The following is a 144,179-nucleotide window of genomic DNA, read 5'->3' as shown; positions in this document are numbered from 1 at the left end:
TGCAGCCCCCTGTTTCCTGACTGCTGCTCCCTTGCTTTCTTTCTCGTTTTCAACCCTCAGTTCTTTATCCCTGTCCAATTCAGTTATATTGCTTTCCTTTCATTTCCTTCTGCTAGTTTGCTCATCGACTTCCCTTTTCCTGGATTTGTCTGTTATTGTCCTCTCTTGTATCATTTGTAGACCCCTTTGTACATGGCTTGTCTGTTGGTTTCCAGCAGGCAACCTCTGCCCCTTCCCTTGTCTAGTTTCTGTGTTACAGACACCCACAGCTGTTGTTCCCAGCCATGAGCAAACAGCGTGGGCCTCTGTTATAGCAAACTGTGCAGAAGGCTAGAGTTTTTCCTAAGGTCCGTGGAACACTCTTCCCCATATCTGCATACACCCCAAGAGGGAATCCATTCTGTTGTACCTTATTTCCTTGCTACACTTGCCTACTCTTTGTTCTCTTTTACTTTCAGCTGTGTGTGTACTTATCTGTCCACCTTACTTCGGCACAACCACCCAAACCCTACCTGGGTGGCCTGTGCCACTCTTAACAGAGTGCCATCCGTGACAGATGGACACATAGGTATTGTTTGTTCACAAGTTGCCACTTTTATTAAATAAAAAGTGGTGAGAGAAATGCCTATCTCTCCCTAACCTAACAAGGATGTACGTGCCTAACAAACTAAGGCTAAAAAAATATAAACCAATGTCTGAAAAGTGTCTATCCCTGACACTTATATATAAAACAAATAATACGAGGCTTGGTTGGCTTTCGTAAAAATCCCACAAAATAACATATCATGTTGAGCTAAAAATGTATAACCAATAATCCTTGTGTCCAGTGTTGGATTCCCTTCCCCTGGATCAATTCAGGAATATTCAGAACAAAGTTCAATTTCAAGAAAGTTCTGTATAGTAACAAATGTGAGAAACCTGAAGGTGTTTCACCTGCTAGTTCCTGGGGATCTGTCATCCAGGTGGCCAGAACACAGCCATCGCTTTTGAATCTAGTTCCTGGGGTGGACCAGTGCGGGAGGATCACCTGGGTGAGAGGTCTTCGGGCACTGGAAGTGGGACACCAGATGGCGAGACGCGGTATCCCCATCCCTGTAACACTATTACCCCATCCTACCAAATAGGATACTTAGGAACTCAGCCCACCCACTGCCTTTTCCAAAATGAACACGTTCTCACTGACAGCTCACTGTGAGAGAAAACGGACTAACACCCGAGTCATATACCTGACATGTCCCAAAGCAATGGTCAAGCAGGGTCAAGCAATTACTGATCATTACATCCACCTGACTTCCATCACACTTCCCCACACGGATAAAGGGCGGAGCATGAAAGCACACTCTGAGCAAGGAAAAGCACATTAGGAAGCAGCAGTTCCAAGATGGTAGTTTAATACAAGGCGAAAGACGGCAAGACCAAAGAAGGTTGCAAGGAGGGAAGTGCCCTTGACATTTTCAACGATAGACTGTTACTTTCATGAACCTTCGAGAAGAGGAAACGTAAGACCTGCAAGCTGAAGAAACCTGCATTGTGTGTCGGAGGCACTCAGGGCTCTACCTCCTCGATTGTCAAGGCGGGGATAATCGTTTGCCTCTGTGTTACTGTCCTTGGCTCCTACAACAAAACAGCGCCAGTGAAGTCAGAACAGCCGGTGAGTTTGGGAGACTGATACAAGACCGGTCTCTGTTGAAGCCAAGGTTGCAAGCGGCAACATTGTATAGTGAAAACTGAAGAGAACACTGAATGAAGCAAGCGACACAAACATAATTTAACAGCAGATGAATGATTGAACTTTGAAGCCAAGATACAATACCGTAGACAGAGTGGTCCGGTACCACGTGGGTGCTCATTCGAAAGTCTCTGTTAGGTATCCAACTGAGAGGTGGCAAATGTTAAAAGAAAAGGAATTGCGAAATCGAAGTGGTCCTGCAACAGGTCAAGCAAAGCCCTGGGCACATTCGAAAGTCTTCGATAGTAAGAATATAAAGAAAGTATATGAAGTTGGTCCGAGCCCGGCGCTGGTAGATCAGCTAAGAGCTTTTGTTAAAGCAAGTTTGTGTTAAGAGTTACATGTGAAATTGAAATTGGTCCAAACCCGGCTGAGGATTTGTCTGTTATTGTCCTCTCTTGTATCATTTGTAGACCCCTTTGTACAGGGCTTGTCTGTTGGTTTCCAGCAGGCAACCTCTGCCCCTTCCCTTGTCTAGTTTCTGTGTTACAGACACCCACAGCTGTTGTTCCCAGCCATGAGCAAACAGCGTGGGCCTCTGTTATAGCAAACTGTGCAGAAGGCTAGAGTTTTTCCTAAGGTCCGTGGAACACTCTTCCCCATATCTGCATACACCCCAAGAGGGAATCCATTCTGTTGTACCTTATTTCCTTGCTACACTTGCCTACTCTTTGTTCTCTTTTACTTTCAGCTGTGTTTGTACTTATCTGTCCACCTTACTTCGGCACAACCACCCAAACCCTACCTGGGTGGCCTGTGCCACTCTTAACAGAGTGCCATCCGTGACAGATGGACACATAGGTATTGTTTGTTCACAAGTTGCCACTTTTATTAAATAAAAAGTGGTGAGAGAAATGCCTATCTTTCCCTAACCTAACAAGGATGTACGTGCCTAACAAACTAAGGCTAAAAAAATATAAACCAGTGTCTGAAAAGTGTCTATCCCTGACACTTATATATAAAACAAATAATACGAGGCTTGGTTGGCTTTCGTAAAAATCCCACAAAATAACATATCATGTTGAGCTAAAAATGTATAACCAATAATCCTTGTGTCCAGTGTTGGATTCCCTTCCCCTGGATCAATTCAGGAATATTCAGAACAAAGTTCAATTTCAAGAAAGTTCTGTATAGTAACAAATGTGAGAAACCTGAAGGTGTTTCACCTGCTAGTCCCTGGGGATCTGTCATCCAGGTGGCCAGAACACAGCCATCGCTTTTGAATCTAGTTCCTGGGGTGGACCAGTGCGGGAGGATCACCTGGGTGAGAGGTCTTCGGGCACTGGAAGTGGGACACCAGATGGCGAGACGCGGTATCCCCATCCCTGTAACACTATTACCCCATCCTACCAAATAGGATACTTAGGAACTCAGCCCACCCACTGCCTTTTCCAAAATGAACACGTTCTCACTGACAGCTCACTGTGAGAGAAAACGGACTAACACCCGAGTCATATACCTGACATGTCCCAAAGCAATGGTCAAGCAGGGTCAAGCAATTACTGATCATTACATCCACCTGACTTCCATCACACTTCCCCACACGGATAAAGGGCGGAGCATGAAAGCACACTCTGAGCAAGGAAAAGCACATTAGGAAGCAGCAGTTCCAAGATGGTAGTTTAATACAAAGCGAAAGACGGCAAGACCAAAGAAGGTTGCAAGGAGGGAAGTGCCCTTGACATTTTCAACGATAGACTGTTACTTTCATGAACCTTCGAGAAGAGGAAACGTAAGACCTGCAAGCTGAAGAAACCTGCATTGTGTGTCGGAGGCACTCAGGGCTCTACCTCCTCGATTGTCAAGGCGGGGATAATCGTTTGCCTCTGTGTTACTGTCCTTGGCTCCTACAACAAAACAGCGCCAGTGAAGTCAGAACAGCCGGTGAGTTTGGGAGACTGATACAAGACCGGTCTCTGTTGAAGCCAAGGTTGCAAGCGGCAACATTGTATAGTGAAAACTGAAGAGAACACTGAATGAAGCAAGCGACACAAACATAATTTAACAGCAGATGAATGATTGAACTTTGAAGCCAAGATACAATACCGTAGACAGAGTGGTCCGGTACCACGTGGGTGCTCATTCGAAAGTCTCTGTTAGGTATCCAACTGAGAGGTGGCAAATGTTAAAAGAAAAGGAATTGCGAAATCGAAGTGGTCCTGCAACAGGTCAAGCAAAGCCCTGGGCACATTCGAAAGTCTTCGATAGTAAGAATATAAAGAAAGTATATGAAGTTGGTCCGAGCCCGGCGCTGGTAGATCAGCTAAGAGCTTTTGTTAAAGCAAGTTTGTGTTAAGAGTTACATGTGAAATTGAAATTGGTCCAAACCCGGCTGAGGGAGACTAATTGTGTAAAAAAAGGATCTGAGCCTGGCTGAGAGGGATCCGGGTTGAACTGTGAGTCACCCGAGAGAGAATATCGTACGAACATTGTGTTAAGAGGGTCTGCACCCGGATGAGGGGGATCCAAGGTGAAGAACACTGTGATAAAAGTATCTGAGCCTGGCTGAGGGGGTTCCAGGGTGAATAGTGAATCGCCAAAGAAATTGAGTCCTAAGAAAAATCTGAAAAAGGAAAAGAACGTATCATTTACTTGTCGCATCAGGCCCTCTGAATGAAGAGACTTTGAAAGGCAAAGAAACTTGGGCACAGAAGGCCCTGATGCTAATGATTGAACTGTATCCTCGTGCTAGAGAAGCCAGAGACTGTGCTTAGCTCGAGTGAACCGCTTTATCCCGTGCTGAAAACGTGGGGAAGGGAGGCCAATGGCCTCAACATTCTGACATATCATTTTGTGAACACTTCCTGCTTTTTCATAACATTGTTTCCCACACTATTTGTATTTAGAGGTAAGGATTGGCAATAGGTTTATTAGTATAAGCCCTTTTATTTTGACAAGACACCTCTAGGACTGTGTTATTATTATTTGATGGTTGTAGCTTTTTCCCATCTTTGGATTTAGGATTAGATAGGCATTTTTCAAACCCATGTTTAAGTTCAATAAACACCCTTGAACTGTGGTCACTTGTGTCTGTCTTACTGTTGATACCATGCCTTCCTTAGACAAAGTTCCACTCAACGTACCATTCAAAGTCTTTTGCATTCAATTTCTCCTTTCACTGAATCAAGTGATTGTCTCTCTTCCAACGGTTTCATCACAAATCAAAGCAATTGTTAATATTTTCATAGCCTATTGTTTGGAAAACAAAAGTCTTTTCCTTCCAAATACTTCCTGCTTGAGATCACAAGTCTTCTCCTTCAAACATAAATTCATAAATCAAAAGTAAATGTTCTTTTCTCAATAGGCCACGTTTAAGAACCTCTCCTTATTCAACAGAAAACACTTTAGTCAGGATGGTTTCAACAATAGTTTTCTGAAATTCAGCTGTTTAGCAAAACAAAGTGATGAAGTCAACATTTCCTTTCCATCACAATCTCTTACCCCAATCGCAGTACTTATAATCACTTCTTCTTCTTGGTCCACTCGCCTGCCACGACTAACTACATTTGTTCTTCCTGGTTATCTCGCCTGCTAGGATAAAACTCCTACTACTACAATTTTGTACTCTGTGGTAATACTTGTTCCAAACTCTCCACACAAGAAACAGAGGAGACTTGAACCATCAACGGCTTCTCTTGATATTTTATTAGCTTTCACATCTTTCAACAATTCATATCTCACAAAAGGATTATTCTTATCGTGCTTGTCTTTTGGCTTTTGGAAATGCAGGTTACAGTTCTCTTCCCCTTGGTCTCTCATACAAGGAGGGCTTTGCACCTGCGACCTTTGTTTTCGGGTTGTATAGCTTCTTGGCTGTAGGCAAGGCGGGTTACAATTATCTCCCACTTGACAAATCTTGCTGGGTGAGTTGTAGCCCATGTGCCTTAATACTACTGTTTTGCTGATTTGACAGTATGGGTTATAATAATCTCCTAATTGGTATCCCCTTTTCAGAGGAGTTATGTCCAATTTGTTAATATATCAGTCTCCTCTGACTTTAGCAATGCGGGTTACAATGTTCCCCTATAAGGAATCTCAAATTAGGAGAGTTGCGCCCAAGTTCCCTTTAATTCAATTGTTCAGTATTCAAAACAATTCTTATCACCTAGTGGTCTCCTTCAGAGCGCCCTGGGTCACCTGCTTCAGGCCAACTCACTGGTATGCCTTGGCATCTCCTTCTGACTCACCGTGTGGCCTCTTCTCTCTTCGGGGCCTTGCACGCCAACCTTCTATGGAGCACTTGCAGCTCTGCACACTCTCCATTGTGAAGGAAGCACCGTAGAACTTCACGGCATGGTGGGAGCGTCTCTCCCATATGGCGTGGTTCGCTTCAGTACCACTTTCCACTGCGTGTCCTTTGTGCGCCGCATTGTCCCGAACTCTGCCACATCTATTACATGGCATTCGGATGCCACCACAACACCATCAGCGTCTACTCCTTCCTGCTGCTGCTTCTCCTGTTGCTGCTTTTCTCACACCTGAAGGGCCTTCAAGTTTTTAAAGGTCCCTCTCAGCTGTTCTGCATTAAAACAACTAAACAGCTCATACCCATTCTTCAACTCTGACCCCATCTTCCTCTTCTCAGTACTAAGAGCATTATGGGACCTGAAGTCCATTATGTTCTTGTTTGGTTTATTCTTAGTTAATCCCATCTGACGAGTAACTGAGAGTGTTCTGAGGTTTTTAATAGAGTTGGTGTTTTTCCTTTTTTGGGTATGGACCTTGATCTAAGGCAGAATCATAACATCTAGAAGAGGCAATGTTAACTTCCTGATCTCTTAGGGTAATATTTTCCCTGCTATGAAAATGCTCTCCGGGAGAGGGAATCATACAATGACAACATGCCATTAAATAGGCATTATGGAAATCTCCTCCTCCAAAAAGGATGAATAGAGCATGCTATATGATGATGCGCAGGTGCAAAATCTACTGAGCTAGCTACATTGTGCACAATTGCATAGCTTGCAAAGGCAGGATGGGGTTTAAAGCTAATAGAGGCATGTATTGAGCGCTTGCAGACCTGCAGTATAAAAGCATTATAGTGCCTAGATGGCAGTCTTGTAATAATATGACACTAACTAGCAGAATGCAGGGCTTGTAGAGCTTGCTCACTAGGGGTTAATCGCAGTGCATGTATTTGGCTTTTTCTGAAGCATTCTGCTTTCGCAAGAGCTGCTTCGCCGTTCATGGTAACCAGGAATTCATTTGCATGAGAAAAATAGCTTGACCCGAGCAGTTCTGATAAGAGACATTCTGGAGAGTTTGCAGCTGGGCCCGAGATGGGAGAGGGGGAAGGAGTGACTTGGATCGATAGAGAGTGAGGTTTTCCACTAGCAAGCATGTTTTGCACTGAAGGAAGGTTCTGGAAGTTTGCATCACTCTGATGGACAGGCCTGCCTGATAGAAATGTGCACATACGTTGATCGTGAGGAACTCTGCTGCGTAGGAGCATCGTGCACATGCTCTTGCCCGGACTTTGATTTTCCCCTAAGCGGCATTCCTTACTTGCCACGTTCTCACTTAAGGGCTGACCAGAGTAGGAGGGCGCAGGGAGTGTAGTCCACACAAGTAAGGCCTGTGCAGTGCCTGACCAAAGCGGTGCCAACGAGAGAGAGAGAGAGAGAGAGAGAGAGAGAGAGAGAGAGAGAGAGAGAGAGAGAGAGAGATCGGTCCTTAAACTGATATGGGTCCTAGGCTTTGGCTAAAAAGGAACGTGAGACTGTGCTCTAAGTGTCTAAGTATCTGTGATCTATAACTTGCATTTCTTTTCCCATTTTATGCTAAATTGCTGCTTGGGTTTTATATTATCTACTCATTGTTAAATAAATGCTAAATGCAAATGTTTGACTTATTGGGCCTCATTATGAGGTGGGCGGTAAGGTGTTAACGGTACCGGTAAAGGTGCCGGAGCTGTTAACTCCTTACCGCCCTATTACGAGGTCCGCTTGCGGGACGCGCTCTGGACGCATGGTTTTGCCAGACATCCTTAGTGGGTCCCATGAGCGGGCCAGAATGCTAGCAACAGGCCCGTTGTTAGCATGCTCCCGATTCCCATTGAGCCCTGTGGGGGCTCAAATGGGAATGGGGATGGTCCGGGTCCGGGTTCCCTGAATGGGGAAATAACGGGCTCTCCAAGGTCGGAATGGCCCAGTATTTGCCCATTCAGGGAACCCGGACCCGAGTTTGGAGGCAGCCATGCCCTTGTTAAGGTCATGGCTATCTCCAAACTCGTAATGAGGCCCATTGTCTCTCTGGCATGGCTGTTGCACAAGAATTGCACTTGTAGTGGGGTTGTGCAGTAGGACGCATAGAGCTGGGGGTTTCCCAATAGAACTTTAAGATGAGCAGCAGCACCCTTGAGATGGATGGAGATGCAGGTCAATACTCTAGCATCAAATCAATACTGCCAACTCGATAGTTTGGCAAAAAGAGTCAGTTTAATGATAAGTACAAAAAACGGGGAGTTCATGAATATCAGCAATCGCTCGATCTTCCTTCTCGCTTCAACTCCAATTAATTTCAGAAAAAACACATCATTTATACCAAAAACCCGTCATCACTGACGTGTAATAACTCTTAAAATCTGGCATGCAATTCTATTGGTTCTAGGAAGGTAACTTTAATATAGGTACTATATCTGTATATGGTAACAGGGAGTGGGGATTGGATAAACACTGTCAGGTGGGGCATCTAAGCCCTTCCTTCAAAATTTCTACTGTAAACGTCACTAAATGTATGACGTCTCATTGGTTATACTAACTATAGGACCCTAGATTACTTGGTCCACTATGATTGGGTTGGCAACAACCCCAGTCATACTCTTCCACTTGCTTAGCAGCGTGCAGAATATCCGGCCAGGTACAGGCAGTTCGTGTGCACCCCCAGCTTCCCTCCAACTATTGCTACAATCACTCATCACCTCAGTGATCATGTGTCAATTATTTCTTTGTGGTTGGCCTCGAGACTGCTTTTTGATCTGGAAAGGTTAAGACATCTGTGCCTGGCACAAGTCCATGCATAGGTGTGAAAGTTTCATCCCTTCTCGCTCATCTGGTCACGTGATTCCAACACCGTGAAATCGTCTTATTCTTCATGCAATTTGTGTATTTGATTTAATTCTTCCAGCCATCTGTGACTTATCTTGACCTTTCTGAACAGGATACTCTGTTCTTCTTTTCATAAATTGTATCCACTGTTAGTCTATTTCAGCCGATACGACCTTGGCTCCCTGGCATGATTAACCTTCGTCTGAGTTTCTCTCTGTCTTGAATTCTCTATTTGTTCATTGCAAAGCTCTCCTCTTGAGACCTTTAGTAACCTTTGGTTGATTCTGCTCTTGCGCATAGTGGAATTATACTTATGTAGATATGTATAGGTGGCGCTTGCCGCTACCTATTTTACTACTAAGCATAAGCAAGCCTCATGATTTCTGTGCTTCTTGCGGTTCCTTGCATATTTACACATTTAAACTAACTGAATATCTTCATTGCGCATGTGGCATAATTCCTGACAGCTTTGACATAGATTATTTCACTTTAGGCTCAGGATATCACTTATCCATGGTGTTTCGTCTCTTTTCATCATTCACAGGTCATTATATCTTCTATGTGTGAGTCAGTCCAGGTTCTTGTGATGTCACCATTCATCTTCCTTCAGTATCTTTTTACCTTGTTCAGGGATTGCATTCTGACAATCTTCATTCTGTCTCATTTGTCGATATGGTTTTCTCAATGGTTACCTTACTGTCCAGGTTTTCTTAGGAGTAGGTACTTCAACAGGTGCTGTTCTTCTGATAGTTACTGGACAGAGCCCAACTGCGGCTCTCTGCTGGTTAATTTGCTCACCATACGTCACATATTTCGGCGTGAATGTTCCTGGTACTTCAAAATGGGCGGTTGGAGTGTGAATCGAGCTTGGCACCTCCTCTACACTCCCCCCTCTGGGCGATTCATCAACCACTTTCACTTCTTCCTTTGTATCCACTTTTACTTCCTCCTCTAAATCCACACATAGAGGTTTGAAGAAATATATCTTCGGGGTCCATATCTTTATAACTCCCTTCAAGCTTCCTACTGTTCTCACGTGCTCATCTTTGTTGCAAGTCCTTAGTTGACATTGTCCACTTGGACTACAATAGATCAATTTTTCCACATCATTTATATGTCTCCTTGGATATCGAACCTTTGTTCCTTCTGGTGCATAAATGCTGGCTTTTACAAAGTCTCTTATTTCTTCATCAGTCAGGTCCTTGGGTTTCCATCCTGATTCGACATCAATCATGATCTTCATCCCTATGGCTTTTTTCACAGTTTTCTGGCACTGATAGATTATTATCTTGATAACACAGAATCCGAGCAATATCATCACTAGCAGGGCTCCTAGGAATTTGAATGCATCTGCCATCCATTGTGGAACCCATGAGAATAGTGAGCCAAACCAAATGTTGTCGTCCACTTTGTCAGTTTCATCAATCATTTGATTCTGTAGTTTCATCAGCATACCTATGACCTCTGTTGAGGTTCCATTTTCGTCATCGTGAGCTGGTATAAATGTGCAACATGATTCTCCGATTTTTGCACAAGCACCTCTATCCATAGCTGTGATCATGTCAAGGATATATCTGTTCTGGAGAGTCATTAGTCAAATTGCTCTTAACTCTTCTTTGATTGCATTGAATCCCTTTATGGTTGTGTTGATGGTCTGCAGTAACTCCCAAATGGTTATCTGCAGCCATTTAGTATTTGCTCCAACCAGAACTCTTGGCATCAGAATTGTCGTGAATACTGATGAGGTGAGGCTGAACAGCCTGTGTTCATAGGGGATTGCATTGAAAGCTTCTTCTGATTTGGCATAAAAGTAATTATCTCTCTTCATTCGGCTCATCAGTTCCAGAGATCTTTTTCCTCAGGTGAGCATCTGCTTTCGGGAAACTGTCAATATTCAGGTCACTTTTTGGAATCACCAATGCTGGAACATGGACATTCACCAGTGTGCATATACCTCCCCAGTTATTTGGCAGCCTGATATATGCTTTGGATCCACATGCCCAATAATGATCCATGATCACTGCAGTACCATGTACCATTCCTGGAGCATCAAAAACTTGCCCACAGTTCTGATTCTCTCCCGTTTGTCTTGTGCCATTATTCTTGGAACAGAATTTTGGACTCTCCAATGGCACTATCTGTAAGGGTCCTCCTCTGTCCTCGACCCATGTCAATAGTTTTGTAAGTCTTGGCAAAAACTTGCCCACAGTTCTGATTCTCTCCCGTTTGTCTTGTGCCATTATTCCTGGAACAGAATTTTGGACTTTCCAATGGCAATATCTGTAAGGGTCCTCCTCTGTCCTCGACCCATGTCAATAGTTTTGCAAGTCTTGGCCATAATGGCTTGCATCCAATTCGTACTATGTCAATGGTAGGCTGGTAACAACCGATGACCATCCACGCTCTGCAGATCACTACTCCTTTCTCCCATCCATCTGGTGAAAGCACTGTTCCCCAGATTTGCATATGGCCTCTGTTCTTCCAACGGCAAGCTTCTTCTGGAGTTTTTCCTTGACCGTTCAGTTTTTGGTTTGTCTCTCTTCTGATCTTTGCTCCTTTGACTCCTGGCTTCTCATATCTGATCACAATGTTCTTTGTTTTTCCATTGTTTCTTGTCCTTATGTTCTGGACATAATCGTCTTCATTTAAATCTGTTGCTTCAGTTGCCCATTTCAATGAAGCATCACTTCCCATGAACTTTCCTCTGCATTCCTCCTCGGAATTTCATCTTCCAACTTGTTTCATATGTTGGTACCAGATGTTATTTCCCAAGTGTGCAGTGCTGTCCAGGTAGTCATTTAGTTTGTTATTATCTTCTTGTGTGCTTCTCTTGATTCTCAAGGTTTTCATATAGTTTGCTATCATCACATCTTTAATAGCATCCATATAGCTTCTTCTTGCTGGAGGATTCTCAGGTACCTCCATCCATGGTTCAGGCATCTTCATCTGTACCATTTGAGTAGGAGAAAGTCTGGTAATTCTTTCCTTGTCCTCTTGTCTTTTTCTGGCACTGGCTATGGACGGCCATATTGATTCAGCTATCATCTCTGCACGTGATAGTTTTGTAGGATTTGTACTTGTTCTCTTCATTGGATCAGGCATGCTTGTCAATGATGTTTATTCTCCAACTCCTTTTGTTTCTTTAAAAGTTCAGCTTTCTCCATTTGTCTTTTCACTTCACTTGTGGTGGAACTTTTCATCGTTGATTGTCTAACCTTTTCCCATTCTTTGGATTGTGGTTCTGCAGTTATTGACACTAGACCTGGTGTGTGCGCACTCATCCTTTACGTGTGTGTGTCTTTCATTAACCTGTTCTCATTCTTACTCTGCTGGCCCTGTCTCTGTCTTTTCAATTTGCTTATCAAATGTGTGTGTGTGTCATTGCTAACCACATCCATTTCAAGTTCACTAACTGCTCTGTCAGACCTTCTAGGGACTGGAATGACTATAAAAGGTCTGGGTGCCTTTGTGGGTTTCATGCGTACCTCAGTAGGTGGGTGCAGTGGAATTGTATCACTTTGTGCACCAATAAATAATGCAGTTTGAATTGTCAGTGACAGTAAAACAATGATGAATACAATGCATAAGTACATGATTCCTCTATATGTTAACCTACAACACTTATTTGCGGGACAACGCGTGCATCTCTCCTCCTGCGGGATGACAACATTACTACTTTGGTTGATCATCTCGATCATTTAAGTAAAGAAAACAAACTCTTTAATACATTCTAGGTAATATTATCTCCGGATTCTGCTGTCTCTGCTCGTAGGTTGCAGGTACTGGAAGGATTGTCCTTCTTTGCCTGAATGATAGATTGTCTCTTATCTCTGGAAACAGTTCTCTTTTCTGGATATGAAAATGTCAAAATAGGGTAGTAAGTTCAGCAAGTCTCTAGTTTGCGTGTTCAAAATAAACAAGCTCCCAGTCAATGCCTCTTATCTGTCTCACTCCAGAAGACATGTCGTGTCCTTGTCAGCATAAACAAGAGTGAAGCTTTCTGGCAACACTTTCTCGATCTGTCCCTCAGCGGAAAGTCTTACAATCTTCTCCGGAAATTCTGATGATGATTAGAAAGTTCAACCTGCATTACAATACCATGCAGGAGCATGCTCATCTGTGTAGAGTTTGCTGGGTCTCTGATGAAAGTGAGGACGTCAACACCGGCAGGCCTCTCCACAAGTCCTGGAAAGTCCTCAATCAGGCGGAAAAACACATTGCTTGCTAGTCTGCTATCCTCTGGTGACAGGGACATTTGTCTTGTTTTCCTGTAGATGGAACTGCTCAGCAATCACGATGAGAAGCCTCTGAGATTTCAATGAGCTTGAAGAGCAACCTGAATTATGATTCCGTTCAGGATTATACTCAAACGTTCTGTGTTTGCTGGATCTCGAAGAAATGTGAAGACATCAGTGTGTCTCCCAACACGATCTGGACAGTCTTCAATTAAGCGAAAGAATAGCACGCTGACAAGCCTATTCTCTGTTTCTTCTGCCGTGGACATTTGTCTTGTCCTCGCTGTATTCCTGAAGTGAAAGGAACTGCTTGGCAGTCACAATGAGCAGCCTCCTTATTGTCTTTTCGTTTTCAGGGTCTTGAAGAAATTCATTGATGTCAGTGGGCCTTCCCACTAATGATGGGGACGATCTCAATCCTAACTTGAAATATATTAAAACGCCTTTAGTGATGTCACTGCTGTGGGACACCATAAGTGAGACCAAATAAGGCTCCTGTATGAAAAGAGTCTGGATACTGTATTCTCTCCAACTTATATGTCCTTGATCAAAATTTGGCATGTTCTTTTCTCATCAAGGCTTCAGTGTGCCTCAGTCCAAAGTTCAAAGTCAATAACCTATGTTGGGGCTTATACGTGCAATTTCCTTCTTCACCCTGCAACTAGGATGCATAGAGTGTCCGTTTTTATGTCCTTATCCCCTTTTTTGCTCAGAGGAAATGTCCAAATGAAGCCACAACTTTGCACAAGTTCTTTGCCTTTGCTTTGATGGTCATGCGTCCTTCTTCCCTCGTCATGGATCTCGTCTGCACGTGATGTGGTTCCTCCCCGTCGTCTGTAGTCTCTACGCATTGGGGTGCGGGGAGATGCCTTCTCTGTTGTATGGCTTGATATCACCCAGTAAGATCCAAGGTCTTCTTCCTTGTAGCTTGACTGCAGAGGGGGTGATGTCCTCCACTCTAAATGGTCCGTTGAACCTTGGCTTGTCCCACTTTCTTCTCGTGTGGTTTCTCACCAGGACCGTGTCCCCAGGGAACAGTTGTGGTAGACGTAAACTTTGAATTGGGTCTGTTGTAGTATATCCTTCTGTGTTCTGTGCAGTTTTGCACCCTTTTTGTCGTCGCTGCAGCTGTCCTGAAATTACAGTAAGACAAGATGTCATGCAATTCAAGTAATTTTGTATTTCTGATCCTAAACCTTCCCCTGTTGGCTGAGTATCACATCTAGCTCTATTTCGGGGTATCAATGGTGTGTGCATCCTTCTGCCTGTCGCAATCTCATGCGGCGTAAGGTGGTGGTCAGAACCAGGCTGGTTTCTGAGCGCATACAGTGCCAGTGGAAGGCACTGCAGCCATCCCTTCTTTAGAGTAAGCTTCAACTTGGCTATCCCTTTCTTTAACAAGCCGTTGAGCTTCTCGCATATCCCATTACCTTGGGGATGATACGCCGAAGAAAACTTGTGCTTTATACCAAGCAGCAAGCTAATCTGTTCAAATACTGCATTAACAAAGTGAGGATCATTATCTGACATCATGACCTCACATACTCCCCATCTGGGAAATACCTCCCTCACCAGAAATGTGGCAGGACAGGTAGAGTCTGGGTGTGTACATGGACCTGCTTCTATCCATCTAGAGAATGTACACACCACAACAATTAGATACCTGTACCCGTTACATACTTGAATCATATCGACATAATCGACATGCAAGTGCTGAAAAGGTCCATTGGGCCTTGGGATGACTCCTCTAATTACTCGTAGTGTGTGCCCAGCCATGAACTGTTGGCAGATTATACAGTTCACCATAATAAATGCAACGTGTTCTGCTAAGTTCGGTATAAACCAGCCTACAGCGATCATTGTTGCTAGAGTCTCTTTTGTCATGTGCGCTGGATAATGCAACCGTTCCAATGGTATTTTCAATAGGGCTACAGGCATCACCGGTTTACCAATGCTGTCTTGTCGCCACAAGCTCTTGAAGGGGTTTAAAGATCACCCTTGCCGCTTCCAAAGATTCTTCTCCTCCTGTGGTGCCTCCCCTTGGAGTTCCATTAACTGGGTTTGCCCCATGTTACTATAACCCTCAGGTTTGCTTCGTTCAACAATCATTCTCTCATGCACATCAATTATTTCCACATTCATTATTATTTTGTCTTTGGTTGCCACACGTTTGGCTTCCGTGTCTGCTGCTCGATTTCCTCGTGAGATCAAATCTGTCCCTTTCGTGTGGGCGGCGCATTTTACGACCGCTATGCCCACTCGGTGTTGTAGTGCCTTAATGAGCCTATGCAATAAGGCTGAGTGCTGCACTGGCGTGCTGTCCACTCAGAGGTGGCCCCTCCTTTTCCAGCGTGCTAGGCCTGCGTGCACTGTCGATGTCACATAGGCGTAGTCACTGTACACTTCCTGGTCTGCGTGATTCTCAATCGCGAGTATCAACACCAATAATTCTGCAGCTTGCGCTGAATAATGAGATGGCAATCGTGCACTAATGAGTACTCGGAATTCTCCATTTGCCGTGTGCTTCATCACAGCGGTGTCTGTATTTCTTTGCCCATCATTTTGATCGATTCTTGAAGAACCGTCAACAAAGACAATTTCTCCTCTGCCAATGCATTTTTTTCACTCTGGGAATTTCATCATAGAATTCTTCATAGTTCGCGCAGTCATGGATTGGCTCTCCTTCAGTGACTGGCTCTACTATAAACGTAGCTGGGTTCAGTATCCTACATTGAATTATCTTAATCGATGGATTTGATATGATCACTTTATAAGCCGAAGCTCCCTGAGATGTCAACGTGCCTTTCGGTTTCTCTAGAGTGGCAAATAATGCGTGCTCGACGAACAACGTCATTGAGCATCCCATCACAATGGTTGTAGCCTTCTGTATGGCGAACACTGCAGCAGCTAAACTTTGTTCGCACGGGAAGTGACCCCTCATCACTGGGTCCAGATTCCCACTGTAGTATGCCAGGGGCTTGTACCCCAAAGTGGTTCTCTGTGTGAGTACTGCCGTCATAACACTGCCATTCGTATGTGAAAACAGGTAGAATTCCTCTGCATAATTGGGAATTCCTAGAACTGGTGCCGTGCAAATGGCCTTTTTGACTTCAACAAACCCTTCTTCTATGGTTTCGGTCCATTCAATTTTTTCTTTCGTCACCTGTGCTTTCTTTAGGGCTTGTAACAAGGGCTTTGTATAAGAGCTGTAGTCAAAGACCCATTAACTGACATAATTGCATAATCCTTGAAAACTCTGCATCTGTTTTATCGTGTGTGGCTTGGCTGTGTTCAATATGGCCTCAGCCCTTTCGGGGGTAACCCTTTTCCCCTCATGTGAGATTAGCTGGCCTATGTACAGGACTTCTTGCTGACAATATCGTAACTTCTCCTTGTCAACTTTATATCCTTTCTCAGCCAATATGGTCAATAGCTGAATAGAATTGTGTCTGCACGTTTCATCTGTCATGCTGCAAATTAAGATGTCGTCCACACATTACAAGACAACACTCTCTAATGCAATATTGCTTAAGTCCATCTGCAGGACTCTGTTGAAAATTGACGGAGACTCGCAGTACCGCTGGGGTAACCTTGTGCTTTTCAGATGCATTTGCCTGACGTTAAATCTTGTGAACGACATCTACCCTTGGTTGCTCGTGAGGGTTTGGTGTCACTGATAGGATAGAACACATCAGGTTTCCCAGAGAGCTGTCGTAGGCCATACATAACTTTGTCCCATGCTGAGTGAATGGACTTCCCCCATCACCAGTGTTATTTCTCATTCCAGAATTCAGTACCTGTCCTGTACTTGTTATCTGTGAAAGTTGCATCAGTGACTGTTGAGACTGTCCTTTCAGAAAATGTGTCATATTCTGAGGTTGCAAGCTTTGCTGTGCTCCTGGCGCTTGCTGCTGCACCGTGTGATTTTGTGCAACTCCATTTCCACCCTGCTGTAAAAATACAGGTGGATTCTCCATCCCTACTCTTGTTCCTTGGTCGTTTTGCACCATGCCTTGACTTCTGCATGTGCGTGCTAGATGCCCTGTCATTCCACACGTCCAACATATTAGCAGTGGTCTGATTATTTGCCCATTTGACATATCCTGATTGCCGCTGTGCATGTTTTGAAAACCTCCCCGATTACTCTGGAACTCTCCCTGATTACTCTGCCATCCTCTTCCTCGAAAGCCTCTCCCCCTTGCGTAAAACCCGTTATTGCCTTGATCCCCCTGCCCTTGATTCTTGGCCTGCTGCATGTTTGATCCGTCTGTGCTAGTTATCATTGTCTCTTCAATGGCATATTTTGACACTTTTGTCTGCACTAACTTTGCTCCTTCCGCTTTTCGTGCAGCCTCTTTTTTGCAATTTTTCTCTTGCAGCAGCCTGCAATAGTGTGCTATGGTCAACTGTATTTCAGACCACGGTTTAGCCTCAATTCCTACCAATTTCTTGAGCTGCTTCTGTACATGATCTAGCAGCCCTTTGCATAATACATGGTAAAACACGGGTATGGATTTCCCACAAGATTCACGAGTTTCTAGCACCTATGCGTCTTGGAAATTCTGCATGTAAAGCAAAGGATCCTCTGACTCCTTAATTTTACGTGTCATTATGGCTCCCATGTCTGAAGTGTCTGGGTATAGCAATTGTAATGCTTTCCATACCGCGGCTTTGCAGTTATTAAACGGCGCTCCATCATGCACAGTATTAACTGTAGTCACACCAGGGTAACTTGCACGTGTCCACACGTCGTCAGCTCTATCACCAAGTATGGTGATTAAAAGACCCTTAATGACCCCAATAGCTAACGTGTTCCCTCCCGTAATTTTTTCTAACTCATGTATCCATTTTCGGGCTCTCGTTGTTAACATTGGAAGCTTATTTTTCAGATTTTCTCGATCCATGTGTGGCCTCGTTCCTCCCTTTTCGAGCAACAGGAATTGTAACACATGGGACTCCTTTCTTCTCTCATAATTTTCCTATCCACTGCAGGGTTAATATTCCTGCATCGCCGTCTACCTGGCAATGTTCTTAGTCTGCTCACATAGGGTGGTGGAGACACCCCCCTCTGACCGTAAAATACTCCTTTGTGTCTGTCTGATTGTGTGGCTGACTCTGATGCCTTAGATGCAGATCCACTAGAATTTGACCCTCTTATTCCATTTCCTCCAGAGAAGCGTTTTTCGCGTCTTCTCTCATCTTCTTTTTCCTCATATTCCTCTCTTTCTGCGTCTGATATTGTCTGTGCCCAACTCGTGCAACTCCTCTCATCTTCCTCTTTTCTATTTAGCGTCAACCTATCTAGGGACAGCTCTCTATTTCTGCTACTTCGGGAGGCATTCTCAGTGTCGTATAGCTGAGTGCTCTCCAGATGCTCGTCTTCTCCTCTCCCTTGGGATACCTGTTCTATCCCCATTTCATCATATATTCTGTCGATCGTCTCTCTGATGCTTCTGGTGTCGAAGTCATCTTCCATATTTGCCCTAGACGTGCCTGGTACTGAATCGTACCAAGGAAGGAATTCTTCTATGTCTCCCCAGTCTACTACTGGATCAGGTTTTTTAACCTCTCTCTCCAGATATTCAAGATCTCATACTCTCTGTCTTTGCTTACATTCTATGTCGTCATCGAACTCTCTACGCTTCCTTGCTTCCTCTTTGACCCTATCTTCTTCCTGTTTCATCGCATCTCTATGTTCATTTGCCCTTCGTATTTCCTCATCCCTTCGTCTCTTTATTCTCTTTTCCTGTATTTTGTGTTCTTCTTCTTCTTCTATTCTCCTTTGTTCTTGCCTGTCCTGATCATTAGCTGTTCTCTGCTTATGATCGCGTTTCCTTTCTTGCCCTTTGCGATACAACTGCTCTCGTCTCTGTCTTTCTTTTTTCCTGATAATTTTGTCTCTAAATCCTTTTTCCTTTTCCTTCTCTTTCCTTTTTGAATCGTCTGGCTCTCCCTTTTGCCTCATGTCCTCAATGCCTTTACCATTGAGTTTGAATCAAATCTGACCTCCAATCCATTAGCTCTGTGTGAATGCCATCTCATCAGTTCTGTCCTCATCTCCTTTCCATCTCTTTCCCTCTCTTTCTGTATCTAGAGATGTACCTGCTTGTGCCTGGTCTCCTTTTTCCTTTCCGCGTCTCTCCTTGTCCCTTGGGACTTTGGAGGTGATATCTCTGTCTATATCCTTCTCTGGGTTTTCGTCACTACTTTGCGTAGGTGACTCATATGCCGGGTTGCTATATCCCGTGGCTGCTTTAAGTTCCCTCAACGGGTATAATCCCTCATCTTTGTGGGCTTCACTTTTCGTTTCAGACGGGGCGGGTGGCACAAAAGGCCTTTCAACCCCCTCTGTGCATATGTTAAGTTTCCAATCTAACAGTGGCTCCTCCTGCTTCTCCTCCTGGTACATCTTCCAAAGTTCTAACCTAGCTAGGCGTTTGTCTAACTTTTTGCCAGTGTATGTGACGTGCAAATATATCATCATGTGTTGCAGGATCGTAGATAGAGATCCGCCCTGGGGCCATGGCATAAACATTTTGTGGGTGGTTCCTTTAACCCATTCTGCACTCCACTTTTTCAGTTTAGGTGCATGTTTTGGCAACTGTTTGCACAAATGTACTAATAGTGTAATGTCTTCCATGTTTAAATCTATTTATCTCCTCTTCATGTAACACTTTGTTATGCTTTACGTTTCTCAAACAAAATCAACAATATGAGCGAGCACCAATCGTCACAAGCTCCAATCCCGTTTTTTCACAAAAATGTCTTTTTACTTTTTCGAACAACAACCGTCAATTCATATCATACAACATCCTGGCTATACAATCGCACAATTTTCATGCTATTTCCCCCAAAAAAATTCTTACCTCGTGACGTCAGAAAAAAGAAAAAAACACAAGACAGATTCGACAGACTAGACAGACTCCAGCTGGCTACATAGATCTCATGCCCCTATCATTATTCCGACATGGAATTTAAGCCCATCCCTTTCAAAACATCTTTTTAATCGTTTTGGTCTCCTATAGCGTCCTATTTTTTCAGGACTTTGAATGCAGGCTTCTTCTAGCGCTATATTAAAGTGTAGGTATCTGGGCGTATCCTCACTCTGGCTCGGGTATCCTCCCGGTATCCTCTCTCTATTGCTCTGGTACCCTTGAGTCAGTATTTCTTTCCCCTTATAAATACATTATACTCCTACTCTGAAGTTATTTTTGTCCCACCTCCCTCCATTACCTTCCCTTAGTTGTTCTATGGCATGCAACTTTTTGCCAAAGTATTTAGTCTTTTTTCACTCACCGTTTGCATTTTTTTTCTCTCTGGATGCTCGGGATCACCCCCTTCGTTACCGCCTCTCCTTGCTGTTCGCCCGGTCAGCTGCTCGTAGAAGTGAGAAGGGGTTTGTGGGGGAAAGCACAGGTTCCTTCAGACCTCAACCTGCAGGGTTTTCATTTAGACTATCCACTATCTAGGGGGAGCCTCTCAGTCTACTTAGCCGGATGGCAATGGACTTGTGATATTGCCGAGGATCTAGAGTTACTTATGTCGACGGCCAATGGGTGTCTTATCTAATCGATAATGGATAACCATCTGTCTCTGCTACCAAGTGTGCAGTAGGACTCCAGCCAGCCCATAGAGCTGGGGGTTTCCCAATAGCACTTTAAGATGAGAAGCAGCACCCTTGAAATGGATGGGGATGTAGATTAATACTCTAGCATCAATACAGACAACTCGATAGTTTGGCAAAGGGAGTCCGTTTAATGACAAGTACAAAAACCGGGGAGTTAATGAATATCAACAATCGCTCGATCTTCCTTCTCGCTTCAACTCCTATTAATTTCAGAAAAAACACATCATTTATACCAAAAACATATCATCACTGACGTGTAACTTTTAAAATCTGGCATGCAATTCTATTGGTTCTAGGAAGGTAACTTTAATATAGATATTATGGGCCTCATTACGAGGTGGGCGCTAAGGGATTACCGGCACCGGTAAGGGCACCAGTGCCGGTAATCCCTTACCGCCCTACTACGAGTTCCCTTTGTGGGTCCTTCCTTAACGCCTGGTTTTTGCAGGCGTTGAGGACAGGACCCGCAAAGGGATACCAGGGTCAATAACGGTACCGCGATTTGCGGTACAGTTATTGCCGCCTTCCCCTTCCCATTGAGCCCTATGGGGGCTCAAATGGGAATGGGGAATGGCCCTGGTGAATTACCGGTCCCTCCGACCTCAGAATGGACCGGTAATTGCTCCATTCATCAGGCCGGAGTTGGAACGTGTTTGGAGGCAGCCATGCCGCAAATAGCGGCATGGTTACCTCCAAACTCGTAATAAGGCCCTTTATCTGTACATGGTAACGGGGAGTGGGGATTGGATAGACACTGTCAGGTGGCACACCTAAGACCTTCCTTCAAAATGGCTACCGTAAACGTCACTAAAAGTACGACATCTCATTGGTTCTACTGAGTATAGGAACCTAGATTAGTTGGTCCATTATGATTGGGTTGGCAACAACCCCACTCATACTTTTCCACTTGCTTAGCAGCGTGCAGAATGGCCGGCCAGGTACAAGGAGTTTGTCTGCACCCCCAGATTCCCTCCATTTATTGCTACAATCACTCATCACCTCAGTGATCATGTGTCAATAATTTCTTTGTGGTTGGCCTCGAGACTGCTTCTTGGTCTGGAAAAGTTAATACATCTGTGCATGGCACAAGTCCATGCGTAAGTGTGAAAGTTTCATCCCTTCTCGCTCGTCTGGTCACGTGATTCCGACACAGTGAACTCGTCTTATTCTTCATGCAATTTGTGTATTTGATTTCATTCTGCCAGCCATCTGCCATCTGAGGCTTATCTTGACCTTTCTGAACAGGATACTCTGTTCTTCTTTTCATACATTGTATCCACTGTTTGTCTATTTCAGCCAATACGACCTTGGCTCCTTTGCATGATTTACCTTTGTCTGAGTTTCTCTCTGTCTTTAATTCTCGATGTGTTCATTGCAAAGCTCTCCTCTTGAGACCTTTAGTAACCTTTGGTTGATTCTGCTCTTGTGCATAGTGGAAGTATACTTATAGAAAGTGCTCCTTTTGAGGTAGATAGGTATAGGTGGTTGCTTGCCGCAACCTATTTTACTACTAAGCATAAGCAAGCTTCACAATTTCTGTGCTTCTTGCGGTTCTTTGCATATGTACATGTTTAAACTAACTGAATATCTTCATCGCGCATTTGGCATAATTCCTAACAGCTTTGACATCGATTATTTCACTTTAGGCTCAAGATATCACTTATCCATGGTGTTTCGTCTCTTTTCATCATTCACAGGTCATTATATCTTCTATGTGTGAGTCAGTTCAGGTTCTTGTGACGTCACCATTTGTCTCTCTTCAGTATCCTTTTAGCTTTTTCATGGATTGCATTCTGACAATCTTCATTCTGTCTCATTTGTCGATATGGTTTTCTCAATGGGTACCTTACTGTCCAGGTTTACTTAGGTGTCGGTACTTCAACAGGTGCTGTTCTTCTTATAGGTACTGGACAGAGCCCAACTGCAGCTGTCTGCTGGTTTATTTGCTCATCATACGTCACATATTTCGGCGTGAATGTTCCTGGTACTTCAATTTGGGTGGTTGGAGTGTGAATCGAGCTTGGCACCTCCTCTACATGGTGTGTGTGTGTGTGTGTGTGTGCGCACTTGTTTTGGGTGGGCTCCAATCTACCTCTGCGCACATCATCACAATACACAGCATCTCTCTTCCCGGAGTCACCGTCTCCTCCCATGTGATCCTCCCTCATGATACCACCCCTACGGTTAGGATCAGATAGCGGCTGCCTTCCCCTCACCACATGGGAGGAGACTTTAGGCTGGGGTTTAGTGATGACTCTGCAGGATTATGCAGATCTATGTGGATTACATCCTTCCTAGACGACCGAACCTCCAGAGTCACTATTGGAAAAGAAGCCGCTGACCCCATCCCTGTACTCATTGGAGTGCCCCAGGGCTCCTGCCTCTCACCTACACTTTACAATGCTTACACGAAGCTCCTCATCGCAGGGCTAGATGATATGGGTGTCATCTATACAAGTTTTGCGGATGACACCCAGATCCTCATCCCTCTCTCAGGAAACTACACTCAAGATACCTTACTCATTAACAGAATTTATGGGATCATCCACAATTGGATGGCCTTAAATAGTCTCTGTCTCAACAATGAGAAGACTGAAATTCTCATCATGGGCTCGCAGCCTAAAGTTAGCGCCCTCCACCCTGACTACGTCTCGATCAACATCGATGGCACTATGATACCTGTCCTGAAAAAAGCAAAACCTTTAGGAGTTTACCTGGATGCTTTTCTGACCATGAACAAACACATCACACCACTTCCTATACAGCGAAACTAATTGCATTAAGTAGACAATTTCTCACCCCTACAAACTGCGTCCCTTTGGCTAGAGCACTAATACTGTCACGTCTTGACTATTGCAATGTATTAATACTAGGCACCTCCAAATCCAATCTAACAAAACTTTAACTCATTCAAAATAAAGCTCTTAGAGCAGCCCTCCATATTAGAAAATCAGAGCACATCTCGATGATCAGAAGAGCTCACCACTGGCTACCAGAGGCAGACAGGATTACCTTTAAAACTCTGTGCATATCCTACAAATGCCAACAGGGTACAGCGCCCAAATACCTTAATAAAGTAGTGCAAAAAAAGACCTTCATAAGAACACTAAGATCCTATAACCACCGACTACTTGAGATCCCTCGCTACAAGAATACCAAAGCAGGTAGTAGCAGTTTCAAATACTTAGCCCCCAAACACTGAAACTCCCATCCTAATAGCATCAAAGTAGAAGGATCCTTTTCAGGTTTCAAAAAATCACTCAAAACATGGTTGTTCAATTAATATGATGGGCAATAGTCCTGAGTGATTGTAAATACAATTGTAAAATGTTTCTAATGTATTAATTTGTATTAATTTGTAACTATGTTGCTTGCCATATTGCTAGATTGACTGTCCAAAAAAAAAACGAAGCCGTCAAACCTACTGTGCAATAATGTTAACATTACTGTATAATTATGTATAATCTTCCTGTAACCTCGCCGTGATACCTGAGGGTCTGGGCGTGTAACAAATGTAATAAATAAATAAATAAATACATACAGTACTGTGATGAGAAAGCTGAGTGGGGTAATGAAGATCGAAAAAGTACAAAAGCACAAGCTGCGTTCTAGAGTTGAAGCGTATAATTGGTCCTGGGACATTTAAAACACTGAATCAGCTGACAGGAGAGAGACGCTGGCTGGGAGAATCTCGTCCCTTCGGTACTGACTGAGGGACCACTGTGCTGCTGGGAAGAAGACAGTGGAGCCAACCGGCTCACTGAGAAGGCCATGGGAAGAAGACTGCAGAAGCTGGTACGCCTCGAGGACGCCATGAGAGGAAGAGAAGAGAAGACTTTCTGGCCGTTCGTGGGACCCATAGAGCAGCGTCCATGCCGCTCGAGCACGGAGAAGCGCATTACAGGAAAAAGAGAGCTGCGAGAGATGCGCAAGCCACAAAGCAAGGTCGATAAACCCAGGGAGAAGAAACGGGATGCAGAAGAGCTGCAGCATGCTGTAAGGAGCCAAAAATGAGACGCTGACCCAGAGAACTCATGGTTTTGGCCATAAACCTTCATTGAAACAAAAGGAGGTTGGAAATGGCTCACTATATCTATTCTAAGAGGTATTTCCCTGCCTAAAACAAAACTGTCTGTACAATGTTAAGATATCCAAAGTTAATAAATCCTGTGTTTCGAAATACTATCCTGTCCTCACAAAGAAAAAGAAGAAAGTCTTTGAACTTGAAAAGTATACAAATGTTCAAAAAGGAGAAACGCCTAACTTCAACACAAAAATTACAAATGGATAAAGTTCACAGTTCCAGAGGAAGACTTCCTTCCCCTTGATTTCTCTTTACTGAATTTTAAACTTTTAAGGATATGAGTTTTGCCTGGGCTTCTTCCCGTCAGAAATAAACAACTTATATGCAAAACAACTTGGCTGTTAGTCTTAATTTTGGGTGGATACCTGGTGTACTCTCCTACCAGGTTTCTTCTCCTCTTTAGTTTGATTTCAATACAGTCTTTGGTTATTCCTGATGTATCTTAATCAGGACTCCCTCATGTGATTTGCTTTACACATTGTCTAACTTGACTTTGCCTGTTATACTCTCCTGCCAGGGCTTTCTATTGTGCTTCTCTTAACACACTTGCAACTTGAATCTGTCTGGTATACTCTCCTGCCAGGATTTCCTTTGGGCTTTACTTAACACTCTTGCAACTTGAATCTGCCTAGTATACTCTCCTGCCAGGGCTTTCTTCTTTGCGTCACTTAACACACTTGTAACTTGAATCTGCCTGGTATATTCTTCTGCCCGGACTTTCTCATATGTTTCACTGAGCACACTTGCAAATGTGACAGTAATTTTAAAGTATGTCTTTATTGCCATTTTTCAAAAACAATATAAACTCCCCAATCCCACCCTCCCCTACCTGCCCATGGGACCACAAGGTAGCTGAGGGAAATAGAGTCCAACTGTATCGCTAAAGATGAGGGAAGGACCCGGCTGACCCTTAAACCTGTCATTGTATGTCCAAAACCTGTATATTCTGTGGGCACCACTGTTGCACATAATCGCTTTTCAAAAAGGAGAGTACTTCTCCCCAGTCTTTACAGAACTTTTCAGAGTCGCCTTGTATCTTATATGTAATCTATTCTATGGCCAGAATGTCCCATAATTTCCGTAGCCAGCTGATCTGCGAAGGTGGGTCCATTCGCTTCCAATTTTTTGCAATGACCTGCCAGGCCACTATGAGTAAAGTCATCAGAGCTCTCCTCTCTGGCTTCGGGTATCTTGTTGCTCAGGGTCGATCAGGCCACATATTTTCTCCGCTAATGTGAGGGGGGAGATTACTGGGGCCATCTCCTACAAGGGCCCAGTGACTTCTTTCCAGAATTCCTTAATCTTGGGGCATGCCCACCAGATATGTCTCCAGTCCCCAAGCCCCCGCATCCTCTCCAGTAGTCCCCAAAAGTGGATTTGAATTTTCTTTGGAGTTTGCTTGGGGTATAATGCCATTGAAGCATCATTTTGTACCATGCCTCTCGGGTTTGCAGAGACCTAGTCATTTTTGGGATGCTCCTCCAAAGCCCCTACCAGCACCCATCTGAAACCACTACACCCAGCATGCCATCCCAAGCTATCTGATAGGGCCTGTAGAAAGATGACACATAGATTCACGCTCTTCCCTAAATTACAATCATATAGAATAATATATTTGATCCATGATTTAGATAATATAAATTGTTTAATGAAAATGTCCACACAAATTCAGCCGACACGTGTTTCGACCATAAGTCGTTCTCAAGGCTGACATGATAATGATATAAAAAAAACATGATAGTTCAAAATGATTGAGAAATGACCAAAAAAAATGGCATTGGTGTATTATAAACATAAAAAACAAACATCAAAAATAAAAACATATTTTAAGTCACATACCCAGGTATTGGTTAAGTTGATTGTAGAAGAGGGACAGGTCAGAAGAAAACAGAAAATGACAACAAAGAAAAAACGAATTATACAATATGTTCAACGTAGTGTGGAAAATAATTAGTACCACACCTGAATTTGCAACTTTCAGCAAAGGGCGTGCAATAACAAAAACACATTGTGGCAGAACCCGTGGTCAATACCATACTCACTAAGTATTGTGATAGGGTCATATGTTTTAGATATCTTTCAACCGTGCTGGATTAGTCTCTAATTGTAGTGTATCAAAGCATATAACGTGTAAACTCATTTAGTTTGGTAAGATAAATGAAAACATTTCACATTCATGGAACCAGAGTCATATTCATTTAAAATTTTGAATTTCGAAAATTACTGGAAAATTGACTTCTCACCTATTCTCTTGTTAATGCAGAAATTGTAATATTTAGGTGCAAACTAATTCAGGTATATGTGTTGCAGATTCTGGAGAAAGTTATCTGCCAAAATTAAGAGAAGCATAGACAAATACTTGAGATAAGATAGGTGTCCGGAGTATATGAAAATATACTGTAGGTCCAAAATCAGATATATAAAAAGAAATAGAAAATATATATAGTGTCTCACCAATAGTCGTGTATATATGATTAAGGACGGAACGTGCATATTGAGGTGAGTATCCTCCAATGGTCACAAGTATGCATGAAGTTATCTGTTAAATGCAAGGAAACGGTGTTGTCACCAATCTATGCAATGAAACATTGCCTGGTGGGTTTAATCATGTTCATTATGCTTACCTAAATAAAAGTGCTCCATCCCTGGATTGTCCGATGTAAATCTCAAATTCGCGGGTGCTTTCTAACGCTCATCATATGTGGGCAGTCACGATCGTGGCGTTGTTCCATTGGTCCTGACATGACATGTTTCTTGCGCATGCGCGTGTTGGAGACAGCTAATCTCCAGCACATGCGTGGACACAAGTAAGATGTGTCCGTGCATCGCGCATGCACATTGTCCAAGCCGCACTCTGACTACGTCTCTAACAGTGGACACGCGCGATGCAAATATCATTAGTAGTGGTTTGTTGTACAGTTTTACTCGATCTGAGAGAACTCAATTTCCTCAAAATCTACGCAAAATAAAGTGTTCCTTATTAATTGTATCTACTAACAATATTGATTGATATAATACCAAGCATGACACAATGTTGATTGAAATGGCGCGCCCCCAGCTGAAAAATTAGCAACATAAAAAGCAATGTAGTACATACATGTTCATACAATAAATTCATGCTGTTCTCTGATTATAAGAATACAAACATCTCATTATCCGTGTTGAGACCTTCTTTTGTACAGCGAAATAGACAAATGCATTTTGCCTCCAGTAGTCTTATTTTTAATGACAAATCACCACCTCTTCTCCCCAGACTGGCCTTTATTAAGCCTGCAAAGCGAATATCATCCTTATTGTCTGTCTGATGTGTGGTTTGCCAATGGATGGCAAAAGGCAGTTTGGGATCTTGACTGCCCAAACTTGAGATGTGTTCTCGTATTCTGATATGAAGTTGTCTAATAGTAGAGCCAATATAGATTTGAGCACAAACACATCTAATTGCATATACAACATGTGTTGTGTGGCAATCAATACAATTTCTAATCTGAATAGTGTGGCCTTTGACATCTGTGAATTGTGTGATATTGGACTCAGCAAATTTGCACATGGAGCAATTGCCACACTTGTGAAAGCCTGTTGGAGGGGACAACCAAGTAGTTTTATGTTTAAGTGATTCATTGTGAATTCGAAAAAAAGATGGACTCACTCTGTCTCGGATTGTAACTGATTTGGTGAATATTAGTCTTGGTTTATTAGTTAAATATGGTGCAATGTCCTTGTCTAATAAAAGTAAATCCCAATGCTTGTATAGTAGTTTATACAAAAGCCTTAAATCTCCAAATATTTGGTGATGACATTTACGGTTTTCAGTTGATTGGGTCTGTTGATTTTCGGTTTTAATGTATACAATTTTCCATAAGGACAAAGTTGTCCTACAGGTGAAGCCTAATTTCCTCCCAAAGGTGGTTTCTGAATTTTACATCACTCAGAAAATTACCTTACCTTCGTTCTACCCTCCTCCCCATCCGGGGAAAGAGGAAGAAAGGCTGCATAGGCTGGACCCAAGGCGAGCTCTAAACTTTTACATCAGCAGACTGGCGAGGATTAGGCAAGCAGACCAACTGTTTGTAGGATACTCAGGTCACAAGTTGGGACTACCTATAACAAAACAGACCATTTCCAGGTGGATTATTTTGACCATTCTGGAATGTTACAAACTGGCAGGGAAAGAGCCACCCCAGAATCCTAGAGCTCATTCAACCAGCCTCTTCGGCCCTCCAAAGAGGGGTACCGGTCCGAGACATATGTGCGGCTGCCACATGGTCGTCCGCACATACATTCACAAGATTTTACAAACTGGATTCCTCCACTAGTCAAGAGACCAGATTTGGCAAAGCCGTATTACATTCGGTTAATTCCTAAAAGGGATACATGACATTATTACTCCCACCTCCAATTACATACCACTGCTATGGGAGTGTATCAAAGATAAGGAATACGTCGGAGAACACAATCCCTTCGAAGAACAAGTTACTTCTTACCTTGTAACGTTCTTTCGATGGGATGTTCCTCCGACGTATTCCTTATCGCCCCTCCCATCCATCCCCACAGTAATACTTCCCTTATGGTTGCAGCTTACTCTCCTTCAAGGTCAATAACCAATTCAGGCATGACTTATCTTATGCTACAAAACGGAACTGAGCAACGGACGCCGCGCGTAGCTATTTATGGGCATGGTGACGTCGGCGCCAAAGTGGCTGTCGAGGGACATTGACTCGGCAGACGTTGACGTGCAGCGCCCTCTACAGAGAAAATATTTCTGAGGCCAGCACACTGGAGACGAATTATCAAAGATAAGGAATACGTCGGAGGAACATCCCATCGAAAGAACGTTACAAGGTAAGAAGTAACTTATTCTTTTCTTTGTTGTCATTTTCTGTTTTCTTCTGACCTGTCCTTCTTCTACAATCAACTTAACCAATACCTGGGTATGTGACTTACAATATGTTTTTATTTTTGATGTTTGCTTTTTATGTTTAGAATACACTAATGCAATTTTTTTTTGTCATTTCTCAATCATTTTGAACTATCATGTTTTTTGTATCATTATCATGTCAACTTTGAGAACGACTTATGGTCGAAACAAGTGTCAGCTGACGTTTTGTGGACATTTTCATTAAACAATTTATATTATCTAAATCATTAATCAAATATATTATCCTATATGATTGTAATTTAGGGAAGAACGCGTATCTATGTGTCATCTTTCTACAGTTACTAATTTACCAGGCATTTAGTGGGTACCTGGCTTTGACACGTGTAACGCAGCTCAACGATACCCACTAACTACAGTGTGCATAGCGCACCCACAAGCCTATACCCACTTAACCTTTTCAGTGCATTATACACAGGCTTTTGTAGCGTGCGTCTGAGGCACATCGGCATACTTATGGCCAATTATCTATTGAATCGCGAGGAAGACCGGGCAGCCCTATTTGCACCAAGAGGCAGTACGGATAATGCCTTCAGAAATACTCTGGGGATATCAGAAACCTGAGGCAGAAATTTGTGAGACTGGAAAGACTATCACATAAAGAAATTAATAAATATTGGGAAATAGCCTCCTTAACGAATTATTTGGAGAACTTCAAAATGCCAAGGGGGTTAAGAATATTAATATTTCCCAACTTTGATAATGATGATGATAAAGATCTAGCTGACCAATGGGAAGCTAATCTACACCAAAGTTCCAAGAATATGATTGAACTCTTAATATCACATGCCAAACGAGAACACGCAAGGGTTACACAATAGATAGATGAATTGAAAGAAGAGATCAACAAGATGACTAATCCAGAGGCCACGAAGAAGAACAATTATGATAAAATGTATGAAATTTTAACTGAATATCAGGACTAGATCAAATTACATAAATGTCGAAAATTCTTTAGCGATGACAAAGATTATCGTGATGATAGGGTGTACACTTTCCAAACAAAAGATGACAATATTTTGATCAAATCTCGAGATAATACCCCAATTGTTTCACCCATTAGCTCTGATCCAGATTCAGAGGAAGATGCAAGTACTTTAGAAACCAATCCTCCATCGGAACCCCCATCTAACAAAACTGTTTTTTATATTAAATCAAGAGATACAAAAAGGGCGCCCAACGAACAGTCAAACAGGTCAGGTTTCAAACAAATTCACCATCTACTACAACACCACACACCGCATCAGGAGTAAGAAGGGAGGAAGGAAGCACAGAAGAAGACGCAAGACCAAGGAGCATTCTAACACGATCCACCACACGCAAACAATTGGGCAGATAGAAATTCCAAATCTTGTTCTGAATTTATCCAACAGGTCTCTATCTACAACAGAGCTATCTGTCCTTAATAAAGGACTCTCTTTTGCACCTACGTCAGTCACAGATTTCACAGAATTCCAGATCGATCTATTTAAGTTTGTTCGCAAATTAAAATTAAAAAAAATGTTTGCCACTCAAGTTCGTAATTATTGTCCAACGCCTCCTCTACATCCCCCTAGTGCATTGACCTTGCAATATATAACGGACACCCATACTTTGCTCTCAGCTCGGATATTCCTATTGATGAATCTTCCATGTGTAAAGATTTGGGGATCAATGAAAGAAGGCTTCAATTAAAAGAGCTGAAACCAAGGTCCAGATTCACACCAAATTTGGGTACTGATAATCTCATAGATGGTTTCTATCAAGCCGTTACAAGTGACATACACAAATATTTGGACATGAATAAGCCAAAGGCAAGACATAGATTTTTCAGTTTAACACAGGAAGAGATTCTGTCACTTAATCGACTAGCTAATGATAATTCCATTACCATCAACGAAGCAGACAAGGGGGGAAACGTAGTAGTACTTAATACATCAGATTATTTAGACATGGCCAACAAACATTTAGCAACTCCAAACTGTTATATGTGCTTGAAATGTAATCCTACAAAGGAAGTTGTGAAAAACATGATATCTATGATAAATGAGTAGCATCAGATAGGTTACCTGACTGATGAGGAAAAGACATTTCTTAGTATTACTGACCCGATCATGCCTACAATATATTTCTTACCCAAGATTCACAAATCCTATGATAAGTTACCGGATGTTAGGCCCATCATGAGTGGAATAGGATGGGCAACCGAAGGGCTTTCTACTTATTTAGACAATGCTTTGAAAAAACATGTTGTCCTAATACCTTCATACATTAGGGATACAACCCATGTGCTACAAATGCTTGACCAGATCGAATGGCGCACACACACTACATCTTGGTAAACCTTGATGTTTCTGCTCTGTACACCAGTATAGACCACAATTTAGCTGCGGCTACCTTAGACTATACCTATCGCAATGTATCAGCATCCCATAGGACCCATATTACAATGTTGAAAATGTTCCTTCAATTCACATTGAATAACAATGTGTTTCTATTTAACAACTGCTATTATGCACAGGTTAAGGGTGTGGCTATGGGAGCCAAATATGCCCCCTCATTGGCCAACCTGTTCATGGCACAAGTGGAAGATAGACATATCCTAAAACACACCGAACACAAACCGCACATAGTACTATGGAAGAGATTTATAGATGATATATGTATGATATGGTCTGGTACAACTGCACAATTAGATCAATTTCTAACATATATTAACAACAACTCCTTTGGAATCCAGTTTACAGGACAACACAGCAAGGAACAAATAGATTTTCTTGATCTTAGGATCTACATTGAAGATGGTATGATCAATACCAAAACATATCGAAAAGCATCAGAGGTCAATTCGACTCTTTATTCTACCAGTTGCCACCGTTCATCCTCCATACAGAATATACCAATGGGTGAATTTTATAGGGCCCGTAGGAATTGCAATAAAGACCAGGATTTTTGCAAGGATTGTGACCTGTTATCTAACAGATTTTTACAAAGAGGTTACTCGATGCAATCCATTCAGAAAGGCCTAAATAGATGGTGTATGTAAAAAGATTTAAGGCTTTTGTATAAACTACTATACAAGTATTGGGATTTACTTTTATTAGACAAGGACATTGCACCATATTTAACTAATAAACCCAGACTAATATTCACCAAATCAGTTACAATCCGAGACAGAGTGAGTCCATCTTTTTTTTGAATTCACAATGAATCACTGAAATATAAGACTACTTGGTTGTCCCCTCCAACAGGCTTTCACAAGTGTAGCAATTGCTCCATGGGCAAATTTGCAGAGTCCAATATCACACAATTCACAGATGTCAAAGGACACACTATTCAGATTAGAAATTTCATTAATTGCCACACAACACATGTTGTATATGCTATTAGATGTGTTTGTGCTAAAATCTATATTGGCTCTACTATTAGACAACTTTGTATCAGAATACGAGAACACATCTTAAGTTTGGGCAGTCAAGATCCCAAACTGCCTCTTGCCATCCATTGGTAAACCAAACATCAGCAGACAATAAGGATGATATTCACTTTGCAGGCTTAATAAAGGCCAGTCTGGGGAGAAGAGGTGGTGATTTGTCATTGAAACTAAGACAACTGGAGGCAAAATGCATTTGCCTATTTCGCTGCACAAAAGAAGGTCTCAACACGGATAATGAGATGTTTGTAATCTTATAATCAGAGAACAGCATGAATCTTATTGTATGAACATGTATGTACTACATAGCTTTTTCTGTAGATATATTTCAGCTGGGGGTGCGCCATTTCAATCAACATTGTGTCATGCTTGGTATTATAACAATCAAAATTGTTAGTAGATACAATTAATAAGGAACACTTTATTTTGCATTGTTTTTGAGGAAATTGAGTTCTCTCAGCTCGAGTAAAATTGTACAACAAACCACTACTAATGATATTTCTCTTAAATCGAGATAGATTGTACAACAAACCACTATTAATGATATTTGCATCACGCGTGTGCACTGTTAGTGCCGTACTCAGAGTGCGGCTTGGACAATGCGCATGCGCGATGCACGGACACATCTTACTTGTGTCCACGCATGTGCTGGAGATTAGCTGTCTCCAACCCGCGCATGCGCAAGAAACATGTCATGTCAGGACCAATGGAACAACGCCACGATCGTGACTGCCCACATATAACGAGCGTTAGAGAGCGCCCGCGAATTTGAGATTTACATCGGACAATCCAGGGATCGAGCCCTTTTATTTAGGTAAGCATAATGAACATGATTAAACCCACCAGGCAATGTTCATTGCATAAATTGGTGACAACACCCTTTCCTTGCATTTAACAGATAACTTCATGCATACTTGTGACCATTGGAGAATACTCACCTCGATATGCACGTTCCGTCCTTAATCATATATACACGAATATTAGTGAGACACTATATATATTTTGTATTTCTTTTTATATATCTGATTTTGGACCTACAGTATATTTTCATATACTCTGGACACCTATTTTATCTGAAGTATTCGTCTATGCTTCTCTTAATTTTTGCAGATAACTTTCTCCAGAATCTGCAACACATATACCTGAATTAGTTTGCACCTAAATATTACAATTTCTGCATTAACAAGAGAATAGGTGAGAACTCAATTTTCCAGTAATTTTCGAAATTCTAAATTTTAAATGAATATGACTGGTTCCATGAATGTGAAATGTTTTCTTTTCATTTAGCTTACCAAACTAAATGAGTTTACACGCTATATGCTTTGACACACTACAATTAGAGACTAATCCAGAGACTAATCCAGCATGGTTGAAAGATATCTAAAACATATGACCCTATCACAATACTTAGTGAGCATGGTATTGACCACGGGTTCTGCCACGATGTGTTTTTGTTATTGCACACCCTTTGCTGAAGGTTGCAAATTCAGGTGTGGTACTAATTATTTTCCACACTACGTTGAACATATTGTATAATTAGTTTTTCTTTGTTGTCATTTTCTGTTTTCTTCTGACCTGTCCCTCTTCTACAATCAACTTAACCAATACCTGGGTATGTGACTTACAATATGTTTTTATTTTTGATGTTTTCTTTTTATGTATATAATACACTAATGCAATTTCTTTTGTCATTTCTCAATCATTTTGAACTATCATGTTTTTTGTATCATTATCATGTCAGCCTTGAGAACGACTTATGGTCGAAACACGTGTCGGCTGACTTTGTGTGGCCATTTTCATTAAACAATTTATATTATCTAAATCATGGATCAAATATATCATTCTATATGATTGTAATTTAGGGAAGAGCGCATATCTATGTATCATCTTTCTACATTTACTAATTTACCAGGCATTTAGTGGGTACCTGGCTTTGACACGTGTAACGCAGCTCAACGATACCCACTAACTACGGTGTGCATAGCGCACCCACAAGCCTCTACCCACTTACCCTTTTCAGTGCAGTATCTGATAGGGCCACTTCTTTTTTTTTATCTCTGCACTCTAGGAGAATAGTATATAGATCTGAAACCAGTTGTTTGTCCCTCGAGTGGACTCAAATTTAGTTAAAGGCCTAGTCTCTGCCTGTCTAATCCCCTTCGGACACAACTAGTGCCTCACCTGGGTATAAATCTATATCACCGCAAACTAACCAACCCTACTAACAATTTCCCTTTCTGCATATACCTCTCAAACTCCAAACCAAACACAACCAAAATCTACACCACAACACACCGCACAAACTTCACTACATTTCAACAACAAAACAAAAACACACATAGTCTTGCACAAAATTACACGACGACTACCGGCCGCAAACACCCCAGGCCCAGCCAACGGACCCACCGGGCTGAGGCTGCCAACAGCACATCACTACTCTCTTGCACTTTTCCTGCCTCCTCCCACTAACTCAACCTCCCCTCCTCTTTCAGAGCAGCCAGAGCGCCAGGGGACCCCTCCGGTGGTGATAGTGTGCAGTACAAATGTCCTTTAACATTAACATATACATATATTCGTACCTATCTTTCTCTAAAAGACTGACCTGTGTTTTGCAATATTTAAAGGTTGCAATTTCTCCTTCCCACACCATGTCTTGGATTTTCACACACCCACTTTCCTTCCACCTTCTAAACAAACCTTTTCCCATACCCGGGGAGAAGTCGGGGTTGTTAAACATAGGAGTAAATGGTGAGGTGATGGTTGACAAGTGTCCCCTTTTGAGCCACCTGTCCCAGATATTGCACGTGACCCAAAGTACCCTACTCTGCCTTGCACTGGGGGGCCTATCTGTCCCCTGTAGCCACAGTAGCCCAACCAAAGGGAACCCTGCCACCGCTCTGTCCATTCTAGCCCATATTTTGTCCTTGCTATCGGAGAACCATTCCCGCACTATTCTTTATTGGGTGGCTGCGTAGTAACGAAATAGGTTAGGCAGCCCCAAGCCCCCGCTCTGTCTCAGAGTCATCAGGAAATCTAAAGCTATCCTCAGGTCTTTACCTTGCCAGATAAATGATGAATTCATTGTACGGAAAACACCCTTTGGGACCCCGATAGGTGGAATGAAAGTTATATAAGAGCCTAGGGAGTGTCACCATATTTACCGTGTTTATGCCTCCCAGCCATGTTATTCACAGCGGAGTCGATTTGGACAGGTCTGCTTGTGTCTTTTTGATTAGATCTGGGAGATTTGCATTGTACAGTGCTGAGAGTCTACTGGTTAATTTAATCCCTAGATATGTTATGCTACCTTCCGCGGGGCAAAAGGGTGAACACCTTTGAAGGGCGGCAGCCATCTCCCTGGAGAGGCCAACCTCTAGCAGCTCCGATTTGCCCATGTTTATTTTTAGCCCGACACCCTTTCCTGTTCCCTCGGCATTCTGACTAGGGTTGGGATGGAGGATCCCAGGTCTGTCAGCGTCAAAAGCATATCTTATGCATATGCAGCCTTTTTATGTAGCTTCCCTCCAAATGGGACCCTTTTAATTTCTTGGGTTTGTCTGATTGTGGCCAACATGGGTTCAAGATAGATGGTGTATAGATATGGGGATAGAGGGCAGCCCTGTCTGGTTCCTCGTTCTACTCTTATGGTATCAGAGATCTGTGCGTTCACTGCCAGCCTGATTGAGGCGTTTCTATAATTTGCCTCTACCATTTGTATGTAGTCTGGACCAAACCCCATCCGTTCCATCACCTGGAATAAATAGGGTCACTCCACCCTGTTAAACGCTTTTCAGCATCAAGGGAGATCAGGGTGGCTGGGAGTCGGTTCATTTCTAGTTTCTCTAAGAGGTGAATAACCCTTCTTGTGTTGCCCCATGTTTGTCTCCCAGGGATAAAGCCTGATTGATACTGCCCGATAACCCAGGGCAGTTCTCCTTTAAGTCTTTCTGCTAGAATTCCAGTGTACATTTGTACATCTGTGTTTAGTAATGGAATGGGCCTGTAGGATCCACAGTTTGTAGGATCTTTGTTGGGTTTTTCAAACAGCACTACCTTTACTTTGGTCATCGTGTGGGTCACCCCTTCCCCTTTCCGGAATGAAATGTATAGTCTGGTAAGGAAATATTTTAACTCGTTGCAATATGTTTTTTTTTTCAATTAATCTTTTTATTTGTTTTTATCAGTAAACATACATTCTCGAGTGTATTAATTTACTTCTTACACAGTTTGTTTCGAGATACTCGTAATAACCAAAACATAACTAAAACATAACCGGATGGTGTTCCGGGGGTAAAGGGGAGCACCGGGGGAAAAGTCATCAGGGGTGCTATAGTCCTTGGGGGGAACTGTTTTGGGGCTTGTCTTTCGCGTGGGGGGTTTTGCTGAATTTTGATTGACACTGGATGCTTCTGATAGTTCGTCTTGCCCTCTGCTGCTCCTGTGCCCGAGTTAACATCACTCGGGGGGGCGAGCTAGGTGTAGGCCAGGGGACCAGTTTTGGGTTTGCGTTAGTCATATTTATCTAACCAGCGAAGGGGCGGTGGTTTCCTAGCCATTCCTGGGAATCGTTCTGCATAGTCTAGAAAGGGGGCCCAAATGTCGAAGAACTTATTTCTGTTCCCCAGGCGGATGGCAGTTATTTTTTCCACTACTGCGATGTCCCAGCATTTGGCCCATCACAGGCTCACAGCCGGGCCCTCTGGATGTTTCCATAGCCTTGCCATAGCTATCTTTGCCGCTGTGAGTAGTTGTGAGCATAGGTTTGCCAGGTTGCCAGACAGTGGAAACTGGCCCTCCCCTGTGCTCCCCCAGTAGGACTATTCCCGGGTCCCATGGGATCGTTAGTCCTGTGATCTGTTTGATAAGGTCCAGAATCTCCTTCCAATATTTAATGGCCGCTGGGCATGCCAAGGCAAATGAAATAGCGTGCCTGTGACTGTGCACCCTCTCTAACATTGCGGGGAGATCACTGGGTTGCTCTTGTTCAGGGTCTCTGGGGTTAAATACCATCTAAAGCAAGTTTTGATCGCCCCTTCCTTGTTGGTGACACATTTCAAGCTCTTCTGTGTTCTGGTCCAGATGTGCCCCCACTCTTCCATTTCAATTGTCCTGCCGATGTTCCTTTCCCACTTTTCCATGTAAGCCTCCTTTTTTGCGGGGTCCGCTCTGTCTAGTAATTTGTATAGGGCTGATGTTTTCCCTCTGGGGGGAAGCGTTGTGAGCATTTGTTCCAGCGCTGTTAGCTCTCTGCAGCCCTGAGATCGCACAGGCTTGTGTGAGAGCCAGTGTCGGATCTGTGTGTAACGGAATCTTTCTGTTTCTGGCACCCCTCATTTTGCCTTGCATTCTTCGAAAGTAAGTGGGGCTCCCTCCGCATAGAAGTCTCCCACGTGCTTCAGCCCTCCCGTTTCCAGTGCTCAAAGTCATTATGCGTTCTGCCAGGGGTGAAGTCCGGGTTGTCCCAGATTGGGGATAGGGGACCTGTTGTGCTGCTCCGGTTCCACCGCCTGGCCGCCTTCCTCCAGCTCTCCACTGTGTTTTTGGTTGCGGTTAATGGCCCCTCTTTGGGCGGGGGGGTCAATGGGTCTGATGATGTGCGGGAGCGCTTCCGGGGGGCCTCGGGCCCAATCTTCTTCTAATTTCACCAAGCGAGGCTTGTTGGTGGTTAGGTTCCAGATAAAAGCTGGCGAGAGTTGGGCGGCAAGGCAGTATCTCTCTAGTTCTGGGGCCACCAGGCCTCCCGAGCCTTTACTCCTCATCACCACTTTCTAGGCTATTCGCGGCTTCTTTCCCTCCCAGATGAATTTCATCATATTTGCTTGGAGTCTCTGCAGGGCCTTTCTGGGGATCGAGATTGGGAGAGCTTGGCAGTGGTAGAGCAGTCTTGGTACCAAGTTCATTTTTACTGCTGTTATTCTACCCAGCCATGACACTTCTTGTTTTTGCCATCTTGCTAGGTCCTCCTGGAGCTCCTTGAACAGTGGGGAGAAATTTAGCTTGTACACTTCCTCTATTTTCATTGGGATCTTTACTCCCAGGTAGATGAAGTGTGAGTTGGCCCATTGGATGGGGTGGCTGGTGGCTAATGTTTCTGTTGTGCTTCCTGGGATGTTGATTCCAAGGGCCGTGGATTTTTCGAGGTTGATGGAGAACCCTGAGGCCGCTCCAAAGTTGTCCAATTCACTCCAGAGCGCTTCCAGGGATGATTTGGGCTCGGTCAGGGAAAGTAGGACATCGTCTGCGTACAAAGCTATCTTGTATGTTCCCCCTCACCTTTAGGCCCTTTATTAGGGGGTTTTGGTGAAATCTGCAGGCAAATGGCTCCATAGATAGCGCAAAAATGAGCGGGGATAGCAGGCAGCCCTGTCGCGTGCTTCTGGTGATATGAATTCTGGATGATTTGGTGCCGTTTATTCTTAGCTCTGTGGTTGGGTGCTGGTAGTTGGCCAGGGTCCATTTCCGGAACTTTGGCCCGAAGCTTAAGTGTTTTAATGCTTCCTCCATGTATCCCCAATCTAGCATGTCGAAAGCTTTGTTTGCGTCTAGTGACAGGAATGCCACTTGCTAGCCCGTTCTTCCGGCAGATTCGATAATGTTTAGGGTGCGTCTGGTGTTGTCAAAGGTGCTCCGACCTGGAATTAATCCCGTCTGGTCTGGGTGGATCAGCTCTGGGAGAAATTTTGCCAGTCTGCTTGCCAAGATTTTAGAGAAGATCTTTGCATCGTTGTTCAATAGTGAGATCGGTCTGTATGAGGAGCAGAGCTCCGGGTTCCTCCCTGGTTTTAATATCAGGACCGTCAGGGACTCCTCCATTGAAGGGGTGACGGAGCCGGAGTCCAAGAAAGTGTTATAAAACGAGGCCAGACGGGGGGCCAGGATGTGAGAGAATTGTTTGTAAAATTGGGCGGTCAAACCGCCCGGGCCTAGGGCTGTGTTTTTCAGGGACCGGATTGTTTCTGCTACTTCCGCCGTGATCGGGAGTTCTAAGGTGTCGAGCTGTGGTTGTGGGGGGTCTCGTCGGACTGATTGTAAGTATTGGGCTTGTGCTTCCTTGCTCGTGTTAGGGCCAGCGGGGTCTGCCCTTCCGGTCCCGCAGTGTTAGTATACTGTTCCGGGAATGCAATTTCTTCAACTTCTGGACCAGCAAGCGGTTGGCCCTGTTACTGTTTATGTAGTAGAATTGTTTTGTGTAGCCTAGAGCTCGGGCCGTCTTATCCGCCAGGTGCATTTCAAGTTTTGTCTTCACCTTTTTCAGTTCTCTGCCTACTTTCCTGGACTGGCAAACTTTGTATTGCGCTTTTACTTCCCTCACTTCTTCCTCCAGCTTGGCGAGTTGGAGTTGATGTCTTCTCTTCAGTGCTGCTGTGCAGATGATTGCTACGCCTCTTCTGACCAGCTTCATTGCGTCCCAGACCATGGGTTCCAGGGTCCCTTTACCTGAATTCTCTGTATAGTAGTTCAGCAGGGAGTCTTGTAGTTCGGAGCCCGATGCTATGTCTGTTAGGACATACTCTTGGAGTTTCCAGGCTTTCTGCAGAGGTGCTGGGAGGCCTTAGACTTGCAGCTTGGCTATAAGTGGGGCATGATCAGATATGACTCTGCGGCCAATTTGTACATCTTCAATGCAGGGGAAGAATGCGCTCGTCATTAGCAGGAGATCTATCCTTGAATAACCCCTGTGTACGTGCGAATAGAATGAGTAGTCTCGTTCTCCCTGCTGAGCCAGTCTCCAGGTGTCGACCGTGCATGTCTCCCTCAGAAATTCAGCCATTCCCAGTGCCCGGGAGAAGTCTTCCCTAGTAGGCGGAAGCGTCTTGTCCGTGTTAGGGTCTGGGGTGAGATTGAAGTCTCCTCCGATTAGGAGGCGCCCTTCTGTAAAGGAGGTTATTGTGGGGATGATGCTGCAGAGAAAGCGATCCGGCCCGGTATTCGGGGTGTAGATTCCTGCTATGGTGATCGGGAGATCTACCAGGAGCCTCTTGAGCAGCAGGAATCTCCCCCTAGGGTCCCGTTTAACTGAGATTCGGGTTAGGGGCACCGCCCGACTGAGCAGTATGGCTACCTCCCTTTTTTCCCCCCGAGGAGGCAAAGAATTTCCTGGGGTATTGTCGAAAGTTTATTCTTTCCTCATCTGGTTGCAGGAGATGCGTTTCTTGGAGGCACGCAATGTCTGCTTCTAGGTGGCTCAGTCTCTGCTCCACCGATTTCCGTTGTCTGGTTGAGTTTAGCCCCTGCACATTCCACGTTATCATGGTTAGTTCTTTAGTGGTCTCCATCTTTTGGGATAAAGTTGATTGTGTGTTTCTTGGGTTGCCCCTGTTGAAATACCTCTGGTACGTTGGTTCCCCTGTGTGGTGTTAGGTTTTTAATCGTGGTCCCTCGGATCTGACCTCCCCCCCCAACACTTCAAGTCTTTATAGTCAGCTTTCTGCCAACGGGGCATCCGGCTGGGCCAATGCATCCTTATAGCTTGGAGGCAATGGTGCCTCAACTGTTGTTCGGTGAAACGGCGACTCTCTGAAGTTCCAAGTCCATCGTCGGTAAATCCCCACGGTGCCTGCCCTGCACCATCTTGAAGAGTATCCCTTGACGTGGGCCTCTGCTTGGAGTCCCCATCTTGAACTCTACGTCGGGAGGAGCGGCCAATTCTAGCCGTTTCATAATTGGGCCGCGGGGCTTTCGGCGTCTGTCCACTCTGGTCCAGGAGGGATCATTATTCCTTGTTCGGGCTGTCCGGGCTGGTGTGTCCTGGACCTGGGTGTCTCCCTCCTGAGCTGGGTTTACCAGCCTCTCTCCCTCCTGCAGGGTGCGGATGAGGCAGGGCTTTCCTTCCCAGGAGAAAGCTAAGGCCGTGGGGAACACCCAATGGTAGGGCGTTTTCCTTTCCCTGAGCCAGTCCGTGATGGGCTTCAGGGCCTTTCTTTTGGCGAGCGTTATGGCTGCAAGGTCCTGATATAAGGAGATAGAAGCATCTCTAAAGAGGACTCGAGGGGGATCCCTGGCCTCCCGCATGATTTCTTCTTTAACTTTGTAAATGTGAACTCTGGCTAGGACGTCAGGCGGGCTATTTGTGTTTGTTCTGACCCTTGTCCGATGTACTCTGTCCAGCTCCAGTGGGGTATCGTCAGGGAGGGTAAGAATGAAGCGAAATAGGTCGTTGACATAATGGGTCAGTTCAGCGTCCGAGATGGTCTTCGGGATTCCTCTTAGGCGGATGTTGTTTCGACGGGAGTGATTTTCGGCTTCCTCCTGCCTCAGTTCCATGGCTTCACATCTTGCTTTGCGTGCCGTGATTCTGTCAGAGCCCTCGCCAATCTCGTGACCGTGTTCGCACAGAGTCGTTTTCACCTCTTCAGTTCTTGCTTCAACTTCTCCCACCCGTTTGTCTAAGGCTGTGATCTTTCTCATGACCTCTTCTGTGCCCTTCTGGTATTCTTTTGTGAGGGCCTGCAGGATATCCTGCAGGTCGGATTTGGTCACTGTCTGTGCCATGGGAGCAGGGTCCCCTTCCGCATGTGTGCTTGCGCTTATGGAGTCCGTGTTACGCTCACCTGGTATCCACAGGACGCCACCCAGCTGGGTTACTCGCTGGTATGCTTCTCAGCTTTGCCCTGATGTGGTCTGCGGGGAAGGTTCTGCCTTGTGGTAGAATTAGGCATGCTTTCCATCCTGCCTTCTTTGCAGGGGCACGTTGTCTTTCATGGGTGAGTGAGGTCCAGTTACTTCACTGACGCCAGTCCGTTTGATATTTTTCAGGTAGGTCTTATTGCTGTTCTTTAGTTTTGTTGCTATCCTGCATGCCTTCTTTGTTTAAAATGTCTCTTTTTTCTCCCTTCGGTATGCAGAGCTTCAGCGCGGCGACCTGCTTGGTTGAGCCCCGCTGGTAAATGATGGCGCATTAAGAGCGCTATGATGCGGTAAGTAAGCGCTATGTGCAGCGCTGCGAAGTATTGCCTTTGTTAACCTGTGTTTTCCTTCCTTGTAGGTCGCGGTGTTCTTCAGCGCGAGTGGAATGTCCGGAGTGGTGCCAGCCGAGTGGCGACCAGCCAGGTAAGCCTTTTGAGCAGTTCGTAATTTGTAAATGTCTCTACAGCTTTCTTTAATGTTGCCACTATCTTCCTCTTTCAGGTCGTTCTGTCTGGGAGGCATGCAGATTCGAGGAAGCTGTTCTCAGTAGCTGCGAGTGTTTAAAGATGAAGACTGCAGGTAAGATGCTGCTGCTAATGATGTTCCTTTTGTCTCCTTGCAGGTTCTGCTTCTCCGAGGTTCGAGGGAATAGCTGGACACGGTGAGCGTCACGTTGCAAGCTGCAAAGTAACATAAAGCATGTTCTGCAGTCAGGGTGTGGTTTATATAGCCCAGGTAAAGTATTACCAGGGAAGGTAGTTCCAGGCCTGCCACCCCGAAAACACTAGACCGCATAGCTTGGTTCTTAGGAACCAAGCTTTGTGGATGCCTCCAGGTTGGCTGACAATACAATAAAGTAGTTCCCAAGCACATTGTTGTTCATGGTGTATGAGCCTGGCGCCATAGGCGCCAGGACTTGCCCCATGAGGGATTTTGAAGAGGATGCCAGGCTCTAGAGGCCCGAGTCCTGACTCCACCTGGCCAATGGGTTTGCCAGAGGGGGTTTTGGACGAGGGTCGTGACAGCATTCCCCCCCTAAGGCCCCTCCCATGGTGTTCCTTCTGTCTGGCCCAGGTTTAGTTGGGAAGTTGCGATGGAATTTCCTGATTAGACGTGGTGCGTGGATATTCTCACTGGGCTCCCAGGATCTATCTTGTGGTCCAAATCCTTTCCAATCGACAAGATAATATAGCTTGGTCCTAGAGTATTTAAAGTTCAAGATATCTTTGACTTCTAATTCTGGTTCTCCGTCACCAAGTATGGGCTTAGGTGGTGTTCCAATCCGTGTTCCGGGTTGCATTGGTTTCAGGAGGGACACATGAAATACCGGGTGGATTTGTAGATTAGGTGCTAAATCCAGTTTCACGGCTGCTGGGTTGATAATTGCCTTAATGGTATAGGGTCCTAAGAACCTGGGATGAAAGGTCCGGGTGTCATGATCTCTGCTTCCAAAAGGTCAGGGTTTTCCCAACTCCCTTGGAAGCAGATCCATAACCCAGGATCCGAGTGCCAACCAGTCCCAATTGGGACCTTTTGGACCCAGTCCTGGCGCCAGTGGCACCAGGCTCATAAATATGCCCAGTCCCAGCGCTGGAAGCGCCTGGCTCATAATGCTTGGATGGACTTACCTGCAGCAGACCATGCTGCTTACTTGCCTGCCAGTTGAGCCTCTGATCCTCTTCTGTTTGGAACTACTTTTCCTGTTGGGTGGGGCAGGAGCCACTCCCTAGGTTCAGAACACTGGAACTCTTCTGGAAGGCAGGAACTCTTTTCTTACCTAGGCGTGGCTGTGGAAGGAGACACCTAAGCACTACAGGAGGCTTTTTAAACCACACCTGATGGATGAATCTTGCTTTGCGTAATTCTGCATCCTCTGCAGCAGAACGCTCATCGTGTCTTCTGCATCTGATCCTGGCCTAAGGAAAAAGGCTTACCATCCTGAATCCAGTCTTCAGCAACACCTATAAAGACAAGAAAGAACAGGTTAGCATTACGGTCTTCAGTGACAGCTCTTCACTTACCTGGTCCATCGGCTGTCACCAACGCCTCGCGCTGCATTCCGACATCTGAAAGACAAAGGCTTACCTACTCTTCGTGCGCTCCGGAGGTCTTCACACTGCATTCCGGCATCTGAAAGACAAAAGCGTACCAACTCTTCGCACGGTCCGGAGGCCTTCGGCGCTGCATCCCGCATCTGAAAGACAAAACAAGGTGCGTTTAAAGACATTGGGGAACTTTAATACTCACGTGCCATTACTCCTTTCCACATCTAACCCAGTGGGTATTCCGGCACCCTGCAGCCGCTCCGAACTTGTACCTGCAAAATAAAACGACAGTTAGAGCGCATCGTGAAGCAGGCAACAAGCGCTTACTTACGGGCTTCCAGGCGCTTCTATTCATCACACGGCTCCATCTTCAACTCACTTCAGCCCGTCATCCACCATCGCCGGAACCCTGCAAAACAAGAGACATCATTACTAAAGACTTTAAAGACATTAGAATTACTTGAAACTTACCTTCGTGCAGTAAACGATGGACAGCAGTCCTCTGAAGTCAAGAGGCCTGCTCCCCTTATCCAGTGAAGAAACTGGTTACAGCACCCTGCCCCGAGGCAGATGGAGAGCACGGCGTTCACTTACCTAAGGTGAAAGCGTTAACCTTCGGGGTTCTACAGGAGAAGAGAAAGGGAAGAAGAGAGAGACATTCAATAACCCAGTTCATTAATCCCATATTTTCTATCTGCAGACATCTTACCCTTCGAGTCAGACATACAGTGCACAGAGGTCCAGCCCAAAGAGCCAGCCGTGTGTTACACATCACCTTTGAAGATACGGTATACGCCCAGTCAAGACCGGCGCCTCTACGGGAATCAGGTGAGCGTTACACCGGGTTCCCTTGATGGGTACGAATTTAGCGGCTAACCAAACTTTGTCTCCTACTTGATAATCAGGGGCCTTTTTCCGGTGTTGGTCGGCAAATCTCTTTTGTTTTTCGTTGGCATGAATAAGGTGTTCCTTTGCCCTTTTGAAAGCCTGAGTAATGGTTGTGTGTAGAGTCTTTACCGTTGGCATTTCTAAGCTGGCTGGAAGGTCTAGTTCAGAGGTACGTGGATGTCTGCCATGAAGGGTACTGAAGGGTATTTGTCCCGTGCTTGAATGCAAAGAATTGTTATATGCATATTCGGCTATCCATAGTAGGTCTTTCCAATTCCTTTGTGGTGCAGCATGCACCGTAAATATTGCTCGAGTGTCTGATTGGTTCTCTCGGTTTGGCCGTCCGTTAGGGGATGGTGACTGGTAGATAGCCGAACGTCGATCTCCGCCATTGCACAGCATTCTTTCCAGAAGTTTGAAACAAACTGGCTGCCTCGATCAGAGACCAGAACCGAAGGGAAGCCATGTAGCTTAACCATGCCCTCCAGGAACACTTTTGCTAAAGTGGCTGCGTCTGGGAGGCCTTTGAGAGGAATAAAATGGGCCATCTTCGAGAATAAGTCCACAACTACAAGGATGTTGTTGAACCCTTGGCTTGGCGGTAGATCAGTGATGAAGTCAAGGGAAAGAGTGTGCCATGGAACTGGAGGAATGTCCAATGGTTGTAGGAGACCAGATGGTTTTTGTTTCTGTGATTTATTTTGTGCGCAGACACCGCAGGACTGAATATACTGAATGATGTCCTTACGCCAGGTAGGCCACCAAAAGTTCTCTTTCACCGTAACTAGGGTTTTGGCGATCCCAGGATGCCCTTCGATCAGTGAATCGTGATAGTTTGAAATAATATGCTGTTGTTATTCCTTCTTGGGTACATATAGGCGATCCCTAAAAAAGGGTAGGTGGTCCTTGATGGTATATTGTTCTCCTTGAGTTTGCCATGCAAGGTAGGCATCAGGATTCATTGTCCGTTGGATTTCTTTTCGTAGTTCTGCTTGTGTTAAGGCTGTCGTGATACCCAAGAGTTTGTCTTTATGTATAATAGGTACTGGGTCTGGAGTTGTATATACTATTTCATCTATGCCCATGCGAGATAAGGCATCCCCCTTTCCGTTTCTGACTCCTGGTCGAAATGTGATTACATAATCATATTCGGCGAAGAAGAGGGCCCACCGTAATTGGCGCGAGGACTGGGCCTCGGCTGTTTTGAGATATTGCAGGTTTCGTTGGTCTGTGATGACTGTAATGGTGTGTCTGGCCCCCAGATGGTAGTGCCCCCAGGCTTTAAAGGCAGATTTGATAGCCAGGAGTTCCTTGTCCGTGATGGCATAATTAATCTCTGGAGGTGAGGGATCTTGACTGCCCAAACTTGAGATGTGTTCTCGTATTCTGATATGAAGTTGTCTAATAGTAGAGCCAATATAGATTTGAGCACAAACACATCTAATTGCATATACAACATGTGTTGTGTGGCAATCAATACAATTTCTAATCTGAATAGTGTGGCCTTTGACATCTGTGAATTGTGTGATATTGGACTCAGCAAATATGCACATGGAGCAATTGCCACACTTGTGAAAGCCTGTTGGAGGGGACAACCAAGTAGTTTTATGTTTCAGTGATTCATTGTGAATTCGAAAAAAAGATGGACTCACTCTGTCTCGGATTGTAACTGATTTGGTGAATATTAGTCTTGGTTTATTAGTTAAATATGGTGCAATGTCCTTGTCTAATAAAAGTAAATCCCAATGCTTGTATAGTAGTTTATACAAAAGCCTTAAATCTCCGAATATTTGGTGATGACATTTACGGTTTTCAGTTGATTGGGTCTGTTGATTTTCGGTTTTAATGTATACAATTTTCCATAAGGACAAAGTTGTCCTACAGGTGAAGCCTAATTTCCTCCCAAAGGTGGAATTTTACATCACTCAGAAAATTACCTTACCTTCGTTCTACCCTCCTCCCCATCCGGGGAAAGAGGAAGAAAGGCTGCATAGGCTGGACCCAAGGCGAGCTCTAAACTTTTACATCAGCAGACTGGCGAGGATTAGGCAAGCAGACCAACTGTTTGTAGGATACTCAGGTCACAAGTTGGGACTACCTATAACAAAACAGACCATTTCCAGGTGGATTATTTTGACCATTCTGGAATGTTACAAACTGGCAGGGAAAGAGCCACCCCAGAATCCTAGGGCTCATTCAACCAGCCTCTTCGGCCCTCCAAAGAGGGGTACCGGTCCGAGACATATGTGCGGCTGCCACATGGTCGTCCGCACATACATTCACAAGATTTTACAAACTGGATTCCTCCACTAGTCAAGAGACCAGATTTGGCAAAGCCGTATTACATTCGGTTCATTCTTAAAAGGGATACATGACATTATTACTCCCACCTCCAATTACATACCACTGCTATGGGAGTCTATCAAAGATAAGGAATACGTCGGAGAACACAATCCCTTCGAAGAACAAGTTACTTCTTACCTTGTAACGTTCTTTCGATGGGATGTTCCTCCGACGTATTCCTTATCGCCCCTCCCATCCATCCCCACAGTAATACTTCCCTTATGGTTGCAGCTTACTCTCCTTCAAGGTCAATAACCAATTCAGGCATGACTTATCTTATGCTACAAAACGGAACTGAGCAACGGACGCCGCGCGTAGCTATTTATGGGCATGGTGACGTCGGCGCCAAAGTGGCTGTCGAGGGACATTGACTCGGCAGACGTTGACGTGCAGCGCCCTCTACAGAGAAAATATTTCTGAGGCCAGCACACTGGAGACGAATTATCAAAGATAAGGAATACGTCGGAGGAACATCCCATCGAAAGAACGTTACAAGGTAAGAAGTAACTTATTCTTTTCTTTGTTGTCATTTTCTGTTTTCTTCTGACCTGTCCTTCTTCTACAATCAACTTAACCAATACCTGGGTATGTGACTTACAATATGTTTTTATTTTTGATGTTTGCTTTTTATGTTTAGAATACACTAATGCAATTTTTTTTTGTCATTTCTCAATCATTTTGAACTATCATGTTTTTTGTATCATTATCATGTCAACTTTGAGAACGACTTATGGTCGAAACAAGTGTCGGCTGACGTTTTGTGGACATTTTCATTAAACAATTTATATTATCTAAATCATTAATCAAATATATTATTCTATATGATTGTAATTTAGGGAAGAACGCGTATCTATGTGTCATCTTTCTACAGTTACTAATTTACCAGGCATTTAGTGGGTACCTGGCTTTGACACGTGTAACGCAGCTCAACGATACCCACTAACTACAGTGTGCATAGCGCACCCACAAGCCTATACCCACTTAACCTTTTCAGTGCATTATACACAGGCTTTTGTAGCGTGCGTCTGAGGCACATCGGCATACTTATGGCCAATTATCTATTGAATCGCGAGGAAGACCGGGCAGCCCTATTTGCACCAAGAGGCAGTACAGATAATGCCTTCAGAAATACTCTGGGGATATCAGAAACCTGAGGCAGAAATTTGTGAGACTGGAAAGACTATCACATAAAGAAATTAATAAATATTGGGAAATAGCCTCCTTAACGAATTATTTGGAGAACTTCAAAATGCCAAGGGGGTTAAGAATATTAATATTTCCCAACTTTGACAATGATGATGATAAAGATCTAGCTGACCAATGGGAAGCTAATCTACACCAAAGTTCCAAGAATATGATTGAACTCTTAATATCACATGCCAAACGAGAACACGCAAGGGTTACACAACAGATAGATGAATTGAAAGAAGAGATCAACAAGATGACTAATCCAGAGGCCACGAAGAAGAACAATTATGATAAAATGTATGAAATTTTAACTGAATATCAGGACTAGATCAAATTACATAAATGTCGAAAATTCTTTAGCGATGACAAAGATTATTGTGATGATAGGGTGTACACTTTCCAAACAAAAGATGACAATATTTTGATCAAATCTCGAGATAATACCCCAATTGTTTCACCCATTAGCTCTGATCCAGATTCAGAGGAAGATGCAAGTACTTCAGAAACCAATCCTCCATCGGAACCCCCATCTAACAAAACTGTTTTTTATATTAAATCAAGAGATACAAAAAGGGCGCCCAACGAACAGTCAAACAGGTCAGGTTTCAAACAAATTCACCATCTACTACAACACCACACACCGCATCAGGAGTAAGAAGGGAGGAAGGAAGCACAGAAGAAGACGCAAGACCAAGGAGCATTCTAACACGATCCACCACACGCAAACAATTGGGCAGATAGAAATTCCAAATCTTGTTCTGAATTTATCCAACAGGTCTCTATCTACAACAGAGCTATCTGTCCTTAATAAAGGACTCTCTTTTGCACCTACGTCAGTCACAGATTTCACAGAATTCCAGATCGATCTATTTAAGTTTGTTCGCAAATTAAAATTAAAAAAAATGTTTGCCACTCAAGTTCGTAATTATTGTCCAACGCCTCCTCTACATCCCCCTAGTGCATTGACCTTGCAATATATAACGGACACCCATACTTTGCTCTCAGCTCGGATATTCCTATTGATGAATCTTCCATGTGTAAAGATTTGGGGATCAATGAAAGAAGGCTTCAATTAAAAGAGCTGAAACCAAGGTCCAGATTCACACCAAATTTGGGTACTGATAATCTCATAGATGGTTTCTATCAAGCCGTTACAAGTGACACACACAAATATTGGGACATGAATAAGCCAAAGGCAAGACATAGATTTTTCAGTTTAACACAGGAAGAGATTCTGTCACTTAATCGACTAGCTAATGATAATTCCATTACCATCAAGGAAGCAGACAAGGGGGGAAACGTAGTAGTACTTAATACATCAGATTATTTAGACATGGCCAACAAACATTTAGCAACTCCAAACTGTTATATGTGCTTGAAATGTAATCCTACAAAGGAAGTTGTGAAAAACATGATATCTATGATAAATGAGTAGCATCAGATAGGTTACCTGACTGATGAGGAAAAGACATTTCTTAGTATTACTGACCCGATCATGCCTACAATATATTTCTTACCCAAGATTCACAAATCCTATGATAAGTTACCGGATGTTAGGCCCATCATGAGTGGAATAGGATGGGCAACCGAAGGGCTTTCTACTTATTTAGACAATGCTTTGAAAAAACATGTTGTCCTAATACCTTCATACATTAGGGATACAACCCATGTGCTACAAATGCTTGACCAGATCGAATGGCGCACACACACTACATCTTGGTAAACCTTGATGTTTCTGCACTGTACACCAGTATAGACCACACTTTAGCTGCGGCTACCTTAGACTATACCTATCGCAATGTATCAGCATCCCATAGGACCCATATTACAATGTTGAAAATGTTCCTTCAATTCACATTGAATAACAATGTGTTTCTATTTAACAACTGCTATTATGCACAGGTTAAGGGTGTGGCTATGGGAGCCAAATATGCCCCCTCATTGGCCAACCTGTTCATGGCACAAGTGGAAGATAGACATATCCTAAAACACACCGAACACAAACCGCACATAGTACTATGGAAGAGATTTATAGATGATATATGTATGATATGGTCTGGTACAACTGCACAATTAGATCAATTTCTAACATATATTAACAACAACTCCTTTGGAATCCAGTTTACAGGACAACACAGCAAGGAACAAATAGATTTTCTTGATCTTAGGATCTACATTGAAGATGGTATGATCAATACCAAAACATATCGAAAAGCATCAGAGGTCAATTCGACTCTTTATTCTACCAGTTGCCACCGTTCATCCTCCATACAGAATATACCAATGGGTGAATTTTATAGGGCCCGTAGGAATTGCAATAAAGACCAGGATTTTTGCAAGGATTGTGACCTGTTATCTAACAGATTTTTACAAAGAGGTTACTCGATGCAATCCATTCAGAAAGGCCTAAATAGATGGTGTATGTAAAAAGATTTAAGGCTTTTGTATAAACTACTATACAAGTATTGGGATTTACTTTTATTAGACAAGGACATTGCACCATATTTAACTAATAACCCCAGACTAATATTCACCAAATCAGTTACAATCCGAGACAGAGTGAGTCCATCTTTTTTTTGAATTCACAATGAATCACTGAAATATAAGACTACTTGGTTGTCCCCTCCAACAGGCTTTCACAAATGTAGCAATTGCTCCATGGGCAAATTTGCAGAGTCCAATATCACACAATTCACAGATGTCAAAGGACACACTATTCAGATTAGAAATTTCATTAATTGCCACACAACACATGTTGTATATGCAATTAGATGTGTTTGTGCTAAAATCTATATTGGCTCTACTATTAGACAACTTTGTATCAGAATACGAGAACACATCTTAAGTTTGGGCAGTCAAGATCCCAAACTGCCTCTTGCCATCCATTGGTAAACCAAACATCAGCAGACAATAAGGATGATATTCACTTTGCAGGCTTAATAAAGGCCAGTCTGGGGAGAAGAGGTGGTGATTTGTCATTGAAACTAAGACAACTGGAGGCAAAATGCATTTGCCTATTTCGCTGCACAAAAGAAGGTCTCAACACGGATAATGAGATGTTTGTATTCTTATAATCAGAGAACAGCATGAATCTTATTGTATGAACATGTATGTACTACATAGCTTTTTCTGTAGATATATTTCAGCTCGGGGCGCACCATTTCAATCAACATTGTGTCATGCTTGGTATTATAACAATCAAAATTGTTAGTAGATACAATTAATAAGGAACACTTTATTTTGCATTGTTTTTGAGGAAATTGAGTTCTCTCAGCTCGAGTAAAATTGTACAACAAACCACTACTAATGATATTTCTCTTAAATCGAGATAGATTGTACAACAAACCACTATTAATGATATTTGCATCACGCGTGTGCACTGTTAGTGCCGTACTCAGAGTGCGGCTTGGACAATGCGCATGCGCGATGCACGGACACATCTTACTTGTGTCCACGCATGTGCTGGAGATTAGCTGTCTCCAACCCGCGCATGCGCAAGAAACATGTCATGTCAGGACCAATGGAACAACGCCACGATCGTGACTGCCCACATATAACGAGCGTTAGAGAGCGCCCGCGAATTTGAGATTTACATCGGACAATCCAGGGATCGAGCCCTTTTATTTAGGTAAGCATAATGAACATGATTAAACCCACCAGGCAATGTTCATTGCATAAATTGGTGACAACACCCTTTCCTTGCATTTAACAGATAACTTCATGCATACTTGTGACCATTGGAGAATACTCACCTCGATATGCACGTTCCGTCCTTAATCATATATACACGAATATTAGTGAGACACTATATATATTTTGTATTTCTTTTTATATATCTGATTTTGGACCTACAGTATATTTTCATATACTCTGGACACCTATTTTATCTGAAGTATTCGTCTATGCTTCTCTTAATTTTTGCAGATAACTTTCTCCAGAATCTGCAACACATATACCTGAATTAGTTTGCACCTAAATATTACAATTTCTGCATTAACAAGAGAATAGGTGAGAACTCAATTTTCCAGTAATTTTCGAAATTCTAAATTTTAAATGAATATGACTGGTTCCATGAATGTGAAATTTTTTCTTTTCATTTAGCTTACCAAACTAAATGAGTTTACACGTTATATGCTTTTACACACTACAATTAGAGACTAATCCAGAGACTAATCCAGCATGGTTGAAAGATATCTAAAACATATGACCCTATCACAATACTTAGTGAGCATGGTATTGACCACGGGTTCTGCCACGATGTGTTTTTGTTATTGCACACCCTTTGCTGAAGGTTGCAAATTCAGGTGTGGTACTAATTATTTTCCACACTACGTTGAACATATTGTATAATTAGTTTTTCTTTGTTGTCATTTTCTGTTTTCTTCTGACCTGTCCCTCTTCTACAATCAACTTAACCAATACCTGGGTATGTGACTTACAATATGTTTTTATTTTTGATGTTTTCTTTTTATGTATATAATACACTAATGCAATTTTTTTTGTCATTTCTCAATCATTTTGAACTATCATGTTTTTTGTATCATTATCATGTCAGCCTTGAGAACGACTTATGGTCGAAACACGTGTCGGCTGACTTTGTGTGGCCATTTTCATTAAACAATTTATATTATCTAAATCATGGATCAAATATATCATTCTATATGATTGTAATTTAGGGAAGAGCGCATATCTATGTATCATCTTTCTACATTTACTAATTTACCAGGCATTTAGTGGGTACCTGGCTTTGACACGTGTAACGCAGCTCAACGATACCCACTAACTACGGTGTGCATAGCGCACCCACAAGCCTCTACCCACTTAACCATTTCAGTGCAGTATCTGATAGGGCCACTTCTTTTTTTTTATCTCTGCACTCTAGGAGAATAGTATATAGATCTGAAACCAGTTGTTTGTCCCTCGAGTGGACTCAAATTTAGTTAAAGGCCTAGTCTCTGCCTGTCTAATCCCCTTCGGACACAACTAGTGCCTCACCTGGGTATAAATCTATATCACCGCAAACTAACCAACCCTACTAACAATTTCCCTTTCTGCATATACCTCTCAAACTCCAAACCAAACACAACCAAAATCTACAGCACAACACACCGCACAAACTTCACTACATTTCAACAACAAAACAAAAACATACATAGTCTTGCACAAAATTACACGACGACTACCGGCCGCAAACACCCCAGGCCCAGCCAACGGACCCACCGGGCTGAGGCCGCCAACAGCACATCACTACTCTCTTGCACTTTTCCTGCCTCCTCCCACTAACTCAACCTCCCCTCCTCTTTCAGAGCAGCCAGAGCGCCAGGGGACCCCTCCGGTGGTGATAGTGTGCAGTACAAATGTCCTTTAACATTAACATATACATATATTCGTACCTATCTTTCTCTAAAAGACTGACCTGTGTCTTGCAATATTTAAAGGTTGCAATTTCTCCTTCCCACACCATGTCTTGGATTTTCACACACCCACTTTCCTTCCACCTTCTAAACAAACCTTTTCCCATACCCGGGGAGAAGTCGGGGTTGTTAAACATAGGAGTAAATGGTGAGGTAATGGTTGACAAGTGTCCCCTTTTGAGCCACCTGTCCCAGATATTGCACGTGACCCAAAGTACCCTACTCTGCCTTGCACTGGGGGGCCTATCTGTCCCCTGTAGCCACAGTAGCCCAACCAAAGGGAACCCTGCCACCGCTCTGTCCATTCTAGCCCATATTTTGTCCTTGCTATCGGAGAACCATTCCCGCACTATTCTTTATTGGGTGGCTGCGTAGTAACGAAATAGGTTAGGCAGCCCCAAGCCCCCGCTCTGTCTCAGAGTCATCAGGAAATCTAAAGCTATCCTCAGGTCTTTACCTTGCCAGATAAATCTGGAGATTATTGAATTCATTGTACGGAAAACACCCTTTGGGACCCCGATAGGTGGAATGAAAGTTATATAAGAGCCTAGGGAGTGTCACCATATTTACCGTGTTTATGCCTCCCAGCCATGTTATTCACAGCGGAGTCCATTTGGACAGGTCTGCTTGTGTCTTTTTGATTAGATCTGGGAGATTTGCATTGTACAGTGCTGAGAGTCTACTGGTTCATTTAATCCCTAGATATGTTATGCTACCTTCCGCGGGGCAAAAGGGTGAACACCTTTGAAGGGCGGCAGCCATCTCCCTGGAGAGGCCAACCTCTAGCAGCTCCGATTTGCCCATGTTTATTTTTAGCCCGACACCCTTTCCTGTTCCCTCGGCATTCTGACTAGGGTTGGGATGGAGGATCCCAGGTCTGTCAGCGTCAAAAGCATATCTTATGCATATGCAGCCTTTTTATGTAGCTTCCCTCCAAATGGGACCCTTTTAATTTCTTGGGTTTGTCTGATTGTGGCCAACATGGGTTCAAGATAGATGGTGTATAGATATGGGGATAGAGGGCAGCCCTGTCTGGTTCCTCGTTCTACTCTTATGGTATCAGAGATCTGTGCGTTCACTGCCAGCCTGATTGAGGCGTTTCTATAATTTGCCTCTACCATTTGTATGTAGTCTGGACCAAACCCCATCCGTTCCATCACCTGGAATAAATAGGGTCACTCCACCCTGTTAAACGCTTTTCAGCATCAAGGGAGATCAGGGTGGCTGGGAGTCGGTTCATTTCTAGTTTCTCTAAGAGGTGAATAACCCTTCTTGTGTTGCCCCATGTTTGTCTCCCAGGGATAAAGCCTGATTGATACTGCCCGATAACCCAGGGCAGTTCTCCTTTAAGTCTTTCTGCTAGAATTCCAGTGTACATTTGTACATCTGTGTTTAGTAATGGAATGGGCCTGTAGGATCCACAGTTTGTAGGATCTTTGTTGGGTTTTTCAAACAGCACTACCTTTACTTTGGTCATCGTGTGGGTCACCCCTTCCCCTTTCCGGAATGAAATGTATAGTCTGGTAAGGAAATATTTTAACTCGTTGCAATATGTTTTTTTTTTCAATTAATCTTTTTATTTGTTTTTATCAGTAAACATACATTCTCGAGTGTATTAATTTACTTCTTACACAGTTTGTTTCGAGATACTCGTAATAACCAAAACATAACTAAAACATAACCGGATGGTGTTCCGGGGGTAAAGGGGAGCACCGGGGGAAAAGTCATCAGGGGTGCTATAGTCCTTGGGGGGAACTGTTTTGGGGCTTGTCTTTCGCGTGGGGGGTTTTGCTGAATTTTGATTGACACTGGATGCTTCTGATAGTTCGTCTTGCCCTCTGCTGCTCCTGTGCCCGAGTTAACATCACTCGGGGGGGCGAGCTAGGTGTAGGCCAGGGGACCAGTTTTGGGTTTGCGTTAGTCATATTTATCTAACCAGCGAAGGGGCGGTGGTTTCCTAGCCATTCCTGGGAATCGTTCTGCATAGTCTAGAAAGGGGGCCCAAATGTCGAAGAACTTATTTCTGTTCCCCAGGCGGATGGCAGTTATTTTTTCCACTACTGCGATGTCCCAGCATTTGGCCCATCACAGGCTCACAGCCGGGCCCTCTGGATGTTTCCATAGCCTTGCCATAGCTATCTTTGCCGCTGTGAGTAGTTGTGAGCATAGGTTTGCCAGGTTGCCGGACAGTGGAAACTGGCCCTCCCCTGTGCTCCCCCAGTAGGACTATTCCCGGGTCCCATGGGATCGTTAGTCCTGTGATCTGTTTGATAAGGTCCAGAATCTCCTTCCAATATTTAATGGCCGCTGGGCATGCCAAGGCAAATGAAATAGCGTGCCTGTGACTGTGCACCCTCTCTAACATTGCGGGGAGATCACTGGGTTGCTCTTGTTCAGGGTCTCTGGGGTTAAATACCATCTAAAGCAAGTTTTGATCGCCCCTTCCTTGTTGGTGACACATTTCAAGCTCTTCTGTGTTCTGGTCCAGATGTGCCCCCACTCTTCCATTTCAATTGTCCTGCCGATGTTCCTTTCCCACTTTTCCATGTAAGCCTCCTTTTTTGCGGGGTCCGCTCTGTCTAGTAATTTGTATAGGGCTGATGTTTTCCCTCTGGGGGGAAGCGTTGTGAGCATTTGTTCCAGCGCTGTTAGCTCTCTGCAGCCCTGAGATCGCACAGGCTTGTGTGAGAGCCAGTGTCGGATCTGTGTGTAACGGAATCTTTCTGTTTCTGGCACCCCTCATTTTGCCTTGCATTCTTCGAAAGTAAGTGGGGCTCCCTCCGCATAGAAGTCTCCCACGTGCTTCAGCCCTCCCGTTTCCAGTGCTCAAAGTCATTATGCGTTCTGCCAGGGGTGAAGTCCGGGTTGTCCCAGATTGGGGATAGGGGACCTGTTGTGCTGCTCCGGTTCCACCGCCTGGCCGCCTTCCTCCAGCTCTCCACTGTGTTTTTGGTTGCGGTTAATGGCCCCTCTTTGGGCGGGGGGGTCAATGGGTCTGATGATGTGCGGGAGCGCTTCCGGGGGGCCTCGGGCCCAATCTTCTTCTAATTTCACCAAGCGAGGCTTGTTGGTGGTTAGGTTCCAGATAAAAGCTGGCGAGAGTTGGGCGGCAAGGCAGTATCTCTCTAGTTCTGGGGCCACCAGGCCTCCCGAGCCTTTACTCCTCATCACCACTTTCTAGGCTATTCGCGGCTTCTTTCCCTCCCAGATGAATTTCATCATATTTGCTTGGAGTCTCTGCAGGGCCTTTCTGGGGATCGAGATTGGGAGAGCTTGGCAGTGGTAGAGCAGTCTTGGTACCAAGTTCATTTTTACTGCTGTTATTCTACCCAGCCATGACACTTCTTGTTTTTGCCATCTTGCTAGGTCCTCCTGGAGCTCCTTGAACAGTGGGGAGAAATTTAGCTTGTACACTTCCTCTATTTTCATTGGGATCTTTACTCCCAGGTAGATGAAGTGTGAGTTGGCCCATTGGATGGGGTGGCTGGTGGCTAATGTTTCTGTTGTGCTTCCTGGGATGTTGATTCCAAGGGCCGTGGATTTTTCGAGGTTGATGGAGAACCCTGAGGCCGCTCCAAAGTTGTCCAATTCACTCCAGAGCGCTTCCAGGGATGATTTGGGCTCGGTCAGGGAAAGTAGGACATCGTCTGCGTACAAAGCTATCTTGTATGTTCCCCCTCACCTTTAGGCCCTTTATTAGGGGGTTTTGGTGAAATCTGCAGGCAAATGGCTCCATAGATAGCGCAAAAATGAGCGGGGATAGCAGGCAGCCCTGTCGCGTGCTTCTGGTGATATGAATTCTGGATGATTTGGTGCCGTTTATTCTTAGCTCTGTGGTTGGGTGCTGGTAGTTGGCCAGGGTCCATTTCCGGAACTTTGGCCCGAAGCTTAAGTGTTTTAATGCTTCCTCCATGTATCCCCAATCTAGCATGTCGAAAGCTTTGTTTGCGTCTAGTGACAGGAATGCCACTTGCTAGCCCGTTCTTCCGGCAGATTCGATAATGTTTAGGGTGCGTCTGGTGTTGTCAAAGGTGCTCCGACCTGGAATTAATCCCGTCTGGTCTGGGTGGATCAGCTCTGGGAGAAATTTTGCCAGTCTGCTTGCCAAGATTTTAGAGAAGATCTTTGCATCGTTGTTCAATAGTGAGATCGGTCTGTATGAGGAGCAGAGCTCCGGGTTCCTCCCTGGTTTTAATATCAGGACCGTCAGGGACTCCTCCATTGAAGGGGTGACGGAGCCGGAGTCCAAGAAAGTGTTATAAAACGAGGCCAGACGGGGGGCCAGGATGTGAGAGAATTGTTTGTAAAATTGGGCGGTCAAACCGCCCGGGCCTAGGGCTGTGTTTTTCAGGGACCGGATTGTTTCTGCTACTTCCGCCGTGATCGGGAGTTCTAAGGTGTCGAGCTGTGGTTGTGGGGGGTCTCGTCGGACTGATTGTAAGTATTGGGCTTGTGCTTCCTTGCTCGTGTTAGGGCCAGCGGGGTCTGCCCTTCCGGTCCCGCAGTGTTAGTATACTGTTCCGGGAATGCAATTTCTTCAACTTCTGGACCAGCAAGCGGTTGGCCCTGTTACTGTTTATGTAGTAGAATTGTTTTGTGTAGCCTAGAGCTCGGGCCGTCTTATCCGCCAGGTGCATTTCAAGTTTTGTCTTCACCTTTTTCAGTTCTCTGCCTACTTTCCTGGACTGGCAAACTTTGTATTGCGCTTTTACTTCCCTCACTTCTTCCTCCAGCTTGGCGAGTTGGAGTTGATGTCTTCTCTTCAGTGCTGCTGTGCAGATGATTGCTACGCCTCTTCTGACCAGCTTCATTGCGTCCCAGACCATGGGTTCCAGGGTCCCTTTACCTGAATTCTCTGTATAGTAGTTCAGCAGGGAGTCTTGTAGTTCGGAGCCCGATGCTATGTCTGTTAGGACATACTCTTGGAGTTTCCAGGCTTTCTGCAGAGGTGCTGGGAGGCCTTAGACTTGCAGCTTGGCTATAAGTGGGGCATGATCAGATATGACTCTGCGGCCAATTTGTACATCTTCAATGCAGGGGAAGAATGCGCTCGTCATTAGCAGGAGATCTATCCTTGAATAACCCCTGTGTACGTGCGAATAGAATGAGTAGTCTCGTTCTCCCTGCTGAGCCAGTCTCCAGGTGTCGACCGTGCATGTCTCCCTCAGAAATTCAGCCATTCCCAGTGCCCGGGAGAAGTCTTCCCTAGTAGGCGGAAGCGTCTTGTCCGTGTTAGGGTCTGGGGTGAGATTGAAGTCTCCTCCGATTAGGAGGCGCCCTTCTGTAAAGGAGGTTATTGTGGGGATGATGCTGCAGAGAAAGCGATCCGGCCCGGTATTCGGGGTGTAGATTCCTGCTATGGTGATCGGGAGATCTACCAGGAGCCTCTTGAGCAGCAGGAATCTCCCCCTAGGGTCCCGTTTAACTGAGATTCGGGTTAGGGGCACCGCCCGACTGAGCAGTATGGCTACCTCCCTTTTTTCCCCCCGAGGAGGCAAAGAATTTCCTGGGGTATTGTCGAAAGTTTATTCTTTCCTCATCTGGTTGCAGGAGATGCGTTTCTTGGAGGCACGCAATGTCTGCTTCTAGGTGGCTCAGTCTCTGCTCCACCGATTTCCGTTGTCTGGTTGAGTTTAGCCCCTGCACATTCCACGTTATCATGGTTAGTTCTTTAGTGGTCTCCATCTTTTGGGATAAAGTTGATTGTGTGTTTCTTGGGTTGCCCCTGTTGAAATACCTCTGGTACGTTGGTTCCCCTGTGTGGTGTTAGGTTTTTAATCGTGGTCCCTCGGATCTGACCTCCCCCCCCAACACTTCAAGTCTTTATAGTCAGCTTTCTGCCAACGGGGCATCCGGCTGGGCCAATGCATCCTTATAGCTTGGAGGCAATGGTGCCTCAACTGTTGTTCGGTGAAACGGCGACTCTCTGAAGTTCCAAGTCCATCGTCGGTAAATCCCCACGGTGCCTGCCCTGCACCATCTTGAAGAGTATCCCTTGACGTGGGCCTCTGCTTGGAGTCCCCATCTTGAACTCTACGTCGGGAGGAGCGGCCAATTCTAGCCGTTTCATAATTGGGCCGCGGGGCTTTCGGCGTCTGTCCACTCTGGTCCAGGAGGGATCATTATTCCTTGTTCGGGCTGTCCGGGCTGGTGTGTCCTGGACCTGGGTGTCTCCCTCCTGAGCTGGGTTTACCAGCCTCTCTCCCTCCTGCAGGGTGCGGATGAGGCAGGGCTTTCCTTCCCAGGAGAAAGCTAAGGCCGTGGGGAACACCCAATGGTAGGGCGTTTTCCTTTCCCTGAGCCAGTCCGTGATGGGCTTCAGGGCCTTTCTTTTGGCGAGCGTTATGGCTGCAAGGTCCTGATATAAGGAGATAGAAGCATCTCTAAAGAGGACTCGAGGGGGATCCCTGGCCTCCCGCATGATTTCTTCTTTAACTTTGTAAATGTGAACTCTGGCTAGGACGTCAGGCGGGCTATTTGTGTTTGTTCTGACCCTTGTCCGATGTACTCTGTCCAGCTCCAGTGGGGTATCGTCAGGGAGGGTAAGAATGAAGCGAAATAGGTCGTTGACATAATGGGTCAGTTCAGCGTCCGAGATGGTCTTCGGGATTCCTCTTAGGCGGATGTTGTTTCGACGGGAGTGATTTTCGGCTTCCTCCTGCCTCAGTTCCATGGCTTCACATCTTGCTTTGCGTGCCGTGATTCTGTCAGAGCCCTCGCCAATCTCGTGACCGTGTTCGCACAGAGTCGTTTTCACCTCTTCAGTTCTTGCTTCAACTTCTCCCACCCGTTTGTCTAAGGCTGTGATCTTTCTCATGACCTCTTCTGTGCCCTTCTGGTATTCTTTTGTGAGGGCCTGCAGGATATCCTGCAGGTCGGATTTGGTCACTGTCTGTGCCATGGGAGCAGGGTCCCCTTCCGCGTGTGTGCTTGCGCTTATGGAGTCCGTGTTACGCTCACCTGGTATCCACAGGACGCCACCCAGCTGGGTTACTCGCTGGTATGCTTCTCAGCTTTGCCCTGATGTGGTCTGCGGGGAAGGTTCTGCCTTGTGGTAGAATTAGGCATGCTTTCCATCCTGCCTTCTTTGCAGGGGCACGTTGTCTTTCATGGGTGAGTGAGGTCCAGTTACTTCACTGACGCCAGTCCGTTTGATATTTTTCAGGTAGGTCTTATTGCTGTTCTTTAGTTTTGTTGCTATCCTGCATGCCTTCTTTGTTTAAAATGTCTCTTTTTTCTCCCTTCGGTATGCAGAGCTTCAGCGCGGCGACCTGCTTGGTTGAGCCCCGCTGGTAAATGATGGCGCATTAAGAGCGCTATGATGCGGTAAGTAAGCGCTATGTGCAGCGCTGCGAAGTATTGCCTTTGTTAACCTGTGTTTTCCTTCCTTGTAGGTCGCGGTGTTCTTCAGCGCGAGTGGAATGTCCGGAGTGGTGCCAGCCGAGTGGCGACCAGCCAGGTAAGCCTTTTGAGCAGTTCGTAATTTGTAAATGTCTCTACAGCTTTCTTTAATGTTGCCACTATCTTCCTCTTTCAGGTCGTTCTGTCTGGGAGGCATGCAGATTCGAGGAAGCTGTTCTCAGTAGCTGCGAGTGTTTAAAGATGAAGACTGCAGGTAAGATGCTGCTGCTAATGATGTTCCTTTTGTCTCCTTGCAGGTTCTGCTTCTCCGAGGTTCGAGGGAATAGCTGGACACGGTGAGCGTCACGTTGCAAGCTGCAAAGTAACATAAAGCATGTTCTGCAGTCAGGGTGTGGTTTATATAGCCCAGGTAAAGTATTACCAGGGAAGGTAGTTCCAGGCCTGCCACCCCGAAAACACTAGACCGCATAGCTTGGTTCTTAGGAACCAAGCTTTGTGGATGCCTCCAGGTTGGCTGACAATACAATAAAGTAGTTCCCAAGCACATTGTTGTTCATGGTGTATGAGCCTGGCGCCATAGGCGCCAGGACTTGCCCCATGAGGGATTTTGAAGAGGATGCCAGGCTCTAGAGGCCCGAGTCCTGACTCCACCTGGCCAATGGGTTTGCCAGAGGGGGTTTTGGACGAGGGTCGTGACAGCATTCCCCCCCTAAGGCCCCTCCCATGGTGTTCCTTCTGTCTGGCCCAGGTTTAGTTGGGAAGTTGCGATGGAATTTCCTGATTAGACGTGGTGCGTGGATATTCTCACTGGGCTCCCAGGATCTATCTTGTGGTCCAAATCCTTTCCAATCGACAAGATAATATAGCTTGGTCCTAGAGTATTTAAAGTTCAAGATATCTTTGACTTCTAATTCTGGTTCTCCGTCACCAAGTATGGGCTTAGGTGGTGTTCCAATCCGTGTTCCGGGTTGCATTGGTTTCAGGAGGGACACATGAAATACCGGGTGGATTTGTAGATTAGGTGCTAAATCCAGTTTCACGGCTGCTGGGTTGATAATTGCCTTAATGGTATAGGGTCCTAAGAACCTGGGATGAAAGGTCCGGGTGTCATGATCTCTGCTTCCAAAAGGTCAGGGTTTTCCCAACTCCCTTGGAAGCAGATCCATAACCCAGGATCCGAGTGCCAACCAGTCCCAATTGGGACCTTTTGGACCCAGTCCTGGCGCCAGTGGCACCAGGCTCATAAATATGCCCAGTCCCAGCGCTGGAAGCGCCTGGCTCATAATGCTTGGATGGACTTACCTGCAGCAGACCATGCTGCTTACTTGCCTGCCAGTTGAGCCTCTGATCCTCTTCTGTTTGGAACTACTTTTCCTGTTGGGTGGGGCAGGAGCCACTCCCTAGGTTCAGAACACTGGAACTCTTCTGGAAGGCAGGAACTCTTTTCTTACCTAGGCGTGGCTGTGGAAGGAGACACCTAAGCACTACAGGAGGCTTTTTAAACCACACCTGATGGATGAATCTTGCTTTGCGTAATTCTGCATCCTCTGCAGCAGAACGCTCATCGTGTCTTCTGCATCTGATCCTGGCCTAAGGAAAAAGGCTTACCATCCTGAATCCAGTCTTCAGCAACACCTATAAAGACAAGAAAGAACAGGTTAGCATTACGGTCTTCAGTGACAGCTCTTCACTTACCTGGTCCATCGGCTGTCACCAACGCCTCGCGCTGCATTCCGACATCTGAAAGACAAAGGCTTACCTACTCTTCGTGCGCTCCGGAGGTCTTCACACTGCATTCCGGCATCTGAAAGACAAAAGCGTACCAACTCTTCGCACGGTCCGGAGGCCTTCGGCGCTGCATCCCGCATCTGAAAGACAAAACAAGGTGCGTTTAAAGACATTGGGGAACTTTAATACTCACGTGCCATTACTCCTTTCCACATCTAACCCAGTGGGTATTCCGGCACCCTGCAGCCGCTCCGAACTTGTACCTGCAAAATAAAACGACAGTTAGAGCGCATCGTGAAGCAGGCAACAAGCGCTTACTTACGGGCTTCCAGGCGCTTCTATTCATCACACGGCTCCATCTTCAACTCACTTCAGCCCGTCATCCACCATCGCCGGAACCCTGCAAAACAAGAGACATCATTACTAAAGACTTTAAAGACATTAGAATTACTTGAAACTTACCTTCGTGCAGTAAACGATGGACAGCAGTCCTCTGAAGTCAAGAGGCCTGCTCCCCTTATCCAGTGAAGAAACTGGTTACAGCACCCTGCCCCGAGGCAGATGGAGAGCACGGCGTTCACTTACCTAAGGTGAAAGCGTTAACCTTCGGGGTTCTACAGGAGAAGAGAAAGGGAAGAAGAGAGAGACATTCAATAACCCAGTTCATTAATCCCATATTTTCTATCTGCAGACATCTTACCCTTCGAGTCAGACATACAGTGCACAGAGGTCCAGCCCAAAGAGCCAGCCGTGTGTTACACATCACCTTTGAAGATACGGTATACGCCCAGTCAAGACCGGCGCCTCTACGGGAATCAGGTGAGCGTTACACCGGGTTCCCTTGATAGGTACGAATTTAGCGGCTAACCAAACTTTGTCTCCTACTTGATAATCAGGGGCCTTTTTCCGGTGTTGGTCGGCAAATCTCTTTTGTTTTTCTTTGGCATGAATAAGGTGTTCCTTTGCCCTTTTGAAAGCCTGAGTAATGGTTGTGTGTAGAGTCTTTACCGTTGGCATTTCTAAGCTGGCTGGAAGGTCTAGTTCAGAGGTACGTGGATGTCTGCCATGAAGGGTACTGAAGGGTATTTGTCCCGTGCTTGAATGCAAAGAATTGTTATATGCATATTCGGCTATCCATAGTAGGTCTTTCCAATTCCTTTGTGGTGCAGCATGCACCGTAAATATTGCTCGAGTGTCTGATTGGTTCTCTCGGTTTGGCCGTCCGTTAGGGGATGGTGACTGGTAGATAGCCGAACGTCGATCTCCGCCATTGCACAGCATTCTTTCCAGAAGTTTGAAACAAACTGGCTGCCTCGATCAGAGACCAGAACCGAAGGGAAGCCATGTAGCTTAACCATGCCCTCCAGGAACACTTTTGCTAAAGTGGCTGCGTCTGGGAGGCCTTTGAGAGGAATAAAATGGGCCATCTTCGAGAATAAGTCCACAACTACAAGGATGTTGTTGAACCCTTGGCTTGGCGGTAGATCAGTGATGAAGTCAAGGGAAAGAGTGTGCCATGGAACTGGAGGAATGTCCAATGGTTGTAGGAGACCAGATGGTTTTTGTTTCTGTGATTTATTTTGTGCGCAGACACCGCAGGACTGAATATACTGAATGATGTCCTTACGCCAGGTAGGCCACCAAAAGTTCTCTTTCACCGTAACTAGGGTTTTGGCGATCCCAGGATGCCCTTCGATCAGTGAATCGTGATAGTTTGAAATAATATGCTGTTGTTATTCCTTCTTGGGTACATATAGGCGATCCCTAAAAAAGGGTAGGTGGTCCTTGATGGTATATTGTTCTCCTTGAGTTTGCCATGCAAGGTAGGCATCAGGATTCATTGTCCGTTGGATTTCTTTTCGTAGTTCTGCTTGTGTTAAGGCTGTCGTGATACCCAAGAGTTTGTCTTTATGTATAATAGGTACTGGGTCTGGAGTTGTATATACTATTTCATCTATGCCCATGCGAGATAAGGCATCCCCCTTTCCGTTTCTGACTCCTGGTCGAAATGTGATTACATAATCATATTCGGCGAAGAAGAGGGCCCACCGTAATTGGCGCGAGGACTGGGCCTCGGCTGTTTTGAGATATTGCAGGTTTCGTTGGTCTGTGATGACTGTAATGGTGTGTCTGGCCCCCAGATGGTAGTGCCCCCAGGCTTTAAAGGCAGATTTGATAGCCAGGAGTTCCTTGTCCGTGATGGCATAATTAATCTCTGGAGGTGAGGGATCTTGACTGCCCAAACTTGAGATGTGTTCTCGTATTCTGATATGAAGTTGTCTAATAGTAGAGCCAATATAGATTTGAGCACAAACACATCTAATTGCATATACAACATGTGTTGTGTGGCAATCAATACAATTTCTAATCTGAATAGTGTGGCCTTTGACATCTGTGAATTGTGTGATATTGGACTCAGCAAATATGCACATGGAGCAATTGCCACACTTGTGAAAGCCTGTTGGAGGGGACAACCAAGTAGTTTTATGTTTCAGTGATTCATTGTGAATTCGAAAAAAAGATGGACTCACTCTGTCTCGGATTGTAACTGATTTGGTGAATATTAGTCTTGGTTTATTAGTTAAATATGGTGCAATGTCCTTGTCTAATAAAAGTAAATCCCAATGCTTGTATAGTAGTTTATACAAAAGCCTTAAATCTCCGAATATTTGGTGATGACATTTACGGTTTTCAGTTGATTGGGTCTGTTGATTTTCGGTTTTAATGTATACAATTTTCCATAAGGACAAAGTTGTCCTACAGGTGAAGCCTAATTTCCTCCCAAAGGTGGAATTTTACATCACTCAGAAAATTACCTTACCTTCGTTCTACCCTCCTCCCCATCCAGGGAAAGAGGAAGAAAGGCTGCATAGGCTGGACCCAAGGCGAGCTCTAAACTTTTACATCAGCAGACTGGCGAGGATTAGGCAAGCAGACCAACTGTTTGTAGGATACTCAGGTCACAAGTTGGGACTACCTATAACAAAACAGACCATTTCCAGGTGGATTATTTTGACCATTCTGGAATGTTACAAACTGGCAGGGAAAGAGCCACCCCAGAATCCTAGGGCTCATTCAACCAGCCTCTTCGGCCCTCCAAAGAGGGGTACCGGTCCGAGACATATGTGCGGCTGCCACATGGTCGTCCGCACATACATTCACAAGATTTTACAAACTGGATTCCTCCACTAGTCAAGAGACCAGATTTGGCAAAGCCGTATTACATTCGGTTCATTCTTAAAAGGGATACATGACATTATTACTCCCACCTCCAATTACATACCACTGCTATGGGAGTCTATCAAAGATAAGGAATACGTCGGAGAACACAATCCCTTCGAAGAACAAGTTACTTCTTACCTTGTAACGTTCTTTCGATGGGATGTTCCTCCGACGTATTCCTTATCGCCCCTCCCATCCATCCCCACAGTAATACTTCCCTTATGGTTGCAGCTTACTCTCCTTCAAGGTCAATAACCAATTCAGGCATGACTTATCTTATGCTACAAAACGGAACTGAGCAACGGACGCCGCGCGTAGCTATTTATGGGCATGGTGACGTCGGCGCCAAAGTGGCTGTCGAGGGACATTGACTCGGCAGACGTTGACGTGCAGCGCCCTCTACAGAGAAAATATTTCTGAGGCCAGCACACTGGAGACGAATTATCAAAGATAAGGAATACGTCGGAGGAACATCCCATCGAAAGAACGTTACAAGGTAAGAAGTAACTTATTCTTTTCTTTGTTGTCATTTTCTGTTTTCTTCTGACCTGTCCTTCTTCTACAATCAACTTAACCAATACCTGGGTATGTGACTTACAATATGTTTTTATTTTTGATGTTTGCTTTTTATGTTTAGAATACACTAATGCAATTTTTTTTTGTCATTTCTCAATCATTTTGAACTATCATGTTTTTTGTATCATTATCATGTCAACTTTGAGAACGACTTATGGTCGAAACAAGTGTCGGCTGACGTTTTGTGGACATTTTCATTAAACAATTTATATTATCTAAATCATGAATCAAATATATTATTCTATATGATTGTAATTTAGGGAAGAACGCGTATCTATGTGTCATCTTTCTACAGTTACTAATTTACCAGGCATTTAGTGGGTACCTGGCTTTGACACGTGTAACGCAGCTCAACGATACCCACTAACTACAGTGTGCATAGCGCACCCACAAGCCTATACCCACTTAACCTTTTCAGTGCATTATACACAGGCTTTTGTAGCGTGCGTCTGAGGCACATCGGCATACTTATGGCCAATTATCTATTGAATCGCGAGGAAGACCGGGCAGCCCTATTTGCACCAAGAGGCAGTACAGATAATGCCTTCAGAAATACTCTGGGGATATCAGAAACCTGAGGCAGAAATTTGTGAGACTGGAAAGACTATCACATAAAGAAATTAATAAATATTGGGAAATAGCCTCCTTAACGAATTATTTGGAGAACTTCAAAATGCCAAGGGGGTTAAGAATATTAATATTTCCCAACTTTGACAATGATGATGATAAAGATCTAGCTGACCAATGGGAAGCTAATCTACACCAAAGTTCCAAGAATATGATTGAACTCTTAATATCACATGCCAAACGAGAACACGCAAGGGTTACACAACAGATAGATGAATTGAAAGAAGAGATCAACAAGATGACTAATCCAGAGGCCACGAAGAAGAACAATTATGATAAAATGTATGAAATTTTAACTGAATATCAGGACTAGATCAAATTACATAAATGTCGAAAATTCTTTAGCGATGACAAAGATTATTGTGATGATAGGGTGTACACTTTCCAAACAAAAGATGACAATATTTTGATCAAATCTCGAGATAATACCCCAATTGTTTCACCCATTAGCTCTGATCCAGATTCAGAGGAAGATGCAAGTACTTCAGAAACCAATCCTCCATCGGAACCCCCATCTAACAAAACTGTTTTTTATATTAAATCAAGAGATACAAAAAGGGCGCCCAACGAACAGTCAAACAGGTCAGGTTTCAAACAAATTCACCATCTACTACAACACCACACACCGCATCAGGAGTAAGAAGGGAGGAAGGAAGCACAGAAGAAGACGCAAGACCAAGGAGCATTCTAACACGATCCACCACACGCAAACAATTGGGCAGATAGAAATTCCAAATCTTGTTCTGAATTTATCCAACAGGTCTCTATCTACAACAGAGCTATCTGTCCTTAATAAAGGACTCTCTTTTGCACCTACGTCAGTCACAGATTTCACAGAATTCCAGATCGATCTATTTAAGTTTGTTCGCAAATTAAAATTAAAAAAAATGTTTGCCACTCAAGTTCGTAATTATTGTCCAACGCCTCCTCTACATCCCCCTAGTGCATTGACCTTGCAATATATAACGGACACCCATACTTTGCTCTCAGCTCGGATATTCCTATTGATGAATCTTCCATGTGTAAAGATTTGGGGATCAATGAAAGAAGGCTTCAATTAAAAGAGCTGAAACCAAGGTCCAGATTCACACCAAATTTGGGTACTGATAATCTCATAGATGGTTTCTATCAAGCCGTTACAAGTGACACACACAAATATTGGGACATGAATAAGCCAAAGGCAAGACATAGATTTTTCAGTTTAACACAGGAAGAGATTCTGTCACTTAATCGACTAGCTAATGATAATTCCATTACCATCAAGGAAGCAGACAAGGGGGGAAACGTAGTAGTACTTAATACATCAGATTATTTAGACATGGCCAACAAACATTTAGCAACTCCAAACTGTTATATGTGCTTGAAATGTAATCCTACAAAGGAAGTTGTGAAAAACATGATATCTATGATAAATGAGTAGCATCAGATAGGTTACCTGACTGATGAGGAAAAGACATTTCTTAGTATTACTGACCCGATCATGCCTACAATATATTTCTTACCCAAGATTCACAAATCCTATGATAAGTTACCGGATGTTAGGCCCATCATGAGTGGAATAGGATGGGCAACCGAAGGGCTTTCTACTTATTTAGACAATGCTTTGAAAAAACATGTTGTCCTAATACCTTCATACATTAGGGATACAACCCATGTGCTACAAATGCTTGACCAGATCGAATGGCGCACACACACTACATCTTGGTAAACCTTGATGTTTCTGCACTGTACACCAGTATAGACCACACTTTAGCTGCGGCTACCTTAGACTATACCTATCGCAATGTATCAGCATCCCATAGGACCCATATTACAATGTTGAAAATGTTCCTTCAATTCACATTGAATAACAATGTGTTTCTATTTAACAACTGCTATTATGCACAGGTTAAGGGTGTGGCTATGGGAGCCAAATATGCCCCCTCATTGGCCAACCTGTTCATGGCACAAGTGGAAGATAGACATATCCTAAAACACACCGAACACAAACCGCACATAGTACTATGGAAGAGATTTATAGATGATATATGTATGATATGGTCTGGTACAACTGCACAATTAGATCAATTTCTAACATATATTAACAACAACTCCTTTGGAATCCAGTTTACAGGACAACACAGCAAGGAACAAATAGATTTTCTTGATCTTAGGATCTACATTGAAGATGGTATGATCAATACCAAAACATATCGAAAAGCATCAGAGGTCAATTCGACTCTTTATTCTACCAGTTGCCACCGTTCATCCTCCATACAGAATATACCAATGGGTGAATTTTATAGGGCCCGTAGGAATTGCAATAAAGACCAGGATTTTTGCAAGGATTGTGACCTGTTATCTAACAGATTTTTACAAAGAGGTTACTCGATGCAATCCATTCAGAAAGGCCTAAATAGATGGTGTATGTAAAAAGATTTAAGGCTTTTGTATAAACTACTATACAAGTATTGGGATTTACTTTTATTAGACAAGGACATTGCACCATATTTAACTAATAACCCCAGACTAATATTCACCAAATCAGTTACAATCCGAGACAGAGTGAGTCCATCTTTTTTTTGAATTCACAATGAATCACTGAAATATAAGACTACTTGGTTGTCCCCTCCAACAGGCTTTCACAAATGTAGCAATTGCTCCATGGGCAAATTTGCAGAGTCCAATATCACACAATTCACAGATGTCAAAGGACACACTATTCAGATTAGAAATTTCATTAATTGCCACACAACACATGTTGTATATGCAATTAGATGTGTTTGTGCTAAAATCTATATTGGCTCTACTATTAGACAACTTTGTATCAGAATACGAGAACACATCTTAAGTTTGGGCAGTCAAGATCCCAAACTGCCTCTTGCCATCCATTGGTAAACCAAACATCAGCAGACAATAAGGATGATATTCACTTTGCAGGCTTAATAAAGGCCAGTCTGGGGAGAAGAGGTGGTGATTTGTCATTGAAACTAAGACAACTGGAGGCAAAATGCATTTGCCTATTTCGCTGCACAAAAGAAGGTCTCAACACGGATAATGAGATGTTTGTATTCTTATAATCAGAGAACAGCATGAATCTTATTGTATGAACATGTATGTACTACATAGCTTTTTCTGTAGATATATTTCAGCTCGGGGCGCACCATTTCAATCAACATTGTGTCATGCTTGGTATTATAACAATCAAAATTGTTAGTAGATACAATTAATAAGGAACACTTTATTTTGCATTGTTTTTGAGGAAATTGAGTTCTCTCAGCTCGAGTAAAATTGTACAACAAACCACTACTAATGATATTTCTCTTAAATCGAGATAGATTGTACAACAAACCACTATTAATGATATTTGCATCACGCGTGTGCACTGTTAGTGCCGTACTCAGAGTGCGGCTTGGACAATGCGCATGCGCGATGCACGGACACATCTTACTTGTGTCCACGCATGTGCTGGAGATTAGCTGTCTCCAACCCGCGCATGCGCAAGAAACATGTCATGTCAGGACCAATGGAACAACGCCACGATCGTGACTGCCCACATATAACGAGCGTTAGAGAGCGCCCGTGAATTTGAGATTTACATCGGACAATCCAGGGATCGAGCCCTTTTATTTAGGTAAGCATAATGAACATGATTAAACCCACCAGGCAATGTTCATTGCATAAATTGGTGACAACACCCTTTCCTTGCATTTAACAGATAACTTCATGCATACTTGTGACCATTGGAGAATACTCACCTCGATATGCACGTTCCGTCCTTAATCATATATACACGAATATTAGTGAGACACTATATATATTTTGTATTTCTTTTTATATATCTGATTTTGGACCTACAGTATATTTTCATATACTCTGGACACCTATTTTATCTGAAGTATTCGTCTATGCTTCTCTTAATTTTTGCAGATAACTTTCTCCAGAATCTGCAACACATATACCTGAATTAGTTTGCACCTAAATATTACAATTTCTGCATTAACAAGAGAATAGGTGAGAACTCAATTTTCCAGTAATTTTCGAAATTCTAAATTTTAAATGAATATGACTGGTTCCATGAATGTGAAATTTTTTCTTTTCATTTAGCTTACCAAACTAAATGAGTTTACACGTTATATGCTTTTACACACTACAATTAGAGACTAATCCAGAGACTAATCCAGCATGGTTGAAAGATATCTAAAACATATGACCCTATCACAATACTTAGTGAGCATGGTATTGACCACGGGTTCTGCCACGATGTGTTTTTGTTATTGCACACCCTTTGCTGAAGGTTGCAAATTCAGGTGTGGTACTAATTATTTTCCACACTACGTTGAACATATTGTATAATTAGTTTTTCTTTGTTGTCATTTTCTGTTTTCTTCTGACCTGTCCCTCTTCTACAATCAACTTAACCAATACCTGGGTATGTGACTTACAATATGTTTTTATTTTTGATGTTTTCTTTTTATGTATATAATACACTAATGCAATTTTTTTTGTCATTTCTCAATCATTTTGAACTATCATGTTTTTTGTATCATTATCATGTCAGCCTTGAGAACGACTTATGGTCGAAACACGTGTCGGCTGACTTTGTGTGGCCATTTTCATTAAACAATTTATATTATCTAAATCATGGATCAAATATATCATTCTATATGATTGTAATTTAGGGAAGAGCGCATATCTATGTATCATCTTTCTACATTTACTAATTTACCAGGCATTTAGTGGGTACCTGGCTTTGACACGTGTAACGCAGCTCAACGATACCCACTAACTACGGTGTGCATAGCGCACCCACAAGCCTCTACCCACTTAACCATTTCAGTGCAGTATCTGATAGGGCCACTTCTTTTTTTTTATCTCTGCACTCTAGGAGAATAGTATATAGATCTGAAACCAGTTGTTTGTCCCTCGAGTGGACTCAAATTTAGTTAAAGGCCTAGTCTCTGCCTGTCTAATCCCCTTCGGACACAACTAGTGCCTCACCTGGGTATAAATCTATATCACCGCAAACTAACCAACCCTACTAACAATTTCCCTTTCTGCATATACCTCTCAAACTCCAAACCAAACACAACCAAAATCTACAGCACAACACACCGCACAAACTTCACTACATTTCAACAACAAAACAAAAACATACATAGTCTTGCACAAAATTACACGACGACTACCGGCCGCAAACACCCCAGGCCCAGCCAACGGACCCACCGGGCTGAGGCCGCCAACAGCACATCACTACTCTCTTGCACTTTTCCTGCCTCCTCCCACTAACTCAACCTCCCCTCCTCTTTCAGAGCAGCCAGAGCGCCAGGGGACCCCTCCGGTGGTGATAGTGTGCAGTACAAATGTCCTTTAACATTAACATATACATATATTCGTACCTATCTTTCTCTAAAAGACTGACCTGTGTCTTGCAATATTTAAAGGTTGCAATTTCTCCTTCCCACACCATGTCTTGGATTTTCACACACCCACTTTCCTTCCACCTTCTAAACAAACCTTTTCCCATACCCGGGGAGAAGTCGGGGTTGTTAAACATAGGAGTAAATGGTGAGGTAATGGTTGACAAGTGTCCCCTTTTGAGCCACCTGTCCCAGATATTGCACGTGACCCAAAGTACCCTACTCTGCCTTGCACTGGGGGGCCTATCTGTCCCCTGTAGCCACAGTAGCCCAACCAAAGGGAACCCTGCCACCGCTCTGTCCATTCTAGCCCATATTTTGTCCTTGCTATCGGAGAACCATTCCCGCACTATTCTTTATTGGGTGGCTGCGTAGTAACGAAATAGGTTAGGCAGCCCCAAGCCCCCGCTCTGTCTCAGAGTCATCAGGAAATCTAAAGCTATCCTCAGGTCTTTACCTTGCCAGATAAATCTGGAGATTATTGAATTCATTGTACGGAAAACACCCTTTGGGACCACGATAGGTGGAATGAAAGTTATATAAGAGCCTAGGGAGTGTCACCATATTTACCGTGTTTATGCCTCCCAGCCATGTTATTCACAGCGGAGTCCATTTGGACAGGTCTGCTTGTGTCTTTTTGATTAGATCTGGGAGATTTGCATTGTACAGTGCTGAGAGTCTACTGGTTCATTTAATCCCTAGATATGTTATGCTACCTTCCGCGGGGCAAAAGGGTGAACACCTTTGAAGGGCGGCAGCCATCTCCCTGGAGAGGCCAACCTCTAGCAGCTCCGATTTGCCCATGTTTATTTTTAGCCCGACACCCTTTCCTGTTCCCTCGGCATTCTGACTAGGGTTGGGATGGAGGATCCCAGGTCCGTCAGCGTCAAAAGCATATCTTATGCATATGCAGCCTTTTTATGTAGCTTCCCTCCAAATGGGACCCTTTTAATTTCTTGGGTTTGTCTGATTGCGGCCAACATGGGTTCAAGATAGATGGTGTATAGATATGGGGATAGAGGGCAGCCCTGTCTGGTTCCTGGTTCTACTCTTATGGTATCGGAGATCTGTGCGTTCACTGCCAGCCTGATTGAGGCGTTTCTATAATTTGCCTTTACCATTTGTATGTAGTCTGGACCAAACCCCATCCGTTCCATCACCTGGAATAAATAGGGTCACTCCACCCTGTTAAACGCTTTTCAGCATCAAGGGAGATCAGGGTGGCTGGGAGTCGGTTCATTTCTAGTTTCTCTAAGAGGTGAATAACCCTTCTTGTGTTGCCCCATGTTTGTCTCCCAGGGATAAAGCCTGATTGATACTGCCCGATAACCCAGGGCAGTTCTCCTTTAAGTCTTTCTGCTAGAATTCCAGTGTACATTTGTACATCTGTGTTTAGTAATGGAATGGGCCTGTAGGATCCACAGTTTGTAGGATCTTTGTTGGGTTTTTCAAACAGCACTACCTTTACTTTGGTCATCGTGTGGGTCACCCCTTCCCCTTTCCGGAATGAAATGTATAGTCTGGTAAGGAAATATTTTAACTCGTTGCAATATGTTTTTTTTTTCAATTAATCTTTTTATTTGTTTTTATCAGTAAACATACATTCTCGAGTGTATTAATTTACTTCTTACACAGTTTGTTTCGAGATACTCGTAATAACCAAAACATAACTAAAACATAACCGGATGGTGTTCCGGGGGTAAGGGGGAGCACCGGGGGAAAAGTCATCAGGGGTGCTATAGTCCTTGGGGGGAACTGTTTTGGGGCTTGTCTTTCGCGTGGGGGGTTTTGCTGAATTTTGATTGACACTGGATGCTTCTGATAGTTCGTCTTGCCCTCTGCTGCTCCTGTGCCCGAGTTAACATCACTCGGGGGGGCGAGCTAGGTGTAGGCCAGGGGACCAGTTTTGGGTTTGCGTTAGTCATATTTATCTAACCAGCGAAGGGGCGGTGGTTTCCTAGCCATTCCTGGGAATCGTTCCGCATAGTCTAGAAAGGGGGCCCAAATGTCGAAGAACTTATTTCTGTTCCCCAGGCGGATGGCAGTTATTTTTCCCACTACTGCGATGTCCCAGCATTTGGCCCATCACAGGCTCACAGCCGGGCCCTCTGGATGTTTCCATAGCCTTGCCATAGCTATCTTTGCCGCTGTGAGTAGTTGTGAGCATAGGTTTGCCAGGTTGCCGGACAGTGGAAACTGGCCCTCCCCTGTGCTCCCCCAGTAGGACTATTCCCGGGTCCCATGGGATCGTTAGTCCTGTGATCTGTTTGATAAGGTCCAGAATCTCCTTCCAATATTTAATGGCCGCTGGGCATGCCAAGGCAAATGAAATAGCGTGCCTGTGACTGTGCACCCTCTCTAACATTGCGGGGAGATCACTGGGTTGCTCTTGTTCAGGGTCTCTGGGGTTAAATACCATCTAAAGCAAGTTTTGATCGCCCCTTCCTTGTTGGTGACACATTTCAAGCTCTTCTGTGTTCTGGTCCAGATGTGCCCCCACTCTTCCATTTCAATTGTCCTGCCGATGTTCCTTTCCCACTTTTCCATGTAAGCCTCCTTTTTTGCGGGGTCCGCTCTGTCTAGTAATTTGTATAGGGCTGATGTTTTCCCTCTGGGGGGAAGCGTTGTGAGCATTTGTTCCAGCGCTGTTAGCTCTCTGCAGCCCTGAGATCGCACAGGCTTGTGTGAGAGCCAGTGTCGGATCTGTGTGTAACGGAATCTTTCTGTTTCTGGCACCCCTCATTTTGCCTTGCATTCTTCGTAAGTAAGTGGGGCTCCCTCCGCATAGAAGTCTCCCACGTGCTTCAGCCCTCCCGTTTCCAGTGCTCAAAGTCATTATGCGTTCTGCCAGGGGTGAAGTCCGGGTTGTCCCAGATTGGGGATAGGGGACCTGTTGTGCTGCTCCGGTTCCACCGCCTGGCCGCCTTCCTCCAGCTCTCCACTGTGTTTTTGGTTGCGGTTAATGGCCCCTCTTTGGGCGGGGGGGTCAATGGGTCTGATGATGTGCGGGAGCGCTTCCGGGGGGCCTCGGGCCCAATCTTCTTCTAATTTCACCAAGCGAGGCTTATTGGTGGTTAGGTTCCAGATAAAAGCTGGCGAGAGTTGGGCGGCAAGGCAGTATCTCTCTAGTTCTGGGGCCACCAGGCCTCCCGAGCCTTTACTCCTCATCACCACTTTCTAGGCTATTCGCGGCTTCTTTCCCTCCCAGATGAATTTCATCATATTTGCTTGGAGTCTCTGCAGGGCCTTTCTGGGGATCGAGATTGGGAGAGCTTGGCAGTGGTAGAGCAGTCTTGGTACCAAGTTCATTTTTACTGCTGTTATTCTACCCAGCCATGACACTTCTTGTTTTTGCCATCTTGCTAGGTCCTCCTGGAGCTCCTTGAACAGTGGGGAGAAATTTAGCTTGTACGCTTCCTCTATTTTCATTGGGATCTTTACTCCCAGGTAGATGAAGTGTGAGTTGGCCCATTGGATGGGGTGGCTGGTGGCTAATGTTTCTGTTGTGCTTCCTGGGATGTTGATTCCAAGGGCCGTGGATTTTTCGAGGTTGATGGAGAACCCTGAGGCCGCTCCAAAGTTGTCCAATTCACTCCAGAGCGCTTCCAGGGATGATTTGGGCTCGGTCAGGGAAAGTAGGACATCGTCTGCGTACAAAGCTATCTTGTATGTTCCCCCTCACCTTTAGGCCCTTTATTAGGGGGTTTTGGTGAAATCTGCAGGCAAATGGCTCCATAGATAGCTCAAAAATGAGCGGGGATAGCAGGCAGCCCTGTCGCGTGCTTCTGGTGATATGAATTCTGGATGATTTGGTGCCGTTTATTCTTAGCTCTGTGGTTGGGTGCTGGTAGTTGGCCAGGGTCCATTTCCGGAACTTTGGCCCGAAGCTTAAGTGTTTTAATGCTTCCTCCATGTATCCCCAATCTAGCATGTCGAAAGCTTTGTTTGCGTCTAGTGACAGGAATGCCACTTGCTAGCCCGTTCTTCCGGCAGATTCGATAATGTTTAGGGTGCGTCTGGTGTTGTCAAAGGTGCTCCGACCTGGAATTAATCCCGTCTGGTCTGGGTGGATCAGCTCTGGGAGAAATTTTGCCAGTCTGCTTGCCAAGATTTTAGAGAAGATCTTTGCATCGTTGTTCAATAGTGAGATCGGTCTGTATGAGGAGCAGAGCTCCGGGTTCCTCCCTGGTTTTAATATCAGGACCGTCAGGGACTCCTCCATTGAAGGGGTGACGGAGCCGGAGTCCAAGAAAGTGTTATAAAACGAGGCCAGACGGGGGGCCAGGATGTGAGAGAATTGTTTGTAAAATTGGGCGGTCAAACCGCCCGGGCCTAGGGCTGTGTTTTTCAGGGACCGGATTGTTTCTGCTACTTCCGCCGTGATCGGGAGTTCTAAGGTGTCGAGCTGTGGTTGTGGGGGGTCTCGTCGGACTGATTGTAAGTATTGGGCTTGTGCTTCCTTGCTCGTGTTAGGGCCAGCGGGGTCTGCCCTTCCGGTCCCGCAGTGTTAGTATACTGTTCCGGGAATGCAATTTCTTCAACTTCTGGACCAGCAAGCGGTTGGCCCTGTTACTGTTTATGTAGTAGAATTGTTTTGTGTAGCCTAGAGCTCGGGCCGTCTTATCCGCCAGGTGCATTTCAAGTTTTGTCTTCACCTTTTTCAGTTCTCTGCCTACTTTCCTGGACTGGCAAACTTTGTATTGCGCTTTTACTTCCCTCACTTCTTCCTCCAGCTTGGCGAGTTGGAGTTGATGTCTTCTCTTCAGTGCTGCTGTGCAGATGATTGCTACGCCTCTTCTGACCAGCTTCATTGCGTCCCAGACCATGGGTTCCAGGGTCCCTTTACCTGAATTCTCTGTATAGTAGTTCAGCAGGGAGTCTTGTAGTTCGGAGCCCGATGCTATGTCTGTTAGGACATACTCTTGGAGTTTCCAGGCTTTCTGCAGAGGTGCTGGGAGGCCTTAGACTTGCAGCTTGGCTATAAGTGGGGCATGATCAGATATGACTCTGCGGCCAATTTGTACATCTTCAATGCAGGGGAAGAATGCGCTCGTCATTAGCAGGAGATCTATCCTTGAATAACCCCTGTGTACGTGCGAATAGAATGAGTAGTCTCGTTCTCCCTGCTGAGCCAGTCTCCAGGTGTCGACCGTGCATGTCTCCCTCAGAAATTCAGCCATTCCCAGTGCCCGGGAGAAGTCTTCCCTAGTAGGCGGAAGCGTCTTGTCCGTGTTAGGGTCTGGGGTGAGATTGAAGTCTCCTCCGATTAGGAGGCGCCCTTCTGTAAAGGAGGTTATTGTGGGGATGATGCTGCAGAGAAAGCGATCCGGCCCGGTATTCGGGGTGTAGATTCCTGCTATGGTGATCGGGAGATCTACCAGGAGCCTCTTGAGCAGCAGGAATCTCCCCCTAGGGTCCCGTTTAACTGAGATTCGGGTTAGGGGCACCGCCCGACTGAGCAGTATGGCTACCTCCCTTTTTTCCCCCCGAGGAGGCAAAGAATTTCCTGGGGTATTGTCGAAAGTTTATTCTTTCCTCATCTGGTTGCAGGAGATGCGTTTCTTGGAGGCACGCAATGTCTGCTTCTAGGTGGCTCAGTCTCTGCTCCACCGATTTCCGTTGTCTGGTTGAGTTTAGCCCCTGCACATTCCACGTTATCATGGTTAGTTCTTTAGTGGTCTCCATCTTTTGGGATAAAGTTGATTGTGTGTTTCTTGGGTTGCCCCTGTTGAAATACCTCTGGTACGTTGGTTCCCCTGTGTGGTGTTAGGTTTTTAATCGTGGTCCCTCGGATCTGACCTCCCCCCCCAACACTTCAAGTCTTTATAGTCAGCTTTCTGCCAACGGGGCATCCGGCTGGGCCAATGCATCCTTATAGCTTGGAGGCAATGGTGCCTCAACTGTTGTTCGGTGAAACGGCGACTCTCTGAAGTTCCAAGTCCATCGTCGGTAAATCCCCACGGTGCCTGCCCTGCACCATCTTGAAGAGTATCCCTTGACGTGGGCCTCTGCTTGGAGTCCCCATCTTGAACTCTACGTCGGGAGGAGCGGCCAATTCTAGCCGTTTCATAATTGGGCCGCGGGGCTTTCGGCGTCTGTCCACTCTGGTCCAGGAGGGATCATTATTCCTTGTTCGGGCTGTCCGGGCTGGTGTGTCCTGGACCTGGGTGTCTCCCTCCTGAGCTGGGTTTACCAGCCTCTCTCCCTCCTGCAGGGTGCGGATGAGGCAGGGCTTTCCTTCCCAGGAGAAAGCTAAGGCCGTGGGGAACACCCAATGGTAGGGCGTTTTCCTTTCCCTGAGCCAGTCCGTGATGGGCTTCAGGGCCTTTCTTTTGGCGAGCGTTATGGCTGCAAGGTCCTGATATAAGGAGATAGAAGCATCTCTAAAGAGGACTCGAGGGGGATCCCTGGCCTCCCGCATGATTTCTTCTTTAACTTTGTAAATGTGAACTCTGGCTAGGACGTCAGGCGGGCTATTTGTGTTTGTTCTGACCCTTGTCCGATGTACTCTGTCCAGCTCCAGTGGGGTATCGTCAGGGAGGGTAAGAATGAAGCGAAATAGGTCGTTGACATAATGGGTCAGTTCAGCGTCCGAGATGGTCTTCGGGATTCCTCTTAGGCGGATGTTGTTTCGACGGGAGTGATTTTCGGCTTCCTCCTGCCTCAGTTCCATGGCTTCACATCTTGCTTTGCGTGCCGTGATTCTGTCAGAGCCCTCGCCAATCTCGTGACCGTGTTCGCACAGAGTCGTTTTCACCTCTTCAGTTCTTGCTTCAACTTCTCCCACCCGTTTGTCTAAGGCTGTGATCTTTCTCATGACCTCTTCTGTGCCCTTCTGGTATTCTTTTGTGAGGGCCTGCAGGATATCCTGCAGGTCGGATTTGGTCACTGTCTGTGCCATGGGAGCAGGGTCCCCTTCCGCGTGTGTGCTTGCGCTTATGGAGTCCGTGTTACGCTCACCTGGTATCCACAGGACGCCACCCAGCTGGGTTACTCGCTGGTATGCTTCTCAGCTTTGCCCTGATGTGGTCTGCGGGGAAGGTTCTGCCTTGTGGTAGAATTAGGCATGCTTTCCATCCTGCCTTCTTTGCAGGGGCACGTTGTCTTTCATGGGTGAGTGAGGTCCAGTTACTTCACTGACGCCAGTCCGTTTGATATTTTTCAGGTAGGTCTTATTGCTGTTCTTTAGTTTTGTTGCTATCCTGCATGCCTTCTTTGTTTAAAATGTCTCTTTTTTCTCCCTTCGGTATGCAGAGCTTCAGCGCGGCGACCTGCTTGGTTGAGCCCCGCTGGTAAATGATGGCGCATTAAGAGCGCTATGATGCGGTAAGTAAGCGCTATGTACAGCGCTGCAAAGTATTGCCTTTGTTAACCTGTGTTTTCCTTCCTTGTAGGTCGCGGTGTTCTTCAGCGCGAGTGGAATGTCCGGAGTGGTGCCAGCCGAGTGGCGACCAGCCAGGTAAGCCTTTTGAGCAGTTCGTAATTTGTAAATGTCTCTACAGCTTTCTTTAATGTTGCCACTATCTTCCTCTTTCAGGTCGTTCTGTCTGGGAGGCATGCAGATTCGAGGAAGCTGTTCTCAGTAGCTGCGAGTGTTTAAAGATGAAGACTGCAGGTAAGATGCTGCTGCTAATGATGTTCCTTTTGTCTCCTTGCAGGTTCTGCTTCTCCGAGGTTCGAGGGAATAGCTGGACACGGTGAGCGTCACGTTGCAAGCTGCAAAGTAACATAAAGCATGTTCTGCAGTCAGGGTGTGGTTTATATAGCCCAGGTAAAGTATTACCAGGGAAGGTAGTTCCAGGCCTGCCACCCCGAAAACACTAGACCGCATAGCTTGGTTCTTAGGAACCAAGCTTTGTGGATGCCTCCAGGTTGGCTGACAATACAATAAAGTAGTTCCCAAGCACATTGTTGTTCATGGTGTATGAGCCTGGCGCCATAGGCGCCAGGACTTGCCCCATGAGGGATTTTGAAGAGGATGCCAGGCTCTAGAGGCCCGAGTCCTGACTCCACCTGGCCAATGGGTTTGCCAGAGGGGGTTTTGGACGAGGGTCGTGACAGCATTCCCCCCCTAAGGCCCCTCCCATGGTGTTCCTTCTGTCTGGCCCAGGTTTAGTTGGGAAGTTGCGATGGAATTTCCTGATTAGACGTGGTGCGTGGATATTCTCACTGGGCTCCCAGGATCTATCTTGTGGTCCAAATCCTTTCCAATCGACAAGATAATATAGCTTGGTCCTAGAGTATTTAAAGTTCAAGATATCTTTGACTTCTAATTCTGGTTCTCCGTCACCAAGTATGGGCTTAGGTGGTGTTCCAATCCGTGTTCCGGGTTGCATTGGTTTCAGGAGGGACACATGAAATACCGGGTGGATTTGTAGATTAGGTGCTAAATCCAGTTTCACGGCTGCTGGGTTGATAATTGCCTTAATGGTATAGGGTCCTAAGAACCTGGGATGAAAGGTCCGGGTGTCATGATCTCTGCTTCCAAAAGGTCAGGGTTTTCCCAACTCCCTTGGAAGCAGATCCATAACCCAGGATCCGAGTGCCAACCAGTCCCAATTGGGACCTTTTGGACCCAGTCCTGGCGCCAGTGGCACCAGGCTCATAAATATGCCCAGTCCCAGCGCTGGAAGCGCCTGGCTCATAATGCTTGGATGGACTTACCTGCAGCAGACCATGCTGCTTACTTGCCTGCCAGTTGAGCCTCTGATCCTCTTCTGTTTGGAACTACTTTTCCTGTTGGGTGGGGCAGGAGCCACTCCCTAGGTTCAGAACACTGGAACTCTTCTGGAAGGCAGGAACTCTTTTCTTACCTAGGCGTGGCTGTGGAAGGAGACACCTAAGCACTACAGGAGGCTTTTTAAACCACACCTGATGGATGAATCTTGCTTTGCGTAATTCTGCATCCTCTGCAGCAGAACGCTCATCGTGTCTTCTGCATCTGATCCTGGCCTAAGGAAAAAGGCTTACCATCCTGAATCCAGTCTTCAGCAACACCTATAAAGACAAGAAAGAACAGGTTAGCATTACGGTCTTCAGTGACAGCTCTTCACTTACCTGGTCCATCGGCTGTCACCAACGCCTCGCGCTGCATTCCGACATCTGAAAGACAAAGGCTTACCTACTCTTCGTGCGCTCCGGAGGTCTTCACACTGCATTCCGGCATCTGAAAGACAAAAGCGTACCAACTCTTCGCACGGTCCGGAGGCCTTCGGCGCTGCATCCCGCATCTGAAAGACAAAACAAGGTGCGTTTAAAGACATTGGGGAACTTTAATACTCACGTGCCATTACTCCTTTCCACATCTAACCCAGTGGGTATTCCGGCACCCTGCAGCCGCTCCGAACTTGTACCTGCAAAATAAAACGACAGTTAGAGCGCATCGTGAAGCAGGCAACAAGCGCTTACTTACGGGCTTCCAGGCGCTTCTATTCATCACACGGCTCCATCTTCAACTCACTTCAGCCCGTCATCCACCATCGCCGGAACCCTGCAAAACAAGAGACATCATTACTAAAGACTTTAAAGACATTAGAATTACTTGAAACTTACCTTCGTGCAGTAAACGATGGACAGCAGTCCTCTGAAGTCAAGAGGCCTGCTCCCCTTATCCAGTGAAGAAACTGGTTACAGCACCCTGCCCCGAGGCAGATGGAGAGCACGGCGTTCACTTACCTAAGGTGAAAGCGTTAACCTTCGGGGTTCTACAGGAGAAGAGAAAGGGAAGAAGAGAGAGACATTCAATAACCCAGTTCATTAATCCCATATTTTCTATCTGCAGACATCTTACCCTTCGAGTCAGACATACAGTGCACAGAGGTCCAGCCCAAAGAGCCAGCCGTGTGTTACACATCACCTTTGAAGATACGGTATACGCCCAGTCAAGACCGGCGCCTCTACGGGAATCAGGTGAGCGTTACACCGGGTTCCCTTGATGGGTACGAATTTAGCGGCTAACCAAACTTTGTCTCCTACTTGATAATCAGGGGCCTTTTTCCGGTGTTGGTCGGCAAATCTCTTTTGTTTTTCTTTGGCATGAATAAGGTGTTCCTTTGCCCTTTTGAAAGCCTGAGTAATGGTTGTGTGTAGAGTCTTTACCGTTGGCATTTCTAAGCTGGCTGGAAGGTCTAGTTCAGAGGTACGTGGATGTCTGCCATGAAGGGTACTGAAGGGTATTTGTCCCGTGCTTGAATGCAAAGAATTGTTATATGCATATTCGGCTATCCATAGTAGGTCTTTCCAATTCCTTTGTGGTGCAGCATGCACCGTAAATATTGCTCGAGTGTCTGATTGGTTCTCTCGGTTTGGCCGTCCGTTAGGGGATGGTGACTGGTAGATAGCCGAACGTCGATCTCCGCCATTGCACAGCATTCTTTCCAGAAGTTTGAAACAAACTGGCTGCCTCGATCAGAGACCAGAACCGAAGGGAAGCCATGTAGCTTAACCATGCCCTCCAGGAACACTTTTGCTAAAGTGGCTGCGTCTGGGAGGCCTTTGAGAGGAATAAAATGGGCCATCTTCGAGAATAAGTCCACAACTACAAGGATGTTGTTGAACCCTTGGCTTGGCGGTAGATCAGTGATGAAGTCAAGGGAAAGAGTGTGCCATGGAACTGGAGGAATGTCCAATGGTTGTAGGAGACCAGATGGTTTTTGTTTCTGTGATTTATTTTGTGCGCAGACACCGCAGGACTGAATATACTGAATGATGTCCTTACGCCAGGTAGGCCACCAAAAGTTCTCTTTCACCGTAACTAGGGTTTTGGCGATCCCAGGATGCCCTTCGATCAGTGAATCGTGATAGTTTGAAATAATATGCTGTTGTTATTCCTTCTTGGGTACATATAGGCGATCCCTAAAAAAGGGTAGGTGGTCCTTGATGGTATATTGTTCTCCTTGAGTTTGCCATGCAAGGTAGGCATCAGGATTCATTGTCCGTTGGATTTCTTTTCGTAGTTCTGCTTGTGTTAAGGCTGTCGTGATACCCAAGAGTTTGTCTTTATGTATAATAGGTACTGGGTCTGGAGTTGTATATACTATTTCATCTATGCCCATGCGAGATAAGGCATCCCCCTTTCCGTTTCTGACTCCTGGTCGAAATGTGATTACATAATCATATTCGGCGAAGAAGAGGGCCCACCGTAATTGGCGCGAGGACTGGGCCTCGGCTGTTTTGAGATATTGCAGGTTTCGTTGGTCTGTGATGACTGTAATGGTGTGTCTGGCCCCCAGATGGTAGTGCCCCCAGGCTTTAAAGGCAGATTTGATAGCCAGGAGTTCCTTGTCCGTGATGGCATAATTAATCTCTGGAGGTGAGGGATCTTGACTGCCCAAACTTGAGATGTGTTCTCGTATTCTGATATGAAGTTGTCTAATAGTAGAGCCAATATAGATTTGAGCACAAACACATCTAATTGCATATACAACATGTGTTGTGTGGCAATCAATACAATTTCTAATCTGAATAGTGTGGCCTTTGACATCTGTGAATTGTGTGATATTGGACTCAGCAAATATGCACATGGAGCAATTGCCACACTTGTGAAAGCCTGTTGGAGGGGACAACCAAGTAGTTTTATGTTTCAGTGATTCATTGTGAATTCGAAAAAAAGATGGACTCACTCTGTCTCGGATTGTAACTGATTTGGTGAATATTAGTCTTGGTTTATTAGTTAAATATGGTGCAATGTCCTTGTCTAATAAAAGTAAATCCCAATGCTTGTATAGTAGTTTATACAAAAGCCTTAAATCTCCGAATATTTGGTGATGACATTTACGGTTTTCAGTTGATTGGGTCTGTTGATTTTCGGTTTTAATGTATACAATTTTCCATAAGGACAAAGTTGTCCTACAGGTGAAGCCTAATTTCCTCCCAAAGGTGGAATTTTACATCACTCAGAAAATTACCTTACCTTCGTTCTACCCTCCTCCCCATCCGGGGAAAGAGGAAGAAAGGCTGCATAGGCTGGACCCAAGGCGAGCTCTAAACTTTTACATCAGCAGACTGGCGAGGATTAGGCAAGCAGACCAACTGTTTGTAGGATACTCAGGTCACAAGTTGGGACTACCTATAACAAAACAGACCATTTCCAGGTGGATTATTTTGACCATTCTGGAATGTTACAAACTGGCAGGGAAAGAGCCACCCCAGAATCCTAGGGCTCATTCAACCAGCCTCTTCGGCCCTCCAAAGAGGGGTACCGGTCCGAGACATATGTGCGGCTGCCACATGGTCGTCCGCACATACATTCACAAGATTTTACAAACTGGATTCCTCCACTAGTCAAGAGACCAGATTTGGCAAAGCCGTATTACATTCGGTTCATTCTTAAAAGGGATACATGACATTATTACTCCCACCTCCAATTACATACCACTGCTATGGGAGTCTATCAAAGATAAGGAATACGTCGGAGAACACAATCCCTTCGAAGAACAAGTTACTTCTTACCTTGTAACGTTCTTTCGATGGGATGTTCCTCCGACGTATTCCTTATCGCCCCTCCCATCCATCCCCACAGTAATACTTCCCTTATGGTTGCAGCTTACTCTCCTTCAAGGTCAATAACCAATTCAGGCATGACTTATCTTATGCTACAAAACGGAACTGAGCAACGGACGCCGCGCGTAGCTATTTATGGGCATGGTGACGTCGGCGCCAAAGTGGCTGTCGAGGGACATTGACTCGGCAGACGTTGACGTGCAGCGCCCTCTACAGAGAAAATATTTCTGAGGCCAGCACACTGGAGACGAATTATCAAAGATAAGGAATACGTCGGAGGAACATCCCATCGAAAGAACGTTACAAGGTAAGAAGTAACTTATTCTTTTCTTTGTTGTCATTTTCTGTTTTCTTCTGACCTGTCCTTCTTCTACAATCAACTTAACCAATACCTGGGTATGTGACTTACAATATGTTTTTATTTTTGATGTTTGCTTTTTATGTTTAGAATACACTAATGCAATTTTTTTTTGTCATTTCTCAATCATTTTGAACTATCATGTTTTTTGTATCATTATCATGTCAACTTTGAGAACGACTTATGGTCGAAACAAGTGTCGGCTGACGTTTTGTGGACATTTTCATTAAACAATTTATATTATCTAAATCATGAATCAAATATATTATTCTATATGATTGTAATTTAGGGAAGAACGCGTATCTATGTGTCATCTTTCTACAGTTACTAATTTACCAGGCATTTAGTGGGTACCTGGCTTTGACACGTGTAACGCAGCTCAACGATACCCACTAACTACAGTGTGCATAGCGCACCCACAAGCCTATACCCACTTAACCTTTTCAGTGCATTATACACAGGCTTTTGTAGCGTGCGTCTGAGGCACATCGGCATACTTATGGCCAATTATCTATTGAATCGCGAGGAAGACCGGGCAGCCCTATTTGCACCAAGAGGCAGTACAGATAATGCCTTCAGAAATACTCTGGGGATATCAGAAACCTGAGGCAGAAATTTGTGAGACTGGAAAGACTATCACATAAAGAAATTAATAAATATTGGGAAATAGCCTCCTTAACGAATTATTTGGAGAACTTCAAAATGCCAAGGGGGTTAAGAATATTAATATTTCCCAACTTTGACAATGATGATGATAAAGATCTAGCTGACCAATGGGAAGCTAATCTACACCAAAGTTCCAAGAATATGATTGAACTCTTAATATCACATGCCAAACGAGAACACGCAAGGGTTACACAACAGATAGATGAATTGAAAGAAGAGATCAACAAGATGACTAATCCAGAGGCCACGAAGAAGAACAATTATGATAAAATGTATGAAATTTTAACTGAATATCAGGACTAGATCAAATTACATAAATGTCGAAAATTCTTTAGCGATGACAAAGATTATTGTGATGATAGGGTGTACACTTTCCAAACAAAAGATGACAATATTTTGATCAAATCTCGAGATAATACCCCAATTGTTTCACCCATTAGCTCTGATCCAGATTCAGAGGAAGATGCAAGTACTTCAGAAACCAATCCTCCATCGGAACCCCCATCTAACAAAACTGTTTTTTATATTAAATCAAGAGATACAAAAAGGGCGCCCAACGAACAGTCAAACAGGTCAGGTTTCAAACAAATTCACCATCTACTACAACACCACACACCGCATCAGGAGTAAGAAGGGAGGAAGGAAGCACAGAAGAAGACGCAAGACCAAGGAGCATTCTAACACGATCCACCACACGCAAACAATTGGGCAGATAGAAATTCCAAATCTTGTTCTGAATTTATCCAACAGGTCTCTATCTACAACAGAGCTATCTGTCCTTAATAAAGGACTCTCTTTTGCACCTACGTCAGTCACAGATTTCACAGAATTCCAGATCGATCTATTTAAGTTTGTTCGCAAATTAAAATTAAAAAAAATGTTTGCCACTCAAGTTCGTAATTATTGTCCAACGCCTCCTCTACATCCCCCTAGTGCATTGACCTTGCAATATATAACGGACACCCATACTTTGCTCTCAGCTCGGATATTCCTATTGATGAATCTTCCATGTGTAAAGATTTGGGGATCAATGAAAGAAGGCTTCAATTAAAAGAGCTGAAACCAAGGTCCAGATTCACACCAAATTTGGGTACTGATAATCTCATAGATGGTTTCTATCAAGCCGTTACAAGTGACACACACAAATATTGGGACATGAATAAGCCAAAGGCAAGACATAGATTTTTCAGTTTAACACAGGAAGAGATTCTGTCACTTAATCGACTAGCTAATGATAATTCCATTACCATCAAGGAAGCAGACAAGGGGGGAAACGTAGTAGTACTTAATACATCAGATTATTTAGACATGGCCAACAAACATTTAGCAACTCCAAACTGTTATATGTGCTTGAAATGTAATCCTACAAAGGAAGTTGTGAAAAACATGATATCTATGATAAATGAGTAGCATCAGATAGGTTACCTGACTGATGAGGAAAAGACATTTCTTAGTATTACTGACCCGATCATGCCTACAATATATTTCTTACCCAAGATTCACAAATCCTATGATAAGTTACCGGATGTTAGGCCCATCATGAGTGGAATAGGATGGGCAACCGAAGGGCTTTCTACTTATTTAGACAATGCTTTGAAAAAACATGTTGTCCTAATACCTTCATACATTAGGGATACAACCCATGTGCTACAAATGCTTGACCAGATCGAATGGCGCACACACACTACATCTTGGTAAACCTTGATGTTTCTGCACTGTACACCAGTATAGACCACACTTTAGCTGCGGCTACCTTAGACTATACCTATCGCAATGTATCAGCATCCCATAGGACCCATATTACAATGTTGAAAATGTTCCTTCAATTCACATTGAATAACAATGTGTTTCTATTTAACAACTGCTATTATGCACAGGTTAAGGGTGTGGCTATGGGAGCCAAATATGCCCCCTCATTGGCCAACCTGTTCATGGCACAAGTGGAAGATAGACATATCCTAAAACACACCGAACACAAACCGCACATAGTACTATGGAAGAGATTTATAGATGATATATGTATGATATGGTCTGGTACAACTGCACAATTAGATCAATTTCTAACATATATTAACAACAACTCCTTTGGAATCCAGTTTACAGGACAACACAGCAAGGAACAAATAGATTTTCTTGATCTTAGGATCTACATTGAAGATGGTATGATCAATACCAAAACATATCGAAAAGCATCAGAGGTCAATTCGACTCTTTATTCTACCAGTTGCCACCGTTCATCCTCCATACAGAATATACCAATGGGTGAATTTTATAGGGCCCGTAGGAATTGCAATAAAGACCAGGATTTTTGCAAGGATTGTGACCTGTTATCTAACAGATTTTTACAAAGAGGTTACTCGATGCAATCCATTCAGAAAGGCCTAAATAGATGGTGTATGTAAAAAGATTTAAGGCTTTTGTATAAACTACTATACAAGTATTGGGATTTACTTTTATTAGACAAGGACATTGCACCATATTTAACTAATAACCCCAGACTAATATTCACCAAATCAGTTACAATCCGAGACAGAGTGAGTCCATCTTTTTTTTGAATTCACAATGAATCACTGAAATATAAGACTACTTGGTTGTCCCCTCCAACAGGCTTTCACAAATGTAGCAATTGCTCCATGGGCAAATTTGCAGAGTCCAATATCACACAATTCACAGATGTCAAAGGACACACTATTCAGATTAGAAATTTCATTAATTGCCACACAACACATGTTGTATATGCAATTAGATGTGTTTGTGCTAAAATCTATATTGGCTCTACTATTAGACAACTTTGTATCAGAATACGAGAACACATCTTAAGTTTGGGCAGTCAAGATCCCAAACTGCCTCTTGCCATCCATTGGTAAACCAAACATCAGCAGACAATAAGGATGATATTCACTTTGCAGGCTTAATAAAGGCCAGTCTGGGGAGAAGAGGTGGTGATTTGTCATTGAAACTAAGACAACTGGAGGCAAAATGCATTTGCCTATTTCGCTGCACAAAAGAAGGTCTCAACACGGATAATGAGATGTTTGTATTCTTATAATCAGAGAACAGCATGAATCTTATTGTATGAACATGTATGTACTACATAGCTTTTTCTGTAGATATATTTCAGCTCGGGGCGCACCATTTCAATCAACATTGTGTCATGCTTGGTATTATAACAATCAAAATTGTTAGTAGATACAATTAATAAGGAACACTTTATTTTGCATTGTTTTTGAGGAAATTGAGTTCTCTCAGCTCGAGTAAAATTGTACAACAAACCACTACTAATGATATTTCTCTTAAATCGAGATAGATTGTACAACAAACCACTATTAATGATATTTGCATCACGCGTGTGCACTGTTAGTGCCGTACTCAGAGTGCGGCTTGGACAATGCGCATGCGCGATGCACGGACACATCTTACTTGTGTCCACGCATGTGCTGGAGATTAGCTGTCTCCAACCCGCGCATGCGCAAGAAACATGTCATGTCAGGACCAATGGAACAACGCCACGATCGTGACTGCCCACATATAACGAGCGTTAGAGAGCGCCCGCGAATTTGAGATTTACATCGGACAATCCAGGGATCGAGCCCTTTTATTTAGGTAAGCATAATGAACATGATTAAACCCACCAGGCAATGTTCATTGCATAAATTGGTGACAACACCCTTTCCTTGCATTTAACAGATAACTTCATGCATACTTGTGACCATTGGAGAATACTCACCTCGATATGCACGTTCCGTCCTTAATCATATATACACGAATATTAGTGAGACACTATATATATTTTGTATTTCTTTTTATATATCTGATTTTGGACCTACAGTATATTTTCATATACTCTGGACACCTATTTTATCTGAAGTATTCGTCTATGCTTCTCTTAATTTTTGCAGATAACTTTCTCCAGAATCTGCAACACATATACCTGAATTAGTTTGCACCTAAATATTACAATTTCTGCATTAACAAGAGAATAGGTGAGAACTCAATTTTCCAGTAATTTTCGAAATTCTAAATTTTAAATGAATATGACTGGTTCCATGAATGTGAAATTTTTTCTTTTCATTTAGCTTACCAAACTAAATGAGTTTACACGTTATATGCTTTTACACACTACAATTAGAGACTAATCCAGAGACTAATCCAGCATGGTTGAAAGATATCTAAAACATATGACCCTATCACAATACTTAGTGAGCATGGTATTGACCACGGGTTCTGCCACGATGTGTTTTTGTTATTGCACACCCTTTGCTGAAGGTTGCAAATTCAGGTGTGGTACTAATTATTTTCCACACTACGTTGAACATATTGTATAATTAGTTTTTCTTTGTTGTCATTTTCTGTTTTCTTCTGACCTGTCCCTCTTCTACAATCAACTTAACCAATACCTGGGTATGTGACTTACAATATGTTTTTATTTTTGATGTTTTCTTTTTATGTACATAATACACTAATGCAATTTTTTTTGTCATTTCTCAATCATTTTGAACTATCATGTTTTTTGTATCATTATCATGTCAGCCTTGAGAACGACTTATGGTCGAAACACGTGTCGGCTGACTTTGTGTGGCCATTTTCATTAAACAATTTATATTATCTAAATCATGGATCAAATATATCATTCTATATGATTGTAATTTAGGGAAGAGCGCATATCTATGTATCATCTTTCTACATTTACTAATTTACCAGGCATTTAGTGGGTACCTGGCTTTGACACGTGTAACGCAGCTCAACGATACCCACTAACTACGGTGTGCATAGCGCACCCACAAGCCTCTACCCACTTAACCATTTCAGTGCAGTATCTGATAGGGCCACTTCTTTTTTTTTATCTCTGCACTCTAGGAGAATAGTATATAGATCTGAAACCAGTTGTTTGTCCCTCGAGTGGACTCAAATTTAGTTAAAGGCCTAGTCTCTGCCTGTCTAATCCCCTTCGGACACAACTAGTGCCTCACCTGGGTATAAATCTATATCACCGCAAACTAACCAACCCTACTAACAATTTCCCTTTCTGCATATACCTCTCAAACTCCAAACCAAACACAACCAAAATCTACAGCACAACACACCGCACAAACTTCACTACATTTCAACAACAAAACAAAAACATACATAGTCTTGCACAAAATTACACGACGACTACCGGCCGCAAACACCCCAGGCCCAGCCAACGGACCCACCGGGCTGAGGCCGCCAACAGCACATCACTACTCTCTTGCACTTTTCCTGCCTCCTCCCACTAACTCAACCTCCCCTCCTCTTTCAGAGCAGCCAGAGCGCCAGGGGACCCCTCCGGTGGTGATAGTGTGCAGTACAAATGTCCTTTAACATTAACATATACATATATTCGTACCTATCTTTCTCTAAAAGACTGACCTGTGTCTTGCAATATTTAAAGGTTGCAATTTCTCCTTCCCACACCATGTCTTGGATTTTCACACACCCACTTTCCTTCCACCTTCTAAACAAACCTTTTCCCATACCCGGGGAGAAGTCGGGGTTGTTAAACATAGGAGTAAATGGTGAGGTAATGGTTGACAAGTGTCCCCTTTTGAGCCACCTGTCCCAGATATTGCACGTGACCCAAAGTACCCTACTCTGCCTTGCACTGGGGGGCCTATCTGTCCCCTGTAGCCACAGTAGCCCAACCAAAGGGAACCCTGCCACCGCTCTGTCCATTCTAGCCCATATTTTGTCCTTGCTATCGGAGAACCATTCCCGCACTATTCTTTATTGGGTGGCTGCGTAGTAACGAAATAGGTTAGGCAGCCCCAAGCCCCCGCTCTGTCTCAGAGTCATCAGGAAATCTAAAGCTATCCTCAGGTCTTTACCTTGCCAGATAAATCTGGAGATTATTGAATTCATTGTACGGAAAACACCCTTTGGGACCACGATAGGTGGAATGAAAGTTATATAAGAGCCTAGGGAGTGTCACCATATTTACCGTGTTTATGCCTCCCAGCCATGTTATTCACAGCGGAGTCCATTTGGACAGGTCTGCTTGTGTCTTTTTGATTAGATCTGGGAGATTTGCATTGTACAGTGCTGAGAGTCTACTGGTTCATTTAATCCCTAGATATGTTATGCTACCTTCCGCGGGGCAAAAGGGTGAACACCTTTGAAGGGCGGCAGCCATCTCCCTGGAGAGGCCAACCTCTAGCAGCTCCGATTTGCCCATGTTTATTTTTAGCCCGACACCCTTTCCTGTTCCCTCGGCATTCTGACTAGGGTTGGGATGGAGGATCCCAGGTCCGTCAGCGTCAAAAGCATATCTTATGCATATGCAGCCTTTTTATGTAGCTTCCCTCCAAATGGGACCCTTTTAATTTCTTGGGTTTGTCTGATTGCGGCCAACATGGGTTCAAGATAGATGGTGTATAGATATGGGGATAGAGGGCAGCCCTGTCTGGTTCCTCGTTCTACTCTTATGGTATCGGAGATCTGTGCGTTCACTGCCAGCCTGATTGAGGCGTTTCTATAATTTGCCTTTACCATTTGTATGTAGTCTGGACCAAACCCCATCCGTTCCATCACCTGGAATAAATAGGGTCACTCCACCCTGTTAAACGCTTTTCAGCATCAAGGGAGATCAGGGTGGCTGGGAGTCGGTTCATTTCTAGTTTCTCTAAGAGGTGAATAACCCTTCTTGTGTTGCCCCATGTTTGTCTCCCAGGGATAAAGCCTGATTGATACTGCCCGATAACCCAGGGCAGTTCTCCTTTAAGTCTTTCTGCTAGAATTCCAGTGTACATTTGTACATCTGTGTTTAGTAATGGAATGGGCCTGTAGGATCCACAGTTTGTAGGATCTTTGTTGGGTTTTTCAAACAGCACTACCTTTACTTTGGTCATCGTGTGGGTCACCCCTTCCCCTTTCCGGAATGAAATGTATAGTCTGGTAAGGAAATATTTTAACTCGTTGCAATATGTTTTTTTTTTCAATTAATCTTTTTATTTGTTTTTATCAGTAAACATACATTCTCGAGTGTATTAATTTACTTCTTACACAGTTTGTTTCGAGATACTCGTAATAACCAAAACATAACTAAAACATAACCGGATGGTGTTCCGGGGGTAAGGGGGAGCACCGGGGGAAAAGTCATCAGGGGTGCTATAGTCCTTGGGGGGAACTGTTTTGGGGCTTGTCTTTCGCGTGGGGGGTTTTGCTGAATTTTGATTGACACTGGATGCTTCTGATAGTTCGTCTTGCCCTCTGCTGCTCCTGTGCCCGAGTTAACATCACTCGGGGGGGCGAGCTAGGTGTAGGCCAGGGGACCAGTTTTGGGTTTGCGTTAGTCATATTTATCTAACCAGCGAAGGGGCGGTGGTTTCCTAGCCATTCCTGGGAATCGTTCCGCATAGTCTAGAAAGGGGGCCCAAATGTCGAAGAACTTATTTCTGTTCCCCAGGCGGATGGCAGTTATTTTTCCCACTACTGCGATGTCCCAGCATTTGGCCCATCACAGGCTCACAGCCGGGCCCTCTGGATGTTTCCATAGCCTTGCCATAGCTATCTTTGCCGCTGTGAGTAGTTGTGAGCATAGGTTTGCCAGGTTGCCGGACAGTGGAAACTGGCCCTCCCCTGTGCTCCCCCAGTAGGACTATTCCCGGGTCCCATGGGATCGTTAGTCCTGTGATCTGTTTGATAAGGTCCAGAATCTCCTTCCAATATTTAATGGCCGCTGGGCATGCCAAGGCAAATGAAATAGCGTGCCTGTGACTGTGCACCCTCTCTAACATTGCGGGGAGATCACTGGGTTGCTCTTGTTCAGGGTCTCTGGGGTTAAATACCATCTAAAGCAAGTTTTGATCGCCCCTTCCTTGTTGGTGACACATTTCAAGCTCTTCTGTGTTCTGGTCCAGATGTGCCCCCACTCTTCCATTTCAATTGTCCTGCCGATGTTCCTTTCCCACTTTTCCATGTAAGCCTCCTTTTTTGCGGGGTCCGCTCTGTCTAGTAATTTGTATAGGGCTGATGTTTTCCCTCTGGGGGGAAGCGTTGTGAGCATTTGTTCCAGCGCTGTTAGCTCTCTGCAGCCCTGAGATCGCACAGGCTTGTGTGAGAGCCAGTGTCGGATCTGTGTGTAACGGAATCTTTCTGTTTCTGGCACCCCTCATTTTGCCTTGCATTCTTCGTAAGTAAGTGGGGCTCCCTCCGCATAGAAGTCTCCCACGTGCTTCAGCCCTCCCGTTTCCAGTGCTCAAAGTCATTATGCGTTCTGCCAGGGGTGAAGTCCGGGTTGTCCCAGATTGGGGATAGGGGACCTGTTGTGCTGCTCCGGTTCCACCGCCTGGCCGCCTTCCTCCAGCTCTCCACTGTGTTTTTGGTTGCGGTTAATGGCCCCTCTTTGGGCGGGGGGGTCAATGGGTCTGATGATGTGCGGGAGCGCTTCCGGGGGGCCTTGGGCCCAATCTTCTTCTAATTTCACCAAGCGAGGCTTATTGGTGGTTAGGTTCCAGATAAAAGCTGGCGAGAGTTGGGCGGCAAGGCAGTATCTCTCTAGTTCTGGGGCCACCAGGCCTCCCGAGCCTTTACTCCTCATCACCACTTTCTAGGCTATTCGCGGCTTCTTTCCCTCCCAGATGAATTTCATCATATTTGCTTGGAGTCTCTGCAGGGCCTTTCTGGGGATCGAGATTGGGAGAGCTTGGCAGTGGTAGAGCAGTCTTGGTACCAAGTTCATTTTTACTGCTGTTATTCTACCCAGCCATGACACTTCTTGTTTTTGCCATCTTGCTAGGTCCTCCTGGAGCTCCTTGAACAGTGGGGAGAAATTTAGCTTGTACGCTTCCTCTATTTTCATTGGGATCTTTACTCCCAGGTAGATGAAGTGTGAGTTGGCCCATTGGATGGGGTGGCTGGTGGCTAATGTTTCTGTTGTGCTTCCTGGGATGTTGATTCCAAGGGCCGTGGATTTTTCGAGGTTGATGGAGAACCCTGAGGCCGCTCCAAAGTTGTCCAATTCACTCCAGAGCGCTTCCAGGGATGATTTGGGCTCGGTCAGGGAAAGTAGGACATCGTCTGCGTACAAAGCTATCTTGTATGTTCCCCCTCACCTTTAGGCCCTTTATTAGGGGGTTTTGGTGAAATCTGCATGCAAATGGCTCCATAGATATGAAAATGAGCGGGGATAGCAGGCAGCCCTGTCGCGTGCTTCTGGTGATATGAATTCTGGATGATTTGGTGCCGTTTATTCTTAGCTCTGTGGTTGGGTGCTGGTAGTTGGCCAGGGTCCATTTCCGGAACTTTGGCCCGAAGCTTAAGTGTTTTAATGCTTCCTCCATGTATCCCCAATCTAGCATGTCGAAAGCTTTGTTTGCGTCTAGTGACAGGAATGCCACTTGCTAGCCCGTTCTTCCGGCAGATTCGATAATGTTTAGGGTGCGTCTGGTGTTGTCAAAGGTGCTCCGACCTGGAATTAATCCCGTCTGGTCTGGGTGGATCAGCTCTGGGAGAAATTTTGCCAGTCTGCTTGCCAAGATTTTAGAGAAGATCTTTGCATCGTTGTTCAATAGTGTGATCGGTCTGTATGAGGAGCAGAGCTCCGGGTTCCTCCCTGGTTTTAATATCAGGACCGTCAGGGACTCCTCCATTGAAGGGGTGACGGAGCCGGAGTCCAAGAAAGTGTTATAAAACGAGGCCAGACGGGGGGCCAGGATGTGAGAGAATTGTTTGTAAAATTGGGCGGTCAAACCGCCCGGGCCTAGGGCTGTGTTTTTCAGGGACCGGATTGTTTCTGCTACTTCCGCCGTGATCGGGTGTTCTAAGGTGTCGAGCTGTGGTTGTGGGGGGTCTCGTCGGACTGATTGTAAGTATTGGGCTTGTGCTTCCTTGCTCGTGTTAGGGCCAGCGGGGTCTGCCCTTCCGGTCCCGCAGTGTTAGTATACTGTTCCGGGAATGCAATTTCTTCAACTTCTGGACCAGCAAGCGGTTGGCCCTGTTACTGTTTATGTAGTAGAATTGTTTTGTGTAGCCTAGAGCTCGGGCCGTCTTATCCGCCAGGTGCATTTCAAGTTTTGTCTTCACCTTTTTCAGTTCTCTGCCTACTTTCCTGGACTGGCAAACTTTGTATTGCGCTTTTACTTCCCTCACTTCTTCCTCCAGCTTGGCGAGTTGGAGTTGATGTCTTCTCTTCTGTGCTGCTGTGCAGTTGATTGCTACGCCTCTTCTGACCGGCTTCATTGCGTCCCAGACCATGGGTTCCAGGGTCCCTTTACCTGAATTCTCTGTATAGTAGTTCAGCAGGGAGTCTTGTAGTTCGGAGCCCGATGCTATGTCTGTTAGGACATACTCTTGGAGTTTCCAGGCTTTCTGCAGAGGTGCTGGGAGGCCTTAGACTTGCAGCTTGGCTATAAGTGGGGCATGATCAGATATGACTCTGCGGCCAATTTGTACATCTTCAATGCAGGGGAAGAATGCGCTCGTCATTAGCAGGAGATCTATCCTTGAATAACCCCTGTGTACGTGCGAATAGAATGAGTAGTCTCGTTCTCCCTGCTGAGCCAGTCTCCAGGTGTCGACCGTGCATGTCTCCCTCAGAAATTCAGCCATTCCCAGTGCCCGGGAGAAGTCTTCCCTAGTAGGCGGAAGCGTCTTGTCCGTGTTAGGGTCTGGGGTGAGATTGAAGTCTCCTCCGATTAGGAGGCGCCCTTCTGTAAAGGAGGTTATTGTGGGGATGATGCTGCAGAGAAAGCGATCCGGCCCGGTATTCGGGGTGTAGATTCCTGCTATGGTGATCGGGAGATCTACCAGGAGCCTCTTGAGCAGCAGGAATCTCCCCCTAGGGTCCCGTTTAACTGAGATTCGGGTTAGGGGCACCGCCCGACTGAGCAGTATGGCTACCTCCCTTTTTTCCCCCCGAGGAGGCAAAGAATTTCCTGGGGTATTGTCGAAAGTTTATTCTTTCCTCATCTGGTTGCAGGAGATGCGTTTCTTGGAGGCACGCAATGTCTGCTTCTAGGTGGCTCAGTCTCTGCTCCACCGATTTCCGTTGTCTGGTTGAGTTTAGCCCCTGCACATTCCACGTTATCATGGTTAGTTCTTTAGTGGTCCCCATCTTTTGGGATAAAGTTGATTGTGTGTTTCTTGGGTTGCCCCTGTTGAAATACCTCTGGTACGTTGGTTCCCCTGTGTGGTGTTAGGTTTTTAATCGTGGTCCCTCGGATCTGACCTCCCCCCCAACACTTCAAGTCTTTATAGTCAGCTTTCTGCCAACGGGGCATCCGGCTGGGCCTATGCATCCTTATAGCTTGGAGGCAATGGTGCCTCAACTGTTGTTCGGTGAAACGGCGACTCTCTGAAGTTCCAAGTCCATCGTCGGTAAATCCCCACGGTGCCTGCCCTGCACCATCTTGAAGAGTATCCCTTGACGTGGGCCTCTGCTTGGAGTCCCCATCTTGAACTCTACGTCGGGAGGAGCGGCCAATTCTAGCCGTTTCATAATTGGGCCGCGGGGCTTTCGGCGTCTGTCCACTCTGGTCCAGGAGGGATCATTATTCCTTGTTCGGGCTGTCCGGGCTGGTGTGTCCTGGACCTGGGTGTCTCCCTCCTGAGCTGGGTTTACCAGCCTCTCTCCCTCCTGCAGGGTGCGGATGAGGCAGGGCTTTCCTTCCCAGGAGAAAGCTAAGGCCGTGGGGAACACCCAATGGTAGGGCGTTTTCCTTTCCCTGAGCCAGTCCGTGATGGGCTTCAGGGCCTTTCTTTTGGCGAGCGTTATGGCTGCAAGGTCCTGATATAAGGAGATAGAAGCATCTCTAAAGAGGACTCGAGGGGGATCCCTGGCCTCCCGCATGATTTCTTCTTTAACTTTGTAAATGTGAACTCTGGCTAGGACGTCAGGCGGGCTATTTGTGTTTGTTCTGACCCTTGTCCGATGTACTCTGTCCAGCTCCAGTGGGGTATCGTCAGGGAGGGTAAGAATGAAGCGAAATAGGTCGTTGACATAATGGGTCAGTTCAGCGTCCGAGATGGTCTTCGGGATTCCTCTTAGGCGGATGTTGTTTCGACGGGAGTGATTTTCGGCTTCCTCCTGCCTCAGTTCCATGGCTTCACATCTTGCTTTGCGTGCCGTGATTCTGTCAGAGCCCTCGCCAATCTCGTGACCGTGTTCGCACAGAGTCGTTTTCACCTCTTCAGTTCTTGCTTCAACTTCTCCCACCCGTTTGTCTAAGGCTGTGATCTTTCTCATGACCTCTTCTGTGCCCTTCTGGTATTCTTTTGTGAGGGCCTGCAGGATATCCTGCAGGTCGGATTTGGTCACTGTCTGTGCCATGGGAGCAGGGTCCCCTTCCGCGTGTGTGCTTGCGCTTATGGAGTCCGTGTTACGCTCACCTGGTATCCACAGGACGCCACCCAGCTGGGTTACTCGCTGGTATGCTTCTCAGCTTTGCCCTGATGTGGTCTGCGGGGAAGGTTCTGCCTTGTGGTAGAATTAGGCATGCTTTCCATCCTGCCTTCTTTGCAGGGGCACGTTGTCTTTCATGGGTGAGTGAGGTCCAGTTACTTCACTGACGCCAGTCCGTTTGATATTTTTCAGGTAGGTCTTATTGCTGTTCTTTAGTTTTGTTGCTATCCTGCATGCCTTCTTTGTTTAAAATGTCTCTTTTTTCTCCCTTCGGTATGCAGAGCTTCAGCGCGGCGACCTGCTTGGTTGAGCCCCGCTGGTAAATGATGGCGCATTAAGAGCGCTATGATGCGGTAAGTAAGCGCTATGTGCAGCGCTGCGAAGTATTGCCTTTGTTAACCTGTGTTTTCCTTCCTTGTAGGTCGCGGTGTTCTTCAGCGCGAGTGGAATGTCCGGAGTGGTGCCAGCCGAGTGGCGACCAGCCAGGTAAGCCTTTTGAGCAGTTCGTAATTTGTAAATGTCTCTACAGCTTTCTTTAATGTTGCCTCTATCTTCCTCTTTCAGGTCGTTCTGTCTGGGAGGCATGCAGATTCGAGGAAGCTGTTCTCAGTAGCTGCGAGTGTTTAAAGATGAAGACTGCAGGTAAGATGCTGCTGCTAATGATGTTCCTTTTGTCTCCTTGCAGGTTCTGCTTCTCCGAGGTTCGAGGGAATAGCTGGACACGGTGAGCGTCACGTTGCAAGCTGCAAAGTAACATAAAGCATGTTCTGCAGTCAGGGTGTGGTTTATATAGCCCAGGTAAAGTATTACCAGGGAAGGTAGTTCCAGGCCTGCCACACCGAAAACACTAGACCGCATAGCTTGGTTCTTAGGAACCAAGCTTTGTGGATGCCTCCAGGTTGGCTGACAATACAATAAAGTAGTTCCCAAGCACATTGTTGTTCATGGTGTATGAGCCTGGCGCCATAGGCGCCAGGACTTGCCCCATGAGGGCTTTTGAAGAGGATGCCAGGCTCTAGAGGCCCGAGTCCTGACTCCACCTGGCCAATGGGTTTGCCAGAGGGGGTTTTGGACGAGGGTCGTGACAGCATTCCCCCCCTAAGGCCCCTCCCATGGTGTTCCTTCTGTCTGGCCCAGGTTTAGTTGGGAAGTTGCGATGGAATTTCCTGATTAGACGTGGTGCGTGGATATTCTCACTGGGCTCCCAGGATCTATCTTGTGGTCCAAATCCTTTCCAATCGACAAGATAATATAGCTTGGTCCTAGAGTATTTAAAGTTCAAGATATCTTTGACTTCTAATTCTGGTTCTCCGTCACCAAGTATGGGCTTAGGTGGTGTTCCAATCCGTGTTCCGGGTTGCATTGGTTTCAGGAGGGACACATGAAATACCGGGTGGATTTGTAGATTAGGTGCTAAATCCAGTTTCACGGCTGCTGGGTTGATAATTGCCTTAATGGTATAGGGTCCTAAGAACCTGGGATGAAAGGTCCGGGTATCATGATCTCTGCTTCCAAAAGGTCAGGGTTTTCCCAACTCCCTTGGAAGCAGATCCATAACCCAGGATCCGAGTGCCAACCAGTCCCAATTGGGACCTTTTGGACCCAGTCCTGGCGCCAGTGGCACCAGGCTCATAAATATGCCCAGTCCCAGCGCTGGAAGCGCCTGGCTCATAATGCTTGGATGGACTTACCTGCAGCAGACCATGCTGCTTACTTGCCTGCCAGTTGAGCCTCTGATCCTCTTCTGTTTGGAACTACTTTTCTTGTTGGGTGGGGCAGGAGCCACTCCCTAGGTTCAGAACACTGGAACTCTTCTGGAAGGCAGGAACTCTTTTCTTACCTAGGCGTGGCTGTGGAAGGAGACACCTAAGCACTACAGGAGGCTTTTTAAACCACACCTGATGGATGAATCTTGCTTTGCGTTATTCTGCATCCTCTGCAGCAGAACGCTCATCGTGTCTTCTGCATCTGATCCTGGCCTAAGGAAAAAGGCTTACCATCCTGAATCCAGTCTTCAGCAACACCTATAAAGACAAGAAAGAACAGGTTAGCATTACGGTCTTCAGTGACAGCTCTTCACTTACCTGGTCCATCGGCTGTCACCAACGCCTCGCGCTGCATTCCGACATCTGAAAGACAAAGGCTTACCTACTCTTCGTGCGCTCCGGAGGTCTTCACACTGCATTCCGGCATCTGAAAGACAAAAGCGTACCAACTCTTCGCACGCTCCGGAGGCCTTCGGCGCTGCATCCCGCATCTGAAAGACAAAACAAGGTGCGTTTAAAGACATTGGGGAACTTTAATACTCACGTGCCATTACTCCTTTCCACATCTAACCCAGTGGGTATTCCGGCACCCTGCAGCCGCTCCGAACTTGTACCTGCAAAATAAAACGACAGTTAGAGCGCATCGTGAAGCAGGCAACAAGCGCTTACTTACGTGCTTCCAGGCGCTTCTATTCATCACACGGGCTCCATCTTCAACTCACTTCAGCCCGTCATCCACCATCGCCGGAACCCTGCAAAACAAGAGACATCATTACTAAAGACTTTAAAGACATTAGAATTACTTGAAACTTACCGTTCGTGCAGTAAACGACGGACAGCAGTCCTCTGAAGTCAAGAGGCCTGCTCCCCTTATCCAGTGAAGAAACTGGTTACAGCACCCTGCCCCGAGGCAGATGGAGAGCACGGCGTTCACTTACCTAAGGTGAAAGCGTTAACCTTCGGGGTTCTACAGGAGAAGAGAAAGGGAAGAAGAGAGAGACATTCAATAACCCAGTTCATTAATCCCATATTTTCTATCTGCAGACATCTTACCCTTCGAGTCAGACATACAGTGCACAGAGGTCCAGCCCAAAGAGCCAGCCGTGTGTTACACATCACCTTTGAAGATACGGTATACGCCCAGTCAAGACCGGCGCCTCTACGGGAATCAGGTGAGCGTTACACCGGGTTCCCTTGATGGGTACGAATTTAGCGGCTAACCAAACTTTGTCTCCTACTTGATAATCAGGGGCCTTTTTCCGGTGTTGGTCGGCAAATCTCTTTTGTTTTTCTTTGGCATGAATAAGGTGTTCCTTTGCCCTTTTGAAAGCCTGAGTAATGGTTGTGTGTAGAGTCTTTACCGTTGGCATTTCTAAGCTGGCTGGAAGGTCTAGTTCAGAGGTACGTGGATGTCTGCCATGAAGGGTACTGAAGGGTATTTGTCCCGTGCTTGAATGCAAAGAATTGTTATATGCATATTCGGCTATCCATAGTAGGTCTTTCCAATTCCTTTGTGGTGCAGCATGCACCGTAAATATTGCTCGAGTGTCTGATTGGTTCTCTCGGTTTGGCCGTCCGTTAGGGGATGGTGACTGGTAGATAGCCGAACGTCGATCTCCGCCATTGCACAGCATTCTTTCCAGAAGTTTGAAACAAACTGGCTGCCTCGATCAGAGACCAGAACCGAAGGGAAGCCATGTAGCTTAACCATGCCCTCCAGGAACACTTTTGCTAAAGTGGCTGCGTCTGGGAGGCCTTTGAGAGGAATAAAATGGGCCATCTTCGAGAATAAGTCCACAACTACAAGGATGTTGTTGAACCCTTGGCTTGGCGGTAGATCAGTGATGAAGTCAAGGGAAAGAGTGTGCCATGGAACTGGAGGAATGTCCAATGGTTGTAGGAGACCAGATGGTTTTTGTTTCTGTGATTTATTTTGTGCGCAGACACCGCAGGACTGAATATACTGAATGATGTCCTTACGCCAGGTAGGCCACCAAAAGTTCTCTTTCACCGTAACTAGGGTTTTGGCGATCCCAGGATGCCCTTCGATCAGTGAATCGTGATAGTTTGAAATAATATGCTGTTGTTATTCCTTACATACATACATATATATAGGCGATCCCTAAAAAAGGGTAGGTGGTCCTTGATGGTATATTGTTCTCCTTGAGTTTGCCATGCAAGGTAGGCATCAGGATTCATTGTCCGTTGGATTTCTTTTCGTAGTTCTGCTTGTGTTAAGGCTGTCGTGATACCCAAGAGTTTGTCTTTATGTATAATAGGTACTGGGTCTGGAGTTGTATATACTATTTCATCTATGCCCATGCGAGATAAGGCATCCCCCTTTCCGTTTCTGACTCCTGGTCGAAATGTGATTACATAATCATATTCGGCGAAGAAGAGGGCCCACCGTAATTGGCGCGAGGACTGGGCCTCGGCTGTTTTGAGATATTGCAGGTTTCGTTGGTCTGTGATGACTGTAATGGTGTGTCTGGCCCCCAGATGGTAGTGCCCCCAGGCTTTAAAGGCAGATTTGATAGCCAGGAGTTCCTTGTCCGTGATGGCATAATTAATCTCTGGAGGTGAGGGATCTTGACTGCCCAAACTTGAGATGTGTTCTCGTATTCTGATATGAAGTTGTCTAATAGTAGAGCCAATATAGATTTGAGCACAAACACATCTAATTGCATATACAACATGTGTTGTGTGGCAATCAATACAATTTCTAATCTGAATAGTGTGGCCTTTGACATCTGTGAATTGTGTGATATTGGACTCAGCAAATATGCACATGGAGCAATTGCCACACTTGTGAAAGCCTGTTGGAGGGGACAACCAAGTAGTTTTATGTTTCAGTGATTCATTGTGAATTCGAAAAAAAGATGGACTCACTCTGTCTCGGATTGTAACTGATTTGGTGAATATTAGTCTTGGTTTATTAGTTAAATATGGTGCAATGTCCTTGTCTAATAAAAGTAAATCCCAATGCTTGTATAGTAGTTTATACAAAAGCCTTAAATCTCCGAATATTTGGTGATGACATTTACGGTTTTCAGTTGATTGGGTCTGTTGATTTTCGGTTTTAATGTATACAATTTTCCATAAGGACAAAGTTGTCCTACAGGTGAAGCCTAATTTCCTCCCAAAGGTGGAATTTTACATCACTCAGAAAATTACCTTACCTTCGTTCTACCCTCCTCCCCATCCGGGGAAAGAGGAAGAAAGGCTGCATAGGCTGGACCCAAGGCGAGCTCTAAACTTTTACATCAGCAGACTGGCGAGGATTAGGCAAGCAGACCAACTGTTTGTAGGATACTCAGGTCACAAGTTGGGACTACCTATAACAAAACATACCATTTCCAGGTGGATTATTTTGACCATTCTGGAATGTTACAAACTGGCAGGGAAAGAGCCACCCCAGAATCCTAGGGCTCATTCAACCAGCCTCTTCGGCCCTCCAAAGAGGGGTACCGGTCCGAGACATATGTGCGGCTGCCACATGGTCGTCCGCACATACATTCACAAGATTTTACAAACTGGATTCCTCCACTAGTCAAGAGACCAGATTTGGCAAAGCCGTATTACATTCGGTTCATTCCTAAAAGGGATACATGACATTATTACTCCCACCTCCAATTACATACCACTGCTATGGGAGTCTATCAAAGATAAGGAATACGTCGGAGAACACAATCCCTTCGAAGAACAAGTTACTTCTTACCTTGTAACGTTCTTTCGATGGGATGTTCCTCCGACGTATTCCTTATCGCCCCTCCCATCCATCCCCACAGTAATACTTCCCTTATGGTTGCAGCTTACTCTCCTTCAAGGTCAATAACCAATTCAGGCATGACTTATCTTATGCTACAAAACGGAACTGAGCAACGGACGCCGCGCGTAGCTATTTATGGGCATGGTGACGTCGGCGCCAAAGTGGCTGTCGAGGGACATTGACTCGGCAGACGTTGACGTGCAGCGCCCTCTACAGAGAAAATATTTCTGAGGCCAGCACACTGGAGACGAATTATCAAAGATAAGGAATACGTCGGAGGAACATCCCATCGAAAGAACGTTACAAGGTAAGAAGTAACTTATTCTTTTCTTTGTTGTCATTTTCTGTTTTCTTCTGACCTGTCCTTCTTCTACAATCAACTTAACCAATACCTGGGTATGTGACTTACAATATGTTTTTATTTTTGATGTTTGCTTTTTATGTTTAGAATACACTAATGCAATTTTTTTTTGTCATTTCTCAATCATTTTGAACTATCATGTTTTTTGTATCATTATCATGTCAACTTTGAGAACGACTTATGGCCGAAACAAGTGTCGGCTGACGTTTTGTGGACATTTTCATTAAACAATTTATATTATCTAAATCATTAATCAAATATATTATTCTATATGATTGTAATTTAGGGAAGAACGCGTATCTATGTGTCATCTTTCTACAGTTACTAATTTACCAGGCATTTAGTGGGTACCTGGCTTTGACACGTGTAACGCAGCTCAACGATACCCACTAACTACAGTGTGCATAGCGCACCCACAAGCCTATACCCACTTAACCTTTTCAGTGCATTATACACAGGCTTTTGTAGCGTGCGTCTGAGGCACATCGGCATACTTATGGCCAATTATCTATTGAATCGCGAGGAAGACCGGGCAGCCCTATTTGCACCAAGAGGCAGTACAGATAATGCCTTCAGAAATACTCTGGGGATATCAGAAACCTGAGGCAGAAATGTGTGAGACTGGAAAGACTATCACATAAAGAAATTAATAAATATTGGGAAATAGCCTCCTTAACGAATTATTTGGAGAACTTCAAAATGCCAAGGGGGTTAAGAATATTAATATTTCCCAACTTTGACAATGATGATGATAAAGATCTAGCTGACCAATGGGAAGCTAATCTACACCAAAGTTCCAAGAATATGATTGAACTCTTAATATCACATGCCAAACGAGAACACGCAAGGGTTACACAACAGATAGATGAATTGAAAGAAGAGATCAACAAGATGACTAATCCAGAGGCCACGAAGAAGAACAATTATGATAAAATGTATGAAATTTTAACTGAATATCAGGACTAGATCAAATTACATAAATGTCAAAAATTCTTTAGCGATGACAAAGATTATCGTGATGATAGGGTGTACACTTTCCAAACAAAAGATGACAATATTTTGATCAAATCTCGAGAAAATACCCCAATTGTTTCACCCATTAGCTCTGATCCAGATTCAGAGGAAGATGCAAGTACTTCAGAAACCAATCCTCCATCGGAACCCCCATCTAACAAAACTGTTTTTTATATTAAATCAAGAGATACAAAAAGGGCGCCCAACGAACAGTCAAACAGGTCAGGTTTCAAACAAATTCACCATCTACTACAACACCACACACCGCATCAGGAGTAAGAAGGGAGGAAGGAAGCACAGAAGAAGACGCAAGACCAAGGAGCATTCTAACACGATCCACCACACGCAAACAATTGGGCAGATAGAAATTCCAAATCTTGTTCTGAATTTATCCAACAGGTCTCTATCTACAACAGAGCTATCTGTCCTTAATAAAGGACTCTCTTTTGCACCTACGTCAGTCACAGATTTCACAGAATTCCAGATCGATCTATTTAAGTTTGTTCGCAAATTAAAATTAAAAAAAATGTTTGCCACTCAGGTTCGTAATTATTGTCCAACGCCTCCTCTACATCCCCCTAGTGCATTGACCTTGCAATATATATAACGGACACCCATACTTTGCTCTCAGCTCGGATATTCCTATTGATGAATCTTCCATGTGTAAAGATTTGGGGATCAATGAAAGAAGGCTTCAATTAAAAGAGCTGAAACCAAGGTCCAGATTCACACCAAATTTGGGTACTGATAATCTCATAGATGGTTTCTATCAAGCCGTTACAAGTGACATACACAAATATTTGGACATGAATAAGCCAAAGGCAAGACATAGATTTTTCAGTTTAACACAGGAAGAGATTCTGTCACTTAATCGACTAGCTAATGATAATTCCATTACCATCAAGGAAGCAGACAAGGGGGGAAACGTAGTAGTACTTAATACATCAGATTATTTAGACATGGCCAACAAACATTTAGCAACTCCAAACTGTTATATGTGCTTGAAATGTAATCCTACAAAGGAAGTTGTGAAAAACATGATATCTATGATAAATGAGTAGCATCAGATAGGTTACCTGACTGATGAGGAAAAGACATTTCTTAGTATTACTGACCCGATCATGCCTACAATATATTTCTTACCCAAGATTCACAAATCCTATGATAAGTTACCGGATGTTAGGCCCATCATGAGTGGAATAGGATGGGCAACCGAAGGGCTTTCTACTTATTTAGACAATGCTTTGAAAAAACATGTTGTCCTAATACCTTCATACATTAGGGATACAACCCATGTGCTACAAATGCTTGACCAGATCGAATGGCGCACACACACTACATCTTGGTAAACCTTGATGTTTCTGCACTGTACACCAGTATAGACCACACTTTAGCTGCGGCTACCTTAGACTATACCTATCGCAATGTATCAGCATCCCATAGGACCCATATTACAATGTTGAAAATGTTCCTTCAATTCACATTGAATAACAATGTGTTTCTATTTAACAACTGCTATTATGCACAGGTTAAGGGTGTGGCTATGGGAGCCAAATATGCCCCCTCATTGGCCAACCTGTTCATGGCACAAGTGGAAGATAGACATATCCTAAAACACACCGAACACAAACCGCACATAGTACTATGGAAGAGATTTATAGATGATATATGTATGATATGGTCTGGTACAACTGCACAATTAGATCAATTTCTAACATATATTAACAACAACTCCTTTGGAATCCAGTTTACAGGACAACACAGCAAGGAACAAATAGATTTTCTTGATCTTAGGATCTACATTGAAGATGGTATGATCAATACCAAAACATATCGAAAAGCATCAGAGGTCAATTCGACTCTTTATTCTACCAGTTGCCACCGTTCATCCTCCATACAGAATATACCAATGGGTGAATTTTATAGGGCCCGTAGGAATTGCAATAAAGATCAGGATTTTTGCAAGGATTGTGACCTGTTATCTAACAGATTTTTACAAAGAGGTTACTCGATGCAATCCATTCAGAAAGGCCTAAATAGATGGTGTATGTAAAAAGATTTAAGGCTTTTGTATAAACTACTATACAAGTATTGGGATTTACTTTTATTAGACAAGGACATTGCACCATATTTAACTAATAAACCCAGACTAATATTCACCAAATCAGTTACAATCCGAGACAGAGTGAGTCCATCTTTTTTTTGAATTCACAATGAATCACTGAAATATAAGACTACTTGGTTGTCCCCTCCAACAGGCTTTCACAAATGTAGCAATTGCTCCATGGGCAAATTTGCAGAGTCCAATATCACACAATTCACAGATGTCAAAGGACACACTATTCAGATTAGAAATTTCATTAATTGCCACACAACACATGTTGTATATGCAATTAGATGTGTTTGTGCTAAAATCTATATTGGCTCTACTATTAGACAACTTTGTATCAGAATACGAGAACACATCTTAAGTTTGGGCAGTCAAGATCCCAAACTGCCTCTTGCCATCCATTGGTAAACCAAACATCAGCAGACAATAAGGATGATATTCACTTTGCAGGCTTAATAAAGGCCAGTCTGGGGAGAAGAGGTGGTGATTTGTCATTGAAACTAAGACAACTGGAGGCAAAATGCATTTGCCTATTTCGCTGCACAAAAGAAGGTCTCAACACGGATAATGAGATGTTTGTATTCTTATAATCAGAGAACAGCATGAATCTTATTGTATGAACATGTATGTACTACATAGCTTTTTCTGTAGATATATTTCAGCTGGGGGCGCACCATTTCAATCAACATTGTGTCATGCTTGGTATTATAACAATCAAAATTGTTAGTAGATACAATTAATAAGGAACACTTTATTTTGCATTGTTTTTGAGGAAATTGAGTTCTCTCAGCTCGAGTAAAATTGTACAACAAACCACTACTAATGATATTTCTCTTAAATCGAGATAGATTGTACAACAAACCACTATTAATGATATTTGCATCACGCGTGTGCACTGTTAGTGCCGTACTCAGAGTGCGGCTTGGACAATGCGCATGCGCGATGCACGGACACATCTTACTTGTGTCCACGCATGTGCTGGAGATTAGCTGTCTCCAACCCGCGCATGCGCAAGAAACATGTCATGTCAGGACCAATGGAACAACGCCACGATCGTGACTGCCCACATATAACGAGCGTTAGAGAGCGCCCGCGAATTTGAGATTTACATCGGACAATCCAGGGATCGAGCCCTTTTATTTAGGTAAGCATAATGAACATGATTAAACCCACCAGGCAATGTTCATTGCATAAATTGGTGACAACACCCTTTCCTTGCATTTAACAGATAACTTCATGCATACTTGTGACCATTGGAGAATACTCACCTCGATATGCACGTTCCGTCCTTAATCATATATACACGAATATTAGTGAGACACTATATATATTTTGTATTTCTTTTTATATATCTGATTTTGGACCTACAGTATATTTTCATATACTCTGGACACCTATTTTATCTGAAGTATTCGTCTATGCTTCTCTTAATTTTTGCAGATAACTTTCTCCAGAATCTGCAACACATATACCTGAATTAGTTTGCACCTAAATATTACAATTTCTGCATTAACAAGAGAATAGGTGAGAACTCAATTTTCCAGTAATTTTCGAAATTCTAAATTTTAAATGAATATGACTGGTTCCATGAATGTGAAATTTTTTCTTTTCATTTAGCTTACCAAACTAAATGAGTTTACACGTTATATGCTTTTACACACTACAATTAGAGACTAATCCAGAGACTAATCCAGCATGGTTGAAAGATATCTAAAACATATGACCCTATCACAATACTTAGTGAGCATGGTATTGACCACGGGTTCTGCCACGATGTGTTTTTGTTATTGCACACCCTTTGCTGAAGGTTGCAAATTCAGGTGTGGTACTAATTATTTTCCACACTACGTTGAACATATTGTATAATTAGTTTTTCTTTGTTGTCATTTTCTGTTTTCTTCTGACCTGTCCCTCTTCTACAATCAACTTAACCAATACCTGGGTATGTGACTTACAATATGTTTTTATTTTTGATGTTTTCTTTTTATGTATATAATACACTAATGCAATTTTTTTTGTCATTTCTCAATCATTTTGAACTATCATGTTTTTTGTATCATTATCATGTCAGCCTTGAGAACGACTTATGGTCGAAACACGTGTCGGCTGACTTTGTGTGGCCATTTTCATTAAACAATTTATATTATCTAAATCATGGATCAAATATATCATTCTATATGATTGTAATTTAGGGAAGAGCGCATATCTATGTATCATCTTTCTACATTTACTAATTTACCAGGCATTTAGTGGGTACCTGGCTTTGACACGTGTAACGCAGCTCAACGATACCCACTAACTACGGTGTGCATAGCGCACCCACAAGCCTCTACCCACTTAACCTTTTCAGTGCAGTATCTGATAGGGCCACTTCTTTTTTTTTATCTCTGCACTCTAGGAGAATAGTATATAGATCTGAAACCAGTTGTTTGTCCCTCGAATGGACTCAAATTTAGTTAAAGGCCTAGTCTCTGCCTGTCTAATCCCCTTCGGACACAACTAGTGCCTCATCTGGGTATAAATCTATATCACCGCAAACTAACCAACCCTACTAACAATTTCCCTTTCTGCATATACCTCTCAAACTCCAAACCAAACACAACCAAAATCTACAGCACAACACACCGCACAAACTTCACTACATTTCAACAACAAAACAAAAACATACATAGTCTTGCACAAAATTACACGACGACTACCGGCCGCAAACACCCCAGGCCCAGCCAACGGACCCACCGGGCTGAGGCCGCCAACAGCACATCACTACTCTCTTGCACTTTTCCTGCCTCCTCCCACTAACTCAACCTCCCCTCCTCTTTCAGAGCAGCCAGAGCGCCAGGGGACCCCTCCGGTGGTGATAGTGTGCAGTACAAATGTCCTTTAACATTAACATATACATATATTCGTACCTATCTTTCTCTAAAAGACTGACCTGTGTCTTGCAATATTTAAAGGTTGCAATTTCTCCTTCCCACACCATGTCTTGGATTTTCACACACCCACTTTCCTTCCACCTTCTAAACAAACCTTTTCCCATACCCGGGGAGAAGTCGGGGTTGTTAAACATAGGAGTAAATGGTGAGGTAATGGTTGACAAGTGTCCCCTTTTGAGCCACCTGTCCCAGATATTGCACGTGACCCAAAGTACCCTACTCTGCCTTGCACTGGGGGGCCTATCTGTCCCCTGTAGCCACAGTAGCCTAACCAAAGGGAACCCTGCCACCGCTCTGTCCATTCTAGCCCATATTTTGTCCTTGCTATCGGAGAACCATTCCCGCACTATTCTTTATTGGGTGGCTGCGTAGTAACGAAATAGGTTAGGCAGCCCCAAGCCCCCGCTCTGTCTCAGAGTCATCAGGAAATCTAAAGCTATCCTCAGGTCTTTACCTTGCCAGATAAATCTGGAGATTATTGAATTCATTGTACGGAAAACACCCTTTGGGACCACGATAGGTGGAATGAAAGTTATATAAGAGCCTAGGGAGTGTCACCATATTTACCGTGTTTATGCCTCCCAGCCATGTTATTCACAGCGGAGTCCATTTGGACAGGTCTGCTTGTGTCTTTTTGATTAGATCTGGGAGATTTGCATTGTACAGTGCTGAGAGTCTACTGGTTCATTTAATCCCTAGATATGTTATGCTACCTTCCGCGGGGCAAAAGGGTGAACACCTTTGAAGGGCGGCAGCCATCTCCCTGGAGAGGCCAACCTCTAGCAGCTCCGATTTGCCCATGTTTATTTTTAGCCCGACACCCTTTCCTGTTCCCTCGGCATTCTGACTAGGGTTGGGATGGAGGATCCCAGGTCTGTCAGCGTCAAAAGCATATCTTATGCATATGCAGCCTTTTTATGTAGCTTCCCTCCAAATGGGACCCTTTTAATTTCTTGGGTTTGTCTGATTGCGGCCAACATGGGTTCAAGATAGATGGTGTATAGATATGGGGATAGAGGGCAGCCCTGTCTGGTTCCTCGTTCTACTCTTATGGTATCGGAGATCTGTGCGTTCACTGCCAGCCTGATTGAGGCGTTTCTATAATTTGCCTTTACCATTTGTATGTAGTCTGGACCAAACCCCATCCGTTCCATCACCTGGAATAAATAGGGTCACTCCACCCTGTTAAACGCTTTTCAGCATCAAGGGAGATCAGGGTGGCTGGGAGTCGGTTCATTTCTAGTTTCTCTAAGAGGTGAATAACCCTTCTTGTGTTGCCCCATGTTTGTCTCCCAGGGATAAAGCCTGATTGATACTGCCCGATAACCCAGGGCAGTTCTCCTTTAAGTCTTTCTGCTAGAATTCCAGTGTACATTTGTACATCTGTGTTTAGTAATGGAATGGGCCTGTAGGATCCACAGTTTGTAGGATCTTTGTTGGGTTTTTCAAACAGCACTACCTTTACTTTGGTCATCGTGTGGGTCACCCCTTCCCCTTTCCGGAATGAAATGTATAGTCTGGTAAGGAAATATTTTAACTCGTTGCAATATGTTTTTTTTTTCAATTAATCTTTTTATTTGTTTTTATCAGTAAACATACATTCTCGAGTGTATTAATTTACTTCTTACACAGTTTGTTTCGAGATACTCGTAATAACCAAAACATAACTAAAACATAACCGGATGGTGTTCCGGGGGTAAGGGGGAGCACCGGGGGAAAAGTCATCAGGGGTGCTTTAGTCCTTGGGGGGAACTGTTTTGGGGCTTGTCTTTCGCGTGGGGGGTTTTGCTGAATTTTGATTGACACTGGATGCTTCTGATAGTTCGTCTTGCCCTCTGCTGCTCCTGTGCCCGAGTTAACATCACTCGGGGGGGCGAGCTAGGTGTAGGCCAGGGGACCAGTTTTGGGTTTGCGTTAGTCATATTTATCTAACCAGCGAAGGGGCGGTGGTTTCCTAGCCATTCCTGGGAATCGTTCCGCATAGTCTAGAAAGGGGGCCCAAATGTCGAAGAACTTATTTCTGTTCCCCAGGCAGATGGCAGTTATTTTTTCCACTACTGCGATGTCCCAGCATTTGGCCCATCACAGGCTCACAGCCGGGCCCTCTGGATGTTTCCATAGCCTTGCCATAGCTATCTTTGCCGCTGTGAGTAGTTGTGAGCATAGGTTTGCCAGGTTGCCGGACAGTGGAAACTGGCCCTCCCCTGTGCTCCCCCAGTAGGACTATTCCCGGGTCCCATGGGATCGTTAGTCCTGTGATCTGTTTGATAAGGTCCAGAATCTCCTTCCAATATTTAATGGCCGCTGGGCATGCCAAGGCAAATGAAATAGCGTGCCTGTGACTGTGCACCCTCTCTAACATTGCGGGGAGATCACTGGGTTGCTCTTGTTCAGGGTCTCTGGGGTGAAATACCATCTAAAGCAAGTTTTGATCGCCCCTTCCTTGTTGGTGACACATTTCAAGCTCTTCTGTGTTCTGGTCCAGATGTGCCCCCACTCTTCCATTTCAATTGTCCTGCCGATGTTCCTTTCCCACTTTTCCATGTAAGCCTCCTTTTTTGCGGGGTCCGCTCTGTCTAGTAATTTGTATAGGGCTGATGTTTTCCCTCTGGGGGGAAGCGTTGTGAGCATTTGTTCCAGCGCTGTTAGCTCTCTGCAGCCCTGAGATCGCACAGGCTTGTGTGAGAGCCAGTGTCGGATCTGTGTGTAACGGAATCTTTCTGTTTCTGGCACCCCTCATTTTGCCTTGCATTCTTCGAAAGTAAGTGGGCTCCCTCCGCATAGAAGTCTCCCACGTGCTTCAGCCCTCCCGTTTCCAGTGCTCAAAGTCATTATGCGTTCTGCCAGGGGTGAAGTCCGGGTTGTCCCAGATTGGGGATAGGGGACCTGTTGTGCTGCTCCGGTTCCACCGCCTGGCCGCCTTCCTCCAGCTCTCCACTGTGTTTTTGGTTGCGGTTAATGGCCCCTCTTTGGGCGGGGGGGTCAATGGATCTGATGATGTGCGGGAGCGCTTCCGGGGGGCCTCGGGCCCAATCTTCTTCTAATTACGCCAAGCGAGGCTTGTTGGTGGTTAGGTTCCAGATAAAAGCTGGCGAGAGTTGGGCGGCAAGGCAGTATCTCTCTAGTTCTGGGGCCCCCAGGCCTCCCGAGCCTTTACTCCTCATCACCACTTTCTAGGCTATTCGCGGCTTCTTTCCCTCCCAGATGAATTTCATCATATTTGCTTGGAGTCTCTGCAGGGCCTTTCTGGGGATCGAGATTGGGAGAGCTTGGCAGTGGTAGAGCAGTCTTGGTAACAAGTTCATTTTTACTGCTGTTATTCTACCCAGCCATGACACTTCTTGTTTTTGCCATCTTGCTAGGTCCTCCTGGAGCTCCTTGAACAGTGGGGAGAAATTTAGCTTGTACGCTTCCTCTATTTTCATTGGGATCTTTACTCCCAGGTAGATGAAGTGTGAGTTGGCCCATTGGATGGGGTGGCTGGTGGCTAATGTTTCTGTTGTGCTTCCTGGGATGTTGATTCCAAGGGCCGTGGATTTTTCGAGGTTGATGGAGAACCCTGAGGCCGCTCCAAAGTTGTCCAATTCACTCCAGAGCGCTTCCAGGGATGATTTGGGCTCGGTCAGGGAAAGTAGGACATCGTCTGCGTACAAAGCTATCTTGTATGTTCCCCCTCACCTTTAGGCCCTTTATTAGGGGTTTTTGGTGAAATCTGCAGGCAAATGGCTCCATAGATAGCGCAAAAATGAGCGGGGATAGCAGGCAGCCCTGTCGCGTGCTTCTGGTGATATGAATTCTGGATGATTTGGTGCCGTTTATTCTTAGCTCTGTGGTTGGGTGCTGGTAGTTGGCCAGGGTCCATTTCCGGAACTTTGGCCCGAAGCCTAAGTGTTTTAATGCTTCCTCCATGTATCCCCAATCTAGCATGTCGAAAGCTTTGTTTGCGTCTAGTGACAGGAATGCCACTTGCTAGCCCGTTCTTCCGGCAGATTCGATAATGTTTAGGGTGCGTCTGGTGTTGTCAAAGGTGCTCCGACCTGGAATTAATCCCGTCTGGTCTGGGTGGATCAGCTCTGGGAGAAATTTTGCCAGTCTGCTTGCCAAGATTTTAGAGAAGATCTTTGCATCGTTGTTCAATAGTGTGATCGGTCTGTTTGAGGAGCAGAGCTCCGGGTTCCTCCCTGGTTTTAATATCAGGACCGTCAGGGACTCCTCCATTGAAGGGGTGACGGAGCCGGAGTCCAAGAAAGTGTTATAAAACGAGGCCAGACGGGGGGCCAGGATGTGAGAGAATTGTTTGTAAAATTGGGCGGTCAAACCGTCCGGGCCTAGGGCTGTGTTTTTCAGGGACCGGATTGTTTCTGCTACTTCCGCCGTGATCGGGAGTTCTAAGGTGTCGAGCTGTGGTTGTGGGGTTCTCGTCGGACTTATTGTAAGTATTGGGCTTGTGCTTCCTTGCTCGTGTTAGGGCCAGCGGGGTCTGCCCTTCCGGTCCCGCAGTGTTAGTATACTGTTCCGGGAATGCAATTTCTTCAACTTCTGGACCAGCAAGCGGTTGGCCCTGTTACTGTTTATGTAGTAGAATTGTTTTGTGTAGCCTAGAGCTCGGGCCGTCTTATCCGCCAGGTGCATTTCAAGTTTTGTCTTCACCTTTTTCAGTTCTCTGCCTACTTTCCTGGACTGGCGAACTTTGTATTGCGCTTTTACTTCCCTCACTTCTTCCTCCAGCTTGGCGAGTTGGAGTTGATGTCTTCTCTTCTGTGCTGCTGTGCAGTTGATTGCTACGCCTCTTCTGACCGGCTTCATTGCGTCCCAGACCATGGGTTCCAGGGTCCCTTTACCTGAATTCTCTGTATAGTAGTTCAGCAGGGAGTCTTGTAGTTCGGAGCCCGATGCTATGTCTGTTAGGACATACTCTTGGAGTTTCCAGGCTTTCTGCAGAGGTGCTGGGAGGCCTTAGACTTGCAGCTTGGCTATAAGTGGGGCATGATCAGATATGACTCTGCGGCCAATTTGTACATCTTCAATGCAGGGGAAGAATGCGCTCGTCATTAGCAGGAGATCTATCCTTGAATAACCCCTGTGTACGTGCGAATAGAATGAGTAGTCTCGTTCTCCCTGCTGAGCCAGTCTCCAGGTGTCGACCGTGCATGTCTCCCTCAGAAATTCAGCCATTCCCAGTGCCCGGGAGAAGTCTTCCCTAGTAGGCGGAAGCGTCTTGTCCGTGTTAGGGTCTGGGGTGAGATTGAAGTCTCCTCCGATTAGGAGGCGCCCTTCTGTAAAGGAGGTTATTGTGGGGATGATGCTGCAGAGAAAGCGATCCGGCCCGGTATTTGGGGTGTAGATTCCTGCTATGGTGATCGGGAGATCTACCAGGAGCCTCTTGAGCAGCAGGAATCTCCCCCTAGGGTCCCGTTTAACTGAGATTCGGGTTAGGGGCACCGCCCGACTGAGCAGTATGGCTACCTCCCTTTTTTCCCCCCCAGGAGGCAAAGAATTTCCTGGGGTATTGTCGAAAGTTTATTCTTTCCTCATCTGGTTGCAGGAGATGCGTTTCTTGGAGGCACGCAATGTCTGCTTCTAGGTGGCTCAGTCTCTGCTCCACCGATTTCCGTTTTCTGGTTGAGTTTAGCCCCTGCACATTCCACGTTATCATGGTTAGTTCTTTAGTGGTCTCCATCTTTTGGGATAAAGTTGATTGTGTGTTTCTTGGGTTGCCCCTGTTGAAATACCTCCGGTACGTTGGTTCCCCTGTGTGGTGTTAGGTTTTTAATCGTGGTCCCTCGGATCTGAGCTCCCCCCCCAACACTTCAAGTCTTTATAGTCAGCTTTCTGCCAACGGGGCATCCGGCTGGGCCAATGCATCCTTATAGCTTGGAGGCAATGGTGCCTCAACTGTTGTTCGGTGAAACGGCGACTCTCTGAAGTTCCAAGTCCATCGTCGGTAAGTCCCCACGGTGCCTGCCCTGCACCATCTTGAAGAGTATCCCTTGACGTGGGCCTCTGCTTGGAGTCCCCATCTTGAACTCTACGTCGGGAGGAGCGCCCAATTCTAGCCGTTTCATAATTGGGCCGCGGGGCTTTCGGCGTCTGTCCACTCTGGTCCAGGAGGGATCATTATTCCTTGTTCGGGCTGTCCGGGCTGGTGTGTCCTGGACCTGGGTGTCTCCCTCCTGAGCTGGGTTTACCAGCCTCTCTCCCTCCTGCAGGGTGCGGATGAGGCAGGGCTTTCCTTCCCAGGAGAAAGCTAAGGCCGTGGGGAACACCCAATGGTAGGGCGTTTTCCTTTCCCTGAGCCAGTCCGTGATGGGCTTCAGGGCCTTCCTTTTGGCGAGCGTTATGGCTGCAAGGTCCTGATATAAGGGGATAGAAGCATCTCTAAAGAGGACTCGAGGGGGATCCCTGGCCTCCCGCATGATTTCTTCTTTAACTTTGTAAATGTGACCTCTGGCTAGGACGTCAGGCGGGCTATTTGTGTTTGTTCTGACCCTTGTCCGATGTACTCTGTCCAGCTCCAGTGGGGTATCGTCAGGGAGGGTAAGAATGAAGCGAAATAGGTCGTTGACATAATGGGTCAGTTCAGCGTCCGAGATGGTCTTCGGGATTCCTCTTAGGCGGATGTTGTTTCGACGGGAGTGATTTTCGGCTTCCTCCTGCCTCAGTTCCATGGCTTCACATCTTGCTTTGCATGCCGTGATTCTGTCAGAGCCCTCGCCAATCTCGTGACCGTGTTCGCACAGAGTCGTTTTCACCTCTTCAGTTCTTGCTTCAACTTCTCCCACCCGTTTGTCTAAGGCTGTGATCTTTCTCATGACCTCTTCTGTGCCCTTCTGGTATTCTTTTGTGAGGGCCTGCAGGATATCCTGCAGGTCGGATTTGGTCACTGTCTGTGCCATGGGAGCAGGGTCCCCTTCCGCGTGTGTGCTTGCGCTTATGGAGTCCGTGTTACGCTCACCTGGTATCCACAGGGACGCCACCCAGCTGGGTTACTCGCTGGTATGCTTCTCAGCTTTGCCCTGATGTGGTCTGCGGGGAAGGTTCTGCCTTGTGGTAGAATTAGGCATGCTTTCCATCCTGCCTTCTTTGCAGGGGCACGTTGTCTTTCATGGGTGAGTGAGGTCCAGTTACCTCACTGACGCCAGTCCGTTTGATATTTTTCCGGTAGGTCTTATTGCTGTTCTTTAGTTTTGTTGCTATCCTGCATGCCTTCTTTGTTTAAAATGTCTCTTTTTTCTCCCTTCGGTATGCAGAGCTTCAGCGCGGCGACCTGCTTGGTTGAGCCCCGCTGGTAAATGATGGCGCATTAAGAGCGCTATGATGCAGTAAGTAAGCGCTATGTGCAGCGCTGCGAAGTATTGCCTTTGTTAACCTGTGTTTTCCTTCCTTGTAGGTCGCGGTGTTCTTCAGCGCGAGTGGAATGTCCGGAGTGGTGCCAGCCGAGTGGCGACCAGCCAGGTAAGCCTTTTGAGCAGTTCGTAATTTGTAAATGTCTCTACAGCTTTCTTTAATGTTGCCTCTATCTTCCTCTTTCAGGTCGTTCTGTCTGGGAGGCATGCAGATTCGAGGAAGCTGTTCTCAGTAGCTGCGAGTGTTTAAAGATGAAGACTGCAGGTAAGATGCTGCTGCTAATGATGTTCCTTTTGTCTCCTTGCAGGTTCTGCTTCTCCGAGGTTCGAGGGAATAGCTGGACACGGTGAGCGTCACGTTGCAAGCTGCAAAGTAACATAAAGCATGTTCTGCAGTCAGGGTGTGGTTTATATAGCCCAGGTAAAGTATTACCAGGGAAGGTAGTTCCAGGCCTGCCACACCGAAAACACTAGACCGCATAGCTTGGTTCTTAGGAACCAAGCTTTGTGGATGCCTCCAGGTTGGCTGACAATACAATAAAGTAGTTCCCAAGCACATTGTTGTTCATGGTGTATGAGCCTGGCGCCATAGGCGCCAGGACTTGCCCCATGAGGGCTTTTGAAGAGGATGCCAGGCTCTAGAGGCCCGAGTCCTGACTCCACCTGGCCAATGGGTTTGCCAGAGGGGGTTTTGGATGAGGGTCGTGACAGCATTCCCCCCTAAGGCCCCTCCCATGGTGTTCCTTCTGTCTGGCCCAGGTTTAGTTGGGAAGTTGCGATGGAATTTCCTGATTAGACGTGGTGCGTGGATATTCTCACTGGGCTCCCAGGATCTATCTTGTGGTCCAAATCCTTTCCAATCGACAAGATAATATAGCTTGGTCCTAGAGTATTTAAAGTTCAAGATATCTTTGACTTCTAATTCTGGTTCTCCGTCACCAAGTATGGGCTTAGGTGGTGTTCCAATCCGTGTTCCGGGTTGCATTGGTTTCAGGAGGGACACATGAAATACCGGGTGGATTTGTAGATTAAGTGCTAAATCCAGTTTCACGGCTGCTGGGTTGATAATTGCCTTAATGGTATAGGGTCCTAAGAACCTGGGATGAAAGGTCCGGGTGTCATGATCTCTGCTTCCAAAAGGTCAGGGTTTTCCCAACTCCCTTGGAAGCAGATCCATAACCCAGGATCCGAGTGCCAACCAGTCCCAATTGGGACCTTTTGGACCCAGTCCTGGCGCCAGTGGCACCAGGCTCATAAATATGCCCAGTCCCAGCGCTGGAAGCGCCTGGCTCATAATGCTTGGATGGACTTACCTGCAGCAGACCATGCTGCTTACTTGCCTGCCAGTTGAGCCTCTGATCCTCTTCTGTTTGGAACTACTTTTCCTGTTGGGTGGGGCAGGAGCCACTCCCTAGGTTCAGAACACTGGAACTCTTCTGGAAGGCAGGAACTCTTTTCTTACCTAGGCGTGGCTGTGGAAGGAGACACCTAAGCACTACAGGAGGCTATTTAAACCACACCCGATGGATGAATCTTGCTTTGCGTTATTCTGCATCCTCTGCAGCAGAACGCTCATCGTGTCTTCTGCATCTGATCCTGGCCTAAGGAAAAAGGCTTACCATCCTGAATCCAGTCTTCAGCAACACCTATAAAGACAAGAAAGAACAGGTTAGCATTACGGTCTTCAGTGACAGCTCTTCACTTACCTGGTCCATCGGCTGTCACCAACGCCTCGCACTGCATTCCGACATCTGAAAGACAAAGGCTTACCTACTCTTCGTGCGCTCCGGAGGTCTTCACACTGCATTCCGGCATCTGAAAGACAAAAGCGTACCAACTCTTCGCACGCTCCGGAGGCCTTCGGCGCTGCATCCCGCATCTGAAAGACAAAACAAGGTGCGTTTAAAGACATTGGGGAACTTTAATACTCACGTGCCATTACTCCTTTCCACATCTAACCCAGTGGGTATTCCGGCACCCTGCAGCCGCTCCGAACTTGTACCTGCAAAATAAAACGACAGTTAGAGCGCATCGTGAAGCAAGCAACAAGCGCTTACTTACGTGCTTCCAGGCGCTTCTATTCATCACACGGGCTCCATCTTCAACTCACTTCAGCCCGTCATCCACCATCGCCGGAACCCTGCAAAACAAGAGACATCATTACTAAAGACTTTAAAGACATTAGAATTACTTGAAACTTACCGTTCGTGCAGTAAACGACGGACAGCAGTCCTCTGAAGTCAAGAGGCCTGCTCCCCTTATCCAGTGAAGAAACTGGTTACAGCACCCTGCCCCGAGGCAGATGGAGAGCACGGCGTTCACTTACCTAAGGTGAAAGCGTTAACCTTCGGGGTTCTACAGGAGAAGAGAAAGGGAAGAAGAGAGAGACATTCAATAACCCAGTTCATTAATCCCATATTTTCTATCTGCAGACATCTTACCCTTCGAGTCAGACATACAGTGCACAGAGGTCAAGCCCAAAGAGCCAGCCGTGTGTTACACATCACCTTTGAAGATACGGTATACGCCCAGTCAAGACCGGCGCCTCTACGGGAATCAGGTGAGCGTTACAGAACGCAAAGCCTACCACAAAACTCCCGTCCAGGCGCTATGGAAACCTCGGATACCGACCAACTAGCCCAGTTACTTGGGGAACTAAGGGCAGAAGTGTATGCAGCCCGTCAGGAAACGAACGCTCTAAGAAGGGAACTGATTATTTCCAAGGAGCGAACAGATGATCTCGCTAGACAATTGCTACAGTCACAAGCCGGACAGACCCCGTTACCCGCATCTGGGGTAAATCCTCCTTCTACATCCTCTATGAATCCAGTGCAGATCAACCTACCTGGGAATGTACCTCTGGCTCCGCCCGAACGATTTTCTGGTGACCCAAAGAGGTTTGCAGTATTTATCAATCGGTGCCGGTTGCATTTCTTATGCCGGCCAGCAGCCTTTCCAACTGATCAAGCTAAAGTAGCTTTCGTGCTTTCGTACCTTAGTGGCAATGCAGCAGACTGGTCGATCCCTCTAGTAAATCAAGATGATCCGGTCCTCCAGGATTTTCAAGCTTTTCAGCTCAGTATGGAAAAACTGTTCGCAAGACATTCACAGGGGCAGGCCTTGGACAATGAGCTTCTTTTGTTGCGACAAGGTAATCAAGACCTTTTGGCTTATATTGCGTCTTTCAACAGACTGATAGTGGAAACTCAATGGCTTGAGGACAAAAGGATTACGCTGTTTTATAGAGGTCTACGTGTAGAGCTCAAAGATGTGTTAGCCCAAGTAGTGAATCCCCCACAAGATTGTTCGGACTATATAGACTTAGTCGTTCAAATAGATCACAGACTGCAGAACAGGAAGGCCGATCGTTCCAAGTTTGATGCTCGAGTATTTTCCAAACCGCCAACTCCTTCCAAAGGAGTAGACTCCGGGGAACCCATGCAAATAGGGGGTCTGAAAGGTCCTCTAACACAAAAGGAGCGGGAAAGGAGAAAACAGTTGCAATTATGCCTCTATTGCGGAAACTCAGGGCACTTTCTTCGAGACTGTCCGGTGAAACCTGCCAAGAAGGCTGTCGGAGCTGCAGTTACCAAAGTTACAAACTCTGAGCAGGGAAACGACCTCGCCCGACAAGAATAGAGGTCCTCTTGCCGAGCATGATAACCAGTTCCGTGACCTCGCATTTCGTGATACCTATGGTCCTCATTAGCCCTGATAATCCGGATCGATTACATGCAATTGAAGCTTACGTCGACAGCGGTGCCATCGGCAATTATGTGGATCATGAAATGGTTTTGAGGATGAATCTAACTCTTTGTCCCAAGGCTGTAAAGGACGTCATTACTACGGTGGATGGTACGGAGATAGCCTCCGGGCCAGTAACGCATACCACTCAAGAAGTGACGCTAGTAAGTCAAGATGGACACCATGAGAAGATTGTGTTCGATGTGATCAAGGCCCCTCAGTTTCAGATTATTCTAGGAATACCTTGGTTAGAGAAACACAATCCTCTGATCGATTGGCGAGCAAGAACGGTCCAGTTTCCAGAATGTGTCTCCACTTGTCACCCTCCACCTGGTGTTGCACTGGCAGCACTTTCTTCAGAGACTCCCCAGTTACCTCCCGAATACCTAGAATACCAAGATGTTTTCCGGAAGGATCAGGCTAACTCTCTACCTCCTCATAGGTCTTATGACTGCCAGATAGACCTGATACCTGGATCTACTCCTCCTTGTAGTAGAATGTATGCCCTCACCGAGCCTGAGAACCTTCACCTTCGACAATACCTGGATCAATACCTGGCAAATGGGTTTATTCGTCCTTCCAAGTCCCCTGCTTCTTCAGCTTTGTTCTTCGTTCCAAAAAAGGAAGGAGACCTTAGAACTTGTATAGATTATCGCTCCCTGAACCAGATCACCGTTAAGAATAGATATCCGTTACCTTTGATCCCTGAACTCCTGGACCAAGTCAGAAAAGCATGCATATATACAAAGCTGGATCTTAGAGGAGCTTACCACTTGGTACGAGTAAAAGAGGGCGATGAATGGAAGACGGCCTTCCGCACCAAGTATGGGCTATTTGAATATCAGGTCATGCCCTTCGGACTTTGCAATGCCCCGGCCGCCTTTCAATATTTTATGAACGATGTCCTCAGAGAGCTCATAGATGTGTGTGTTGTTGTTTACATTGACGACATCCTCGTTTATTCTTCATCGAAATCTGAACATCGGAAACACGTGAAAATGGTCCTCGAAAGATTGCGTCAACACAAACTTTTCGCTAAGTTGGAAAAATGTATTTTCAACGTGACTGAAGTTGAATTCTTGCGATTCATATTAACACCTGGCGGAGTGCGTATGGATTCAAAGAAGGTCGATGCAGTTCTCAAATGGCCATCACCATTCTCCGTAAAAGGTGTGCAAAGCATGTTAGGCTTCGCTAACTTTTACCGCAGGTTTATCCCCAAATTCTCTCGAATAGTCCAGCCCATCACTGCCTTGTTAAAGAAAAACAAACGTTTTGAATGGTCTACCGAGGCGGAACAAGCTTTCCAGGATTTGAAGACTAAATTTATCTCTGCACCAATCTTAAAACACCCTCGCCCCGAACTCCCCTACATCGTGGAAACTGATGCTTCAAGCCTTGCCATGGGGGCAGTTCTATCACAAAAGGACCCGGTAACCAATCAGTTGCATCCCGTGGCATTTTGGTCCCGCAAATTCTCGCCTCCTGAAATCAATTACACGATTACTGACAAGGAACTTCTGGCTATCAAGTCTGCCTTTAAGGCTTGGCGGCATTATCTGCTGGGGGCCCGACACACCGTTACTGTGATTACAGATCACCGAAACCGGCAATATTTGAAAACCGCAAAAGCACAATCCTCTAGACAACTCCGTTGGGCATTATTCTTTGCCGAGTTTGACTTCATAATTACCTATCGACCTGGTACAAAAAACGGTAAAGCTGATGCCCTTTCTCGGATGGGAGTGGAAGAACACTTGATCAACCCTAAACCTGTACCAATCATTCCCGAACAAAGAATTCTGGGTGTAATCGCCACACAATCCATAGAGGAAGTTAAGGATAAAGCCAGGCAACTTGTAACTCCAGCAGACATACAGAATTGGCATCTGCAGGGAAAGGACTTTGCAGTAAAGGACAACTTATTGTATTTCCAAGAACGATTATACCTACCCAGCACAGATTTACAGAAAAAAGTAATCTCTTGTTATCACGATTCTTTAATGGAAGGACATCCCGGTATAGCCAAGACCTCAGAAAAGATCAAGCGCTACTTCTGGTGGCCGTCTTGGAAAAAAGATATCAGAGACTTTATAATGTCCTGTGGAGTATGCGCCCAAAACAAGAGTCAAAAGGAAAGACCAGCAGGCCTCTTACGCCCTATTGACATCCCACCTCACCCTTGGCATACGCTTTCTATGGACTTCATCACCGATCTACCTCCATGCTCCGGATACAATACGATTCTAGTAATCGTGGACTTATTCTCCAAGATGGCGCATTTCATTCCGCTCAAAGGCTTGCCAACAGCAGCAACTCTGGCCCGAGAATTTCTCGAAAACATCGTCCGACTGCACGGTTTTCCTTCGGTTCTAATTTCGGATCGAGGTAGTCAATTTATTTCTCATTTTTGGCGAAGTTGCTGTCGGTCGGCTCAAATTGATGTGAGACTATCGACCAGTCACCACCCTCAGACCGACGGACAAACCGAGAGGACCAATCAAACTCTGGAACAGTATTTACGCTGCATGCTGCAACAAACTGAAAAAACTTGGAAAGACATCCTTTGGATAGCCGAATATGCCTACAATAACTCTGTCCATTCGGGAACTGGGAAAACCCTGTTTTTTCTTTTGTACGGCAGTCACCCTCGAACCTCGGAGTTGGATCCCCTCCAAGATCTTGAAACACCAGCAGTAGACTACCTGCATTCTACAATCACCCAAGCCTTTAAGGAAGCTGTTTCTCACCTTCAAAGGGCTAAAGAACAATACAAGAAAGGAGCAGATCAACATCGGAAGGAAGCCCCTCAATATCAAGTAGGGGATCAAGTCTGGTTATCCACCAAATATCTACCTCTAAAAGGGCCACGCACATTCAACCCAAGATACCTTGGTCCCTATTCCATCACTACCATAGTAAACCCAGTAGCGGTCAAGTTGGACTTGCCCCCGCACATGAAGATACGTCTCTCTATTAAAACCCGTGCAACCTCAAACCCGACTAACTTAATCTCCAAAACCTATCCTAGTTGATGGAGAACTCGAGTTTGAAGTCAAAAGCATTCTGGACTCCAAGATCTCCAAATCTAAACTATTTTACCTAATTGACTGGAAAGGCTACAGCCCCCAAGAGAGATCCTGGGAACCTGCTGAATATGTCCATGCTCCTCGCCTAATCAAAAGATTTCACCGAACATTTCCTGACAAGCCAAAACCCCTGGAGAAGCCCGGTTTGGGAGGGGCCTTGAGGGGGGTACTGTCATGATCTCTGCTTCCAAAAGGTCAGGGTTTTCCCAACTCCCTTGGAAGCAGATCCATAACCCAGGTTCCGAGTGCCAACCAGTCCCAATTGGGACCTTTTGGACCCAGTCCTGGTGCCAGTGGCACCAGGCTCATAAATATGCCCAGTCCCAGCGCTGGAAGCGCCGGGCTCATAATGCTTGGGTGGACTTACCTGCAGCAGACCATGCTGCTTACTTGCCTGCCAGTTGAGCCTCTGATCCTCTTCTGTTTGGAACTACTTTTCCTGTTGGGTGGGGCAGGAGCCACTCCCTAGGTTCAGAACACTGGAACTCTTCTGGAAGGCAGGAACTCTTTTCTTACCTAGGCGTGGCTGTGGAAGGAGACACCTAAGCACTACAGGAGGCTATTTAAACCACACCCGATGGATGAATCTTGCTTTGCGTTATTCTGCATCCTCTGCAGCAGGACGCTCATCGTGTCTTCTGCATCTGATCCTGGGCCTAAGGAAAAAGGCTTACCATCCTGAATCCAGTCTTCAGCAACACCTATAAAGACAAGAAAGAACAGGTTAGCATTACGGTCTTCAGTGACAGCTCTTCACTTACCTGGTCCATCGGCTGTCACCAACGCCTCGCGCTGCATTCCGACATCTGAAAGACAAAGGCTTACCTACTCTTCGTGCGCTCCGGCGGTCTTCACACTGCATTCCGGCATCTGAAAGACAAAAGCTTACCAACTCTTTGCACGCTCCGGAGGCCTTCGGCGCTGCATCCCGCATCTGAAAGACAAAACAAGGTGCGTTTAAAGACATTGGGGAACTTTAATACTCACGTGCCATTACTCCTTTCCACATCTAACCCAGTGGGTATTCTGGCACCCTGCAGCCGCTCCGAACTTGTACCTGCAAAATAAAACGACAGTTAGAGCGCATCGTGAAGCAGGCAACAAGCGCTTACTTACGTGCTTCCAGGCGCTTCTATTCATCACACAGGCTCCATCTTCAACTCACTTCAGCCCATCATCCACCATCGCCGGAACCCTGCAAAACAAGAGACATCATTACTAAAGAATTTAAAGACATTAGAATTACTCGAAACTTACCGTTCGTGCAGTAAACGACGGACAGCAGTCCTCTGAAGTCAAGAGGCCTGCTCCCCTTATCCAGTGAAGAAACTGGTTACAGCACCCTGCCCCGAGGCAGATGGAGAGCACGGCGTTCACTTACCTAAGGTGAGAGCGTTAACCTTCGGGGTTCTACAGGAGAAGAGAAAGGGAAGAAGAGAGAGACATTCAATAACCCAGTTCATTAATCCCATATTTTCTATCTGCAGACATCTTACCCTTCGAGTCAGACATACAGTGCACAGAGGTCCAGCCCAAAGAGCCAGCCGTGTGTTACACATCACCTTTGAAGATACGGTATACGCCCAGTCAAGACCGGCGCCTCTACGGGAATCAGGTGAGCGTTACACCGGGTTCCCTTGATGGGTACGAATTTAGCGGCTAACCAAACTTTGTCTCCTACTTGATAATCAGGGGCCTTTTTCCGGTGTTGGTCGGCAAATCTCTTTTGTTTTTCTTTGGCATGAATAAGGTGTTCCTTTGCCCTTTTGAAAGCCTGAGTAATGGTTGTGTGTAGAGTCTTTACCGTTGGCATTTCTAAGCTGGCTGGAAGGTCTAGTTCAGAGGTACGTGGATGTCTGCCATGAAGGGTACAGAAGGGTGTTTGTCCCGTGCTTGAATGCAAAGAATTGTTATATGCATATTCGGCTATCCATAGTAGGTCTTTCCAATTCCTTTGTGGTGCAGCATGCACCGTAAATATTGCTCGAGTGTCTGATTGGTTCTCTCGGTTTGGCCGTCCGTTAGGGGATGGTGACTGATAGATAGCCGAACGTCGATCTCCGCCATTGCACAGCATTCTTTCCAGAAGTTTGAAACAAACTGGCTGCCTCGATCAGAGACCAGAACCGAAGGGAAGCCATGTAGCTTAACCATGCCCTCCAGGAACACTTTTGCTAAAGTGGCTGCGTCTGGGAGGCCTTTGAGAGGAATAAAATGGGCCATCTTCGAGAATAAGTCCACAACTACAAGGATGTTGTTGAACCCTTGGCTTGGCGGTAGATCAGTGATGAAGTCAAGGGAAAGAGTGTGCCATGGAACTGGAGGAATGTCCAATGGTTGTAGGAGACCAGATGGTTTTTGTTTCTGTGATTTATTTTGTGCGCAGACACCGCAGGACTGAATATACTGAATGATGTCCTTACGCCAGGTAGGCCACCAAAAGTTCTCTTTCACCGTAACTAGGGTTTTGGCGATCCCAGGATGCCCTTCGATCAGTGAATCGTGATAGTTTGAAATAATATGCTGTAGTTATTCGTTCTTGGGTACATATAGGCGATCCCTAAAAAAGGGTAGGTGGTCCTTGATGGTATATTGTTCTCCTTGAGTTTGCCATGCAAGGTAGGCATCAGGATTCATTGTCCATTGGATTTCTTTTCGTAGTTCTGCTTGTGTTAAGGCTGTCGTGATACCCAAGAGTTTGTCTTTATGTATAATAGGTACTGGGTCTGGAGTTGTATATACTATTTCATCTATGCCCATGCGAGATAAGGCCTCCCCCTTTCCGTTTCTGACTCCTGGTCGAAATGTGATTACATAATCATATTCGGCGAAGAAGAGGGCCCACCGTAATTGGCGCGAGGACTGGGCCTTGGCTGTTTTGAGATATTGCAGGTTTCGTTGGTCTGTGATGACTGTAATGGTGTGTCTGGCCCCCAGATGGTAGTGCCCCCAGGCTTTAAAGGCGGATTTGATAGCCAGGAGTTCCTTGTCCGTGATGGCATAATTAATCTCTGGAGGTGAGAACTTTTTCGACCAGAAGGCCACAGGATGTAGCTGGCCGGTTTCCGGGTCTCTGTGAAAGGACAGCCCCCATTGCGAGACTGGACGCATCAGTTTCAACGACATAAGGGAGGTCTGGACGAGGATGTCGCAGGATTGGAGCGGAGGTAAACCTTTGTTTAAGTTCTTGAAAGGCTTCTTCTGCTTCTTCGGTCCAAGCAAACTTTTAATTGTTTTTTCGTTATAGTACTGTGATTGGGTACACAACCTGAGAGAAGTCTGGGATGAACCGGTGGTAGAAGTTCGCAAAGCCCAGCATGCTTTGTACCCCTTTCAGAGACGTCGGTGAAGGCCATTTCAGAATGGCATCTACATTGTGCACGTCCATTCTGATGCCTCCTGGAGTAAGGATAAAACCAAGAAATTCTACTTTGGTGACGTGAAAAAAGCATTTTTCAAGCTTTGCAAACAAGCGATGTTGACAGAGCTTGGTGAGGACTGAACGAACGTGTAACGCTCACCTGATTCTCGCAGAGGCGCCGGTCTTGACTGGGCGACTACCGTATCTTCAAAGGTGATGTGTAGCACCCGGTTGGCTCTTTGGGCTGGACCTCTGTGCACTGTATGCCTGACGTGTAGAGTAAGATGTCTGCAGATAGAAAATATGGGGTTAATGAACTGGGGTTATTGGGGTGTCCCTATCTCTTTCCTCTTCTCCTCTCCTGTAGACCCCCAAAGGTTAACGCTCTCACCTTAGGTAAGTGAATGCCGAGCTCTCCATCTGCCTCGGGGCAGGGTGCTGTAACCAGTTTCTTCACTGGATAGGTTGCGCAGGCCTCTTGACTTCAGAGGACTGCTGTCCGTCGTTTACTGCACGAACGGTAAGTTTCGAGTCATTCAAATGTCTTTAAAGTCTTTAGTAATGATGTCTCTTGTTTTGCAGGGTTCCGGCGATGGCGGATGACAGGCTGAAGTGAGTTGAAGATGGAGCCCGTGTGATGAATAGAAGCGCCTGGAAGCACGTAAGTAAGCGCTTGTTGCCTGCTTCACGATGCGCTCTAACTGTCTTTTTATTTTGCAGGTACGAGTTCGGAGCGGCTGCAGGGTGCCGGAATACCCACTGGATTAGATGTGGAAAGGAGTAATGGCACGTGAGTATTAAAGTTCCCCAATGTCTTTAAACGCACCTTGTTTTGTCTTTCAGATGCGGGATGCAGCGCCGAAGGCCTCCGGAGCGTGCGAAGAGTTGGTAAGATTTTGCCTTTCAGATGCCGGAATGCTAACCTGTTCTTTCTTGTCTTTATAGGTGTTGCTGAAGACTGGATTCAGGATGGTAAGCCTTTGCCTTTCAGATGCCGGAATGCTAACCTGTTCTTTCTTGTCTTTATAGGTGTTGCTGAAGACTGGATTCAGGATGGTAAGCCTTTTTCCTTAGGCCCAGGACCGGATGCAGAAGACACGATGAGCGTTCTGCTGCAGAGGTTGCAGAATAACGCAAAGCAAGATTCATCCACCGGGTGTGGTTTAAATAGCCTCCTGTAGTGCTTAGGCATCTCCTTCCACAGCCACGCCTAAGTAAGAAAAGAGTTCCTGGTAAGAAAAGAGTTCCTGCCTTCCAGAAGAGTTCCAGTGTTCTGAATCTAGGGAGTGGCTCCAGCCCCACCCAACAGGAAAAGTAGTTCCAAACAGAAGAGGATCAGAGGCTCAACTGGCAGCAAGTAAGCAGCATGGTCTGCTGAAGGTAAGTCCACCCAAGCATTATGAGCCCGGCGCTTCCAGCGCTGGGACTGGGCATATTTATGAGCCTGGTGCCACTGGCGCCAGGACTGGGTCCAAAAGGTCCCAATTGGGACTGGTTGGCACTCGGAACCTGGGTTATGGATCTGCTTCCAAGGGAGTTGGGAAAACCCTGACCTTTTGGAAGCAGAGATCTTGACAGTACCCCCCTCAAGGCCCCTCCCAAACCGGGCTTCTCCGGGCGTTTTGGCTTGTCAGGAAATGTTCGGTGAAATCTTTTGATTAGGCGAGGAGCGTGGACATATTCAGCAGGTTCCCAGGATCTCTCTTGGGGGCCGTAGCCTTTCCAGTCAATTAGGTAGAATAGTTTAGATTTGGAGATCTTGAAGTCCAGAATGATTTTGACTTCAAACTCGAGTTCTCCATCGACTAGGATAGGTTTTGGAGATTTGGTTAGTCGGGTTTGAGGTTGCACGGGTTTTAATAGAGAGACGTGGAAGACCGGATGTATCTTCATGTGCGGGAGCAAGTCCAACTTGACCGCTACTGGGTTTACTATGGTAGTGATGGAATAGGGACCAAGGTATCTTGGGTTGAATGTGCGTGGCCCTTTTAGAGATAGATATTTGGTGGATAACCAGACTTGATCCCCTACTTGATAGTGAGGGGCTTCCTTCCGATGTTGATCTGCTCCTTTCTTGTATTGTTCTTTAGCCCTTTGAAGGTGAAAAACAGCTTCCTTAAAGGCTTGGGTGATTGTAGAATGCAGGTAGTCTACTGCTGGTGTTTCAAGATCTTGGAGGGGATCCAACTCCGAGGTTCGAGGGTGACTGCCGTACAAAAGAAAAAACGGGGTTTTCCCAGTTCCCGAATGGACAGAGTTATTGTAGGCATACTCGGCTATCCAAAGGATATCTTTCCAAGTTTTTTCAGTTTGTTGCAGCATGCAGCGTAAATACTGTTCCACAGTTTGATTGGTCCTCTCGGTTTGTCCGTCGGTCTGAGGGTGGTGACTGGTCGATAGTCTCACATCAATTTGAGCCGACCGACAGCAACTTCGCCAAAAATGAGAAATAAATTGACTACCTCGATCCGAAATTAGAACCGAAGGAAAACCGTGCAGTCGGACGATGTTTTCGAGAAATTCTCGGGCCAGAGTTGCTGCTGTTGGCAAGCCTTTGAGCGGAATGAAATGCGCCATCTTGGAGAATAAGTCCACGATTACTAGAATCGTATTGTATCCGGAGCATGGAGGTAGATCGGTGATGAAGTCCATAGAAAGCATATGCCAAGGGCGAGGTGGGATGTCAATAGGGCGTAAGAGGCCTGCTGGTCTTTCCTTTTGACTCTTGTTTTGGGCGCATACTCCACAGGACATTATAAAGTCTCTGATATCTTTTTTCCAAGACGGCCACCAGAAGTAGCGCTTGATCTTTTCTGAGGTATTGGCTATACCAGGATGACCTTCCATTAAAGAGTCGTGATAACAAGAGATTACTTTTTTCTGTAAATCTGTGCTGGGTAGGTATAATCGTTCTTGGAAATACAATAAATTGTCCTTTACTGCAAAGTCCTTTCCCTGCAGATGCCAATTCTGTATGTCTGCTGGAGTTACAAGTTGCCTGGCTTTATCCTTAACTTCCTCTATGGATTCTGTGGCGATTACACCCAGAATTCTTTGTTCGGGAATGATTGGTACAGGTTTAGGGTTGACCAAGTGTTCTTCCACTCCCATCCGAGAAAGGGCATCGGCTTTACCGTTCTTTGTACCAGGTCGATAGGTAATTATGAAGTCAAACTCGGCAAAGAATAATGCCCAACAGAGTTGTCTAGAGGATTGGGCTTTTGCGGTCTTCAAATATTGCAGGTTTCGGTGATCCGTAATCACAGTAACGGTGTGTCGGGCCCCCAGCAGATAATGCCGCCAAGCCTTAAAGGCAGACTTGATAGCCAGAAGTTCCTTGTCAGTAATCGTGTAATTGATTTCAGGAGGCGAGAATTTGCGGGACCAAAATGCCACGGGATGCAACTGATTGGTTACCGGGTCCTTTTGTGATAGAACTGCCCCCATGGCAAGGCTTGAAGCATCAGTTTCCACGATGTAGGGGAGTTCGGGGCGAGGGTGTTTTAAGATTGGTGCAGAGATAAATTTAGTCTTCAAATCCTGGAAAGCTTGTTCCGCCTCGGTAGACCATTCAAAACGTTTGTTTTTCTTTAACAAGGCAGTGATGGGCTGGACTATTCGAGAGAATTCGGGGATAAACCTGCGGTAAAAGTTAGCGAAGCCTAACATGCTTTGCACACCTTTTACGGAGGATGGTGATGGCCATTTGAGAACTGCATCGACCTTCTTTGAATCCATACGCACTCCGCCAGGTGATAATATGAATCCCAAGAATTCAACTTCAGTCACGTTGAAAACACATTTTTCCAACTTAGCGAAAAGTTTGTGTTGACGCAATCTTTCGAGAACCATTTTCACGTGTTTCCGATGTTCAGATTCCGATGAAGAATAAACAAGGATGTCGTCGATGTAAACAACAACACATACATCTATGAGCTCTCTGAGGACATCGTTCATAAAATATTGAAAGGCGGCCGGGGCATTGCAAAGTCCGAAGGGCATGACCTGATATTCAAATAGCCCATACTTGGTGCGGAAGGCCGTCTTCCATTCATCGCCCTCTTTTACTCGTACCAAGTGGTAAGCTCCTCTAAGATCCAGCTTTGTATATATGCATGCTTTTCTGACTTGGTCCAGGAGTTCAGGGATCAAAGGTAACGGATATCTATTCTTAACGGTGATCTGGTTCAGGGAGCGAAAATCGATACAAGTTCTAAGGTCTCCTTCCTTTTTTGGAACGAAGAACAAAGCTGAAGAAGCAGGGGACTTGGAAGGACGAATAAACCCATTTGCCAGGTATTGATCCAGGTATTGTCGAAGGTGAAGGTTCTCAGGCTCGGTGAGGGCATAAATTCTACTACAAGCAGGAGTAGATCCAGGTATCAGGTCTATCTGGCAGTCATAAGACCTATGAGGAGGTAGAGAGTTAGCCTGATCCTTCCGGAAAACATCTTGGTATTCTAGGTATTCGGGAGGTAACTGGGGAGTCTCTGAAGAAATTGCGGCCAGTGCAACACCAGGTGGAGGGTGACAAGTAGAGACACATTCTGGAAACTGGACCGTTCTTGCTCGCCAATCGATCAGAGGATTGTGTTTCTCTAACCAAGGTATTCCTAGAATAATCTGAAACTGAGGGGCCTTGATCACATCGAACACAATCTTCTCATGGTGTCCATCTTGACTTACTAGCGTCACCTCTTGAGTGGTATGCGTTACTGGCCCGGAGGCTATCTCCGTACCATCCACCGTAGTAATGACGTCCTTTACAGCCTTGGGACAAAGAGTTAGATTCATCCTCAAAACTATTTCGTGATCCACATAATTGCCGATGGCACCGCTGTCGACGTAAGCTTCAATTGCATGTAATCGATCCGGATTATCAGGGCTAATGAGGACCATAGGTATCATGAAATGCGAGGTCACGGAACTGGTTTTCACGCTCGGCAAGAGGACCTCTATTCTTGTCGGGCGAGGTCGTTTCCCTGCTCAGAGTTTGTAACTTTGGTAACTGCAGCTCCTACTGCCTTCTTGGCAGGTTTCACCGGACAGTCTTGAAGAAAGTGCCCTGAGTTTCCGCAATATAGGCATAATTGCAACTGTTTCCTCCTTTCCCGCTCCCTTTGTGTTAGAGGACCTTTCAGACCCCCTATTTGCATGGGTTCCCCGGAGTCTACTCCTTTGGAAGGAGTTGGCGGTTTGGAAAATACTCGAGCATCAAACTTGGAACGATCGGCCTTCCTGTTCTGCAGCCTCTGATCTATTTGAACGACCAAGTCTATATAATCCGAACAGTCTTGTGGGGGATTCACTACTTGGGCTAAAACGTCTTTGAGCTCTCCACGTAGACCTCTATAAAACAGCGTAATCCTTTTGTCCTCAGGCCATTGAGTTTCCACTATTAGTCTATTGAAAGATGCAATATAAGCCAAAAGGTCTTGATTACCCTGTCGCAACGAAAGAAGCTCATTGTCCAAGGCCTGCCCCTGTGAATGTCTTGCGAACAGTTTTTCCATACTAAGCTGAAAGGCTTGAAAATCATGGAGAACCGGATCATCTTGATTAAGTAGAGGGATCGACCAGTCTGCCGCATTGCCACTAAGGTACGAAAGTACAAAAGCTACTTTTGCTTGATCAGTTGGAAAGGCTGCTGGCCGGCATAAGAAGTGCAACCGGCACTGATTGATAAATACTGCAAACCTCTTTGGGTCACCAGAAAATCGTTCGGGCGGAGCCAGAGGTACATTCCCAGGTAGGTTGATCTGCACTGGATTCATAGAGGATGTTGAAGGAAGATTTGCCCCTGATGCGGGTAACGGGGTCTGTCCGGCTTGTGACTGTAGCACTTGTCTAGCAAGATTGTCTGTTCTCTCCTTGGAAATAATTAGTTCCCTTCTTAGAGCATTCGTTTCCTGACGAGCTGCATGCACTTCTGCCCTTAATTCCCCAAGTAACCGGGCTAGGGGGTCAGTATCCGAGGTTTCCATAGCGCCTGGGCGAGAGTTTTGCGGTAGGCTTTGCGTTCTGTAACGCTCACCTGATTCTCGCAGAGGCGCCGGTCTTGACTGGGCGACTACCGTATCTTCAAAGGTGATGTGTAGCACCCGGTTGGCTCTTTGGGCTGGACCTCTGTGCACTGTATGCCTGACGTGTAGAGTAAGATGTCTGCAGATAGAAAATATGGGGTTAATGAACTGGGGTTATTGGGGTGTCCCTATCTCTTTCCTCTTCTCCTCTCCTGTAGACCCCCAAAGGTTAACGCTCTCACCTTAGGTAAGTGAATGCCGAGCTCTCCATCTGCCTCGGGGCAGGGTGCTGTAACCAGTTTCTTCACTGGATAGGTTGCGCAGGCCTCTTGACTTCAGAGGACTGCTGTCCGTCGTTTACTGCACGAACGGTAAGTTTCGAGTCATTCAAATGTCTTTAAAGTCTTTAGTAATGATGTCTCTTGTTTTGCAGGGTTCCGGCGATGGCGGATGACAGGCTGAAGTGAGTTGAAGATGGAGCCCGTGTGATGAATAGAAGCGCCTGGAAGCACGTAAGTAAGCGCTTGTTGCCTGCTTCACGATGCGCTCTAACTGTCTTTTTATTTTGCAGGTACGAGTTCGGAGCGGCTGCAGGATGCCGGAATACCCACTGGATTAGATGTGGAAAGGAGTAATGGCACGTGAGTATTAAAGTTCCCCAATGTCTTTAAACGCACCTTGTTTTGTCTTTCAGATGCGGGATGCAGCGCCGAAGGCCTCCGGAGCGTGCGAAGAGTTGGTAAGATTTTGCCTTTCAGATGCCGGAATGCTAACCTGTTCTTTCTTGTCTTTATAGGTGTTGCTGAAGACTGGATTCAGGATGGTAAGCCTTTGCCTTTCAGATGCCGGAATGCTAACCTGTTCTTTCTTGTCTTTATAGGTGTTGCTGAAGACTGGATTCAGGATGGTAAGCCTTTGCCTTTCAGATGCCGGAATGCTAACCTGTTCTTTCTTGTCTTTATAGGTGTTGCTGAAGACTGGATTCAGGATGGTAAGCCTTTTTCCTTAGGCCCAGGACCGGATGCAGAAGACACGATGAGCGTTCTGCTGCAGAGGTTGCAGAATAACGCAAAGCAAGATTCATCCACCGGGTGTGGTTTAAATAGCCTCCTGTAGTGCTTAGGTGTCTCCTTCCACAGCCACGCCTAAGTAAGAAAAGAGTTCCTGGTAAGAAAAGAGTTCCTGCCTTCCAGAAGAGTTCCAGTGTTCTGAATCTAGGGAGTGGCTCCAGCCCCACCCAACAGGAAAAGTAGTTCCAAACAGAAGAGGATCAGAGGCTCAACTGGCAGGCAAGTAAGCAGCATGGTCTGCTGAAGGTAAGTCCACCCAAGCATTATGAGCCCGGCGCTTCCAGCGCTGGGACTGGGCATATTTATGAGCCTGGTGCCACTGGCGCCAGGACTGGGTCCAAAAGGTCCCAATTGGGACTGGTTGGCACTCGGAACCTGGGTTATGGATCTGCTTCCAAGGGAGTTGGGAAAACCCTGACCTTTTGGAAGCAGAGATCATGACAGAACGTGCCTGACATGATCTTGTTCCGAGGCTGAGTATACTAAGATGTTGTCTATGTACACTAAGGCGCACACATCAATTAACTCCCTTTAGACGTCATTCATGAATATTGGAATGCCACAGGAGCGGTGCATAACCCGAAGGGCATGACTTGATATTCAAACAAGCCGTACTTAGTACGGACGGCGGTTTTCCATTCATCTCCTTTTCTGACTCGGACCAGATGATACGCTCCGCGAAGGTCCAATTTGATATAAGTCTGGGCATCTTTAACTTGGTCTACCATCTCAGGGATAAGTGGCAAGGGGTAACGGTTCTTCACGGTGATCTGGTTCAATGTACGGTAGTCAATACAGGTTCTCAAGTCTCCTTCCTTTTTCAGTACGAAGAATAAAGGACTGGCTGCGGGGGACTTCAAAGGTCGGATAAATCCATTTGCAAGGTACTGGTCTAAATAGGATTTCAAATGAAGGTTTTCTGGTTCTGTGAGAGTGTAGATCCTGCCGCAAGGGATTTGTGCACCAGCAACAAGGTCGATCTGACAGTCATAGGGCCTGTGCGGCGGCAATGCATTGGCTTGGTCCTTTCGGAAAACATCCTGGAAATCATGGTATTCACTTGGCAAGGTATTAGTTGCTCCCAGGGTTGATACTGTCGCTCCGGGAGTCATTGTCACGAGTGTTGGGAACCAGCGTATTATCCTCCAAATCAGATAAATCAATGTCCACCTCCCCTTTCTCCTCACCTGTCTCTTCCGGAACGGGGTTTCGTCTGGAAGTCTTGTTCTTGGGCTTCTTCTTCTTTGTGAAGAGGTACGGCCGTCCGCGGGAAGAAGCCACCCTGATCCCCTGACAAACAGGGAAGCAGCCGGCCCCCGTCCCGCAGAAACCAAGATGAGAGGAAAAAAGCAGCCGCTTAAAAAAACCTCTCTACGGATGTAGTTGGTACCAATGCTGTGCAGGAAGAGATGACTGTGAGCCCGGGAATGCAGGAATAACCGGAGCAGGATAATCAAGGTAAGTTTCTCGGTGCAGCAGTAAGCTGGAGAGTCCGGTGAAGCTGATACTGAACAAGGAGCAGTGCGAGAGTCCGGAGTGGAGATACCGCCAAGAACCAGGAACGGGAGAAAGGAAGGAGAGGAGAGAAGTAGAGCGAAAGGATACCGCGATAAAGGTCGCGGTAATTGGCAACAGGAGTAAGGAAAACAAAGTAGCACGGCAACAAGGCACAGGAAACAAAGTTGCAACGCAGAGAGCCCAGGGGAGGGCGTGGTTAAATACAGGAACAAGAGAAAAAGACTAGACCGTCAAACCAGGAAGTGAAGAGAAAAAACACGGAACATTCTAATGGCTCCGCCAACGCCAAGCCTTCCATAACCGCCAGCGACCACCAAAAGACGGCGGCATGACAGTATGCCCCCTCCCAAGGGACACCCCCCCCGGCTTCCCCGGGAACAGACGGTGAAACCGCTGAATCAACGCAGGAGCGTGAACATGAGACACCGGTTCCCAGGAGTCCTCCGAGTGTGGATACCCTTTCCAGTGGATGAGATACTCCAAGCGACCCCGCCGATAGCGGGAGTCACGAACGGAGGCCACCTCATACTCATCGGAAGGAACCGCCTTGGGGACCGGGTCCTGTGGCAAAGGGCGATGGTAGGGATCACCCTTGCATTCCTTCAGGAGAGAGGAATGGAATACAGGATGGAGACGGTGCATGTGTTTGGGCAACCGAAGGCGGAAGGCCACGGGGTTGATCTGGTGAAGTATAGGGAAAGGACCCAGGTACCGGGGAGACAGTTTAGAGGGGCGAAGCCAGCGAGGCAGAAACCTAGTAGACAACCAGACCTTGGTGCCCCTTCGCCAAGCTGGAACGGGCTGGCGCTTAAGATTGCAGTATGATCGATACCGAAGACTGCTCGCCCGTAAACCTCCCGTGGCAGACTTGTGAGCCTCCGAGATACTGGTAAGTAAGGCATCCACAGATGGAGTGGTAGACGGAGGAAAGGAGAGAGAAGGAATAAAGCTGGGATGGAAACCATAGGAACAAAAGAAAGGACTGAGACCAGTGGCACTGTGCTCGGCATTGTTATAGGCAAATTCCGCGGTGACCAGCAGACTAACCCAATTATCCTGTTGGGCGTTTGTGAAGCATCGAAGATACTGCTCCAGCATGGCATTGGTTCTTTCAGTCTGCCCGTTAGTCTGAGGGTGGAAACCAGATGATAAGGCCCATTCCATTCCCAGTCTCTCACAAAGCTCCTTCCAGAACCTTGAAGTATACTGAGAACCTCTGTCAGAAATAATCTTGTCCGGAGTACCATGTAAGCGAAATATTTCTCTGGCAAATACAGCCGCCATCTCAGCGGCAGTGGGAAGACCAGCCAAGGGAGTGAAATGTGCCATCTTAGTGAAGCAGTCGACAGTTACCATGATGCATGAACAACCTTCCGAAGGTGGCAGATCCACAATAAAATCTGTGGAAATAAGGCTCCAGGGTCTCTTGGGAAGGTCCTGTTGTTGGAGAAAACCAATCGACTTTTGAGTGCAATGTTTGGATCGACAGCATACCGGACATGACTTGACGTAGGTTGAAACATCTTTGGCCATACCGGTCCACCAGAACCTGCGATGAAGCAATTCCAAAGTGTTCTTAACACCTCTGTGTCCTGCCGTTGGATCATCGTGGCACCACTTTAAAGCCGATTGACGGGTGAATCTGTCTGGCAGAAACAATCGCTGTTGCTTAAAACATAAACCATCTTTAAGGGATAGATCCTTTGAGAGAGGAGAGGTGGACCGCGTGGCCTTGCGGACCCTTTCTAAGAAAGACTCCACCGAACAGATTACCTTGACTTCAGGAAGCATGAGACTGGGAAATTCTTTCTGAGACATGTCTGAATAAGGCCTTCTAGAAAGAGCATCAGCTAGTATGTTCTTGGAACCTGGTAAATAGGTCAAAGTGAAATCATATTGGGAGAAAAAATGCGCCCAACGAGCCTGACGGGAGTTGACACATTCCATCTTTTGCAGTACTTTAAGATTCTTGTGGTCAGTTCTGATTTCAAAGGGATGGTTAGCCCCTTGTAGGAGATGTCTCCATTCTTCGCACGCAGATTTCATGGCCAGGAGTTCTTTTTCTATCACTGAATAGTGGGTCTGACTGTCATTCAGTGTCTTGGACATGTAGGCAACCGGATGTTCCAAACCTTCATGTTCCTGTAGAAGGGCTGCACCAATCGCCGCAGAGGAGGCATCAGTCTCCACAATGAATCTTAGATTCTGATCTGGTTGATGAAGTACCGGGGCCGAGCAGAATTCCTCCTTAAGTCGTTGGAAAGCTCGGTTTGCCTCAGAAGACCAGATAAAGGGCATTGAAGACTTTTTTAACAGCCTTGTAATGGGAAGAACTCGATCCGAGAAACCTTGGATGAATTTGCGATAAAAATTGGCTAGCCCTAGAAACCTTTGGACGTCTTTGATGGAATGAGGTGTAGGCCATTGCAATATGGCGTCGATCTTAGCGGGATCCATGCGGATTCCTTCCGAAGACAGGATAAAGCCAAGATAGTTGACCTCGGAGGCTTGAAAAATGCACTTATCAGCATTGGCTTTAAGTAGATTGTCTTGCAGTCTTTGAAGGACTTGTTGGAGGTGATCCGAATGGAGTTGGGCGTCTTTAGAATAGACCAGTATGTCGTCAAGATAGACGACGGCACAATGAAAAAGTAGATCAGAAAAGATGCGATCCATGAATCTTTGAAATATTGCTGGAGCGTTGACTAGGCCAAAGGGCATGACAGAGTATTCGTAGTGTCCGAAGGGAGTGCGAAAAGCAGTCTTCCATTCATCACCGGATCGTATTCGCAAAAGGTGGTAGGCTCTTCTTAAATCGATCTTAGAAAAGATTTTTGCTCCTTGTACTGCTTCCAGAATGTCTCCGATCAGTGGCATGGGATACCTATCCCTAAGAGTAACTTGGTTTAGACCCCTATAATCGATGCAAGGACGAAGTTCATTGGAACCTTTCTTTGGAACAAAAAAAAGTGAAGCCCCTGCAGGGGAGAATGAAGGTCGGATCAGGCCATGATGTGAATTAGAATCCAGATATTCCTTGAGAGCCTTCTTTTCCTTGAGGGAAAGGGAAAACATTCGTCCAAAAGGAACAACAGCATTGGGTTGGAGAATGATCTGACAATCCTCTGGTCTATGAGGAGGTAACTCCTGCGGGCCATCGTCCGTAAACACCTCCTGGTAGCGGAGATATTCTTTAGGGATGCTGTTTACCTTCAACACTTCTAAACTGGAGGTTATATCTGGTAAAATGTGGACAGAAGTATGCAGGGTCTGTGAAGAACATGATTGACGACAAAAAGTTGAGGTAAATGACAATTGGTTCTTTGTCCAATCAATGGTCGGGTTATGCTTCTGAAGCCAAGAGACCCCCAGGATTACTGGAAAATGAGCTGCTCGGATGAGGTTGAATTGAATGGTTTCGTTATGATGTAGGATCTTCATCTGCATCGGAGGTGTGGTATGGGTGATTAGACCCGAGCTGAGTGGTCTACCATCTACACCTTCCACCTTTTGGTCCTCGTCTTTCTGCAAACGGCGAATACCGACCTTTTCCGCCCAAACCAAGTCCATAAAGCAACCAGCAGCGCCGCAGTCCAGTAGTGCCAGAACCTCATAGGACTGCTGAGAGATAAACAACTCTACTCCGACTACCATGAGACGGTTGTCTTCTGTGGTAAGCATGGGTGTGACTGATAAAGAAACAAAGGGACCAGTAAATCCCCCTCGATAACTCGTCCCTACTAGCTCCGAGGAATGGCGTTTCCCGAACGTCTTGGTGGTACATTAGGGCAGTCTCTAAGAATATGTTGGTTAGATCCACAATACATGCACAGGTTGTTCTCCCTGCGTCTTCTTCTTTCTTCTGAGGTGAGTGGTCCTCGAGTAGTCCCAATCTGCATTGGCTCCTCTTTCGACGTACAGGTAGGAGAAGGAGAGGTAATCCCAGGATCAGGCGTAGCAGGAAATCCACGCTGTTTTCTACGTTCAGACCGCCGTTCTGAGAGACGGAAATCCAGCTGTACCACTGTAGACCATAAGTCGGTTAAAGTAGCTGGTCTGGTTACCCTTGCTAATTCATCCTTAAGGTCTTCCCTCAATCCTCGGCGAAAAATGGTGTACTGAGCGTTCTCTTGCCAGCCTGCGTCTGCAGCCACTCGTTTAAAGCGGGAAATGTAGGACAGAAGATCAGAACTTCCCTGTCGAATATCCAGTAACTGTTCACTGGCGACTACCGCAGACTCTTGCCTTTCAAAGGCCAATTTGAACTGGGTGGTGAACCCGGCGTAATCGTGTAGTAACGGGCTGGCACTGGTCACAAGCGGAGTAGCCCAGGAAAGAGCGTTACCCGTAAGGTTAGATATCAGAAACCCTATGCGGGCCGCATCTGAGGCATATGTCTGAGGTCTGAAGGTGAAATATATTATGCAAGCCTCCATGAATTCTTTAAATTCAGTAGGTGATCCGTTATATTTACCGCAGGGTAAGGACATGGGAGGCAGATCACTCCGGGACTGTTCGAAGTGGTCGACTCGCTGTCTTAGAGCAGCGTTTTCGGCTTTCACAGCCTGTAATTCTAATGTCACATTCTGCATTGCTGTGAGCAGCTCTTGGACCTGTTCCGGAATAGACATTGCAATCTCTTTCGGGCGTTGCAAACTGTCACGAGTGTTGGGAACCAGCGTATTATCCTCCAAATCAGATAAATCAATGTCCACCTCCCCTTTCTCCTCACCTGTCTCTTCCGGAACGGGGTTTCGTCTGGAAGTCTTGTTCTTGGGCTTCTTCTTCTTTGTGAAGAGGTACGGCCGTCCGCGGGAAGAAGCCACCCTGATCCCCTGACAAACAGGGAAGCAGCCGGCCCCCGTCCCGCAGAAACCAAGATGAGAGGAAAAAAGCAGCCGCTTAAAAAAACTTCTCTACGGATGTAGTTGGTACCAATGCTGAGCAGGAAGAGATGACTGTGAGCCCGGGAATGCAGGAATAACCGGAGCAGGATAATCAAGGTAAGTTTCTCGGTGCAGCAGTAAGCTGGAGAGTCCGGTGAAGCTGATACTGAACAAGGAGCAGTGCGAGAGTCCGGAGTGGAGATACCGCCAAGAACCAGGAACGGGAGAAAGGAAGGAGAGGAGAGAAGTAGAGCGAAAGGATACCGCGATAAAGGTCGCGGTAATTGGCAACAGGAGTAAGGAAAACAAAGTAGCACGGCAACAAGGCACAGGAAACAAAGTTGCAACGCAGAGAGCCCAGGGGAGGGCGTGGTTAAATACAGGAACAAGAGAAAAAGACTAGACCGTCAAACCAGGAAGTGAAGAGAAAAAACACGGAACATTCTAATGGCGCCGCCAACGGCAAGCCTTCCATAACCGCCAGCGACCACCAAAAGACGGCGGCATGACAGTCATGGGGATACGGACGTCAGGTTTCTCCTCTTGGTAATAGCAGGCAGGGGAGCAGTCACCGGGGAAGGTTAATTTCCGTGCCCGCCAGTCTATCAAAGGGTTGTGAGCATTAGCCTGAACTGAGGTGCCTTGATGAGATCGAATGAAATAGACTCCCGATGTCCGTCCTGACACAGCAAGGTTACCCTGGCTGTGCACTGGGTTACTGGTCCGGAAGCGATTTCTGTCCCATCCACGGCGGTTACATTGTCCATAGTTGGCTTAGAACACAAAGGAAGCCCCATCTCTGCTGCCAGTTCTTGATCAATATAATTTCCAACTGCTTCGCTATCGATGTATGCTTCAATGGCATGCATTCTTGATGACTGTTGGTGGTTAATTAAGATCACTGGTATTGCAAAGTGCGAGGTCAGCAACTCTTTCTTCTCACTCGACAAACTGACCTCTACTTTGTCGAGTTTGGTAGTTTCCCGATTCCTTAGCTTCATCCTTCTCTGTGGTCCGACTGTTCTTCTTGGGGGTTTTACTGGACAGTCCTTCTGGAAATGTCCTGGTTTCCCACAATACAAACAAAGCTGTTGTTGTCTTCTGTTGTCCCGCTCTTATTTTGTTAATGGAGGCCGTATCCCTCCAATCTGCATGGGTTCTGCAGCATTTTCCGGTACACTGGGTGTGTTTTCCCTTGGTCGAAAATACACGGTCCGAGGGTCCGTCTTGGACCGGTCTGCCTTTCGGTCCTGCAACCGGTGGTCTAGCTGCACAACCAGATTTATGAATTCTGCACAGTCTCTGGGTGGATCAACCACCTGGGCTGAGACGTCCTTTAATTCGCCTCATAAGCCTCAATGGAATAACGTGGTTCTTTTGTTTTCTGGCCACCTAGCTTCAGCAACCACTCTGTTGAAGGTAGCAATTTTCGTTAACAAGTCCTGATTCCCCTGTCGGAGGGACGAGAGTTAATTGTCTACTTCTTGTTCCTGGGTATGGCGAGCAAAAACCTTTTCCATTTCTCTCTGGAACCCCCCCAAAGTCATGTAATAGAGGATCGTCATGGGTTACCAACGGCACCGACCAATCTGCTGCACTACCACTCAGGTATGGTAATACAAAAGCTACCCGAGCTTGGTCGTTTGGAAATGCTCCAGGCCTACAAAGAAAATGAAGGCGGCACTGATTGATGAATGCCGCATACTTCCGTGGATCGCCTGAGAACATTTCTGGTGGTGCCAGGGGCACTGTTCCAGGTAACATGATCTGTACCGGAGTGGGTGGTATGGCGCGGGTTTGCATCGTTGGATTGCTTCCAGG

The sequence above is a fragment of the Ambystoma mexicanum genome, chromosome 3p (genome assembly GCF_040938575.1).
Source record: "Ambystoma mexicanum isolate Mex_15411 chromosome 3p, UKY_AmexF1_1, whole genome shotgun sequence".
In the NCBI taxonomy this organism is placed as follows: Eukaryota; Metazoa; Chordata; class Amphibia; order Caudata; family Ambystomatidae; genus Ambystoma; species Ambystoma mexicanum.
The sequence above is the reverse complement of the archived record's forward strand: the minus strand, read 5'-3'. Positions refer to the sequence as shown.